General features: G+C 37.8%; 3 protein-coding genes and 1 long non-coding RNA gene across 7 annotated transcripts in view; 3 read left to right on the top strand and 1 right to left on the bottom strand.

The window, feature by feature from the left end:
• The first annotated feature begins 1,607 nt into the window (after positions 1–1,607).
• LOC136258667 (uncharacterized) lies at positions 1,608–64,464 on the top strand. 4 transcript variants are annotated; one of them, XM_066052008.1, is made up of 21 exons: positions 1,608–1,824; positions 2,089–2,380; positions 15,059–15,787; positions 15,838–15,946; positions 16,918–17,078; positions 17,123–17,258; positions 17,311–17,490; positions 17,544–17,666; positions 17,718–17,864; positions 20,005–20,172; positions 30,456–30,630; positions 33,787–33,888; positions 33,940–34,028; positions 34,088–34,144; positions 41,370–41,518; positions 41,580–41,715; positions 41,782–41,916; positions 42,826–42,981; positions 45,368–45,514; positions 45,563–45,741; positions 54,477–54,794. In XM_066052008.1, exons 1-21 carry the CDS (start codon positions 1,656–1,658, stop codon positions 54,631–54,633), a joined length of 3,696 nt encoding a protein of 1,231 aa, XP_065908080.1. In that variant the 5' UTR covers positions 1,608–1,655; the 3' UTR covers positions 54,634–54,794. The 4 variants fall into 4 exon arrangements, with proteins under 4 accessions (XP_065908080.1, XP_065908078.1, XP_065908081.1 ...); XM_066052006.1 differs by lacking the exons at positions 45,368–45,514; positions 45,563–45,741; positions 54,477–54,794 and adding an exon at positions 62,955–64,464; XM_066052009.1 differs by lacking the exons at positions 45,368–45,514; positions 45,563–45,741 and having other exon boundaries at positions 54,477–54,628.
• On the top strand, positions 47,207–52,227 carry LOC136258666 (uncharacterized). The gene is made up of 2 exons (XM_066052005.1): positions 47,207–47,394; positions 47,448–52,227. The coding sequence occupies exons 1-2, from the start codon at positions 47,353–47,355 to the stop codon at positions 52,083–52,085; spliced, it is 4,680 nt and encodes a 1,559-aa protein (XP_065908077.1). The 5' UTR covers positions 47,207–47,352; the 3' UTR covers positions 52,086–52,227.
• Positions 64,465–68,464: 4,000 nt separating the features above from the next.
• LOC136259460 (uncharacterized) lies at positions 68,465–109,972 on the bottom strand. The gene is made up of 21 exons (XM_066052945.1): positions 109,467–109,972; positions 108,036–108,524; positions 101,389–102,111; positions 101,226–101,334; positions 97,758–97,918; positions 97,578–97,713; positions 97,346–97,525; positions 97,170–97,292; positions 96,972–97,118; positions 87,964–88,131; positions 85,647–85,821; positions 82,448–82,549; positions 82,308–82,396; positions 82,178–82,234; positions 74,116–74,264; positions 73,924–74,059; positions 73,731–73,865; positions 73,513–73,668; positions 71,592–71,738; positions 71,368–71,543; positions 68,465–68,717 (listed from the first exon to the last, which is right to left on the bottom strand). Exons 1-21 carry the CDS (start codon positions 109,970–109,972, stop codon positions 68,525–68,527), a joined length of 4,257 nt encoding a protein of 1,418 aa, XP_065909017.1. The 3' UTR covers positions 68,465–68,524.
• Positions 109,973–120,824: 10,852 nt separating this feature from the next.
• Positions 120,825–121,896, top strand: part of LOC136257488 (uncharacterized) — a 1,726-nt gene continuing 654 nt past the window's right edge. Inside the window, exon 1 of the long non-coding RNA XR_010702030.1 lies at positions 120,825–120,902. This is a non-coding gene — a long non-coding RNA (uncharacterized lncRNA). The remainder of the gene's footprint in view (positions 120,903–121,896) is intronic.

Below are 121,896 nucleotides of genomic sequence, written 5' to 3'. Positions count from 1 at the left end.
AGGTGATATAGTCACATGTAGCAATTTAAAATGCACACACAAATATAACTTCTAATTTTTTAAATAATAATTTAACCACAAACTGTTCTGTTACTATTTTAATCTGACTCCATCACCATAATTTACAACAGGAGTCCAAAGTCACAACTAATTGTTACCCTCCTGAGCACAGTGACAGTGTAAATGCTGCAGTGTATCATTTGAGCTTTTAAAGTTGAACTTGAAGGGTTTTGGGAGCGCAACTGCGTAAACTCCAGGAGCTGTACAATATAATTGATTTTTAGATAGAGAGATTCAGATACCATATAAATGCAACAAAGGGTGACTGTTGCTTAATTATAACTGATAAAGCAGGAAACAAACAAACAGCTCTCAGATGCTGCAGCCTCAAGTTGTTAACTTTATATACATCACTACTGTTTACTTGCAAGAGGAAGCATTTCAACCCAAGCATCAAGTTTTTAGCTGCAACTGAAAATGCCCACTATTATATTAAACCATTTGAAAGAAAAGAATTAATGATGCTATTACAGTATAATTTATTATGATTCAGTAGTATAAATTTTAACTCTAATAATATATTAGCATATGGCAGGATGTTTGGAAGAATGGTGAGATAGCAGATCAAGAAGGCACACACTGGTATATAAAATATTATAATTTCATTTTCATAATGGATGCTCTATTGGATTGATATTGGAGTATTTCGATTGTCAGCAGCTTTTAGGTCAAGTCTTACACCAAAAATATAATTCTGAATCCCTCTTAGAAAGATTAGCCCGCATTCCCCTTGTGATTTTCATCTTTTCATTGCCCATGCATACGTACAAGATGCAATAGCATCTGTATACTGCAACTTCTAGAAGCCGCACATAGTAAAACTTGGGGGGGGGGGATGCTTCAATACCCCAACCTCCCAAATCCGTCTTAGCTTGCTGGTAGCTAGGTCAAGCTAAATGTATAGAAAAGTGATACCGATACATATACACTCCCTCAAGTTTGGAGGGCCGGTAGAATTTTGATTTTAAAATTGTTGGTCTTCATTCTTAAAAATTATTATTCACAAGGTGTATGACTGGTGAAATTTTTTTAAACAAATCACAACTGGAGTTATTTGGTAGTAATTGTTTGTGTGTGTGTGTGTGTGTGTGTGGGGGGGGGGGGGGGGGGGGGGGATGTCTCACACTTGTGTAAACTTGCAACAATAGATGCAGTGTAGCTAGCTACCAATCAGATTGGATAACTATTTTCAAAATTGGTAAGGCTCCTCAGCAATGACTGTGGCTTATTACCATTCTTGGTAACAGCTTCTAGTTGTAATCACATTCACAAGTGAGGTCGTGACCTGTCAGTAGCAGGATGCGGGGATAATAATGCAATTCATATATAGACTTATAGTCTGGCATAGCCAGACCTTTTAAAAAATAAAATTCCATTCCGTTCCATTCCGTTCCTTTCCATTCCTGATTCCGGTTCTGGTTATTATAACTTGCCCTCTGGCACAACCGAGTAGTCTCGCGCCGCCCGTCCCAATTCCAAGAATAGGAATTTTATTCTTGGAATTGGGGCGGGCGGCATGAGGCTGATAACCGAGCACTCGTAATACAAATAGTGTGGCTACATACGTATTATTACCGTTAAGGAAAAATTGTCCGATGATGAACTATTGGTTTCTGCTATTCGTCGGTCTGATATATAGGGGCTTCGCCTCCAATACTCCTGACTCACTATGTATAGAACGTACTATCATCAACCAATCTCAGTTAGATCTTTTCTTAGATAACATCACGTCGCAAAGACGAGAATCCGACGGACAAGATCCAAGTAATTATAATTGTAATGTTTCACCAGGGATTCCACTCAGTTTTGAGTGGACTCAGTGGGCCTGCATACACAGATACTTACACACAGACAAGAATGAAAGGGTATACGTACAAAATATGTTACACAATTAAATCACCATTATCATAGTACAATTTCCTAAGTGACAGCAGGTTGGTTGCCTCAGTCACAGCTGGTGGTAAACCATTCCATATAACAGCTCCTCTGTAAAAGAAATTTCGCTTCCAAAATTGTTATTTATTCTAGGAACAAGATGTATTCAGCTGTCACTAACTGCTAATACTTATCGACTAAATATAATGAAGTTTGTACATGGAGTTGACTTGAAGGAAAATGACAGCTTAACAGTCACAGGAGAGGTTAGTGCAGTCATCATAAACTGTGTGGATGATGCCCGAAGCATACTGGAGTATCTGCAGAGTAGACGACTATTACATGCCTCAGTGGTTATATTTGATGGACTAGTGTTTACTGGATGTCTCCTTCCAATATATGTGGAGGAAGTGAACACTGTGGTAATCCAGAATTGTGTGTTCAGGTAAGTGTCTCAATCTCATACAGCGTTGTTGTTGCATACGTTTTGTATCAGCACATGTGTCTGTAGAGGGGTAGTCTATGATCTGTGACATTCATCTGATAAAATTCATTAAATATTATTATTTAGAAATCCTCAAATCATCTACAAAGTCAGTTTTTGTTTGTTCATGAGCTTAATTAAGAACTAAGAGTTATAAAATTAATAATTGTTGTAGCGACTATAATCACAACATTGCTTTGATGCTGGCTTGGCATGATGACTAGCTATTTGAAGTATAAAAGCGAATTGACTCTGGTTGTTTCATAAATTAACTAGATGAATAAAAATTGGAAATTTAAAATGGGAATAGGGATCACTAAAAAAGCCACCAAACAAGAAGGGATCGCTGGGGTGGTAATGCAAACCACAAATCCCTATTTTGACTCTCTGTCATAAATATTTAGTTACATGCTCCCCCTGAGTCATATTAAAATGAGTCAAAATAGGGATTTGTGGTTTGCATTACCACCCCAGCGATCCCTTCTTGTTTGGTGGCTTTTTTAGCGATCCCTATTCCCATTTTAAAATTTCCAATTTTTATTCATCTAGTTTGTGTACTTTTTATTAACCCAGTAATGGATTTGTTTTACTGATAGTGATTAATTGTTGTAGATATACGTAGAGCAGTTTACAATTAGTGGCTGTCAAGTTCAGTGTAAGCTTTGTTGATATCAGACACACTTGACTGCATTATTAGAGTATTTACCTGACTGCTCTTGACTGTGGACGAGACTATACATTACACACAACAGTGAGCAGCTGTTGTCTAACTTGTCTTACTACATGTGTCAGGACTCTAGTCTCTTACTCACATTAGCATCCTAATGCAGTGTTCATGAATATACACACACCTAATAGTATGATACTGAGCTATAGCTACCTGTCATAAGACAATTGAAGACATGGAACTCTGACAAGCATATAATTATAAATTAAAATAGTCAGTGGCTGTACATTTATTATTTCAGCCAAGACCGTACACAATAAGAAGAATCATGTACAGATTTTCCATGGGTGCATGGACTACAACATTGGCTCACTGGTGCACAGTAGTATAAATGATAATATAATGCTACATACAATATAGTTTGTGTAGCTAGGGTTTGTTGTTCATGTGAGTATTGTATTCATTGAGTATACCACAGTGAAGAAATCTATGTTGAATTGTATATGAATGCATGACTTCCCATAAACGTTATGTGTTAACACTTTACAGTGACCAGCACTGAAGGTCTGAAGCTAATGTGCATGCACACACATCATTCATAACAACAGTCAGGTACTGTGTATAGCTGCAATGCCTATTGTAAACCATGGGTTATCAACAGCATGAAGCCATGTTGCTTACACAATGTCAGTGGTCAGACAATTATGGCAATATTTTAATTAACACTAATACTGACTCCACCCAACTTTAGGCTTTACGTGGAAAGGGAATATGGTTTATAGAAACTATATTCATAACAATGAATAATCTCTGGTGTCAGCACTATCACTTCTTCAGTTATGTCTCTGAGAGAGCGCTTGTATGGTCGCTCGTAGCGAATCGCGACCGTGCGTTTACAGGAAGTAGACTCTACTCACCACGCAGAGACGCTATGCAAGATCTTCTAAGTCTAAGAAGTGCTGTTGAGTACTTGATTAACTCTGCAACAAAACCCAAAGGAGCTCACACAATGGAATCCTGTAATTTTATTGTTATATGGCTTCTTTAGTATACGGAGCTGCTGCCAATAGTGCAATGGCGAAGAGAACTTAGAAAATTTTCGAGGTGTAGGGTGGTTGGCGATCTGTGGAATACGGGCTTATTAATAGGTCATGGCCACGCGGAAAGACTCAGTAAGCATGGCTATATAGTTTTTAGGGTGAAAAAGTGGTTAACTTTTGTTGTACATGAGTGAAACAAAATAATATTATGAATAATAATATTAAATAATAATATGAACAAAACGGCAAATTTCAGTTTTGTCCCAAATACACATACTGTTTCCTTTTCACTTGATACTTACTAGTGGACCAATACTAATTGTAAATAACCACCAGAGGGTTGTTTTGAGTTAGAGGATGCTTTCCAAGGTGGCTTTTAGGCGTGCGTTCTATTAGAGTTTTTGCAAAAAACATGGGCGATCCCTATTATGAACCCACTATCGTGGTTCATGATATGTGGCCCAGTATGGGAAAACCGGTCTTATCGCCTATTTAAAAGTATCGAGAAACGCCGGTTTTAAGTATTTAGTGTGTTGTAGCTCGCCAATGGTTGAAGCTATGTGTACCAAATTTTCACGTGTTTTACACCAATTCCTTAATTACCTTCCACCGCATCCACTGTGCAAGTAGCCAGCAACTAAGTTTCCCGCCATTTTAGATAGTTTTTAAACCAAGGTTGACTGTATCAGGTGAACTGCAAAATGGGTGGGAGGTGGGGGGCCTGGAAGGCGGGCAAGATGGTGTTCAAAAATTGAAAAGGAAGGCATAGGGATGAATTAGGCCAAGTTTTGGGCCATTGAGGTCTCAAAATTGGCTAAAATGAAAGGAAATTCACAGCAGAGGTACTTATTCAACACCACAGAGCTGTACAGCCACATAAAGTCATCCCCGGGCTGACCAGAGCTCCATTAAGGCCCCACACCACACGTACAGATCGCCACTGGGCTTGGGAAAAGTAGCCAGCAAAACCACACCACTCAAGTCTAGCTGATTTTGATTGTGGAATTAGATAGTTTATTCATGTAGCTTTGTGTGCTGGGTGAATAATCGAATCTGCTGACATGAACGATAAGACCGGTTTTCTCAGACTGGGTCACATATGTGCTAAGTACACTTGTGCTGGAGGATCCTTTGGTCCTCTGCCTCCTACTGTCCTATTTCCTGCACAGTATAAATGAATAAATAATAATGTTATATTTACAAATCTTACTACTGTCTGAACTATTTTAAATTTTAGTGTCTCTTATACAATTTTGGGGATCATAGGCCACCTTCAGTGAGTAAAAATTTTAATATTCTATACACATCCTACTATAATTCAATGCTGAAATGTTCCTAAAATACTTAAAATGATTCCGTGGTCTCTTATTAAACATTTGGGGGTTGCAAGTCACCCTTCAGTGAGTGTGATGATTTATCTGTCATAGCAAACCCTGAATAGCACTTAACTTTTAAAATTAATTTTCATCAAATTCTCATCACTCTATGCTCAATGCATGTACTAGCTATTTGCTTTGGGCTTTTGTTGGATTGCTGAACCAGGTTTTGGCTTATGATTGTCTTGTAATGCATGCAAAAAGGCAAGCGAATTTTATGTAAACTTTAAGTACAGTAGAGTTAACTTTCAAGGGGTTTTCAATTTCTTGTTTCCTTATAGAGATTTCCTGTGCTATTCAAAATAATACTATGATTATAATACAATTTTTGCTATTGATGGTTTGAAAACACAAAATTAACATTTCCTTACTCTACTTAAATGTTTCCTCATGTATGCCAGCAACCCAAGTATATGTGTTGCTTATTTCAGTGAGCATATTCTTAAAAATGCACATTTGAGTAGGGGATTACAGATAATAATACCGATGAAACAAGGGAGGTAATCCACACCTGCAGCTTAAATAGTTCATATTCTACTTCAGCCTGTTGATAGCTATTATAATAATAGCAATTAATGAAGTACAGTGTATCATACAGTACAATAGCACTGTAAATTGTCTGTTTGCATTCACCTGAGCCCTCTTTTTTTGTTAATAACTCTTTTGAGTCTTGTTACATGGGCCAGCTGCTCAAATGTTTAGTAGCACTGTGAAGCTCTTTAAATGCCAGAATTGTTTATCAAAAAAGTGCTTTGATACGGGAAAGAACAAGTAAGTTGTGAGGCTTTAAAAATATTGCAAGCAATTAGTATAGACAATTCAGGCACACAAACATGTTTAAAATATGAAAGGTTACAGTACAAAACCATTGGGAGTAAGCACATATTCATCTCTTTTATATTACTATATTTGGTGAGGGCTCGGGTGAATGCATACTGACTATAGTAGGGACCACAAATGTTTGGGTGTGGCCCATGAAAACACATCACCCAAAAAACCAGCCTCACTTTTTTCCTGATGACAATGAAGCAATATTGGTTACATAAAACTAAGCCCAAACAATTAAGCTTTCAGATTGACCTGAAATGCTTTCAACAGGTTGCTCTGATTTTTTTTTTAAACTTATTAAATGGAATTTTCTAGTGACTGACTGACTGATGCCTTCAGACAAGCATAACTCAATAATGGCTAAGGCTACAGGCCTATTTAATTTTTTCACTGTTCAATGTCATTTCAGCCAGCAGACAAGTGCCTTTTGGCATACCAAAGTATGTACAATGCATTCTTTATGGAATTACAAGTGTCCTCCTTTGTATCCCATTCATCTTTACTGACAGTGAAAGGTGTCAATTTGGTGGCAGCACATGATGGCCTCCCTTCATAACGGAAATCGTCCATATTTTTCATAATGGCTACTTTGATTGCAGCGGTGCTTTTCTCACAGTTCTTGATTCGTAATGCCAATGAGTAATGGCTGACAATGAAGCGTAATGGATACTTCACTATTCAGACAATAATTGATAGCTGAGGAGCGCGGCACCACTTTTTTCTTTTGACGAGGTATGTGGGGGTTCACCAGTCATAATGATTTTATTTCATAAAAAAAGTTAACAAACAAGTACAAATAAATATGGAATTTTCAACTAGAGTAGGGACCATAGTACATTGATAAAAAGTACTGAAACAAGCTGGAGTAGTGCACGATATTAAATCACAGCAAAGCAATAAGAAGTGTTACATCCCTACTGTGCTCAAGATGCCACAAGGAAGAGCCTTCATAGCTTGTTTCATTCATGAGTTGTGATCGATTAAATAAGTGCCTGTAATTATTTTATTTGCCATAAGTGTTACTGTACAAATCTACCCTGTTCCAACTGTCTAGTGCTATAACTCCAAGACTACTCATCACAAAATTCTGAAACTTTGGCTGTCCACCCCTTTGTTACTATAGATAACAGAGAAGGAATAAAACGGAATTTGAGGAATGTGCAAAAATGGCCAGTTTTGCTCAGCGGGTCACATATAGCAAAGCAATCTAGTGTTTTGCTTGCAAGGATATTGATCGCTTACTTTTTATTATGACAGTTTATAAACATTCTACAATGTATGTACACTGATATTCTCAACTGCAAATAGCTAGGATTTACTATAATTATATGTGAGAGACAATAATATTATATCGGCATGTGTACATCATGCCGGAATAATTTTTGGATAATTGGTGGTAAAAAGAATCAGGAATAATTTTGGAATAATAGGATGATCTTCAGGAATAATCAATTAGAATTCACACATTTTCATGTAGTATTGCAGAAAAATTACATCCACAATCATTGCTAGCACAAAATTGGTCAAAAAGATTGAGATACTCTAATAGAGCAGTCACTTACTCTGATAGAACAGTCAGACAAGTTAGTTGTGACTGTTCTATTAGAGTATATCGATCTTTAGGTATAGTTTTTATGCTTGCAAGTGATTATATTTTCAGCAGCAGAATTTTACAATTCCATGAATTACTCCAGGGAATAATTTTGGGAATAATAGGTGAATACAAAGAATTGCCTGAAAGAAAAATTTTAAAAGCATAGTGTACTCAATCCTAACAATATATTTTGAGCATATTAAATGTACATCAACACACAGGAGCATGACATACGGAATGTCACATATCAATCATTCTGACCCACTGAAGCCCTACATCTAAATAAAAAACTGGGAGTATATAGTAGTTAAACCCCAGGAATGGTAGTTAAACCCAGGGAATGATAGTTAAACCTCAGTGCATATATGGAAGACAACATATGTGACCGGATTTCACATAACAAGGCTTCCACACACACAAAATCAAACTTACGTTTTTACCAGAAATGGATCACTGGCCTAACACCCCGTTCACACTATCCCGGGCTAATAAGTTCGGGTAAAACCCGTGCTACTGAACCCGAGTTGGCTCTTGTTAACACTGGCAATAAAATCCGGGTCGAGTAGCTCGATTAGTATAATTTAAATGCGTACGATTTTAATTAACTAATTTGGCACTTATTACTGAGATGCTGCGGGTCAAACGATCGGTCAAACGATTGAAGCGAAGGCAGCAGAAAAGGACGTACCAGCGTTGGAGTACTGCTTTACTTTTTACAGTATTGAGTGCTGCTTGGCATGGCTTTGTGAATGCCCCAATTGAACGAATTGCTTGGACTCTACCAAAGTAATTAGTCACGTGACTACTTGCTAATTATTTGCTATGCTGATAGGCACATACAGTAGTTAAAATGATACTAGTGATATTAGCTACTTTGTATCCATTGTGCATGGTTACCTAGTGATTTAATTCTTCTACTCATGTAGCTTTACATAGCTGGTAACTTGTACTTTTGTTGTAGATCTGGTCATTGGTGGGATCATATTGTTTTGGAAACCTTCTCTCCTCGAGATTGGCTTCAAAAATGTTCGTTTAAGTAAAGATACTTTTGATCATTTGTGTGCTGAGCTGACTCCACACATACAGTACCAGGACACTAGACTACGGGATGCAATAACAGTGAAGAAACGTGTAGCAATTACATTATGGACCCTATCATCGCCAGCAGAATACAGAACTGTGTCTCATTTATTTGGTGTTGGTAGGTCTACTGTTTGTGAAGTTGTTCACAAGACTTGTAAGGCAATAGTTGCCCATCTTCTTCCAAAGTATATATGTTTCCCATCCATTGAGCAGCAACAACAGTACATTGACAATTTTGAAAGTAAATGGGGTGTACCTCAGTGCCTTGGAGCGATTGATGGTTCACATATACCTATTTCTCCACCAGCATTGTGTGTCATACAGATTATTATAATCGCAAAGGCTGGAATTCTGTGTTGGTGCAAGCAGTTGTTGACTACAAGTTTTGTTTTCTAGACATTTACACTGGGTGGCCGGGCAGTGTACATGATGCCCGTGTACTAGCCCATTCCACTTTTTACAAGAAAGCTACTGTTGGGCAGTTGCTGTCACGTGCAACAAAACCAATCAATGGAGTCAATGTACCAGTGTTTGTTATAGGAGACTCGGCTTATCCAATGCAGCCATGGTTGATGAAGCCTTATAACCAACCCAGTATTGACAGTGCTGACAAGAGAACTTATAATTACAGGATATGTTGTGGGAGAATTGTAGTTGAAATTGTTTTTGGCAGGTTAAAGGCCCGTTGGCGATGACTGCTGAAAAGAAATGATATGCTGGTAAAGAATGTTCCTAATATTGTAGCATCTGCATGTGTGCTTCACAACATGTGTGAGATTCATGGGGAAGCAATAGATGAATCTTGGCTTAATGACAACCAGCCTGACTTACCTCAGCCAGACAGACGTCCACACAGTGCAGTTGCTGGTGGATTGCTGGTGGATCAACAGCAAATAGAGACGCTTTAGTCCATCATTTTAATAGTTAGCTAATACATTAACTGAACTTTTTAATGATTTAACCTTTAATCATTGTATAAAGGGCACGTATACATAGCACTCAATCATTGTACTGTGCTAAGTAGTTACTAAAACTTAAATCAGTTAAATCCATCTACTTGAGTTGCATCATCGTCATAGGGTTGGTAATATGATCCTGAAGGGTACTGGGTAGATGTTGCAACGGGAGGTGGATAAGGTGGCATGTTATGACTCCGAATGAGTGACGACATCATCTGCATCATCTTCATCTGAAACTGCTGTGCCTCTCTTTGCATCTTTATCTCCTTATCAAGCATCTTTTCTTCCATCCGCAACCTTTTCTCTTCCAATTCTATATATCATTCCTCATTCTTTTCTTGCACTGTCAACATCTCTTTCACTACTCCATTCATGACGAATTCAAACTGATCGTTTCTTCTTTTTGCTCTTATTAGTATTCTCTCGAACTGGTTCAGTAGCACTTTCTGTTGATGCAGATGCAACTGTTGCCGTGTCACTAGCACTAACATCACCGAACAAAGTTTCATCTACCTCACTTATGTCTTCCCTAGCATCAGAGCTCTCATCATTATTCTCTTGACGCTGACCCAAAGTATCGACTACAGTTTCTGGAATGGTTGTAGGCCTGTGACCTAGTATTCTATCCATTTGATCAAAATATGGCCACTCTACCTCTTCGCTCCTTCCTTGTCCTGTCTCATGTAGTCTGTCTTTAATTCGTCTGTATTCTTCCTTTAGCTTCTTGACTTTTTCACAGCATTGTTCAAATGTTCTTTGAAAGCCAACTTCATTCATCCTTCGGGAAATTAGAGTGTAGACTTCCCTGTTTCGGTGACATCCTTCAAGTTGACCTTGAATATTATCCTCGCTCCAAATCTCAATCAATTTCAGCGTCTCTGAACGGCTCCAAGAAGCCATGGAACAAGTCTCGTCCTCAACGTGACAAAAACCGCCAGAATGGAATTATCTCTATAGTGCGCTTAATCAGCTGTGGAATGATAATCAAACTCGGTTCCCGCTTGGTTTGTGTTCACATTGCATCTCAGCTTGAATCGACCTGGGCCAGCCTACCTTGTATTGGGGTGCCAAGTTCAGCCCAGTTTGGTACAGTTCGATCCATTCACACTGCAGCTTATTCCGTGCCGTGCTGTGCCCTACCTGGGTCAAGTGAGTAGTGTGAATGGGGTGTAATACGCTATCATATTCCACACTGTACTTCCTTCAGGACTGGCAAGTCTGGTTTCTGTTGTAGCTTTCTTCCGACCCTGTCAAAGCCACGAGTGGGAGATTGGTGCCATTGAATGGCCATGGCTTTGTGATAATGGTGTGTAGTGAGCTGGAACTTCACAGAGAGCTTGCCAATAGTGTTCTCAGTCAATTTGGAGTGATTTGAGGGCCATGGAGGGCCATGGAGAGCCCAAACTTGGCCTCTGGATTCCAATCGTCTTCTTGCTTCATTTTATACCCCTATATTAAGCCCACCCACCGCCCCCCACCCTCCCACCCTATTACTATCACCTGTGATATTATTACCCGCTCGAGAAAAGCAGCCCACAACAGGGCTAATTTTGGGTATCAGAAATGTATACACCCACTCAGTGATAGCTAGTAAATAGATGCATATTTGGTGCAAATTGTGTTTGCACAGCTGTAGGCACTGGGAAGTTATTACACAATGATTACTTAAAATCGCCATATCTCCTAACGAAGCTTTGTGCGTCGAAGCCGGGTTTTGTCAAATTCAGTCACATATTATATTTAAACATTCAATTAAAAGAAGTACAATCAAAGCAAATTGAAGCCTTACACATGTAAAACTACAAGCTCGGCAAAAATTGAAGCCATACACATTGTAAAACTATATTCTTGTCCCGAGACACCCACGCACTTGATCACGCGAAGGGAGCGTGATCGGGTGCATGGGTGGCTGGGGATGAGACTAAACTACAAGTTCACAACTGACATGCTTGTCTAGCCTTATTGACACGTTACTAGTGAACTTGACTGCTTCAAAGTGTGGGATAGAAGCCAATTTAATCTCACTTGCACTTGTAGGATATCTAGTTATCAACACCTCAGCCTCAGCTTCACCTCGGCCTCGGGTTAATAACTACGATATCCTACTCGTGGTGGGGTTTAACTATAGCATATCTCACAAAATCAAGGTTGACAGGCCAGAGTTACATGTACAGTGTACTACTGTGTGCATAGGTATAAGCGCTAGACATTATAGTCTGTTTGCATTCACCTGAGCCCTCATTTCTTGATAATAACTCTTGTTACATGGGCCAGCTGCCTAAACATTTAGTGGCACCATGAAGCCCTTTAAATGCTGTGAAGCCCTTTAAATGCTGTGGAGCCCTTTAAACACTGGAATTATCAAACAAGCACTTTAATATGAGGAAGAGCAAGTGAGTTATGATGCTTTAAAAATATGCCATTCATTTGGTATAGATGAACATATGTTCACCTCTTTGATATTGTTAATTACATTTATATTTGGCAGGGCTCTGTACTGACTATAGCACTAGATATTAAATTTACACTAAGCACTTAAAGTACAGGGGTAGTGCTAAAAGCCAGAACGGAATGGAACGGAACAAATTGGGACGCGCGCCAAGTAGAAAATCGTTTGAGACGGATTTTGCATCATTTCCAACTGCCACACAGTGACTAGAATTGTGCTAGAGTTCATTTCCTTCTACTTATATGTAAGCTAGAAATCGCGCTCTTGAAGTTTCTATTTAATGCTCGCCACGTAGCATGTTGTGCTCTTACCAATCCATCAAATTCTGTTTAATCCTGATGTAGAATTGCTTCCTTATCATTCTAAAAGGTAAACTACTGTAGTATTTTCATGTTATAGTCGTGTCCAACTCTTTAGTAACAGCCAGGGTGGTTTTCTGAAGTCTGCCAGCATGGGCAATAATTTACGAGAGCTAACCACAGTGTATGTTAGTGGCTGTGAATCATATGCTTACAAAATAGTGTAGCAGGTTAAATGATAGTTTTTCAGTGTAGGTAATTGCAAAACGCTTTCGTGCAGTGGGCATTAAATAGAAACTTCGAGCGAGCGATTTTTAGCATGCCCACAAGTAGAAGAAAACTAACTTCAGCACAATTCTAGTCACTATGTAATGGTAAGAAACGGTGCACAATCTGCAAAAACGATTTATTAACTTGGCGCGCGCCCCATTCCGTTCCAGCTGTTAGCACTACCCAATGTATAATGGTTAGCACTTAGATGGCAGATGCATGTTAAAGATTGCACTTAGGTGGGTTATTAGTTGCAATGTTTGGTCTACAGTGAACAAGTACAGGTAAATAAGTATATTACTGGCCTACCATATGTTAGACGTTTATTGTTTGTTTGTTGCGTCATGAATGGAATGAAGGAACGCAACAACAAAAAGAAGATTATGAAGCTCCTGAAGAAAGATTAGCCAGACATCTGAAGGGAATATGACAGAGTCAGACACAGCTACAAGGAAGTCCACATACATTTACTCAGTTTTTCTAAGCTTGTGAATGGAAACATGATGATTTTGAACAGTCTGCTCATGATCATTTCCAACAGTTAGAAAGCAATGCTTTCTAACTGTTGGAAATGCTTTCATCAGTACTATTGTAATGCTTATAGTACTGTTGGAAATGTCTAACTGTTGGAAATGCTTTCATCAGTACTAATGCAATGCTTGCAAGCAATAGTACAGATGAAAACAATGCTTTCATCTGTACTATTGCTTTCACCATCTTCCACCACTCCTGACTGAAAATACTGCTAATAGCCCTACAGCATACATTAGTTTTTATTCACTAATATGATATTCATTGTATTCATATCTCAGTCTTGCCCCAGGATGCTCAAGCTGTTGAGCATCCATTATAAGGGAATTGAATGTACTGTACATTCAAGCAAGCAACGTGAATATCCATCACACATTTCCTCATCCTTCATCTAAGGCTCACCCCAATTAAAATGCCAAATAGCTTATGTCTAGCCTCCTACACATCAGTGGAAATTATCATGTGCTTTTATTTAACCAAAACCGATTAATCAGCTAGTGGCCAACACTACCATGATGCATGTATTATAACTGCTTTGGTTGGTTAAAAAAGCACAAAGCAACGTAAAAGTAAAGAAATGAAGCCCATAGCCTTGTCCATAATTAAGTTATGCTTGGCTGGACACATTAGTCAGGCAGAAAATTCAGAGAAATTTACAATTTCATAGAAATTTGTTGGGGATGCTTTAAAGACAATTGTGGGCCTAGCTATGCTGTTATGAAGGAAAGTTTTTGGGTGATATTCTTAGTTAAGAAAGTCCCCATAATCTCCATGATTCCTATTGTAATACAGCTACTCAGATTAGTTTGTGATTATTGTATCTATTGTTGGAGTAGTAGGTATATGCACTTAATTTATTCACACAGGTTTGGCATATACAAAAAAATCTTATTTTTTGAAAGGATTGTCTCTAAGGTCTAATAATATACTACTATATGGCTTTTGAAGGGTTTCATATCAGGAGATCACTGTATTAAGAAAGGAAAAAGGCATGGAGCAACACAAACAAAGTTTATACATTGCTTTAATTCATTAAAGTACTTTAGTCAAACTGTAAAGAGTTCGTACAATGATTGAGAGATAGATAGATAGATAGATAGATAGATAGATAGATAGATAAGATAGATAGATAGATAGATAAGATAGATAGATAAGATAGATAGATAGATAGATAGATAGATAAGATAGATAGATAGATAAGATAGATAGATAGATAGATAGATAGATAAGATAGATAGATAAGATAGATAGATAGATAAGATAGATAGATAGATAGATAGATAGATAGACAGGTAGATAGATAGACAGGTAGGTAGACAGACAGGCAGATAAATAGGAGAGAGAGACACAGAGAGAGTGAGTGAGTAGACAGAGAGAGAGAGGAGAGGAGACACAGAGAGAGGGGGAGGAGAGAGAGAGAGAGAGAAAATGAGCATGTTTGTTGAAGGAGTTGGTAAAGTTATGATGTTGGTAAATTTGCATTTCAAGCATCTGTTGAAGTATCAGTAAAGAGGGTTTGTTATTGTGGCATTATGCATTACAGGGACAATCAATTTGGAGCAGTGAACATTTACAATTCACCAAATGTGATAGTGAAAAATTGTACATTTTACAACAACACATCTGATGGTCGCCACAGTAGTAGACCATTCCAGGCAACTGGTGGGGGACTCTCTATATCATGTATCAATGGAATCTATGATAGTGTTAATATTAGTATTAGTGAATGTAACTTCACTGAAAATTCTGCTAAACTACCGGGCACATTACAAGGTCAAACTAATCGTGTTGCTTTCCAAAGTGGTCGAGGTGGAGGAGTAGCAATCTTTGTCAATACTCCCGCTGCAGTGAATTGTGTTGTTAACAACTCAGTGTTTGTCAAAAACATAGCACATGAAGGTGGTGGAGGTTTGTTTTGCTTTATAGAGGCACAAAATCATCGGACCTATGTGCTTGAAAATCTCTTGTTTGTTGATAATCTTGCTTCTTCAATCTCTGGAGCTTTATTGTTAAGCACATTGAACAGCAGAAGTAGTGAAGCATTCTCTAGTGTTGCAGTCATTAATTGTACTTTTATGGAAAACACTGCAGTTAGTATTGGAGGTGTATCAAATGTTTATTTTTATAATGGACTAGCCAATAATTCTGTGATATTTAGAAGTTGTGTATTCACTAACAATTCAGCTGGAAGATATGGTGGTGCTGTTGATGTAGCATCATATAACTTCTTTGTGGACAGAAGTCATTATACTCCCGTAACTTTTATTGACTGGTAAGTGAACTGTACCAGAATGAATGGTTGATGTATTGTTACAACTGCAGCATATTTGATAGCAACTTTGGTGCTGACGCTGCAGCTATCAACATTGCTTATTACAATACAAGATTTGATAATGTCACCTTTAGTAACAACATTGGAAATGCTGTTCGAGTGAGTGATTTTGTCAACACAAGGGCCTCATGGAATATGCTAAATTATTTTGAGACTTGTAGGTGGTAGAAAAGAATCAAAAATAGTTTAGGAATTGTAGAACAATTTTCAGAAATGCATGCTACATAATGCATATATATTATTTGCCTGTTGGTGTTTGTCAATGAGTTATGTGAGATGTATTACATTTGTAATATCATTAAGTTTGCTGAATATATGCACCTAATACAACATCAATATCATGTCCTGTAGAAGATCTCCAATAGCAGCTTGTGGTATATTTTTGATATACTACAGCAAACTAACCAATAGGATTAGTATATCACTTGTACATTTGATATACACGTCTGATTGGCTAAAATTTTTTGATAGTGTTTAGTTGTTTTACCAGTTAGGCATGACCGACTTGACAACTACTGTAACCATAGTAACCAATACATGTTACCTATCAACAACACTGTTGCCTAGCAACCGTTGCTAGGTAACCACTACTGATTTTAGAAATGATGTTGACACCCTGGCAACGGTTACTAAGCAACCACCAAAAAGCATGTAACTAGGTCAAGTTTACATTTTGTTGCCTAGCAACAGTTGCTATAGATTGCTGGACCGATTTTCAAGAAGATTGCAGGCTGCAACGCATGTGCATACTCCTTGAGCATGCTAATCACAAGGAATTACTTACCAGTACTAATAATGGAGTAAAAACATTAGAAATTGCTGTTACTGCTTCCAAGTGAGAGACGAGATGTTGTATTAACATATTATACTACAGATTTCGCCTCGCACTATAACATCTTTTCTAAGTTTGTATATCTTTTGGTATATATTTCGAATACCATGATATCTGTAGTATAACATATACGAATACCTGAAAGCCTGAGTATTAGTACGTATATGTGTATCAGGTCCCTAATATACTGTACATTATTATGAAAACTTGGGTGACAATTTGAAATGCTCTTGATCAGGTAATTGCTGCAAAGGTATACACCGATACAATGACATATGATGGTAATAGTGCAGCTGGTACAGACATTGTCAGTGAAGGTGGAGCATTTCATCTCTTCTCCTTCAGTCAAGTTCTACTTCACAATGGCACACATGTCAACTTTGTTAACAACACTGGCAGGTAATCACACAGTGGTTTTGTTAGTGTAACATGTATGTGTGTAGGGTTGGTGCAGCAGTTGTGGTGGAAGTTGATCCTCCAGTTATACCACCAGTATTCAGAAATATCAATGGACATTCTCTCTGCTTCCTTCAATACTCAGATCCATCTGTTCCCTTTGAATCTTTGAATCCTAATCATGTATGTTGTAAGCATACTAAACTGTTCCCTTGCAGATCATGTGTGTTTGTAGACCTCCATTAATTTTATGGATAATGAAGCTATTGTTGGACGTGATGTATATGCTGGAGTAGAACTATGTCCATGGCTGTCACCTCCACAAGGACTGTCATTTATCTCATATGACAGTAGAGAAGAGGGAGTTTTACCACTGTTAACCCCTGCTCAAACAATGGAACTATATAATGAATCTGTAAGATGATCTAACAGTGCTAGTATGTGTAAGTGTGTCGATTAATCTCATAGGTAAGAGCCTATCCTGGTGAAATAGTTAAAATACAGATGATACCTAAAGATCAACTAAATCAAACTACATTGGGAATAGTAACTTTAGAACTGTCAAGAAATAGTGTTGAGATCAATAATGATGTACTGTACAATGTGTGTAATTATGTAAAGTGATATTTTTATGTCTTGTAGGATGCTTACTTCTCCTTCAGCCCTACTGCTAGAGTACTGCATCCTCAAAGCTTGAGTTATAATGTCAGTTACACCATTGGAACAATAGATAATGTTGTCTATGTGAATCGGACGTTTCTCATTATGGTTGAACTGTTTCGATCACCTGTGAGTTTATATAGGTCAAGACTTGCTTGTATGCTTACACCAATGTAGACATGCCATAAATGTAAAATTACTACCATATAGGCAGAAATTTTCAAGGGACGAAACTTTTGCGAATTTTGCTAGCAATGACAGCTTCATGAAAATATAATTGTGAATGTTTGAAGTATAGCTATTACCTAAGCAAAATGTTTCTAATCTTTTGTGAATTAAAAAAAATTATTATACACAATTTCGCGAAAGTTTAGTCCCTCGAAAATTTTCAGCTATACAATACACATTGAGTGGTGTGCAGGACTGCAGAGTATTGCCTTGTGGGAGGTTAATAGACCAATAGAATATCATATTATAGTGAATGTGTGCATAACTCTGTCACAATTACAGATGTAAGGAAGGTTAGGAATTTGAACTTGTTAATTTAGTAACTTCTGTGATTAACCCTTAAACCCGCATAATCCAGAAAACTGGATTTAAACTTAGGAAATATGCATGCCTTGTGCAATGCACAAAGCATCCATCCTATGGCTATGCAATTTACGTCATTCTAGGTGTGATGTAACAAGGATTAAAATGATACCTAGGGTTTTACACTAACACTAAATGGTGAGGCCAAAACTAGCCATAAAAATAACATTTGGCAAAGAAACCTGCAAACCCTTTACACACCTTTATAAAATAGTTGATAACTTGATGGTAGTTGCTCCTATCACCTTGCAACAACTTCCATTTGATTCGTCATGAAATTTACCATCAGGCCATATCTGACTCACCTGATTAAACGCACAATCAAAACTAAACACGTGGCAAGAATTTTGAAACATGGAGATGCCACTTGTCACTCTTCATCGTTTCATAACAAGTAAGCCACTGTAGTTACAGTGTTCATTTAACCTTCTCCAAGTAGCCCAGTGAACACACTTTTAATCTCTGTGTGTTTGTAGGCTGTAAGAATTAAGTTACCCCACCTAGTGTCACCATACGTGCCCATATTGTGTAAATACGCATTTCCGGAAAATTCTCTGCGGGTCTAAGGGTTAAAGAACTTCTACCAGACTACGTACATCAACGAAAAGGACAGTAACAGATGTATGTGGCTATATACTTTAGTACAAGGTGTTGAATCACGAGTAGCACATCTATGGTTTTATGTGTTGCCTATTATATGATCCATGCATAATTTTCACACTATGTTTCCAACAGTCAAGGTGATTCCTGGAGATAACTTTATGCATTGTTTCATGTGGTGTGAAGGGATGTGTAACAGGAAAATTGGTTACTTTCCTTGTGAACAATAATTAGTACAAGGATTCGTATTTTGTTGTGACTAGCTACTGTACTCTATGATAGTGCACTAGATGGCTTCACTGAAGAACATTGTAGAACTTCTAGATTCCGGTTAGTAGGCACATGTGCTTATAGTTTTCAGAGAAATTATTAGTGAAATTTGATCACTATGCTTGTTATGGGCATGTGCCTATGAATTAATGTAATGGGTTTCTGCTAGGAGTGAATCACTTGTACCCACCATGCACATTCAAGGATACCAACAATCAGTTTAGAGATTTGCTTTAGTCATGGAAATGATAATTCTGAGAAGTTCAGTGCAGCTATCATTATTACAGGCAGCTAGACATTGCCTTGTGGGTGTGTCAAGTGTGCTGTGATACTTCTGGTTTGTTCTATCTGTCTTTTGCTGCCATTCTAGTAGCAGCAATAATTATATCAATTAGCGAACAAGTGTCCAGTAGTTAGCACAAGTATGACATATGCTCTTAACAGGCAATATGCACTTGAAACCATGTCCACCTACCACAATAACCAGAGTCTATAAAATCCATACAAAAACAGCCAAGCTGTGTAAATGGTGCAGCCTTAAAAGCATGAGTGAAAAAAGTTGTGAAATCAAAGGTTGTGGCCAAGAAACAACTGCAGCCATTTCTTGGCCACCATCTTTGATTTCACACAACTTTTTTCACCCAGGAATTTTAAGGCTTTATCATTTTTTCACAGGGTTTTGTGTGGATATCATTACCATGTTTGGAATGGTCTATATAATTATAAATTATGCATGGTGTGCTTTGAAAGCAATAACTTAATTTTGTGATGTGAAAGTGTTTTAACTATTACAATGTGTGCTTATTAGGACCAGAACTCATCTTTCAATCTGACAGTCACTCCTTGTCCTGCTGGCCTTGTACTGCATACAGTAGAATCATTGAGTGAAGTAAAAGAGTATGAGTGTAAATGTAACAGAGGCCAAGATGAGAACATTGCTGAGTGTGTACCAGATGAGAAGAGATTGATACTAAAGGTACGTACAATGTGGCACTATGTATAGTCTTGTGTGATTGTATATGTTCATAAGTGACTATTAGTACAGTGCAGATTGGTATAGTTTTCATAAGTTTAGCAGCACATTACTATTTTACAATGCTTAGCATATATTATGACTTTTCAAAAGGGAATTAATCAAAAACATAATTCAAAACTGTTTATTAGTACCTGTCTGTGTTAATACAATCAGCTCAGTGTAGGGTGTGTTGTGTTGTGTTACATGATACGTAATTATAATGACAAATTGAAACATGCCTACATTTCTTGTGCTAGTAATATGTACTATATATACCTGCCTATTGTATATCACACATTCCATATTACATCACATATTATGTATGTAACTACGTAAGTTACAGTAGCACATTTATAGTGTTGCTCATTGCACATAGCTAGTCATCTTAGACATACTGTACTGTAATTCAAACATTTTTAATGCATTTTATGACTATAATATTATAATATGTGACTGGGCCTGCGAAAATAGGACATGTGGGCACATGATTTTTGCCTACTTTTTCAAACTTTCATCACTCATAACTTTTTGTACCATTATACTATGGCAAGGCAAGTTTCAGTTCTTAGTAAGCATGTAATTGGCTATACGATGCAAGTTACAGAATGCAGATATTCGGTTCCAATACTGAGATATGACCTGTAGAGTGAAAGGTGTAGTTTGTGCCCACATGCCCTGTTTTCGCAGGCCCGGTCACATATAATAAATCTGTCTCTAGTGCATATAGGCATAGCACAAGGGGAACTAGGTGGGATAGAGCACCCACTATGTTTAGAAATCAATATACTCTAATAGAACAGTCATTTACTCTAATAAAACAGTCAAGCGTAGCGTAATTATAAAACACTGTTTGTCATTTTAAACAACTAAAACACCTGTTCTAAATTGAGTTAATAACTCTATCCATACCCTAGTGACTAAAGAAACATGAAGAATCATATATCCCCAGTATATATGTTTAAATATTTGTGATGCTTGTGCAAGGGGACCTTATGCTAATTCTGTTTTGGGGTAATATTTGAACATTCAATAAAATGTTTCAACTTAATTCTCAAACAGTCAATTTTTATAGATTTTATACAGCTACCACCAGCTTAGTATAGCAGTCATGCTTCCATAATTTAAATTTTAGTCAAACTTGCCACCAAATTCAATATCAGAATGTTAATTTTTCAAAATTTCTATAGGGAGCAACCTAGGCCTTTACCCTATTACTATTCTGGTTTTTAACTCAGTAGCTATACTATTATCATTCATTATACTTCCAGTGTTTGAACTACAGTATCAACAAATTTCAGTCACAACTGCCACCAAATTCAATCTCAGAATGCTAAATTTTCAAAGTTTCCTGGAGGGGGGGGGCAAGCCCCCAAACTCCTCTAGGAAGCTCATGCTTCGCATTTTGCAGAGTGTGCAAAGTGGAGTGACTCCTACATGTGTGCTCCCCCCTTAGCAAAATCCTGGATCTGCCCCTGACAACATACAAGCATGTATGAAACGAAAGATGTGATTTACATGTAGAATGCCACAAGATAAGTGACTGGGTCTGGGAAAACTGATTTTATCATCCATGATGGCAGATTTGGTTTTCACCCTTAAATACAAAGCTACATTGATTATTACTGTCAAGGATTTAGCTGTCTGCTTTTTTTGGCTTCTTTTCAGAAAGGTAAAGCAGTCTGCATGGGGCCTTGATTTAGTTCTGGCCAATCTGGAATTGGCTGTATGTGGTTGTGCATGCAGCTCTGTGGTGTTAGATCAAAACCTATGCTGTAATTTTCCCGTCTTCTTAGCCAGTTTTTAGCCTGAATAGTTCATAGCTTAGGCCTCATTTATCCATACAAGTTCCTCTTTCATTTTGCAAACAACTGGACCAGAGGAGATGGTCTGGTTGGTCACTCCAGAGCCAGACCAATAATCTAGCTGACTGACTCAAACTATATTAATCACATACTACGTATCTATGGATGACCATATGTAAAGGATCACAAGATGCAAGGAGGGACACGTGACTGAGGAGAAATTCAGAATGCGTTGGACATTTAGCGAGTGTGGCTTGTGACTGTGTTCTTGTCTTAATGACTGTAAAATGTTATTCTTTTAATGATTCAAATATTGAGCTGTGTCAATAACAGAGTGAAAACGCATTCTCAATGACTAAGGATGGGTCACTTGATGAAGAGGGTTGAGCCAGTTCATCCCCAGCTGGCGACGACCCCAATAATCCCCTTTCTACAACTTGGAGGTCCTACCGAGATATCCTGTGAGCTGTGGAAATACCAGGAGGATCACTGGATGGTAGTTTTCACTGGATTCCAGAGAGGAAGTGAATGGCGAACGAAGATGCATGTGTCACGTGTGGTGAAGAGGGGAAGGAAGAGGACGAAGCGCTTCAGTGTGACCTCTGCAAGGTGTGGGAGCATTTGAGATGTATTAAGGTATGCGACAGACCCTCCCATGAATGTTACAGTGTATTAATACAGTCGGTGAGCAAGGTACTGCTTTTTGTGTGCACGAAGTGTAGGTGCAAGGGTACCCTAGCGCGGTGGTTGTTACATGCTGAGTTAGCGCTCGAAAGTGCACAGTATAGAAAAGGTTGTATGAACAGTTGCTGGAGGAAAAGCACCAGCAGGTTTACCTCTTAAGTTTCGAGCAAGACACGCTTAAATTTGATAAGGGAAGGCTGGAGAGCCAGCTGGAAGAAGCGCACCAAGAATTAAAAGTATTGAAGCTTGAGCATACAGTCACAACTGCAACAACTACACCCATGCACACAACTGTAGCTGAGAATTTGACATGTGGCAGGCGTAGGTTGCCTCAGCTACCAGTAACAGCACCAGTGCACAACCTGGAACTTGAGTCTCATCAAGGTGAACTGACTTCTGGAGTAAGGACAGAGGATGATTTGTTACCGAGAGTGTCAGCAGTCACTAGTGGGAACAGTGAAGTTTCCAGAGGCCCATTGTTTGGGCCCACCAGTCAGCCTCTGTTCACAGATGCAAGTGCTCTCATGCATTTCTCTGCAGCAAGTCTGCACCCCACATCAGTGTCAGCAATGTTTCCAGTAGTGACCACGTGTGCTGGATCAGCCCCAACAACAGTAGCTCCCTTGCTACTTTCTGCTACAGCAGGGTCTTTTGTTTCAACAATACCAGCAGTGGTATCTGCAGATTCTAGTCCCAGCACTGAGGCTAAACAACCTCCAGGTTTTAAAGAGTTGCGGGACCGAGTGGCAAAGTTTTCTGGTGAGTCTAGTAAAGCTTTTGATGTTTGGTTAGCAGATTACTGCGAGGCAATGACAGATGTGGGTGGTCTGATGACCTAAGGGCCAGATGGTTTTCCTGGTTCATAGGTGGGGCAGCTAAGCACACTTGGCAATGCACACTAAGCAGAGGAGATATGACACTGTGGAACAGCATCGTGGCCAGTTACAGTAGTCACAATGGGATTCATATGGAGCCAAGAACAGCCTGTCATGAATTACAATATGGTGATTTTCACTCAGTACAAGGTTTGTTGGAAGCTATGAAAGACTACCAACAGACGGCTCCAGACCAGTTATCAAATGAAAACTTGATTTCCATTCTCTGGAATAAGGTTCCAATAAAGCTCCAAAAGGAAGTTGGTGAGATCAAGGACTGGTCATTGCAAGAGTTACTACATTGTCTGTTAAGAGCAGAGGCAAGGGTAACTGAGTGTGAGCAGCATAATACTCAAATTGTACCAAAGAGGAGAGTATACAATGGTAAAGGACAAACCAAGACCCAAGGCAACCGAAATGTTAAGACCCAGGAAAAGAGTCAGGCTGAATCTGACCAAAAGAAGGGTGAACGTAAGTCTAACAAGGCTATTGCTGAAATGGGGATGAAGGGTATTAAGTGCTACAAATGTCACAAAGAAGGTCACATAGCAAGGTCATGCCCAGAGGCTAATATGATAAGTATGGGAAGTGGTTTGGGTTCACTCTGTTAGGGGCGGTCATCAGACTCAATTCCATGGATTAGAGTCTTGACAGTTTTAGGTACAGCCACTGTAGATGAGAAGGTTGGAGCTAAGCTATCTGGACCAACATATAAGAGAGACATTGAAGTCGAAGTAGTAAAGACTTGGGCTTTGTTGGACAGTGGGTCTCAGGTAACATTGGTAAGGCTGAATTGTTACCTTTGATAGAGCAACACAATAGATGGGCACCAAGCAAGTGGAAGGAAAGAGACTGTAATGTGGAAGCCCAGCCTGTGGGTGACTCTGGTCAAGAACTTGGAGCAGAGTCCATTGTGGCAGTTTATAGTGTTGTTGAGCAAACGAGGCAAAGAAATGTTATACCCTGTTTTGTGTTGAAGTCATCCAAGCCAATTTGGCAAGGTATAGTTCATGATTGTGCGATGGTTTTAGGTATGAATGCCATGGTGAAAAATATGGACTATAGACAGTACATGTTGATGGGACTGTAGTTCTCCCTGTCAATCCAATTGAGCCAACAAAGAGCACTGGTGAGTATGTTGTTTGAAAAGTGCTACTCAGTGAAAGAGCTCGGTTGGCACCTGGCAAATCACAGTGGGTCAAGGTCAAAGTGGAACAATCCAGTGTACAGGCCTGATGAAGTGAGGGTTATCACCCCAGTAGAGAGTATCTTGGCAGGTCAGGCATGTGATTTTGTAGAGTGTTTGTGGCGTGGAGAAGCAAATGCTAGTGTGGTGCTGAACAAATGGGGCACAGAGGCACTAGGAATCAACAGGTGGTATTATTGTGCAAAGCTGTGTTGTTGATGACCCAGAGTGGGAGGAAGAGTTTGATACTCAAGTTCGACTATGTGAAGCTGAAAATCCTGAGATAGCAACTACCATACGTGAAGAACTTTGGAAGCAGTTGGTATTTGGAGACCACTTGTCCCCTCAAGAGAGACAACACTTGGAGGAGTTGCTGCTAACCCATAATGGAGTATTTGCTCTCACAGATTATGAGCTCAGAGAGACTGACCTAGTCACACACAGCATCGATACAGGTAATTCTGCACCTGTTAAGGCTCTTCCACATAGGTTGCCCCATGTTTCGAGGCAAGAGTTGGAAGTAGAAATGCAGAAGTTGATGGATTTGTGGTGTATAGAGCCAAGTAATAATCCCTATGCCTCACCGTTAGTCCTAGTGAGGAAGGAGGAGGGAGGACTTAGAGTTTGTGTAGACTATCGCAATGTGAATAAGGACATGGTTCCTGACCGCTTTCAGATTGATGAGCTTGTTGATATGGTTGGATGCACCCAACCTAAAGTTTTCACTTGTCTAGACTTGATGAGGGGATATCATCAGGTTAAAACGTCTGAGGACTCGAAGCATAAGACAGCCTTTACATACCACTTGGGGCTTTATCAATGCAGACAAATGCCATTCAGGCTAGCTAATGCCCCAGCAACTTTTCAAAGGTTGATGTCCCAATTGTTTTCAGGGCCAGAGTGGGCCTATGTGTTTGTGTATCTTGATGACATCTTAATTGCTTCCATGCTATGGAACAAGTTTTGGAAAGGCTAGAGGGTGCAGGGTTATGTCTTAAACCTGAGAAGTGTAAGTTCTTGGGCCACACATTCACTACTGATGGAGTCAAGCCAAATGAGGCTAAGATAGTTGCTGTCAAAGAGTTCCCAAGCCTCAGTCGGTCAAGGAGGTACGGACTTTCTTGGCTTAGTCAATTTTTACAGAAGGCACGTCCGAAACATGGCTACCATTAGTAGGCCATTGACAGCTTTGACTCAGAAAGAGAGGAAGCAATTTGTAAGGAGTTCTGAGTGTGATGAAGCCTTTAAAGAGATCAAACACCTTTTAGTTACTGCTCCCCTTTTACACCCTCCTATCAGTGGCATAGCCAAACCCGGGCAAGCCAGGGCATTGCCCGGGCATCAGACTTCTTTGCCCCACCATCAGCTCCTAGAGTAATTATAAAGACGTGGGCTGGATAGCTCAAGAGTTTGCTAAAGTTACTTAACTAGTCACTGTACAAGAATAAGTATAGCACAACTTATACAACACTCACCGTGCCATTTTTGCCGATGGTTTCCTTCTTTTTGGCTAAACAGAGATGGGGTTATCCAAGGGATTTTCCCTACGAGTAACTTAATTGTGCTCAAATAGAGGAGGCAATAAATAGAAGCAAGATCACGTGATTACAAAAAAACCGCGCAGCATTGTGGCAAGGAGTGAAGGACAAAGAATTGGTTTCACTATAGTGGGCTGGACGGTTTACATTTGGATTAAGTGATCACGGTAGCTATTGGTGTGGTAAAAACTCCGGAGGCAAAGCAGTCTAGAGGTATTTGTGAAATTAGCACCCATCTATCTGTGTGGATACTGCTCAGTTCAAACGGTATGGAGTACTTGTTCAGTCAGCAATTCTTTTCTTTTTGTTTCCACTTTTCTAGGCTAACAACTGTAGTGGCAGAGCATAGTCATCACGTGATAGAGCGCCTCGTGCTTTAATTCAAGAATCTTTGTAGTCTGGTATTAAGACACATGTAGCTAGATGTATGTAATATGTTAGAAGGCCAATAGCTAGCTAGGCGTTCGCTTCTATTAGGTTGATATTAGTCATCTTGCATGCAGTAGTGTAGGATGATACATAATGCATTTTAAAAATGTTATAGTGATGTCCATAATTATGAAGATGGGCATGTGTACGTGTGTTGCATGGGAAATGGCTTGCCCACCCATTGCCCAGGCATGGCGAAAAGTCTGGCTACACCACTGCCTCCTATTATGGAGAAAGAGTTTTTTCTGTGGACAGATGCCAGTGAGAAGGGATTTGGTGCAGTTTTAGAGCAGGAGGGGCCAGATAATGTGAGATATCCAGTGGTATATGCCAGTAGGCCGACAAATAGTGTAGAGATGAAATATGCTCCAACTGAATTGGAGGTTGCCGCCCTGGTGTATGCCAGGGAGTATTTTCAAGTTTACCTCTTGGGTAATAAGGTGACTGTCTATATGGATCATCAGGCTCTAGTGTCATCTTTCATGCCGTATCTGAAGAGCCAGACCAAGGGTACCCTGGCAAGATGGTACCTAAGATGTCTCCCTTTCTTCCAAATTTGACACTACAACACAACCCTGGCAGTGTGAACAAGGCGGCTGATGCCCTTTCACGTTCTCCTGTGGAAAGCAAGTAAGTTTTACACGTGGAAATGGAGATTGCTGGATTAACAATGAAGAAAGTACAAGTGGCTCAGAGGGAGGACCCTGAGCTGTTACAGTTAATTGTGTATTAAGAATAACACTTTGCCAGAGGATGGAGTGGTGGCTAAACGTATTGTTTCTCAAGCACTGAAGGGATATTTTGTGATAGATGTACTATGAGGATGGTATAGACCCAAATCGTCGAAGACTTGTGGTTCCAACTCAGTTAAGGAGACAGATACTACTTGACAACCATGAATCCTTGTTTGCTGGACACTTTGCCCCTAAGAAGCTTCTACAGAGTGTTAACCAGTATTAATACTGGCCAAGGATGAGCATTGATGTTCATCAGGTATGTGAATCATGTGTTGCCTGCTTATGTACACAGGGACAGCAGAGACGGCCATGACCACCTTTGCAGTGTATACCGGTGGGAGAACCATTTGAGCGTGTTGGGATGGACTTTAAAGAGTTGGACATCAGCCATAGTGGTAACAGGTATGCACTAGTCTTCCAAGACTACCTAACGAAATGGCCGAAAGTGTTTCCTGTTGTTGACAGAACTGCCAGAACTGTAGCAACCTGTTTAGTTAAGCTGGTGTGTCAACATGGTGTCCCTCAGCCATCCTAGGAGCACAACAGTTGCCAACTTCAGGGGGACACCCCCAAACAGATGGTCTAGTTGAGAGACTAAATAGGACTCTCAAAGTGATGTTATCTAAGCTAGTGGAGAGGAATGGAAAGAATTGGGACGAGTTCCTTGATCCGGTATTAGTGTCCTGCCAAACTACACCACACGCCTCTACTGGCCATGGGGAGTCGCCATTTTTTCTATTGTATGGCAGAGATGCAAGAATACCATCTGTGTTAGATTTTTACAGCCAGAGATTGAAATTATTGACTTTGGAGTCAGAGTATGGAAGAGAATTATTTTGTGAATTGAAGAAAATCAGAGAATTAGCCAAACTGAAAATTAGCAGAGCACAATACAGTCAGAAAAGCCAATATGACAAGGGGTCCAAGGAATCAAAAATAAGAGAAGGGGATCTAGTCACGTTAAAAGTTGATCCAATGTTTAAATTGGACAGGACTTTCCGAGGACCATATCGTGTACATGGAGTGACCTCCACTAGTGCCAGAATCCAGCCCATTAATAATCCTAATGCTGATGTAATTTGTGTCTCCTTACAAGTTTGTCTCATTGTACAGGTCAGTGTCTGGATTTAATCAAGCCATGGTTGGTAAAGAATCATGAGATGCAAGGAGAGACACATGACCAAGGAGAAATTCAGAATGCGTTGGAACATTTAGACAGTGTGGCTTGTGACTGTGTTCTTGTCTTAATGGTTGTAAAATGTTATTCTTTTAATGATTCAAATATTGAGCTGTGTCAATAACAGAGTGAAAACACGTTCTCAACGACTAAGGAAGGGTCGTTTGGCAAAGAGGGTTGAGCCAGTTCATCCCCAACTGGCGATGACTCCAATAATCCCCCTTCTACAATATCTACACGTACAGTTTAGATGTTGTTGAAAACGTATTGCATGAGTAGTTACCTATACTTAGTTTCTCAGACTAAGCACTAAACTACGTATACAGTATTTACAGCATGGTATAGCATTTGCATCGCATTGCACTGTCAGTATTGATTGTGGGATCTATGTATGTATCACGTCATGCTCACTGTTGCATTGTGGGGATTATCACGTAAAAGGCAGGTGCCATCTTTGATTCTATAAACCAGCACCCTTATTACAATTAAATCTCCATGAAATGATCACCAGCATTTTCTTGGCTTGTCAGTCTTGGCTTCTTTTACTGGGCAAAGGGCTGGCATTGACAACCTACCCACTCGTCTGGTCGAGATAGTGGGCAAACTCTCTTACCCCACATCATGCTATTTTTGAATAGTGATTGATCTCGTGATTGTCCACCAGTATATTTAAGTGATAATCTGCTCACCTCATCACTCTTCCAGATAAACCAGCATACGTAGTATACTGCATTCTTGTAGCTACATAAAGCTTTTTGTTGTACTGTAGCTGTGCGGTGCGATTACTGAATTGTATAATACTGGTAGCTGGCCTTGTGATTTAGTTGTAAATCATTGCATCAATTTTAAGGCATTTCAAGCCTTTAAAATGCACAACCCTGCAGTTTCTGAGGGTTGCACCCCCAGACACACCCCCAGCTTGAGCAAGCTTCTAATTTACCTATACTAGCAAATTTCATGCTGTGCCTCCTGTATGTCAGATCTACAAATACTTACCTAGTATAGAAAGTCTGAAGAACAACAAGGTAGCTAGGCTACATGATTTGAGCATATTTATATAGCTAGCACTGAAATATCACTAAAATTGCATATCTGAGTAACTAAATTTTCCTGGGGGAGCATGCCCCCAGACCTCCCTAGAATGCTCTGTGCTTCACACACTGTGCAGCAACTCCTCTCTTAGGCAACACCATGCATATTATATCAGTAGCAATTTCAAACATCTACAATGGCTTGACCAACTCAACTATCTTGCCTCCATTCCTGAACAATATTTAATCTGTCCTCTCTACTCCCCTCCCCCTCACTCACAATCCCCTATTGGAGCTTGCCTGATTCAATTAACCTTGCAGAAAAACTATCTAAAATGGCAGGAAACTAATACTGTATATACGTACAAATTTTCAAGGGACATAATTTTCACTGATTTTGTGGTTGCTTGGCTGTTCACGAAGTTTTCATCCTCAAAAATTAGCAATGATCAGGGTTAGCTGTATGCTTTCTAATAGGTAACCTCAGTGAAAAAAACGAGTGATCCTCAAAAATAAAGTGAAATCCTGAAATTTGAAAATTATGTCCCTTGAAAATTTGTACGTATATGGTGGCTGTTGACTACTTGTACAATGAATGCTCTGGAAGGTAAGAAATAGGTGTAAAGCATGTGAAAATTTGGTACATGTACGTAGCTACAAAGCTTCAAACTACAACACTTTGAATACTTAAAACTGACAAATCCTGCATGATACTTGTAAATGCGTGATAAGGCCAGTTTCCCCAGAGATAGTCACATGAGGTCATATCCAATTATACATTACAGGAAAGATTATGGGCTATCAATATCAACACTGGGGAGTCACTGAATGGGATGATGGAGTATTACCAGTGTCCTCCTGGTTACTGTCAGTGTAGTAGGGAGGATGATGGTGGTAATATATGTAACAGTGTATATCATTATGATAATGATGATCTCCAGTGTGTCTGTGATAGACAAGGTATTATTGTGTATGTCATTATTTAGAGTGTATACATACCTTGTTTACTTTCACTGCTCTGTACTTGTACACTGTAATACTACAGCAGTACTTAATTGTATTTATATGTGACCAGATTTAGATTTTACAAAACCATTCCAAATCGCACATCAGGCAAATCAAACTAACACCACCAGCGGATAGCTACACTATCGTACTACCACAGTAGTTTTGACCCTCTCTACTGCTCAAACTACTTGAGGCTGGTTTTTACAGATGTCTTTTTCTGGGTGGTGTAGAGAGCTCAAATGGCAGTTATTGGCCCTGTGAAAGGCCTGGCATGGCAAGAATCAGTGGTTTACTGGTGGATGGCCTGATAATGTTGGCTAAACATTTTCTGTTGAATTTGCTGAATATTACCTTTCAGACCACTTCCAGCACTTGTAGCTGCTTGTAGAGTTTCCCACCAAATATGAAGAAAATCTGAAAGGTTGGATGAGCGAAACAGTATCACATATGTTCACAAAGGGGAGGAGGTTGGGGGGTGGATGGGGTGGACAAGAGGTAGACTTAAAATGAAGGCAGACCATCCACACACGAGATTACAGGGCTATGCTGGCTTCTTAGTGGCTGATATCAAGACACACGATAGTGTGTCGTGCGGCCAAGTACAGCTAGTGCGGACGCGTGACAGACAAGTGTGTATTTTACAGGAACCAAGAAAACGCCATTTTCACGCAACCGTAGCTCGATAATGACAGACAGAAATTAACCATTTTTGCTGTGCAAACTCCCTCGGGGTAGGGCACCTCCCATTCCACATTTGAGATGAATCCGCCCATCCATCACTGAGATACGCGCCCTCGAAGTTCATCTTATTTTCTTTGTATTTTTCTTCTTTGTTTCGCACACTTTAGAACATTTGTAATAACTCACGCGTGCTTTGGTCGATTTACTTACAATTTGGAGGGCAGTAGGAACATAATACTGCACATTTACAGTCCAATTTTGGTACAGATCGGACAAAGAACAAGGGAGCTATGTGCGATGTTTCAAAACTCCTAGGGAAATTTGTTGTCACGCCTCCAGAGTAAACCGCTTTGCAGAATTATTTAAAAATCAGTCTGTATATGGAGCAACTATCATAATGCAAACCTTTTGTGGTTTGAAAGAAATCGCAATAACAGTCATGGAGTTATAACAAAAACACCAACTATGTGTAAAAAGCACACGATCAAGTTTTGCTAATAAAATAGTATTACTTGTCACGCCTACCAGGCAAACTAGACTATGGAATCAGCTGAAAAGGTACAGAGGTAGATTAATTGTTTTAGAACAAGCTTTCAATAGTTTATAAGGAATCAGATAAAAAACTACTGAGTTACACTACAAAAGTCAACTAGGTGTACCAAGTGCGCCATCGAGATATACTCTAATAGAGCAGTCACCCTAATAGAACATTCAGATTCATAATAAATTTTTCTATTAGAACATTCAGCTACAATTTAGTCACCATGTAGATAGTTTTGCTAACAGCAAGTTACCCAAAAGAGAGTTCAACTACAATCAAGTTACCCTATAGAGACTTCGACTACAAAAAAAATCACACTGTAGAGAGTTCAGTTACAAACAAGTCAACTGTAGAGAGTTTAACTACAAACAAGTTGCCCTGAAGAGAGTTCAGCAATAAACAAGTCATCCTGTAGACTTCAGCTACAAATAAATCACCCTGTAGAGAGTTCAGTTACAAATAAGTTACCCTGTAGACTTCAGCTATATACAAACAAGTTACCTTGTGGAGATTTCTGCTACAAAGTTGTCTACCTGTGGGAGAGAGTACATGTGATAATTTTCATACAGTATTAATTTTTGTAAAAAAATGCATCATTATAAAAAGTATCCATAGAATTCAGGTCTTGATGTCTTCTCCTTTCTGCAGAAAAAGACAAGTAAAAGAACTACAAAGCTGGCCACAGGCTGGCTTTGGAGTATACAAATACAAAAAGAAGTGATATCTATACAAAAACAGCCAAGCTGTGAAAAAAGGGTGCAGCCTCCAAAAAAGCCAGGGTGAAAAAAGATGTGAAATCAAAGGTGGTTGCACAAATTCACCTGAATTGTCATTATTAAACTTTTTGCCATTAACGTACCATCACAGCCATTTCTTGGCCGCCACCTTTGATTTCACATCTTTTTTCACCCTGGCTTTTTTGGAGGCTGCACCCTTTTTTCACAGCCTTGGCTGCTTTTGTATAGATGTAGAATTACTGCAGGACATTTTAATTTTTTTATTTAGCCTGTTTTCAGCCTAGCATAACTTTACTATGGCAACCACTACAATTTTGATTTCTTCACTGTTCGATGCCCCCAGTAAATGCCTTTATTTGTCTACCACTGCAGCTATAATTCATACATCATGGATTTACCTTTGTCCTCCTTAAAATTAAGTCCATTTCTTTCTCAAGTCACACAATAGAGAGTTCAGCTTAAAGCAAGTCACCTGTGGTAAAGAGTTCTGAAAAATGTCTCCCTATAGAGAGCTCAGTTGCAAATAAATTGCCTTGAGGAGAGTTCAGCTATAAAAAGGTCACCCTGTAGGCATAGGCAAATCATCTATACACAAGTCAACCTGTAGATAATTCAACTGCAAAAAAAATCACCCTGTAACAAACAAGTCACACCAAGTTCAGCTACAAACAAGTCACCTTGTAGACAGCTAAGCCACAAACAAGTCACCCCATGGAGAGTTCAGCTACAAAAAAAGTCACCAAATAGCACTGAGCTACAAACAAATCACCCTGTGGAGAGGTCAGCTACAAAAAACCAGAGATCAACCAGAAGCAAGTTACCTGGAGAGAATTCAGCCATGTCCATAATGTCTGTAGTGACTGGATTGATTACAGAGGCTCTTCTTATACTGTTCTTTGTTTGTAACACTGTATTACAAGAGTAGCATACTGTAGCTGAAAGTTTCGTAGATATGCCAATGAACATTCTATGTGCGTTCATTAGAATTCCTATTATCAGTAAATGAAACAGAAGAGATGTACAATTGTGTTAATGTTATAATTAGAAATGCATTTTGATGAACTGTAATGCAAAGAGTTTAATCCACCCCTACTATTATACAGTCCTTGTATAGCTGAAAGTGTAGGCAACATCCCTTGTTTTCTGAAGGTTACTTGTGTGGAAAGTGCCGTGGCAACAAGGGAGTTAGTGTTCTACTTAACAAGTGTGTATCCTGTGGTCATGGTAGTATTGCTCTCATCTTTGGTTTAGGTTAGTCCACTTGTTACCATTACTGTATCAATTGTGTTATTGTTCTTGTAGTTGTTGTGGATATTATTGTGATAACAGTAATCCTACTATCATCTGTAACCATTTTCAGTTGGCTATATCCAGTAGTGTTCTACTTACAGGTAAACAAAATAGTGATAAATGTACTGTATAGATGTTATATGATAATAATGTTCTCCAGATCACTCCATATATTGCACAATACTTTCCAGTCACATTCAGTGCTGTTCAACCATATGTAAGTCACTAACTTGCTGAGCAAAGTGTTGTATTTAATAGTTTACAAAAATTGTTCCTGGGTAGTTGTTACTCACCACTGTCATTTCATACAGTATACTATATATTTGGGATTACAGAGTTTTGGACTTTCTTGCCCTTTAAAATCACCCAAAACAGCCTCGATTTCCTTCAAAGCGGCTTGGCAGTATTGGTTAAGGATAACCAAGCCCAAAAATGCCTTAATTCAGAATAGCCTTTAACAAGTTTTTTCCTACGTATTTAACTGAATGTTTTACTAACTGCATGATCATGGCTATAACTACGTAACCGATGCCTTCAGCCTCAACAATGCATAAGGCTACGGCTTGATTTTTTCACTGTTCATTATCACTTCGTCCTGTGACGTGCCTTATCATCAACTGTAGTATGTACAATACATAAATCATGGACTTACTGTTGCCCTCTTGTGTCCTACTTTTTTTGGTGACAATGCAAGGTGTCGATTCACAGTATTGCAATATGGCTTCCCAGTAGCTGTGGTGGTAGCTATTACGGTTATTACCCATATTCTCTGTAGTGATTGTATAGACACTTCATTTGTGTCACTGTGTAAACATAGCTGAAATACAAAGAGTAAAGGCCACTGTTGTCAATGATTGATTGACTGTAACTAACTCATATTAGCATTTTGTATTAGGCCTAGGTATTATTATTACAATGTATGTATTCTTGTAACTGATTGTGGGTTTATTCTTTTGGGTCATGCAAGTATTATTATTGAAGATTGACACGTGTTATGTAGTGTGTCGCTCCTCCATCCTCCATCGTCTGTACGATGCTGAATGCCCTACCCTTTTCCTTACATTGGTGCTGTGACCAGGATTCGCTTGGCGAAGTGAACTCTTCCATTTTTTTTAACCAGAAACTTAAACGACATGGTACCGTGGCATTCCTAATCGAACGGTACCCTCAGAGGCAAGCGTTGCACTTCAGTGATAGATATTTGTTTGTGTAGTTTTCCTTGTAGAAGGACCAAGGTGATGGATGAGATACAATGTGTCAAGGAATCGCGTGGGCCTATCGACCCCATATCACACGAACATTCAAGAAAGTTGATGAGATTCTGGCTAATGAAAACCCCTTAACAGACACTCAAATTGCAAAACTCACCAGCACTCTAGAACAGTTAGCCCAAAAGAAGGACGTACTACTACACCTCAATAACCAGATCACAGCAACAATTCAATCACCAGATCACAGCAACAATTCAATCACCAGATGATTTACAAACTGAAATCCTGGAAGCAAAGGAAATCCAGGACACGATCATGGAGTATATGAGTCTAATTAAACATTTCCTTGAGCCTAAGAGTTCAACTGATGGAAATGCCCCCCCCTTAATGTCACTGCTCCAGAGTTTGTTGCCACATTACCGACAGTACCAAGAGAACCTGTAAGCCGGTTACCGAAGTTAAAGCTGCCCTTTTTTTCTGGGAATCCCTTGATGTGGCAAACTTTCAAAGATTCATTTGACACAGCACTACACAATTTCCCCTCTCTTAGTAAACCCCAGAAGTTCAACTACTTGAGAGTGCAGTTGCAAGGGGATGCGTTAAGGGCCATTACTGGACTAACCCTAACTGATGCGAACTATGATCATGCCATTGACCTTCTCACACAGAGATATGGACAATCTCACAAAATCATACAAGCACATATACAAGCTCTCTCTGATATTAGCAGTCCCTCATCCTCCTTGTCCAGCCTTCAACTATTTTACAATACCATTGAAGCTCGCATCAGAGGATTAGTAGCACTGGGAAAAAAGGAAGATTCGTACGAAGCAATGCTTGTCCCTATCATACTTGGGAGGCTGCCAAGTGATATGCGCAAGAATCTTGCACGTGAACATGGGAATTCAGAATGCACTATCGTAGCTGTAAAGGAGGCGATCCTAAAGGAAATAAGAGTGTTAGAATGTGGTTTGTTTACCCACAAGGGAAATATAGCTGAGGGCCACAAGTCTACAATGACTACTACTCTACATACTGGTGCTAGTGGACATCAACCACAACATAGTCATCAAGGTAATACTAAAAGTACATGTGTTTTGTAAGGTTTCACGCTTCTGTGCCCATTGAGATGCTTCAAAATTGTGGTGCAAAACATGCAGGCAAAAGCACCACACTAGTCTGTGTGGAGCAGAATTTAGCAAGCCATCTGAAATTACTGTGTAACACCAGTGGCAGCACAGACTGTTGCTATAGAATCAGTGAAGTCTGAGACAACAGACACAACTACGGTTAACCCCACAGCCGTGACTGCAGCCATTATTCCACAGGAACCTATAGCCAAGCTGCATACTAGCTCTGTTTGCTTACTGAAAATTTGTACAGAAGCTAATATACTCTTTGATGAAGGGGCCCAACAATCCTTTATGTCAAACCAGCTTCTAGAAAACTCAGAATCTCTCCCCAACGTACTGAAAGCATTAATATTTCTGCCTTTGGAGCAGAGCCTACATCGACCAGACAACTGGGATCGGCTGAAATTAATGTAGAGACACTAACTGGTGAGCAAATACCATTATCGGTTTGCTAGTTCCAGTGATTGTAGCACCCCTGCAAAACACCTACCATGCACACTTAGCAAACATGAAATATTTGCAAGGACTCCAGTTAGCTAACCCAGTGACATAATCCAGCAACTTTAATAATGTATCATTACTTATTGGTGATTATTACTGGCAATTTATGGGGGATCGCATTGTGCGTGGTAATGGTCCCACTGCTATGGAATCAAAGTTGGGTTACCTTCTCTCTGGACCACTTGTTTTACCATCCATTGCCAATTCAAATGTGTTGCACATTTCCTCCACGCCAGTTGCTGAGTGTGACGGTGATCCAACATTCTGGATGGTTAAATCCACAGGTGTCATGCAACCCTTGAAGGAAGAATCGGAGAATAACTCAATCTTACATCAAACGACAATATGATGGTGCGTACTGTGTAAAGTTCCCTTGGAAACCTGATCATCCTCCCCTTCCATCCAATTATGTAAGAACAAAACTCACTCCTTGGCATGCAAGCTCAACCACAATCCAGAACTTCTGCACTTGTATGGAGGAATCATTGTAGAACAAGAGCAAAGGGGCTTCATTGAAAAGGTAACTGAACCAGACCTTGCTAAGGATGTCCACTACATCCCACACCATCCTGTCAGTATAGCTTCACCAACAACACCAATCTTAATTGTGTACAATTGTAGCTATCATCAGTCTAAACACCCCAGTTTAAATGACTGCCTGTTGACTGGTCCTTCCTTCATAATAGACATGTGTGGTATTCTTTTACGCTTCCACTCACATACCTTTGTAATTTCCACAGACTTGGAGAACGCCTGTTTACATGTACAACTGGATGAGGGGGACAGAGACCACACCCAATTTCTTTGGTTATCAATACCAACTGATCCAGAAAGTGACCTCCAAGTTTACCAATTCAAAACAGTTTTTTTTTGGCTCTACGAGTTCTCCCTTCATGCTCACTGCCACACTGCACTACTATCTGAACTCCTATGACAACCCTATTGCTCGTGACATGAAACAGAATCTTTATGTAGACAATACCATCACTGGGTGCAGTACCAAAACAGAAGCCATGCAGTATTACAGGGAAGCTTGATCTATGATGACACAAGCAAAGTTTAACTTAAGGTCGTGGGCTTCAAACAGCCCAGCCTACAAGCTATAGCAAGCACCGAAAGGACAGCTGATTGTGATGCTACTGTAAACCTGTTAGGACTGTTATGGAACACATCTACTGACACCATTAACTTTCCACCGAAACAGTTTCCTTCTAAAACAGAAATGCAACTTGTTCCAAACCGATTAATGCTCCAAATGTCTTCTAAAATATATGACCCTCTTGGATATTTATCACCAGTTACCATCCAAGTAAAAATCGTCATGCAAGAGCTATGGCGATCAGGCATCACTTGGGATGATCCACTACCTCCAGAGCACACAAACAGATGGTTCAGGATTGCTGAGAACCTACAAGATACTACCAGTGTTAATATTCCTAGGTGCTACTTCTTGCAAGCACATTGCCAACCAGTAGAACTACATGTATTCGCAGATGCTAGCTTGAAAGCATATGGCGCCGTAGCATTCCTTAATAGAACTAATAGCTGCTGTTGTTGCCTCGAGATTGGCAGAACTCATTCTTTCATCCCTTCCACATGTACTACAGAAGACTTCCGTCAAACTGTGGAGCGACAGCCAAATAGTGCTTTATTGGCTGCACAGCCAGAAGCGTTTTAAGCAATTCATTTAAAACCGGGTGCTAAAAATCAATAAAACATTCCCCGATGTTCCTTGGCTTTACTGTCCAACCAACGACAATCTGGCAGCTTTACTGACACGAGAACTAAATGCTACTGAACAAATATCATCACGTTTGTGGCAATTTGGTCCATCATGGCTCACGAACGAAGCTCTGTGGCCCGCATGGAATCACAGTGAAGTTCTTCACCTACAAGTAAATGAAGGTCTTGCAGAAGCAGATTCCAGTACGGTGGAACTATGCAGCGCAGCCACACCAGGCATTCACAATCTTATCCAAGCCACCAACTATAGTACACTATCAAGACTATTATGTGTATCAGCTTATGTTGCTAGATTCATTTACAACACCATGAATCTGACCAATCGAAAGGTTGGCCCTCTGTCGGTGGATGAAACTAATAAAGCACTTAATCTTTGGGTCCACAGTTGTCAACACACCTTATTTCACAAGGAAGTACTCAGTATTCAATCCAAACATGTCAAATGATTACCCCTTGTGAGACAACTACGTCTATTTCTGGACAATTCAAACTATATACGCTGTGGTGGGAGGATCCATAATGCCCCCATAAACCCAGATATGAAATTTCCAATCTTGCTACCAAAGCATCATTCAGTAACAAGACTGATTGTGTGGGTCATTCATAAGGAACAACTTCATGCAGGAGTTAACGGTACTGTAGGCAACAATATTGGATTCCCTCAGCCCGACACTTAGTGAAGCAGCTACTCAGTAAGTGTATTTCCTGCTGTAAGGTATTGGGTAAACACTATGAGGTACCAGAATCACCACCATTGCCACTTGATCGAGTTAAAGAAGGTAGACCATTTGAAGTCACCGATGTAGACTTCATCGGAGCCCTGTATGTAAGGAACAGTGGAACAGATGATAAGGTATGCATCTGTTTATTTACATGTGGTCTCTCCAGGGCAGTGCATTTAGAAGTAGTTTGTGATCTGAGCATTGAAACATTCCTGAGAGCATTTCGTAGATTTGTTTCACGTAAGTCTTTACCACCTCATATGATGATTTCAGACAATGCTTCTATGTATGTATCAGCAAGTAAAGAGTTGGAACAGATGTTTACCTCAGATAAACTAGAAGAAGGCCTCAGTATGGGAGTGAGATGGAAGTGTATACCTAAATGAGCCCCTTGGTATGGGGGATTTTGGAAGAGGTTAATTGGTTTAACAAAGACTGTGTTAGCGAAGATTTTAGGAAGGTCATTCATTGTGTTAGAGGCACTACAAACCTTAGTGGTTGAGGTTGAGGTTGTATTAAATGATCGACCATTGACCTATCTTTCTGCTAACGTGACAGACCTAGAGCCACTGACACCTTCCCAACTATTAAATGGACGACGTATCACTATGCTACCTTACACGAGGACGAGATATCCTACCCCACCTTTACATCCGGTACAGAACTTCATGAGAAGATTAAGAGACAGACACAATTGTTAACTCATTTTCAGATGCGGTGGCAAAGGGAATACTTAACTTCCCTAAGAGAGGCTTACAAGGCTAAGGGGACTGCCAACCAGACTATTAAGGTTGGGGATGTTGTACTCATACATAACGATGTACCTCAATTACAATGGCGATTGGCTGTAATTAAAGAACTGATTGATGGTCTAGATGGTTTTGCTCGAGCTGCTAAAATAAGGACTAGTACAGGGAAAACCAATCAGGCAATTGCCAAGTTGTTCCCACTTGAATTTAGCACCGTGTGTGAGAATACAATACATAGAGGCAAAGGAGATGGAACCATTAAGCTGAAGATGGTACTAATTCAGATTGCAATGAAGATGATGATTCCAATCCTATCTGCCAGAGACCCACCAGGAATGTTGCAGTAAAGGCACATACGTGCCTTAAGAATTGAGCTGAATGTTATCCGTGACCCCGGAGGATGTCGACAATTGATCGACTGTAACTAACTCATATTAGCATTTGATATGTTGTTGTATTAGGCCTAGGTATTATGTATTCTTGTAACTGATTGTGGGTTTTATCTTTTGGGTCACGTGAGTATTATTGAAGATTAACACGTGTTATGTGGTGTGTTGCTCCTCCATCCTCCATCGTCTGTACGACGCTGAATGCCCTACCCTTTTCCTTACAACTGTACTTTTCAGTAATTGATTGTTGGTGCAAGCGTTCAGCACAAAATTTATTTTCTGGCATGCTTGACACCATTCTTTCTTTTGATGCATGCAGTATGCATGGGTTCATAACTATGATAAAAAAAGTAAACTAACAAGTAAAGGAAAATTAGAAATTTTCAAGTTGGATTAGTGTTCAAAGAATAAAAACAAGGTAATAGCAAAAAAAAAGCTGTGAAACAAGAGAGGTTGTCTATACCTGCAGATATAAAATACTAATGGACATTAAATAATATCTGCAGATATAGGCAACCTCTCCTGTTTCACTGCTTTTTGCAATTTCCTTGTTTCACTACTTTTTATTCTTTGATCTCTAATCCAACTTGAAATTTTCTTCTACTTGTGTGTGTATTACCCAAGAGACCCGTTAACAGCCATTCCCATGGGAAAACAAGACTGTGGAAATAAATACAGTGCATGGATGTACCGTAATCAGGAAAATTTTGGCGTCGAAACTTTTTGTCTTAAAATTTCAACGCAACGTATTTTCATCACTAGCATAATGGACGAAAAAATTTTTGATGGAATAACTATACATTAATATTTGTATGCACGAATTATTTGTATAGTTAAAAATAATTTGTCGTTTCAATTTTCATCGATACAGCCAGCGACAAAATATTTTGACAACAAATTTTTCCTGGTTTACGGTATCATTTTGCCATTTCTCAGTTTCATTGTGATGAAAGCATGTTGGGAGTCAGTCACAACACTGTTATATTTCCTATAGCTCCACTACATTAGCAGTGCTGCCAGTCTCTACTTCCCTTATGACTTTTGTATCTATCCTGGAATGACTGCATTAGTATCCTATAGCCTTCGATATATTCCAGTTCTGTTGTTTGTGATCATTTACTGCTGTATCTGGGCACTCAGCAGGTATGTACATATGTGTTTGTGTGTGTAATGTGTGAAATAACAACATGTTCCACTACTATAGAAAGTTCCCCAACATTTCAATATCCTGGAGTGGGGTGTGGCTACTGATATTATTATTGTTCACTGATGTAGTGAACACTTCAGTGTCTATACTGAACTGTCCCATATTAAGGGATAGTGATGGAAAGAAATCAATGGTAAGATCTTGTAGCATTTGTGTATTTTTCTTTTTGTACAGTTTTATTCATTTCCCATTATTATAGAGATGGTTTGTAGATGGTACTGTGGAGTGCTTCTCAGGAGGTCATGCTGGTCTGGCAACATTTGCCATATTAGTACTGATAGTGTGTACACTACTGATAATAGCTCTGGTGGTGGTTGTACTGGGGAAAGTGAAGGTATGTAATATGAATGAGCCACATTAAGACCTTGTTCTCATATACCTTTATTACAGCAGTGTGGTTTATGATGTGATTGTGGAAATTATGCTAGAATTTTATAACCTTTGTAAATTCTCTAACAGAGCAATCAGAAGTTAACCCTTAAACCTGCATAATCCAAAAAACTGGATTTGATAAAAAAACGAATTTAAAACGCACAATACTTTTGCCTATTTACATAGGTGATTACAAACAGGCATATCTCATGAAGCATTTGTCCAATCGCTTAGAAAAACAGATTGTATTTATTGGCAAAGTGTAAGCTATTAACTGTGTATAAATTTTCAACATACAACAAGGAACTCACCCGCTACGATGCACTGAATCATTTGGTGTCCTTTCATCTTCGTATCATCATTGTGCTCATCCAACAATGACTTGATCATGTGATATTTATATATCAACTGAATCACCATTACGTGAGGAGCAACGTGATACCAAGAATAAGTTGATACAAATGAAGTACGGCCGAGTTAAGGCCATTTGGACATTGTTATGTGAAGAAGGAAGATGGAGGGATTGTTCTTTTGCTCATTCAAGTGAAGCTGGAAACTCTGGGTTGGATGAGTGCGACAAAGTATGGGACCATTTAAACCAAATTTTAACGATGAGTAAGATGGTGTTTATTGTTTTCGTTTTATAAACTTTAGTTTTACAAGGGATGTATGCGATCCAGTTTACTGGATTATGCATTTTCAGTGCTTGCGTTTTATAAAACAGCTGCAGATTTAAGGGTTGAATAAACACTCTAATATAGCAACCTGTGAAAATAACAGTACATACATATATATTATAGGGAAAATAGCAAGCAACATAGGTAACTTGGTGGGAATTCCTCAAATGTACATACATTGCTTTATTTTATAGACCATCATAAGTTGTGGGCAAGTGCACCTGAGGACTATCAGGTTAGAGAAACTACTACAAGAGCCTTTTGTTGGTCAGTATAACTGGTGGGCACCAACTGAATTAATAAGAAGATTAATGTTCATCATTTTGATCATGGCATTTCCTGGAAACTTGGTAAGTGCTTGTGCGAAAGCTTTATTATTATCAAAACAATTATTATGTAGTTTTGCTATTATCTCTGATTTAAAACAATATCTACTGTAATACAATAACAGCTGAATCATAAAAGAAAGTTAAATGAAAAGGCTAGAGAGCAAAAAGATGTGATAATTATATCAAAGGTGGTAGCCAAGAAATGGTTTGCAGTGCTGTAATGCCAACAAAATAATTCGGTTTAGATACATCGCTACATTCATTTCATAGCTACTGTAAGAATTTTCACACTAACTTATTGATGGCCGCACTCTTTTCACAGCTGAGCTGTTGTTTTTTTTATTACATATTATCTTGAAATTAGCCACCACCATAACTTTTTAAAAGCTGCGTCATTTTTTGACAGTTTTGCTGTTATGGCATGGATAATATGTGACCAGATTTTACAAACCAATCCAAATCGCACATCAGGCAAAAACAAACTAACACTGCCAGTGGATAGACCGCCAGTGGATAGCTACACTATCGTACTACTGGTTCTGACACTCAGTACTACTCAAACTACTTGAGGCTGGTTTTAACAGACTGGGTGGTGTAGAGATCTCAAATGGCAGTTTCTGGCCTTGTGAAGGGTCTGGCGTGGCAGGAATTAGTGGTTTACTGGTGGATGGCCTGATAATGTTGGCCAGACATTTTCTCTCTGTTGATTTTGCTGCATATCAGCCACTAAGAAGCCAGCACAGCCCTGTAATCTTGTGTATGGACTCCAATCATGGTCTGCCTCCATTTTGAAGTCTATATCTTTCCCATCCCACCACCCCCACCAACCCTCCACCCCTTTGTGAGCACTCGTGATACTACTTCGCTTGCCCAACTGCTTAGATTTTCTATCCTATTTTGGCAGGAAAGTCTACAAGCAGCTATAGTACAAGTACTGGAAGTGGTCTGAAAGGTAATCGATTGATGCATCTTTTGTGTAAATTTCATATGCGTGCTTGCTATCCCTGACGAGTTAAGTTGACTTGAATTCTTTAAAACCATTTATCTCGAAACTTCTAATGTGTGATTTGGAATGTTTTCCCAAAATCCAGTCACATATATATTAAGATATGCAGTAGTCTGTCATGCAGCCCAAAATCCAGCATGTCACAGCAGTGTATAATTAACAAGAACCATAATGTGATTTTCACTCATACGTAACTCTGCAGTACATTATGAATGAGACCAGTTTTTACTGTGGGAATTTCATTCAACTTTGTTCAGTGGCATAGCCATAGCCAGACCCAGGGCACTGGGCGAGCAAGCCATTCAACCATGCGACACACATACACATGTCCATCTTCATATGGACATCAACACAGCATTTTAAAAATGTGTATACATTACTACGTATGCCTTACCTACACTACTGTATGCAAGATGACTAACTTACTCTAACTAAACGCTAACTAGCTATTGGTCTTCTTATTCCATCTTTGTGTGTGTCTTAATACCAGACTAGGACGAAACCCGAATTAAAGCACGAGGCACTTTTTTTAGTGTTGCATTGTGTGATGACTATGCCCTGCCACTAGAGTTGTCAGCCTAGAAACAAAAAAGAAAACAATTGTGACCAGGCCTGCGATAATATGGCATGTGGCTACACCCTGTCAAACAATAAATGATATCCCAGTACTGGAATATATAGAACATGTCAGTATTGTACAATAATTGAGTAGCTACAACTTTAATCTAGCCCACGTCTTTAATTGCTCTGGGTGGGACAAAGTAGTCTGATGCCCTGGCTTGCCCAGGTTTGGCGATACCGCTGCCTTTGCTATCATACCATATAATAATTGTCTCATGCATTCCCAAAATATGAGCCTTACTTAATCTCATGTTTTCAGACACTTATTGAAAGCTGCCACAAACACATACATGTTGTCTAATTGCTCTAAATTTGGCACACGTGGTGGGTGTAATGGTAAAATTATTTATGAGTTGGATTAATATATGTGGAGTTATTTACAATTATTCACATATAATAGGGAATTGTTGTCATGCTAATAATGGAAATACATTGAAATAATCAGTATGTGGATAGGTTAACCATTATTCCTCAAACCATACCTTTTGTGATTTATAACAAGACTTATAAGTAAATGAGGCACTGTTTGTCATGCCTACTGGGCAACATTTAATGAGAATAAGTGGTTGTGAATAGTCTTTTCATCAGTTCGTAAACATTTTGTGGTAGCAAATAAATTGAGGTATACTGTAACAGTTATGGAGCTGAAATTCAAAAACATTTAGGGGCCACCTCAAGTGAGATTCTGCTACAAAATTGATTCGTTTTTGTCCACACATTAAATATGTGACAATCAAATTTCTATAATGCACACACAAAACTTTCTTGATATCTGCCTAGACTCCAGTCATGTGGATGCTGATGATTAGTGTGGCAATATACATGTATATTCAACCATACCAAGGATTGTGCACTAATATATTAGAGTTTGTTTTATTGGGGGATATTTTGCTTATGGTAATGATCACATCAACTGATCATTTCAAGGTAATAGCTATACAAGTATTAACTAGTCTATGATCCAGTTTGTTACAGACAACTGCAGTGTTTGATAGTGATCATTCCTTTAGTATTGACCAGTGTGGTAATGTGGACCAGATCAGTGAACATGCTGCAGTCTTAATCCCATTTTATTTCTTGTCACTAATAATACTGTTTGGATTTGTTGCTAAAGAAGTTATAACTAAGATGAGAGGAAGGACAGTTCACACCAGGTTGGCTGTTTGTATCTGTACAATTGCTACTGAAGTTATCATAATGGTGTTTTTCCAAATAATGCACTTTAATAAAGTAGGCATGTAGTAATGATTAAACACAAATGTGACTGGGCCTGCAAAAATAGGGTATGTGGACACATGGTTTTTGCCTTCTTTTTCAAACTTCCATCACTCACAACTTTTTATACCATTACACTATTGCAATGCATGTTTCAGGTCTTGGTAAGCATTTAATTGGCTTATATGATGCAAGTTACAGAATGCAGATATTGTCGAGACTGAGGAGTGATTGTCTAAATTATATTGCAAGCAGGACTTGAACATTTGTAATGTGTGTTATTATTATGATGTCATCATTATGTGCACGTGATATAATGTATAAAAGTGTACACTCTGTTTAAATTATGACCAGTCTTATGTGAGCCAAAACGAAGCGAGTTATCCCTCCGAAACGATTGAGCCTTGGCGTCCTTCTGTCTTCGTTACAGTTGGTGCTGTGACCAGGATTCTGGGCGATGTCCGGACCAATAAGGAAGATAATAGGACCCGCTAAGGCCCGTCTACAGCAGTACATTGAGTCAGCGAACGGTTTGTTGGAGAATAAACCCAAGGAACAGGAACTGGACGAATACGAGAGTGAAGTAGAAGATTTTCTGAACAGGCTCACGACTAACGTTTCGTTGCTAGAAAAATGCAACAAAGACTGGTCGAACGTTCTTAAGGAAGCAAAAGGTGACACCAAGGCTACTGAAGAGAAAGAGTATTCTCGAGCGACAGATGGCGAAACTGGATTTATTGAACTTATGTTTGCCGCCAATGAAGTGATATCCAGATTGAAAGCAAGAGTAACATTAATCTCAAGGAAGAGAGAACAAGCCAACTACCAGAAAATGCTAACCTCAACACAAACTAACCTTCAACCTATAATTGACCATGCAACTGTACAAGCTACACGGGAAGTACAAGCTGCGACCTTGACCTCTTCTTCATCAGGTGATACCTTTACAGTAAACAATCCACAGTTGTCAGTACATCTTCCGAAGTTGCATTTACCGATATTTGATGGAAATTTGTTAAAGTGGCCAGAATTTTGGGATATTTTTCATTCGTCCGTTCATAAGCAGAAGATACCAAATGTGTCAAAGTTCAGTTATCTCAAGGGAACTCTCCGAGGTGTTGCCTCTGTTGCAATTTCAGGCATCTCTGTAACTGAGGAGAACTATGACGTAGCACTCAAACTTTTAAAGGAGAGATTTGGAAGAAAGGAATCAATAGTTGAAGTGCTTTATGCCAAATTACAGAATCTTCCAACCTCTTCGTGCAAGTTCAGTGACATTCAGTACACTCACAATAATATTGAGAGAATATTGAGACAGTTGGAGTCACAAGGTGAGACAGTTGACAATCAGAGGATGCTGGTTTACCAGATTTTGAGCAAGTTCCCTTTGGAAGTCATTTTAAAGTTGGAAAGCACAAAACAATGTGATGAAGAATGGACAATGGAATTATTGAGACAGTTATTGAGTCGATATGTGATTGTTCAAGAGAATGCTTATCGAAGAGTGGCTAATGCCAAAGGAAGGAATTATGACTATCGACCTGTAAGACATGAAGGAGGACAAAAGGAGAGTCAATCCTTGTCCGGAGGTGGTAAGCAGTTATTGAATCAGGCATCTGTTGACACTTTTACTACTAATGTACAGAGAAGAGGTAGAAGTCCTAGTTGTGTGTTCTGCAGAGGTGACCACTTTAATGATGAATGTGACAGAGTTAAAACACTTGCTGAACGTAAGCGGAAACTGATAACTCAGGGTCGTTGTTTTCTTTGTTTTAAGGTTGGACACACATTTACTGATTGTTCATCACCTCAGAGATATGGTTGTTATTATTGTGGGAAAAAACAACACCATAATCGAGCTATATGTCCACAAAGATTTGGTGATGGTGAAGTGAGAAAGAATGTTGTTCCTGACCATGATGTTGGTAATGTAGTAACAGAGGGGAGTCAAGATAAACCTACTGAAACTCTTAATGCAAGTGTAGGCACTGATCATGCTTTAATTGCTTCTGGAGAAAAGGTCTTGTTACAGACAGCAGTTGTTCCTATTCAGACAGCAGATGGATCAGCAACCATTATGGCAAAAGTTTTGTTGGATAGTGCAAGTCATCGTACCTTCATAACTGACCAGCTGGCTAAGAAGTTGAAGTTAACTTGTGATCGTGAGGAGTTACTGTCTATATCGACCTTTGCTGCAAGGACACCTCAGCAGGTAAACACCTTTGTTGTCCACTTTAATGTGATAACTAAAAACAATTCTTGTTTACCACTTCATGCTAATGTGATAAATAAAATTACAGGCCCAATACAAAGGGGCCCAATACAACCATCAGATCTAGAGTTTTTGCTATCAATTTCTCCAGAGAAAATGGCTGACACTGTTCCCAAGGATGTAGAGCCGGTGAATGTTGACCTCTTAATAGGATCTGATTATTTTTGGACCATCTTGGGTACTGAGAAGTTGACACTTCCATCAGGATTGTTTTTGATATCCTCAAAGATAGGATACATTCTTACAGGAAAGTACAGTATCAGAAGTTGTCAACAACATGTTTCAAGTTGTCTTGTGATGACAGAGGTTAATAAGATGTTACCTGAAATGAGTATGGTTTCATGTTCTGATGATTCAGTTACTTGTATTGAAGACTTTTGGAGATTGGAAACAATTGGAATCAGCGATCCATTGGACATAACTGATGATGATAAAGCTCTTGAAAGATTTAATTCCTCGATTTGTTTTGAGGATGGTAGGTATCAGATACAGTGGCCATGGAAATATGAGAACTTGGATATTCCTGAAAACTTGGATATTGCAGTTGGTAGACTTAGATCTTTGGCAAGACGTTTTCAGAAGGATAGAAATCTACTTGAGAAATATGATGAAGTTATTTCTAGTCAAGTTAAGCAAGGAATAGTGGAGAAGGTCACTACTGATACAAGGACAAGTCAACAATGCCATTATCTTCCTCATCATCCAGTGATCACACCAGCTAAGAGTACAACCAAACTGCGTATTGTGTATGATGCTTCAACCAAAGCAAAGAGGGGAGAGAAGAGTTTAAATGAGTGTCTTCACAGAGGCCCTGTGTTATTACCAGACTTGTGTGGTATCCTACTTCGTTTTAGGATCCAGCCAATTGTCATGCTTGCTGACATCGAGAAAGCCTTTTTGCAGGTTGGTATCCAGGAGATGGACAGAGATGTAACAAGGTTCCTCTGGTTTAAGAACTTACAAAGCTTAGAAGTGGTTGAAGAAAATCTGGATGTTTACCGATTTTGTCGAGTTCCATTTGGAATTATTTGTAGTCCCTTTTTGTTGGGAGGAACAATCAAGTATCATTTGAAGAAGATTGGCACACCTGTTGCTTCACAGATTAGTGAGAACATCTATGTTGATAATGTCCTACTTGGAGCTGGTACTGTGAAAGAAGCTCACAAGATTTATTTTGAGTCAAAGAACATTTTTGGAAAGGCATCTATGAATCTAAGGGAGTGGATCTCCAATTCATCTGAATTCCTTGGTTTGTTACCGGAGACTGAAGTTGTCAAAGGAAGTGTTGTTAAGACCTTTGGCATGCCATGGAATTACAAAGAAGATAACCTACAAGTTGGAGGAGTTAATTTTAGTAACTCGGATGTTATCCCTACAAAAAGGGAGGTATTGAAAGTAGTGGCTAAGGTTTTTGATCCACTGGGTCTTGTTACTCCGGTGACATTTTATGGGAAGGTGTTTCTTCAAGTACTGTGGATGGAGAGTGTGTCATGGGATGAGCCTTTGTCAGAAGAGTTATATAAGAGATGGAATGAAATATTGACTGAATTGAGACTGTTGTCTACTCTTAAGATAAATAGACGTGTTGCCAATGTGGACACTACTGAACAGTATAAGCTGCTTGTGTTTTGTGATGCATCAATGAAATCTTATGCAGCTGCAGTGTATCTTCGTGTAGAGAAACATAGTTCTGTCAAGGTAAACCTTATCTTTTCAAAGATGAGATTGGTTTCAAAGGGTACCCATAAGATGAAAGGAAATATTACACTTCCTAGACTGGAGTTACTTGCTGTTAACATTGGAATACGAGCAGCAAATTTTGTTGCTAGGGAGTTGAAATTACCATCATTGAGACGGATTTTGTGGACAGATTCAACATGTGTTTTACATTGGTTAAAAACCAACAAGCCGTTGCCCACCTTTGTTGAGAATAGAGTGAAAGAAGTGTTAAAGGAATCTGATGTTATTTTTCGATGTGTACCATCTGACCAGAACCCTGCTGATTTTCCTACTAGAGGATTGCTAGTGTCTGAAGTTAAGGAAGCCAAATTATGGTGGAATGGGCCTACGTGGCTTAAAGATGCAGAGAACATCTGGCCAGAATGGTGTATACCTCAATTGACACCCGAGATTTTACAAGGATTGGAATGTGGGGTTCCAAGGGCTTTGTATGAAACGACTTCAGTCATTAGTCATGATGTTGACAATGTTAACTCAATTTGTGGAATTGATGAAAAGAAGTTTTCCTCCTTGAGAAGACTTTTGAGAGTTACTGTTTATTGTTTAAAGTTTATTAGGAGAAGAATCTGGCTTACTTTGACACAGTCGATTAGGGAATCAATTGAAAGGAGGTGTAAGTTATTGTACTTTGTGTTGAGTTCATTGTCTGATGGACAGTCAGTTTGTGCAAGTGATTTACAGGTAGCAACATTGTTGTGGGTGTCTGTTGTTCAGAAACGAAGGTTTGCTGATGTACTGACTGCTATTGAGAAAGATAGAAAACACTGTTTGATACACCAGCTTGGTTTGAAGTTAGATGTCTATGGAGTGTTACGATGTTATGGACGATTTCTAAATGCTGAAACTACTGACAGTTCCAAATGTCCAAAGTTGCTACCACGGCATGAAATACTTACACGGTTACTGATTAAAGAAGTGCATGAACGCTTGATTCATGCTGGAGTTGCACATACGCTTTCACAAATCCGTGAGGAGTATTGGATACCTCAGGGTCGAGTAGCAGTAAGAAGTGTTTTATCATGTTGTATGATCTGTCGTAGACACGAAGGTGCCCCTTTCCCATTGCCACTGATGCCCCCTTGGCCCCGTGAGAGAGTGGCTAGATCTGATCCTTTTCAATTTACTGGACTTGATTACTTGGGGCCAGTGTATGTTAAGGAGGGAAGTCAGTTACATAAGGTTTGGGTGTGTTTATTCACATGCCTAACTGTTAGAGCTGTACATTTGGAGTGGGTATTGGGTTTGACGGCTGAGCAGTTTCTAAATTGTTTGAGAAGATTCATTTCACGACGAGGAAAGCCTGATTCCATAATTTCAGATAATGCTCCTCAATTCAAACTTACAAATACGGTGATAAATCAACAGTGGAGGAGAGTTTTTACAGACAAGGATTTGTTAAGTTATGTTTCTAGTGAGGGTATCAGATGGAGCTTTACTACAGCTTTGGCCCCTTGGCAGGGTGGCCTTTATGAACGGTTAGTTGGGATGGTTAAGCGATGTTTACGGAAAGCTTTGGGAAGAAAACATTTTACTTTGGATCAACTAGCTACCTTGCTGACAGAGATCGAGGCAGTACTTAATTCGAGGCCACTAACATATGTGTATGAAGACTTTCAGTCGGGCTTTACGTTGACACCGTCACATTTTTTGGTTACTAACAGGAAACTGGGTCTTCCATCCACAGAAGATAGTTATCATACAGATGAGGATTATCAACCTAAGAGAGATACTGCAACACAATTGTTTACGACTTGGAAGAAAAGCCAGAAGTATCTGGATTTGTTTTGGAAGGTTTGGAGGGAGGAGTATTTATTGAGTCTCCGAGAAAGTTTACCTATCTATCACAAAAATTCAAGACACTCAACATTAAGAGTTCCTAAAATAGATGACATAGTATTGGTGAAAGATGATAACATCCCTAGATGTAGTTGGAAACTAGGTAAAATTCAGAAGTTGATAACTGGACGTGATGGTCAAATTAGATCAGCAGAGGTTCTTTTACCAAGTGGTGGTGTGATTGCTAGAGCTATATGTCACCTTTATCCACTGGAATTGCCTAGTAAAACAGATGAACAGATAACTATGATGGACAATAGAAGATCTGAGGATGATGTTACTGAATATGATGATATCAATAACCAGGAACAATACTCTACTAAACATGATAAGAAAAGGAAGGCTCATTTGATCGCCCGACAACGAATACATAAATGTTTGAGGGATAACCCAACTTCTATTTTATTTGCTCTCCCGGGAGGATGTCGAGACTGAGGAGTGATTGTCTAAATTATATTGCAAGCAGGACTTGAACATTTGTAATGTGTGTTATTATTATGATGTCATCATTATGTGCACGTGATATAATGTATAAAAGTGTACACTCTGTTTAAATTATGACCAGTCTTATGTGAGCCAAAACGAAGCGAGTTATCCCTCCGAAACGATTGAGCCTTGGCGTCCTTCTGTCTTCGTTACAGATATTCTGCTCCAGTACTGAGATATGACCTGTAGTGTGACAGGGTATAGAGAGTGCCCACGTGCCCTGTTTTTGCAGGCCAGGCCACAATTAATATGAAATGCAGTATTCTTATATAGCAGCAACTAGCTAAACAAAAAAAACTGAAACATTTATGTAAACTTACACAGCAATAAATTAAATTAATTTTATGCGCATAATGGTCTCATGCCTAAGCCTTTGTACACCGTATACTATTACTACCTGCAGTCAATGTGTTGCCACGTCTGGCCTTTCTTTATTTTGAAGAAGCCATTCAATGAAAATTATTATCATTCAAATTTTGTAAAGAAATGAGAAGACAATGATGTACTAGAATATACACTTTTGGTGTACAGTACACTGTAAATTCAAGTAGTTACAAATGACCCAATTTTGGGTTGTTTTACCTGAAATTCAAATGGCCGATTTTTTGGTAGTAATGACCCAAGGATGTACTTGTTTATTTTATTTGTAAGATATAGTCATATTACCCAAATGTCCCATGGTCTCTTCAACCTCTAGCCAAGTGTTTGAAATAACCTTGCCATAATGGTCATTTAACCATCTGTGGTAAAATTGACTCTCGTCACACTATATTTGTTTATTTGTTTGCTTGCTTACATTAATTAATGAGACAGTCATCACTAGTAATAACATACCTTATTTTTTTGAAAAAAAATTTATAATAAAAAGTTTTGTGTAAAATATTTTCGTATGATTTACATGAATGACTGCTCTATTAGAGTAGTTCAATCTTATGTAAAAGTTTTCGTGTAAGAAATTTTCATACAAGTTTTGCATACGAAAATTATTTTACAATGATAAAAAAGCTAATTACAGTACATTAATCTATCTATGACACATATTCACAATAATTGTTACATATTGCATCTTAATACTTTGATCTTAAATTATGTGACTGGATTTTGGAAAATCACCCGTATGGGCACATTGTTGATTCAGAGAAAAACATATTTTAATAATTTAAAGCTTTGTTACTCACCAGCCATAGCAGCTACACGTTTGGATTTTTCAGCAAAGATGGAGCAATTCACAACCTTTAAGAGCAGCTAGTGGCCTAGGTAATCCCTGTAGAGTTTCCTGCCATTTTAGATAGGTTTTTTTTCATCAGTGTTGCTGGTCCATGAGTCCTCAAAAAGGGGTGGAGTGGTGGGGAAGGCAAGAGATAGACTACAAAATGGACGAGAATAGTAACTGAAGGCACCAGACCACAAAAGAGCCCATCAGAGGCAGGAAATAGACTGAAATCTCACAAAACTGGCATACATCACACATTCAGCTCCCTGCTCGTCTGTCCAGAGTGTATGAACCCCCCAAAACACTTCCCTGTTGCTGTACAGACGTCTGGTGTGGTAATACAGGCTTCCAGAGAACAGTCCACCAAAAGCAGACCTGACAAGTTGAAGGCGAGTTTGATATGGAAATTGTTAGCCTGATAGTGCAGCTACTTCATGCTGGTGTTATCTCACTTTTGGCTTTTGCGCCCGTGTGGTTGATTTTGCTAAATCTGGTCACATATAGAGTTTTCAAAATTAATTGTATGTAAAACCTATGTTCTCCATGTTCACTTTTGATTGTGGGATGTAACAGTATTAACTACAAATGTTATAATGAACAGTGTACCAATGTAAATTTAACCATGTAGCTGGTCATCTCTAAACTTTACTATAGTAGACTTGACAGTACACACTGAAATTACCAAAATACATTAATTCAACATCCTAAGTGAACAGTTATATTGACTTACATACCTAGTTATTTTGACTGATATAGTTTAGATGCCTACCCCAGTTACAACCACCTTTAGGTGGTCATTTCAACTAAAATTTCTGTAGTTTAAATTAACCCATGGAGGTCAAATTGATCCATTTCAATTTACTGTGTAGAGACTTGTAAAATTAGGATTGTATTTTGTTTGTTTTTATTATATTAATTTTGTTTGCTACTGGTAGGCTTTTAATTCTGCAAAACAGCATACCATTAAGATATAACTATTTAGACTAAATGTTATAATCATTCTTTGCACATTTATAATTACTGCTATGGACACTTGAAAGTCAATGGTTCCCTCCTATAGTAGTAGTAAACCTTAACTTGGGTGATCTGTGTAGTTACCATATTAAATAGTTTTTTATGTTGTGCAGAGAAGATCAAACATCATCTGAAGGCATAAAAAGGACGCCCACCCTTATTTTCAACAGATCAGAAGTACCATCATTCATAATATCATTTGATTCAATGAGACGATGTTCAGTTGAATCAGTACCACCTCAAAGTCCAAAAACTACAACAAGTATTTAGTTCACTTTTGTGTATGAATAATTTCATGGAGCACTGGTAAATAATTGTTACCATAGACATTATACAGTAATAATATACATGTACTGTCCACAACTTTATTGATGCTTTTCTCTGTATTTGGCTGCTTTGTTAGAGTGTTTTGTTAAAAGTCCAATTTAAATTTAAATACTGTACTTCAGACTCCTCAATAAAATACCTTCTGTTCAAGGTAAATCACTTCACATAACAAAGTTTCTCACATTAAATAATTGTCTCTGATTCCACTTCTATCCATTGCCAATTCTGTATCATTATTAGGTATGCTATCAAAAATTGCCACACATCTATCACATCATAATTATTATATTAGCATACAGTGATTGATTCTCAACTTTGTTTCTCCATTGTTAATTGATTATCATTAAACCACTAGTTCTTCCAATCTCTACATGCTGGCACTACCCCTGTTCCTTCAAGTTGCTGATTACCCCATGCTAGTTGATGAACATCATCACGTAAGGGTCAAAACAATAGACCACTAGCTACCCATACTAACTAATGAATTGCATGAGGGTCAAACAATGGATCACTATTCAATCTCTTACATTAGATGATCGTAGTATACACCGTAGCTATAGCTACATACGTATTGCACTCTGAGGCAGTTGGGAATGACTAAAAGATGGTATTACCTTTGACAAACCAATGATAATCATTTAAACATTTTCAAGCTATCCCCGGTAAAGCAATTCACACAATAACAATTAATACAGTAGTTCCAAATGAATTGATTATCAGAATACATGGTGGCGGGAGTTGCCCCTACAAACCAAGCTACAATACAATAATAATCCCACCATGTGTCTGTTTCTGAAGCTATATGTATGTAATTAACTCCAGTTGCTCTTCGCTGATGTACAGTTATGTTCTGGGATAATGTAGGTTGTCACTATAAAAATTATGTGGCAAGGTTCTTTGGGGGTGGGTTACCGGTTTCCAGAAACTAGTCAGTTTTTAAGATCAAAAATATCCAGACACCACCTAATTCTGGACAGTTCGGTGCATTGAAAGATAAAATTGATCGCTTTGAAACTTTTGATACGAATAGCATAGTCTGGCACCGCCCGCCCTTCCGTAAATATAAGGGCCTGGTTCAGATTCAGTGGTAGCCAATTAATGTGTGCCAATGACTCGACGTTCACACAGAAATTGCCTTGGAAACACAACGCTTTTGTATGAATTGAGGGAATAATCTGATGTAACAAGCAGTTACGTGCACTGTCTAATTGAATTCCTTTCGGTATTTGTACTTCATCACACCTTTACGTTTTGCGAATGGGCTGGTAGCTAGGCCTGAGTCAAATTAAATATGCTCAAAATTTTTCCCTAAATGCTTTCAGGAATTTCCTTAAATTTTCACCTATTATGCTCTTCAGTGTTCCCATTATGCTTGCATTATGCTCCTAGGTTAGCAATAGTTCTTACCATAATTTTGGACCATTTTGATTAGTGAATACTCTTTTAGAGTGTTTCACTACAAAGTGACTGTTCTATTAGAGAGTATCGATCCTAGGTGCTATGTACAATGCATTTGAGTGCTGTATTGCAGTTTCCACTGACTGCTCTATTAGGGAATATTAATCCATTTTCATGGAATTAAGCTCCATGGTTCGAAATATCCACCTAATATGCTAGCATTATGCTGGCATAACACTCCAGCCTATTATGCTTTGACGCAGGCCTACAGTGGCGGCGCCAGACTATGAATAACCAAGCCTATAAGGATCATAAAAATTGCAAAGTATTTACTAGTTGGTACATATGTACTTGGCCTGATTAATATGTAGCTACACTTGAGGACGGCCTACTCAATGTTTTGATAGACATGCATTACATCTTTAGCAAAACAAGAAAATTTCATTGCACAGCTTCACAAGTGTTCAATGCAGTCTGTATTCTTATAGTTTCTATAACTTTTTGACTCAGACACAAATGTAAACCATGCACTGCCTGTGGTCAGCTGTAGATGGTGCTAGAAGGACAAAGATTTTGGTCCAACAGGTCTGGCTTCTTGCATCCCTACCTCTACAACCTAGTAACCATAGTTACCAACTTGTGTACACATGTTTTGTTCAATTAGTTATGCTGGGGTGGATCCATGGGGGTTCAAAGTGTTCCATGGAACCCCTTTTTGGAAGAGCTTTATTAAGTTGCTGTTTATCAGTCAAATAAGTACTTGCTCATTACGAACACTAATAAAGACAAAACATTCATTCTACCTTTCTTTACTGCAAAATCACTTTAATATGCTAATCAGTATCTTTTATACGCAATAGGCACCTCTAAAAATAATCATCATTTTATGTTCAGTTGCATTTTTAAAGGCCTGAATAGCATGGGATGCGAAACATAGCTGGATCATAGAGAGTGTTATTTGTTATGAAATACTACTTCTAGGTACACTGTAGCTCATGATCATAATATGTTCCAAAGTAGAACCCCCCTTTAAAAAGTCTGGATCTGTCCCTGTTATGTTAGTGACTGCTATACAAGAAGATTCAGGTCTTCTCCAACTACTACCTAACTGTTAACACTCTCACGTTTGTGCAGTGATTTTGTTGATTATCATGAGTTTATACTATTGTGTAAGTGTACAAATTATTTTGATGATCAACTAATTGAGATGAAAGACTAACATTTTCACACTTTACCAGTCAGGTATTTTTTCCAGACTAGGTCCAGTCTTGGATTTTTCTCCTTTTCAAACACACTTTATGTAACAACTCTAAACAGGCTGTAGGACCAGGTGTCCTACAGACCTTGTAAAGCCTTAACAAACAAATAAACTAACCAGTAGACACATGTTTTTATGCTATCCAACTAGAAACTAGTACAATGACAAACTGTTGCTGATCTTTCAAAGTTATCTCTTGCATCGATCAGTTCTTTTTGCTGAGCACAGTAGCTATAGTATCACAATATAATTATTTTGTGACTGAGTAGTCTATGAAAGTAGGGCATGTGAGAACAAGAAATTTGTCTACTGTTTCACTTTTCCCTTCAAGGTATGACTCAATTTTCAGCCTTTATTTTACCTTATTTGGCTTCATAATATATAATATTATAGGTTACAGAATGCAAATATTCTATTTTGGTATTGAGATATGATGTGTAGTGTACAGGATGTTATGTTTTTGCAGGCCTGGTTACATTTGCGGATTGTTGAACACATGATCAATACATTAGCTGATAGCTATGAGCTGTACATAATCATGTTTGTTTAATTTACCAGTAAACACAACATTGTGAAGTCTTGATATAGCTACTGTATGTGCTATAGCTAAGTAGATATGGCCATGGACTATGACAGGTTGTATTGGTTTGTCTACTGATGATTATCATTCTTGAGATTCCTAGTCCAACTAATACGTTACAGTTTGCAACTACCTATATACTACCACTTACAACCTAATTACTACCATCCATATACAAATTACTAGCTACTAACCGAAGTCAAAGTCAGGAAAATCATCCTCAACAGTTACAGAATACTGACGGAATATTACTGTGGTGTAGTCTAGCAGGTATGTAGTGTAGTGCAGGCGAAGTATGGAATTAGTACTTTGCTGCTTTGTCGCATTGTTGCATTGTTGCAGTGTTGTGTTGTTGCTGTGTTGCATTGTTGCAGTGTTGCATTGTTGCAGTGTTGCGTTGTTGCAGCGTTGTGGTGTTGCAGTTGTGCGTTGTTGCAGTGTTGCGTTGTTATTGATGTGGTAATTTCTAGTATTATAATGCTGGTGCTAGTTCTCTTTGATGCTGTTCCAGTTCCATTCAGGTCTGGCTTTTATAACTTTCTCCTTGTAGCCATGTTACAAACATCTGTAAACTTGTTACAACTGATTTGTAACACTGATAGCAGCCCTTTGATTTCAAGCACATGTACTAAACGTAATAATAATATGTGACCAGGCCCGCCTGCGAAAATAAGACATGTGGGCACAAACTATACCATGTCACTTAACTGTGGAACTCAGTATTGTGACTTACATCACAAGGCAAATTAAATGTGCAATAAAAGATAAATTTATTAGTTCATAATTATTGTGACATTAAAAGTTATGAGTCAAAAAATTTCATTAAAGTAGACAAATTTCATGTGACCGTATGCCCTATATATTTTCAGAGGCCCGGTCACATATCTAGGTGTTTATGTACAGGAATTAACTAAAGCTGTGAGTTGAGGCAATTGGAGAGCAAGTTCACTGGACAGACAGTAAGTCAAAGCAATGATATGTACAATTGTTGAATATTTTTGGGTGCTCTGCCCTTGAATGATTGTTACAAATTCAGAGTTGGGGTAGTTACGTACTTCAAAAAAGGAACTAGTTACTAGTTACTCGTTACTCTTTTCCTATGTAACTTAGTTACAGTTACTTTTCAAAAGGTAACTAATACTTCCATTACTAGTTACTTTTATATGCTTGTTTAGCACCTTTTTAAACACCGTTTTGTGATTAGTGTGCTCAGATATGCCTTAGTGCAATGGAAGAAAATTATGCATACATGCATGTGCACATTCTTTAAAGTTATAATTCTGTAGTCATTTTTACTACTTCAACTATTGTTCTCTTTGTTACTCAGGCAAAATCATGAAGAACAATACACAGAATGTGTCTACTTAACTTGGCTGTAGCATTTATGGCACAAACATTAAGGCGTATTCTTATTTCATTGTCAGTAACTATGTAACTATTGTAACGTTTTGTAACTAAGTGACGTTGAGGACAGGTAATCCTAGTTACAAGTTACAAAGGATGTAACTAGTTAGATTACTAGTTACTTTAAAAGTAATCTGTTATGTAACTTAGTTACTAAAGTAACTAGTTACCCCCAACTCTGTACAAATTTAATAGCACAGCATGATAATTATACTTTGATGCATTAACTTATCAATATACACTGTACTAAGATTATTGTGAGTACCCATAATAGTACAACACAATGGGTTACATGTAGTGTAGTGCTGGTATTCCACACCTTCATAGTAACAAGACAGATGCTAAAGCATGTTGGGGCAAGCCCGAGTTGTGGAATTGAAAATGTGACTACATGCACTATATATGCTAAATGACATGTGTTAGTTAAAGCAGTTAGCTGTAGCTATGATATTATACAGATTAGCTACATGCAGGACAGTGATGTTTCTTGGCTAATATCTCATCTTGAATGCAGTTAGCTATGTGTATTAATTCATAAATGTCATCTGCACCAGCTGGGTGATGAAGGTTGGGTACACCTATACAGTACCACCATGTAGCTCCAATGACTTCTGACTGTAGTGGTTATATTTTGTAACCATTTGTATTATAATCTGAATGAAGCTGTTAGTACAGCAGACAATGGGTACAAACTAGTAGTAGTAATGGACACTGTATGGTATAAACAAAATCTGTCTTTCTTGATCTACATATCAGTCACACTTTCTAGTGCTTCTTGGGAGGCTCTCTCTCTACATATCTTTCAAGTTCTCTGCGACTAGCAAATCTGTAAACAGCTGGCCATTTGCGGATTAGCTCCACGATTGTTTCGCATTTCAAAGCAAACCTTGCACTCAAGTTTCTCTTTATATTCTGGCTCTATCTCAGTCTATTCTTTATCTAAACCTTTCAAGTCAGCCTTGCTTCTTTGGTGTGTACATGTCAAGCGGTAAAAAGGGGGCTATTTGTGGCCAAAAGCTATGTAATTGTAATTGACTTTTGGCTAGTAGTAAATTGTGATTTAAATTATTGCTTTCAAAACTTTCACCACCCAAGTTGGCCCCCTCACTCATTGGCCTGCTCCACCGCCCTTGAATTACAGCATAGATATTATATGTAAACATGAATTGAAAATTTGCATATAACATACAAAGCTATCAATAAGGCATCTTTGAAATAGGCCAAGTTATGGGTCATTCATGGCTAAAACTGGCTAACATAAAAGCAAAATAAGCTACCAGCACAGCAGGCCTTTACCCAACACCACGGGGCTTGAGAGCCACACACAGCCATCTACTTGCTGATCACAATTCCATTGAGGCCCCAGACTGCTCGTACTTATATATCACCACTGGGCCAGGAAAAAACAACCAGCAGAAGTAGACCAGTTACCCCAGGCTACGTCTGACTGTGAAATGTGATAGTGTGTTCATGTACAGTGTGGTTTTGTGTTTGTCCCTTTTGTCAGTTCGGATCACATAAATGATGTCCAAGTTTTCTTTTCATCTTCAAGTAAAGATGTGAATTCAAGTTTCATGCTGCAGTTATCAAATTCTTACTACTGTAGTGGCTGTCCAGTCACCCATATGGATCTTGACCTTGCTTTGATGGAAGGTCAGGTGTCTTTCCCTTAACTCAATTTCTTCTCAATTAATTCAGTGTCTTTTTTGGCTAGCATTTTAACATCTAATGCTCTAATGCTAGGGGTGGTGGAAAGGGGTACTGGTTACCCCGGAAAAAAATCATTACAATTATCACAATAATCAAATTCAAGTTACATACTAATTAGTGAATTGTTTTATCAGTTAGAATTTGTCAGTAAGCTTTTACTTTTTAGCTTTCTTCTTTTTTCTTTGTGTAAAGCATGAAGTTGGTCTTTTCCTTGTCTTTCGACCCACTGTGATAGCAAAAGTAGTATAGCTAACATACGTACTCTAATGAATTATATGTATGAAACACTTAGTGACAGAATGGCTAATAAACTCAGCATCGCTGGTCACCATACACGTGTAATCTCCTCCATCTGCTGTCGTTATGTTGGGGATGACAAGGGTGCTGGCGTTAGTAGTCACTTTGTGTGAGAATTGATTGGCCCCATTCCTGCTCCAACAGTTCTGGTCCACCATCGGATGAGCACTGTAACTCTAACTGATCTCAAATATTGTATCTGCTTTTCCCCATGATTGATACATTGAATGGAGCAACTATTGAATAGGATACACAGCACTAATAAGTTCTCTAGTGTACATAAAACTTGATGTAGATACTATAAGCCTACAGTATTATTCTCTTTTTGGCTTCATAGATCTGTTTTTAACACAGTGAAACCTGTCACCTGTCTAAACTGGCCATTGTAAAAATCCCCCACACATGCCAACTGTGTAAATAACATAGCCACCTCCTTAATAAGGTCAGAATTTTTTGTCCCTACGATGACTGGTTTTCACAGCACTATTAACCTAGTGAGGATTATTGAGATATTGGGATACTACAGTGTCATCTCCATACAGCCTCTAAATAATATAGATGTAAAATTTTCACCATGGTCCAAGGTCCTGGTCCAATAATTTTATACTATCATGATAGAGACTCCACTGTACAAAACACATGCTGTCATGGTATGCGCTAATTAAATGAACTTTGCTTACCTTATACAATTAATTTTTACAATGCAAATACATGTACAATCAACTCACCAGTTGTGTCTCGGTGGCACCAAATCTCTGCAACATGCAACAACAACCTTAGGGTGATGAGACAACTGCCAAAGATCTTCACAAAGATCATAGAATATTCTGGTACACTTATTTATTTGTAATAAGGCGTTTATTTAAGATAGGACATACCGTATAGCCTAAGGGCGAATTTTTCAAAGTTGCATGAGTAATGTTACCTAATTTAAATTTCTTGCAAATTTTCAAAATGTATTAGACTATATGGAGGTCTAAATATTTCAAAGATAAAATTTTCATTGAACCACAAAATCAGCTAAAATTTTCCCTCAAAATATTTTGGCTATATGGTACAAGAGACAACTACATGTACATGCCCCACCATTTTCTATACCCTTCAATTATTTTCACTTCGTACTGTATATGGGAAATGGCTCCTCCCAGCACTTCAATTAGTCAGCACTCTAATAGAGTAGTCAATCACTCTAATAGAACAGTAATGTTTCTACAAGTGCTGTATTTTAATATTGTAAAGTCTGTAAGTAGCTAGCAATTTAATTTCTTGTAACAACACAAGTGATTTTCATGAGGTTTAGGGTAATGCATCTACATTGTTTCACATGCAGTATATTGTTAAAGATTTTAAATATAGACCTGACTTAAAATCAATGTCTTTAGTGTTTATATTGTAAGCTCAGATTATACATTTTCAAGAAAGTATATTGGTTTATAAAAGTATACGTAGTGAGACACTACATATTTGTAAAAAAAGTAGTAGATTATAAAAATAATTATGAGCAGGGCATTATCTAATCAAAATACAGTAGGTGATGGAATAAAATAGAAGAATACAAAATACAGAAGTACCATATTAGCCAGAAACTAACACACTTAACATGTATAATTTACATAGGATACCTCAATTAATCAGCAATATTTGCATCAACGTGCACGTGTACAAGAATTAGAGAGACAATTACAAAGTTTACAACAAGATAATAAGCTGATTGGCACACAAAAGCAACAACTAGTAGAAGACAACCAAGGCCTTCAACAGAAAATACATCTACAGGAAACAGAATTGCAGAACCTTAGAAAAGTAAAGCAGGATAATGAAAGCCTACAACAACAACTACGCCTACAAGAAACAGAACTACTAAGTCTTAGACATGTAAAATGGGATAACCAAATCCTTCAACAACAAATACATCTTCAAGAAACAGAATTACAAAATCTTAGACAAGAAAAACATGATAACCAAAGCCTTCAGCAACAAATACATGTTCAAGAAATGCAATTTCAGAATCGTAGATATGAAAAACAAGAGGATGAAACACTACTCCAACAGCAAGCGCAAGAAATTCACCATCTACTCCAACAGCAACAGTATAACACACTGCAACAACAACAACAGACATGGATTATATATAGAAATGAGATAAGTCTAAAGGAGAAGGAGTTAGGGAGAGGAGCATATGGTTGGGTAAAGGAAGCAACTTTCCGTGGCTGTAAAGTGGCTGTGAAGTGTCTTCACAATGAGTTGATCTCTGATTACAATTTACTTGTGTTTGAAAGGGAGATGACAATGGCAGCAAGGTGTCGTCATCCTAACTTGTTGCAGTTCATAGGAGCCACAAATGAGGGAATTCCCCTTATTGTTACAGAAATGATGCAAACCAGTCTACGGAAACTTTTGGAAAATGGTCAACTCTCCAGCGACCAAATTATTCCTATTGCTGCTGGAATAGCATGTGGATTAAATTACCTCCACAAGACAACCCCATCCCCAATACTCCATCGAGATGTTAGCAGCGCTAATGTTCTTCTCAACTCACTACCAGATAATCAGTGGCTTCCCAAATTGTCTGACTTTGGCTCTTTTAACTTTATGAGGTTAAGTCAAACAGTGAATGCAGGAAATCCGGTGTATGCCGCCCCGGAAGCCCTTGATCCAAGCAAAGGTCCCCATACACCTGCTATGGATGCTTTCAGTCTTGGAGTGTTGTTGTATGAGATGTGTTCTCGAAGACTACCAACAGGTGTGTTCAACACATCAATGTTACAACAAGTCAACTGGAGAGTACCAGAGAGTAGTATTATACCCCTCATTGCTGCTTGTGTTGATCAAATGATTCAGAAACGTCCTAGTATGGATAGAGTGATCACACAATTAAACAGTGTTATGTAAGTCTTGGTAGAGCTTTAGCTACTTACAGTCAGTACCTTGTTTTTGTTCTAATTTTTCATTACAGTATACATTTACGTTTGTAATTTTAGTAACAAAGAGTGTATTTTCAGTTAGGCCTCTATTAGCATTTGGAAGTTTTGATTTTAGGAAGTATAACTGCTTTGTTAATTAATTAAGATACATACCGTACCTTGATACACAATATGGTTGTATGTAATTTTTGATTGATGATGATAAACGTCTTATTGATTATCTTAAGACAATATATAGTATACAAACAGGGGCCTAGACTCAGGGTTACCATACACTGAAAGCCAAAGAGTGATCAGTTTGCATGCAGGAGGCAGGAGCCCTGGCAAGACTTACATTACTTGACTTACATTACTTAACTTACAGTACAAAATTAACTACATAGTAACAAAGTTCAGGTCAAGAGGTCCAATAGATCCCACTCCAGGGAAGCTCTAGAATTGAAAATTCTGTAAGATCAGGAGATGGCAATACGAGCAGCCTGCTCAAACAGTGACCGTACAGTTTTCTTCGACACACAACAAGCAGTAGCCACTTGAGCAAGTGTTTCTGGCATAAAGTGACCCAGACATCCTATCTCAATAGAAATATATATGAGATCAACAGCTAACCCAAGAATTGATGTATATAAATATTCCTTCCTCCCAAGAACTGTACCAGAATGGAATAGATTAGATGATGGGATTATTGAGACTGACTGTGTTGAAGAATTTAAGCAAAAATTAGCCCCTTCTATGTATATAGTTAAGTAACTTATCGTAATTGTATATATTTTTATAGCTAATTATTGTAATTGTACATATGTATATAATTAAGTAACTTGTCGTAATTGTACATACTTATATAGTTAAGTAACTAATGGAAATTGTACACATGTAATTGCACATCAGCATTATACCCCTGGAGGGTCCTGCTGATTAACAATAAATAATAATAACCCAGTGCGTTGAAGATCATACAATAAAGAGCCATATCTATCTTCCTTCCGAGCTCTTGCAGCCAACAAATGTACATGTCAGGGGCGGATCCAGACTTTTTAAAAGGAGGGTTCCACTCTGTAATTGCAACTTCAGCCTAGCTGTAAGTCGAAGACCAAAAAAAAAAAAAAGATCATCACCTGCTGACAATTAGGGACCCGCCGATTATGCTGGCATAATTATGAGCATAATAGGTGTCTGAAAGCATTGAACATAATGCTAGCATAATAGGTAGAATATTTGTGTAATAGTATGAATTCTTGCTTATCAAAATAGCTATCACAGAAAGATCGATATATTCTAATAGAACAGTCAGTAACTCTAATAGAACAATCATATAGCTGACTGTTCTATTAGAGTATATCAATCTTTTCTGTGATATTCATTTTGACAAGTAAGTTTGTGCTTCAGCCACTTATTTTTATCCATAAATTGGAAATTATTAGCAGAGCATGAGAACTGAGGCATAAATAATTGGGCATAATTGGTAAGTATTGAGCATAAAATTAAGCATAATAGGTAAATTTTTTAGCAGTGCAGCATAGCATAATAGGTAAAATTATGAGCATAATCGGCGGGTCCCTACTGACAATAGCTGCCCCTCACCATAGATACCCTCACCAACTATAATTTCCTTATTCATAACTCCACACGTAGCCTGTACACTGCTCTTAAGAATACTGTGACTGCTCTATTAGAGTATCTCGAGTAAGAGAGGCTCTTTGAAAAGGGGGGGTTCCATGGAACCCTTTGAACCTCCCCTGGATCCGCCCCTGCTTGTTGTTGAGTATTAGTGGGAATGGTCAACTTAAACAGGTAGATGGAATCCTTAGAAACCAAGACCAAGTCAGGCCTGCTAATGGAGGTAGAAAGTTCGGTGGGGATAGTGCTAGGAAAGATGTGCTATTGGAAATTGGTTTGTTGCCGAGCGCCTTATTAGCGAGTTAGCACGAGGCAAAAAATTATGAAGTTTTGAAGTTTCTGTATCAGACCATGAAAATAGATCGATACTCCCTAATAGAGCAGTCAGTGGAAACGGCAAACTGCAATAGAACACTCAAATGCATCGTACATAACTTAGATCGACACTCTCTAAGGCCAATGAAACTTGATTACCAGTTTCTCGCTCAGATTTTTAAAAATTTGATGCGGGCGAGCGGTTATTATTCATTATTCATTATATTTCCAAAAGCACAACACACATCCAAACATGAAAATTTCTGCCAAAAAACAGTGAGATCTACACTGATTATTCTTGCATTAAATAGCTAAAGTACGTTACTAATCTATAACAAGTGATTTTTCCATTAGAGTATAGCTGATTGCTCTATTAGAGTAAAAGTGACTGTTCTATTAGAGTATTTCGATCTGAAATACCAATAATGAAATTCCATGCGGGTGTATCAAAAGCATGCGGGCGATGACGCGAAACTGCTAATCAAGTTTCATTGGCCTAATAGAACAGTCACTTTATAGTGAAATACTCTAATAGAACAGTCACTTTATAGTGAAATACTCTAATAGAACAGTCACTTTATAGTGAAATACTCTAATAGAACAGTCACTTTATAGTGAAATACTCTAATAGAACAGTCACTTTATAGTGAAATACTCTAATAGAGCATTCACTAGCATAACACTGTAAGAGCATAATGGGTGAAAATTTAGAAAAATTCCTGGGCAAAATTTATATTTGACCCAGGCCTAGTTACAGTAGGCTTAGCCCCTCCACTTTTAATGCACCAATGAATTATCTTATTAGCTACTATCATAAAATTGTTGCAGGATATGCTTTTCCAATTCTTTTCTACTTGTAGCTGGATATTGTGGCTATCAAATGAAACACCAAAGATTGCCAATAAATCTACCCTATTTTTGGTAAAAATCATTTAAAATATTTTTTTTACATTAAAATCTGTCCCATGTGAATTATTCCATGATCACACCAATGTTCTTGACTGGTCACTGGACAGTATAGAGAACTAGTCCTGAAAATTGCTTAATGCAGGTAGGAGATATAAAACAATATGTTGAGTCAGGGGGTAGGACAAGACTACATCAATGTATAATAATATTGCACAAGTGTTGAAAGTATTTCACATGAGCTGTATGGACCCTATACAAAATGTAGAGAAAGAGGCTTGATATATATTTTAGTCCTATTTATGACTGCATTTGTGGAAAGGTACCTTATTCACACACAAATTTTGGCCCATTTTTGAATTTTGATACTTCAAAACTTCTTTTATCCCGGTGTGAGCTTTTCTACAAGTAAAGCTACAGTATCTGACTATATATATTTTGATTGAAACAACAGCTTAATCAGGACTCAACATTTTGTTTGCTCACATGTAAAATGTGCGGGAAAGGCAAATTTGGTCACATTTAGTTTGTTGTTTGCAATGGTGTAATTCACATTGGAAAAATGTTGCCATTATGGAGTAATTAGACTTACAATGATGTGTGGTGGTCACAACTTTCATGCCAACAGTATAATATCCGGTCATCAATGATTACAATAATATTTTATGATCTACTACTTTCAACAGGTAGCTAGTATAACTAGAGTTAATAAAACCAATATTTTTGTTAGTGCTTTTTAGTGCACATGGTCTTGTCCTACCCCAAGTAGTGTAAAACCATTGCAGAGAACGAGGGTTAAAGTGATAATTATTTTAGCGGTGCTTATTGCATATGAAGAGGTGACCTTTCTACCCTTATAGGGGTGGTGCCAGAATGGCTCCAAAATATTAATCAAATCATTAGCTTTACAAAACATAACTAGTCTACAGGCTAGGTCTGCTCTTAAAATATTGTATGTATCTGTTTTACATAATAAGTAGTTAATATCATTATAAAAACTCATGTATGATACAGTCCACCACATTTCAATTAATAAAACACACATACAGTCAATTTCAAATACAGTCAATCTCAGATTGTTTGCAAAATGCAACTGAACAATTTACACACGTGAGTTATAATATCAACTACATTGTTCATAATCTTAATGATTAGACAATGCTAGGGGTATACTGAGCTATGGTTATTGAATTCAGCACAATAAACACTGTGAATAAACAATTGTACCATTCTGTTCACAAATCGTCTGTGCAAATTGTTCAGTTACATTTCTCAAGTTCAATATGAATTGATTGTAAGTACATGGAACTCTTTTAACTACCAAATAATTACTCATGTCCATGGAATTAGATTAATTTAACTGCTCATGTGCAAGGTATACGTATATAATGACTTAAACAATTTATTTGATATATATTACTCACATCATATATTATTGTTATTATGCATTACTGTTTGCTCAGACAGTTGATGCTGAGGCAATACTGGCTGCAACATCAATTCTTTCATAGTGCTAAACCTTAGTTCAAAAGAATGGCCTGTGGGACCATTGATTATACGAGTAGATCGATTTCTCCTTGGGTAGTGGCTGTTAGTTGGCAAACTTTTCCTGCAATTTCTGTAACAAACAAAATGTGTAGAAATATAATTATTATAGTAAACAATTAAATTACAAACTACGTAAGTGTATCCTTCAACTGTATCCAAAATTTTAATTGATATTTATGGCAGCTTTATGAATTGTACAAAGAAACAATGAAATGTAGCACTGCAGTCAGAGCAATGTTTGTCATACTAACATACACTATAACATCCTGTGACAAGTTGAACCAAAACCAGTCATGTTTGCATTACAATTCAAACTGTGATAAAACTGGTTTTGGAAGAGCAGGTCACAAATAGGTACACTGTTCCATTAGTCATTGTGGACTCTCCTTCCTTCATTCTCTTGTATATACTGTTAGGCTTGCGCCAATTATGCTGGCATAATTTCGAGCATAATAGGCTAGTAACAGCATCAAGCATTATGCTAGCATAATAGGACAATTTTCAAGAATTTTAATTAAAACGCACAATGCGCATGCCAAAATACAGCAAAACATGAACATGCCTTTACTGCATTTACTATCAAGAAAATGTGTAATGTTTTTATTTTTTATTGTTTCTTGGCTGATTATTTACACTTCATGGAAAAAAGGTCGAGATACTCTAATAGAGCAGTCACTTACTCTAACACAACAGTCAGGAAAGGCTGATATACTCTAATAAAACAGCCAACTCTAGAGCATAGTCTTGATTTTGAAAGCATGATTTTAAGCATAATAGGCTGAATTTTTGAGCACTGCTCAAAAGCATAATAGGCTATTTTCAAAACATAATTGGCTCAAGCCTATATATCAAATGCCTACCCACTGCCTCTTATCCTATACCTCTATGAGAATACAGTAACACACAATGATATATAACACTATTAAAAATGCCACTGGAAATCAAAGTTGTAGGATTTTACTACATGGGGTAACATGTAAACATCATACAGGCTGATTCACTAAGATTTTGTATACTCTGAAATCAATAGCTGGAGCAAATGTAAGCTTCACAAATAACTAGTGTCTTGGCATTGTTTATTTGTTTATTTATTAAACAGGTGCAGAAAGGCAATTGCCTATAGCACTACCTGACCATTACACTTTTAGTTATACATTAGTGTGTATATTGTGTGTACATTGTGTGTGCATGGTGTGTGTACATTGTGTGTGCATGGTGTGTGTCCATGCACTGTTAAAAATAGGGAGTATTCCAAACACTTTTATGGGTGTTCTAACTGCTGTTTAAATTAAACTCCTTTGAAGGGATTTGTATAGTATTCCCCAGAGGTGCTCTAGGAGCAGCTGATAAGTATAACAAAGGTGTTACTATACTCCCAAAGGGTGTTCTAGGAATAGCTAAAATGTGTCACAGTAAGTGTTCTAGTGCTCTCCATGGTGGAAAGAAATGTAGGCTTTCCGGCTGTAAAGCCGTATGGCTGTAATATTAACCGTCATGGCTGTAATATTAACCAGCTGTAATATTAATAACCGTCATGTTGATTTCACTTTACACTTTGTGATTACCAACAACAAAGCACAGTAGTGGTACACAGTAATTTTTGCAACACTTTATACTTACCACATGGTTGTTTCCAAGTCACTATTATAGAAGTTTACAAAATGTACTTATAACTTAATTTTCAATAGAAGCACCTGATTGTGGGTTTTAATATATCCCAAGGTGTAGACAAACACCCTTACAGTGGCTCAGCTATTAATGGGGAGTAAAATGACATTTCTGGTGTTCACCAACACTCTGACTGCTATATACAATACTCACTTAGGGTGTTGTGAGTACCATGGGTGTACATGAACACCTTTACAATGGGCGTACCTGTAACACCTAATTTTAACAGTGCAATAATTGTTTTAAATGATTTACAGAGGCAGCACTAACAACCTCCACAGGAAGACTATTCCACAGGAAGACTATTCCAAGAGTTAATCACTTGCCAACTAAAATAACCTGAAACGATTAACAGTATTTTTTTTCTGTCAAATTAAAACTCTAGCATAAGAGTACGAACAGATTCAATATTTGTGACTGGGCCTGGGAAAGTATGACATGTGGGCACATGATTTTTGCCTACTTTTTCAAACCTTCATCACTTACAATACAATTTTCAGCTCTTTAGTAAGCATTTAATTGGCTTTATGATGCAAGTTACAGGATGCAATATTCTGTTCCAGTACTGAGATATGACCTGTAGAGTGACGTGGTAGTTTGTGCCCACATGCCCTGTTCGGTCACATTTATTCTTGAAATACAGTAATGACTGTGAAACTCTTAATGTTGAATGTGACATTTTCTGGACACTAACTGGTCAATTGTGCTCCACATGCATGCATAAGGTCTTGTGATTTAATTAGGATGGTATTCAAAATGTCATGGTACTACAAGCAATGCCATGAAAAGTTTCTAAAGGATTGGACTGCCCACCAACATCCGTTTTTGCAGTAGCCATAGAGCTCTACTGTAGCATTTTTGATATGCAAAACAAGCCAGTGGTCTACTATAGTGCAAACTATACTGTAGAATATCTACAAGGATGATATTGCTAAGGGAGTCACATACAGCAATCTTCCTGTGAGAATTTTTTTTTGCAACATACATTTACTATAATATGTTTCGCAATGATGGCAAATGACTGAATATAGTCAACAATAGCTACAACCAACCTTTTATTCAACGCTGTCTTCACCCTACTAACAATTTCCTTTGCAATAAGTCCAAACAATATTATTATTAGTAAAAAATAAAATGGTATCAAGACTGCAGCATGTTCACTGATCTGATCTACATTACCACACTGGTCAATACTAAAGGAATGATCACTATCAAACACTGCAGTTGTCTGTAACAAACTGGATCATAGACTAGTTAATACTTGTATAGTTATTACCTTGAAATGATCAGTTGATGTGATCATTATCATCAACAAAATGTCTCCCAATAAAACGACCTCTAATATATTAGTGCACAATCCTTGGTATGGTTGAATATACATGTATATTGCCACACTAATCATCAGCATCCACATGACTGGAGTCTAGGCAGATATCAAGACACAAGGTAGTGTGTTGTGTCACTGAGTGGGGCCAAGTTATGAAACAGGCTAGTGTGTATGCATTACACAAGATTAATGTCTGGACAAAAACAGATCAATTTTGCAGTGGAATCTCACTTGAGGTCGGCTCCTAAATGCTTTTACATTTCAACTCCTATTTGCAACCACAAAATGTTAAAACTGATGGATAGACTGCTCAAATCACAAAAGGTAGAGTTTTAGGAATGATAGTTAAGTCATCCACATACTGATTTTCAATTAGTGGTTTACCCTGTAGACATGACAAAAAAAAATCAGCAATACTACTCCATAAATGTTTAAGCTAAACTTGTTAATACCAAGATTATTTTACCTTTAAACTTCCCAATTTCAGAGAAATGTTTTTGTTTTGTGGCAAGTGTTAATTTGAATTTCTGAAACTAAGTGTAATTTTGAAGACTCCTATTTTAGGATGTCTGAAATGATTATACTCAAATCCGGCATAGTAACAAAGGTGAATGGCATTCCCACAGTAAAACTGGTCTCATTTAGAAAATTTACTCCAGAGTTATGTATGAGTGAAAATCACATTAACTGCTGTGACATGCTGGTCTTTTTGGGCTGCATGACAGACTACTATGAATCTTGATGCATATCCATGCCAAAACAGCAAAGCTGTCAAAAAAGTGCAGCCTTTTAGAAAGTTATGGTAGTAGCCAAGAAATGACTGGAATATTATTAAATCCAAAATAATTAAAAACAGCTGAGCTGTGAGAAAAATGCGGCCATCAATAAGTCAGTGTGAAAGGTGTTGGCCAAGAAATAGATATAGCGATGTATTAAAATCAATAATGTTACTGCATTGTTACAAACTTGTAAAAATTGATATCTCTGCAAGCCATTTCTTGGCTGTCACATATTACAGGGCCGGAGCCCAAAGATTTTGAGTGGTCAGGCCATCCATGGACTGCAATGGAGGTCATAGTAATGTGCACTACTTTATACTGAGTTGATATTTAAATCAGAGATTATCTGCCTTCATGTGACTCTGCATGTGTAAGTATATGCAACATGTGTTAGCATGCCAAGCTATAGGGGGGTCATCTGAGGCATGCTCTCCTGGGAAAATGTTTGATAATAGATGCTGGCATCTGGAGACTATTTTACATACAAAGCCTCTTTCTCCTTTACGTAAACAACAAGGGGTATTTTTGTGCTACAGTGTTGCTTTCATGGTACAAAAATTGTGAAAGTGATTGCGAAAAAAAAATTTTCTTGTTAAATGCTATGCAGGATCAATTGGCCCAATACAATGCCATACAGATGATTCACTGAAAGTTTTGAAAAGTAACTTGAAGACAATTAATATAAATGTATAATGACTTAGACCAAGCAGTGTAATTAGTACAGAACAGCTAGTGGCTATATTATTAATATTCTGTACTGAATGCCTTATTAGAGTATCGCAATGATTGTTCTATTAGAGTATAATTATTGCAATGACTGCTTTATTAGAGTATATCAATCTAAGTGCTACCCCACTAGGGACCTGTGAGAAGGCTAGACCTGTAAGTACAGGGAGTCTGAAACATGTATCTAAAACTGTGAAGAATGCAGAAACCTGAAAAGTGGTTCCGGCCCTGTGTTACACTCTATCCCTTTGATTTTTTTTTTTTATAGTTCAGATGTTTTTGGATTAGATACTGTTTTAAGTCAGAGTTAATAGTTAAGCTACATAAGAATTGTTTTTATAACAAAACTTTTAGAAAGCATGTACCAAGTTTCCAGGAAAGGCTGTGATCAAAATAATGAACAGTAATCTTCTTATCAACTCAGTTGGTGCCCACCAGTTATACTGATCAACAAAAGGCTCTTGTAGTAGTTTCTCTAATGCGATAGTCCACAGGTGAACTCGACCACAACCTTTGATGGTCTATAAGATAAAACAGTGTACATACTTTTGAGCAATTTTTGTGGCCCATTCACATTGCTCACCTTCACTTTTCCCAAAACAACCACCACCAGAGCTATTATTAGTAGTGTACACACTATCAGTACTAATATGGCAAATGTTGCTAGACCAGCATGACCTCCTGAGAAGCACTCCACTGTACCATCTACAAACCATCTCTATATGAGAAATGAATAAAATGTAAAAAAGAAAAACACAAATTCCACAAGGTTTTACCTTAGATCTGTGTCCATCACTATCCCTTAATATGGGACAGTTCAGTATAGACACTGAAGTGTTCACTACATCAGTGAACAACAATAATATCAGTAGCCACACTCCACTCCATGATATAGAAACATTGTGATACTTTCTATAGTAATGGAACATGTTGTTATTTTACACATCACCACATGAACACATATGTACCTGCTGAGGGCCCAGATAATGCAATAGATGGTAGAGAACAACAGAACTGGAATATATCGGAGACTATAGGATACTAGTGCAGTCATTCCAGGATAGATATAAAAGTCATAAGGGAAGTAGAGACTGGCAGCACTGCTAATGTAGTGGAGCTACAGGAAATATAACAGTGTTGTGACTGACTCACTACATGCTTGTATCACAATCAAACTGGGAAATGGCATGTTAATACAATAATACATCCACTGTTCTAATTATTTTGCTGTATGAGGTTATGTGGCTTCCCATATTTATCACCTTCCTGCTCCATTTTATTACACAAGAACAACACACACCCTCCACCCATATGAAAAAAAGCTTTTGATAATATGTATATCAAAACCACGAAAGCAAGCATAAAATGGTAATGAGTTAGGTAAAGTATGAGGGCTATATGCCCAAATATACAACTGGTGGTGTGTTTGAAGTTTCATGCAATCACGGTATCTATATATCAAGACACACGGTAGTGTGTCGTGCGGCCCAAGAAGCCGGCGCGCAACCCGGTGAGTATATTGACAGGAAGAAAGAAAACGCAATTTTCGCACCTCCGTAGCTCTGTGCTGCCTTGATGAAACAACACGAATTTTGCTGTGGACGCTCCCTCCACCTTCAGCACGTCACATTCCAAATTAGAGCGAAATCGCTTCAAGCGTTCCCGAGATATGCGACTTCAAAAATTGGCTTAGTTTCTTCGTTTTTTTTTTCTTCTTCTTATTTTTCTTCCTCTTTTCGCACACTTACAAAAACTGCTATAAAATGCGAACGCCTTATCCGATCGCCTTGAAATTTGGCACACAGAAGGGGGGTACAAAGGCGCATCTCTGTACCAACTTTGGCTGGAATATGATAAACAGGCAAAGAGTTATGAGCGATTATTCACGAAAAATAACACCAATATGTTGTCACGCCTACAGGGTAAAACGCGTATGGGAAGAAGCTGAAAATCGGTGGGTGAATAGGTTAACTATTGAACCTCAAACCTTTTGTGGTTTGAAAGAAATCGAGATAAACACCAGGAAGATACAACGAAAAAACCAACAGTATGTAACAATTACGCAATCGAGATTAGCTCATAAAAAACGACTGCTTGCCACGCCTACCAGGTAAACCGCTTGGGGTAATGCTTTCAAAATCGCTGTACAGATGGAGTTATCATCTTAGAAAGGCACTTCAATGGTGTAGAAGAATCAGACTTAAAGCCACGAAGTTATAACACGAAATCCAACTTGGTGTAGCAAGTGCGAGATCGAGATACTCTAATAGAGCAGTCATCCTAATAGAGCAGTCACCCTGAACAGAATTCAAGAGATCAGTTAGAAATAAGTAACCTGTATAGAGATCAGCTACAAACAAATCACCCTGTAGAGAGTTCAGCTACAAACAATTCACCCTGTTCAGACATCAGTTAGAAGAAGTTTTCTTGTAGAGAGTTTAGTTACAAACAAATCACCCTGTTGAAAGATCAGCTAGAAGATGTCACCTTGTAGATAGTTCAGTTACAAAGAAACCACCATGTAGAGAATTCAGCTACAAACTAGTGACCCTGTAGATACATCAGCTAGAAGAAGTTACCTTGTAGAGAGTTCAGCTACAAAGAAACCATTCTGTAAAGAGCTCAGCTGCAAACAAATCACCTGTACAGAATTCAGCTACAAACAAATCATCCTGTAGAGAGATCAGTTAGAAGAATTTACCTTGTAGATCGTTCAGCTACAAACAATTCACCCTGTAAAGAGATCAGCTAGAAGAAGTTACCTTGTAGAGAGTTCAGCTACAAAGAAACCATCATGTAGAGAATTCAGCCACAAACAAATCACGTGTAGAGAGTTCAGCTACAAACAAATCTCCCTGTAGAGAGATCAGCTAGAAGAAGTTTCCTTGTAGAGAGTTCTGCTACAAACAAATCACCCTGTAGAAAGATCACCTAGAAGAAATCACCTTGTAGAGAGTTCAGCTTCAAAGAAACAATCATGTGAGAGTTCAGCTACAAACAAATTGTCCTGTAAAGAGATCAGCTAGAAGAAGTTATCTTGTAGAGAGTTCAGCTACAAAGAAACCATCATGTAGAGAGTTCAGCTACAAACAAATCACCCTGTAGAAAGATCAGCTATAGAAGAAATCACCTTGTAGAGAGTTCAGCTACAAAGAAACCATCATGTATAGAGTTCAGCTACAAACAAATCACCCTGTAGAAAGATCAGCTATAGATGAAATCACCTTGTAGAGAGTTCAGCTACAAAGAAACCATCATGTAGAGAGTTCAGCTACAAACAAATCATCCTGTAGAGAGATCAGCTAGAAGAAATTACCTTGTAGAGAGTTCAGCTACAAAGAAACCATCATGTAGAGAGTTCAGCTGCAAACAAATCACCTGTAGAGAGTTAAGCTACAAACAAATCTCCCTGTAGAGAGATCAGCTAGAAGAAGTCACCTTGCAGAGAGTTCAGTTACAAAGAAACCACCATGTAGAGAGTTCAGCTGCAAACAAATCATCTGTAGAGAGTTCAGCTAGAAACAAGTCACCTTGTAGAGAGTTCAGCTAGAAGAAGTCACATTGTAGAGAGTTCAGCTGCAAAGAAACTACCATGTAGAGAGTTCAGCTGCAAACAAATCACCCTGTAGAGAACTCAACTACAAACAAATCGCCCTGTAGAAAGATTAGCTAGAAGAAGTTACCTTGTAGGGAGTTCAGCTACGAACAGATCACCCTGTAGAGAGTTCAGCTACAAACAAATCACCCTGTAGAGAGTTCAGTTACAAAGAAACCACCATGTAGAGAGTTCAGCTGCAAAAAATCAATCACTCTGTAGAGAGTTCAGCTAGAAGAATTCCCCTTGTAGAGAGTTCAGCTGCAAATAAATCACCCTGTAGAAAGTTCAGCTATGAACAGATCACCCTGTAGAGAGATCAGCTAGAAACAAGTCACCCTATAGAGAGTTCAGTTAGAAGAAATTACCTTGTAGAGAGTTCAGCTACAAACAAATCACCCAGTAGAAAGTTCAGCTATGAACAGATCACCCTGTTGAGAGTTCAGTTAGAAACAAGGAATCCTGTAGAGAGATCACCTAGAAGTATCACCTTGTAGAGAGTTCAGCTACAAACAAATCACCTGTAGAGAGTTCAGTTACAAACAAATCACCCTGTACAGAGATCGGCTAGAAGAAGTCACCTTGTAGAGAGTTCAGCTATAAAGAAACCACCATGTAGAGAATTCAGCTGCAAACAAACACCCTGTAGAGAACTCAGCTACAAACAAATCGCCCTGTAGAAAGATCAGCTAGAAGAAGTTACCTTGTAGGGATTTCAGCTACAAACAAATCATCCTGTAGAGAGTTCAGCTACAAAGAAACCATTCTTTAAAGAGCTCAGCTGCAAATAAATCACCTGTACAGAATTCAGCTACAAACAAATCACCCTGTAGAGAGATCAGCTAGAAGAAATTACCTTGTAGATAGTTCAGCTACAAACAAATCACCCTGTAGAAAGATCAGTTAGAAGAAGTTACCTTGGAGAGAGTTCAGCTACAAAGAAACCATTTTGTAAAGAGCTCAGCTGCAAACAAATCACCTGTACAGAATTCAGCTACGAACAAATCACCCTGTAGAGAGATCAGCTATAAGAAGTTACCTTGTAGATAGTTCAGCTACAAACAAATCTCCCTGTAGAGAGATCAGCTAGAAGAAATTACCTTGTAGAGAGTTCAGCTACAAAGAAACCACCATGTAGAGAGTTCAGCTGCAAAGAATCACCCTGTAGAAAATTCTGCCAGAAACAAATTGCCCTGTAGAAAGATCAGTTAGAAGAAGTTACCTTTTAGAGAGTTCAGCTACAAATAAACCATTGTGTAAAGATCTCAGCTGCAAACAAATCACCTATACAGAATTCAGCTACAAACACATCACCCTTTAGAGAGATCAGCTAGAAGAAGTTACCTTGTAGATCGTTCAGCTACAAACAATTCACCCTGTAGAGAGAGCAATTAGAAGAAGTCACCTTGTAGAGTGTTCAGTTACAAAGAAACCACCATGGAGATTTCTGTAATCAATATATGTGACCGGATTTGCGAAAAGGGGTCTTCCACACACATCCAATTCTGTAAACGTTGGAGACCATAACTCAGTGTTCAAGTAACATATTAACCTGAAAATTTGCTCTATGAAAGGCCCTCAGAAAGGCTATGGTGAAAAAAGATGTGAAATCCAAGGTGGCGGCCAAGAAATGGCTGTGATGGTAGGTTAATGGTAAAAATTTTAATAACGACAATTCAGGTGAATTTTTGTGCCACTTCACAAAACTTACCTGAATTGTCATTATTAAAATTTTTACCATTAACCTACCATCACAGCCATTTCTTGGCGGCCACCTTGGATTTCACATCTTTTTTCACCATAGCCTTTCTGAGGGCCGCACACTTTTTTTACAGCTTAGCTGTTTTGGATTAGATAATATATAAATACATACATGCTCAACCACAGTTGAGTATATATATACCTACCTGGAAACAGGTGAGTATCAAGACACACGGTAGTGTGTTGTGTGGCCAAGAAAGCCGGCGACTACACTGTGAGTATATTTTAACATTAACAGGAAGAAAGGAAACAGTTTTTCATGCGTGCATAGGGTACGCCACACAGCAAATTTTATTAAATTCGCAACAGCCATTTGCGAGATACGGGCATTCAAAAGTTTATTTTAATTTCTTGGCTTCGATTTCTTTTCGCACACTTTGCAAACATTGCTATAAAATGCAAACGTGTAACTCGATTGCCTCGATCTTTGGCACAACTGAAGAGCATATAACGGTGGATTCACGTACCAAGTTTGTTGTGAATCTGAGGAATATTCAAGGAGTTATGAGCATTTATTCATGTAAAAAAGATCAAATTTCTGTCACGGCTACAGGGTAAACTGAATATAGAAATAACTTGAAAATTGGTGTGTAGATAGGCTGATCCTCGTAGCAGTGCCTTATGATAGTTTGAATAGCAATAGAGTTACAGCGACAAAGTTATAAAGCAAAAACCAAGCAAGTGTAAAATTGCGGGATCGAGATACTGTAATAGAGCAGTCACCGCGGGGTAAAAAAAGGTGTGCAAGAAATGTCGAAAAAAAACTTATCAGAGTTCGAACCAGGGACCTCCATACCTAACACCTGCATCCTTAACCACTGAACCACTGCTACCTTGGCTGATCACCTCACTTAATTTCTGCTTTATAAAAGAAATTTCTAGTTGAAATCTGCTTATAATCAAACGTTTGTAATTTCATAGATCTACCAATAGAAGTTCTAGATTGTTCTAGAACATTCTATGTATGTTCTATTAGAAGTCCTCAAAAAAATGTGCACTGTATTAGAGTATTACAATAATCTTATCAAATATTGAATTAAATCATGCAATGAAATACATTTATAAGTCTGTCTTCAATAATTATCATTGTATCCATATAGAAAAGAAGAAATGTGAGTAAAAACAAACTTCAAAGTCAGCCATAGGCTGGTTTTGGGGCCTTATAAAGTACAAAAAGAAGTGAAATCCACACAAAAACAGCCAAGCTGTGGAAAAAATGGTGCGGCCTTAAAAGGCTTGGGTGAAAAAAGTTGTGAAATCAAAGGTGGCGGCCAAGAAATGGCTGCAATGATGTTAATGCTAAAAAATTTTAATAATGGCTGTGTGCATTGTTAAACTTTATTAGCATTAATATCATTGCAGCCATTTCTTGGTCGCCACCTTTGATTTCATAACCTTTTCACCTAGGCTTTTTAAGGCCGCACCATTTTTTCACAGCTTGGCTGTTTTTGTGTGGATATATATACTACACCAGCAGTTAGGTAAATATATGTGAAAAAAAGGTACGGCCTTAAAAAGCCTAGGTGAAAAAGGTTATGAAATCAAAGGTAGCAGCCAAGAAATGGCTGCAATGATGTTAATGCTAAAAAAATTTTTTAAATGACTGTGTGCATTGTTAAAATTTATTAGCATTAACATTATTGCAGTCATTTTTTGGCTGCCACCTTTGATTTCACAACTTTTTGTCACCATTTTTTCACAGCTTGGCTGTTTTTGTGTGGATAGATTCCTACCTGTGAGTAAATATATATTAGGCCTGCGCCTAATGTGCTGGCATAATTTTGAGAATAATAGGTCACCAATTTTGTGAGTTTAATTCTGGAATAATAGGATTGTTACAGGAATAATTTTAGAACTATCAGATGTCCACGGGAATAATCGGTGGAATTAAGGGGCGTGTCTATTCTTGAGTAGCTAAGGAAAGTTAAGCTACTAAGAATGATGTATAGCTGACATGTTATTATAGGAGCGCTGCAAAGTGCTGGCTGAAAAGCTTCTGAAAGATCAATATACTCTAATAGAACAGTCAAATGCTCTAATAGAGCAGTTAGGTCATTTCAAGTTAACAATTTGCAGTCACTATCAGGGATTTAACTGCATGATTATCTACAATTCTGAAGCTTGTACATCTTATACTAGTGTATCTTCTTCAAGTCTTTGAGTATAATATTATTGATTGATATCATTATCTTAGTATGTTGCTATAGCTACTAGTTTAAATATACTAGCAGCCAATAATTGATAGCACTTAAATTATTACTACCAGATATATTATTATGAACTCTTGTTACTGCACGTAGCTTTTCTAAGTTTGTTGTAACTACTTATATGGTTGTGTATAATGGTTATTAATTAATTCTTGGCAAAACTCCTTATGAGCATCTTGAAAACTAAGCGACTAGACACAGAAACTGAGAATTATTATAGAATAATAGGCTAGATACAAGAGTAAAAAAAGAATAGGAGAAAATTTTGAAAAATTCTGGAAAGAATAGGTAAAATTTTGAGCACATTAGGCTCAGGCCTAATATATATACTCACCTGTGGTTTGAGGCACGTGGCACTAATGCATGTCATGCCTATAAGCAGGCTAATAGCCTGTGGCAGGCGCCAGTACGATTAGTCACCATAGCCAGTTCAGACTAATAGCCTTTGCTGTGTTGGGAAATCAGCCAGTAAGGTTCAACCACTGGACTCATTTTATAGACGTACCTCACAACATCAATAATGGGTGGCAGCAGGTAATACATTTGTTGATATGAACGGACACGTTCCCGGGGTATACAGAGATTACTAAGTCCCACAATAGATTGTCATTACCATTTTGAGCAAGCTGACTCATTAGAGGATGGCTACCAGCATGTCTACTATTCCAAAGGATGTGACTAAAATGCAGAACAGACTCAAAAATGGACCGGTTCATACAAGCATAAAACATGGATTTCTAGTGTAGCCTACAGTACAGTATCCCAAAAACAATATTGACCACAACAAACATCTTGCAGAAGCCCTTAAGATGATTTATGAAGTGTGATCTAGCTAACCATCAAGCCCTGCACTTTAATTAATGTGAGCGATGAGCAAATTTGCCACTGTGACCATTAGATAGTGCCGTAAACAAGGTTAAAATCATCCTATATAATAAACAGCATAACATAAATTCTATTGTAGCAGTCAGCCTTTGCCAGCTGATGAACTACAACATGGTACGTAACTACGACCTTGAAGTGCGCTCATTACTACCCATCGCCTGTTAAATTGAAAAGCAGCCAAGAAACTAATTGCAACAATTAACCTGAATACAAATCCTGTCTCTTCAGCAAGAGAGAACTAACTGACTGAAGAGAGTTTGTATATGTAGACTCCCCTACCTGGCCGGCACTACTGTAGCAAATTTGGTTCCAATCAGATAAGGGATCACACTTCACAGAGCTACATAGGTTTGAAATCGTGTTTTCTTTCTTCCTGTTAATATACTCACGGTGTGGCGCGCCGGCTTTTTGGGCCACACGACACACTACTGTGTGTTTTGATATTGTGCATACATGTATTTTGCATTTAATGTGTGTGCAAGATAGTGGTGAGTCACAGCTACTCAGAAAATACAAACTATATACAATTTCTGTAAACTGTTAAATGCTACATGTCAATTTTTCAGCAAGTTAGTGACTTACATATGGTTGAACAGCACTGAATGTGACTGGAAAGTATTGTGCAATATATGGGGTGACCTATATAGAATGATATTAATACGATTATTAGCATACGCTACATATTGTACAAGCATACAGCTACTTAATTTACCTGTAAGTAAAACACTATTGGATATAGCCAACTGAAAATGGTTACAGATGATAGAAGGATTACAGTAATCACAATAATATCCACAACAACTACAAGAACAATAACACAATTGATGCAGCAATGGTAACAAGTGGACTAACCTAAACCAAAGATGAGAGCAATACTACCATGTCCACAGGATACACACTTGTTAAGTAGAACACTAACTCCTTTGTCACCACGACACTTGCCACACAAGTAACCTTCAGAAAACAAGGGATGTTGCCTATACCTTCAGTTATATTAGGACATGTTTACCATGCATATAACACAAAAGTTTAACAGGGGAAACTTTTGATGGCTACGACTATTTGCATTGTAATTCATTTAAAAAAATTTGCATTCAGTGTATTCTCTTAGTAGGGTAGTACACTAAGATTACTACCCACTCACATCAGTCAATGTCATAATAATCAAATAAGCACTATGCTAGTAAAACTTGTAACAACCGGCTGGAAATCATACTCTATAGGTGCAGGATTTGCTTTGTTAGAAGTTGAGCAGACGTGACTTGTCATGTTTTGCGTGAGATACTCTAATAAAACAGTCACTGCGCATTAAATATACTAATAACCATTCTAATTTAGAAGGAATTTATTCTATTATGAAACACTATTGTAAATAAATACAGGCACTATAATGCAACTATATATACTAGTTAAAACACTGCTGCGTGTACAATATGGAAATAAAAGCACGAGGGTGTGGGCAAGAGACTATAGCACGAGACGAAGCCAAGTGCTATATTAGGCTTGAGACCATGCCTGAGTGTTCATATTGTACAAGTGTAGCAGTGCTTTAACTGGTTTAGAGTGCTTCCTTGTGTCTCGCTTGGAGCATTCATTTTGTGAATTCGAACCACGTCAGTTTTCAGCCATCAGGCAATTGATAAGTGTCTATGTAATACAGTTGTGATAGTAATACAAGCAAAATTTATCTTTGTGGCTACTTTTGGTGATAAGAAATGTTACGCACGTGATCTTGCTTTTTGTATTTATTTTCCAATTAATGCATAATGGTTCTTTATCTTCCATAACTGTGACGCAAATGGAAAATATAACACACTTGAATGCATTACTGAAAATAAACCACTTTTTTTACTTTGATCTCGTCAATGCAAAGTACTTTAAATAGCCATAGCCATGAACAAGCAAGCACAAAAATTAATTATAGAATAGAGCAAATTATTAAGGTTACGGGTTACCCATTAAATAATTTTGTAGGCGCTTTGCTTATAGTTCTGTTTTAACCGTTTTGCACGGAAGAACACACTAAAATAACATGGTATATTAACGTACAAGAAATACCAAAAGCGGCGATACACTCAACAAGGGATGCGCTTGTACAGAAATGCAGGCACTAAACAGCGAAACTGTTGAGTTGCTATTCATCAAAAACCAGGTTCCATGGGAAGCCAGACCATGATAATCAGCATTAATAAGCTATTACTTAGTGATTTCTAGGTCCTCACGAACGAATTGAGTTGTTATCCGATTGTAACAGCACTGTAGTGCACTCGCGGTATTTCCGTAGCAGAACTAATCGCCATTATCCTTGAAAGATACGATAATAAACCAGCTTCTAGTCAGCTTTCCCACAAAGTCTCCACGACAGGACCTAGATAATATAACCACCCATTGACACTGCCATAAAAAATTAGTGCTAATTGGCTGACAGCTGCTATTTTTGATGAATAAAAACCACATTAAGCAGTAGCGCTAAACGCTGGTTCAACCACATTGCGGGGACTTAATTTTACGCTTGACTACCTTCCGCAGTAAATTATTAACACTCACTTTGTATGATTCCTCCGCTATTATCACGTGGCTATACAATGCTTTAAAGTTAACAACCTTCTCACTAACACCTGCTCGAGTTTCGTGCCAGTATTGCACCAACCATTATCGCGCATCGAAAAATAATAACCTATTATTAAGCGCCTAACCCGTAACCTTAATGGTTATTGCATAGCTAGATCCTTTGGCTTTGGTATTGGATTGGTAGGTACTTTTTTGTATCGGTACAGCACTGGCTAGTTTGTTTCATTGTATCTATAGATAAGAAGAACAATGGTCTGTGAAAAAAAAAACAAGCCTCAAAGCCAGTTAATGGTTGGTAGGCCTGCGCCTAATATGCCAGCATAATTTTGAGAATAATAGGTCACCAATTTCGTGAGAATAATTTTGGAATAATAGGCTTGTTACAGGAATAATTTTAGAATTATCAGACGTCCACTGGAATAATCAGTGGAATTAAGGGGCGTGCCTCTTCTTGATTAGCTAGAACAATGAACTAAGCTACTAAGAATGATAGATAGTTAACGTTATCATACAAGTGCCACCTAAAAGGAGCTGAAGAGCCTCTAGGCTAAAAGATCGATATACTCTAATAAAACGCTCAAATACTCTAATAGAGCAGTCAGATCGTTTCATGTTAACAATCTGCAGACAGCATCAGGAATTTAACTGCTGATTATCTGCAATCCTCATACTTGTACATCTTATACCGGTGCATTTCTTTAAGTCTTTCAACAAACATATTGATATCATTATCCACTAAACTTAGCATGTAGTTATAGCTCTAGCTTTAATACACTGATAATTGAAAACTCTTTGATTATTACTCCCAATAGCCATTTTAAGCCTGTTGTTTCAATGGCTATAACAATAATTATTATGTGTAAAGTTGAATGCTTCATTTATGGCTAGCTATTAATTAATTCTGGTAAAACTACTTCTTAAATCAGCATCTTGAGAACTAAGCAATTACAGAAACTAAATGAGCATTATTATGGAATAATAGGCTAGATACAAGAATAAAAAAAGAATAATAGGAGAAATTTTTGGGAAATTCTGGAAAGAATATTTTGAGCATATTAGGCTCAGGCCTAGTTGGCTTTGGGGTATTTAAAATACAAAAGAAGTGAAATTCATGTAAAAACAGCAAAGCTGTATAAAAAGGTATGGCCTACAAAAAAGCCTTGGCGAAAAAGCTGTGAAATCAAAGGTGGTGGCCATGAAATGACTGCAATGATATTAGCCATTATTAAAATGTATTATCATTAACATCATTGCAGCCATTTCATGGATGCCACCTTTGATTTCACAACTCTTTTCACTGAGGCTTCTGAAGGCCACACCCTTTTACAAAGCTTGGCTGTTTTTGCATTGATAAAAAATTATTGCATATATATATGCTCCACACTATAGTATTACAGTGTACATACATACAAGTAGAGAGCAATGAAAGTAAACTAGGTATACTCTGTTAATAATGACATAAGGCACACTCACTAGTCACCTTGTCTATCACAGACACACTGGAGATCATCATTATCATAATAATATACACTGTTGCATATATTACCACCATCATCCTCCCTACTACACTGACAGTAACCAGGTGGACACTGGTAATACTCCATCATCCCATTCAGTGACTCCCCAGTGTTGATATTGGTAGCCCATAATCCTTCCTGTAATTTATAATCTAATCAAAAACAGCCAAGTTGTAAAAAAAAGTGCGGCCCCTAAAAAGGCCATGGTGAAAAGATGTGAAATCCAAGGTGGCGGCCAAGAAATGGCTGTGATGGTAGGTTAATGGTTAAAATTTTAATAACAACAATTCAGGTGGATTTGTGTTTCGGCACCAAATTCACTTGAATTGTCGGTATTAAAATTTTTACCATTAAGCTACCATCACAGCCATTTCTTGGCCGCCACCTTGGATTTTACATCTTTTTTCACCATGGCCATTTTAGGGGCCGCACCTTTTTTACAGTTTGGCTGTTTTTGATTAGATATTAGTGTATTTATATACCCCAAAGCTGTCCATAGGCCGGCTTTGGGGCTTTTTTTAACCTATCCTTTTTCTTTACCACAAGAAGAATAAAAAGACAAAGCAGATTTCAGGGGCGGATCCAGGAGTTGGCAAGGGGAGGGGCACAAACAGGCCAAGTTGTAGATGGTTGGGGAGAGTCAGATTCTCTTATTAGTATGTTCTGGTGATATTTTCCATCCCGACTTCCAGCCAGCTTATTTCGATGTCTCCATACACAGCACTGCTCGGCCTGCTTTTATTTCCTCCTCTGCTTACTGTGCTGGGGTGACTGCTGCAGCTGGAGAGGGAGCAAAATTTGGTAGCTGTGGAGAATGTGGGGTCTGATTCTGTTCCATTAGTAGTGGAAACTTTTGGTGTATGGACTCCTTTTGCTTTGAAGACCACACAAACGACTGCCAACCATACCACCCCCTGTAGTGACATTGCTCCTAAACTTGCAAAGAAGAACCTGCTCCAACAACTTTAAGTTGCATTATAGATAAACAATGCCAGGATGATCCTAAGGTATTGGGCACTTCAGGGAATTGATATTGATGACAATCCTCTTTTCCCTTACTTAAAACATTCCCCTGTAGTTGTAGTAGCAATTTATAGGATTATATTGTAAGTAGATATTGCACTTTAATTCATGGACGACACAAGGTGTTGATTCACGGTAGCGCGATACAATTCCCTATGGCTGTGGCGGTAGCTATTAAGCTTATCGCCCATACTGTCCACAGTGATTTGCAGAGAAACTTCTCATACTGTTCTTCATTTATATCGCTATGTAGCAGGCGGAACATACATAGCTGAAAATGAAGCATAATGGCCACTACACGTTTCAGTAATTGTTGGGAGTGCATTCAGATTATGGCACAAATGTACCAAAACAAGAGAGGTTGCCTATACCTGCAGATATATGGAAATCTAATCCCTATAATACAGTTGTAGTTTATAGACTGAAGTATAGGAATTAAAATTAATGTCCATTACACCACAATTATCTATTTGAAAAGTTGTTGCTTGGATTTATTTTACAGCAAAGTGGGTCAGTCGGTGGACAAAAAAGAAACAGCTTATGTCAGAAATGTTTATGATTTCTGGTAACAAACCATATCTTCCAAAAATATAGATAAAACATTTATAGCTACTGCACTGTCTGCAGATACATTGTTGTTTTGCCATCAAAATAATTCCTATCTACTGACTATATACGTAATTATATGACTACACTGTGAAATACCAGACAAATGATCAAGTAAATTGGTCAACAGTGCTCACATATTAAACACAATAGGCAGAAGATGAGTTACTAGTCTATTCCATGTAAAGGTACATAAAATTAATGTAAAGTTTTAGTTACATAATAATATGTGATACACAGGAATGTATTAGCTCTTGTAGTGCATAATAATTTTGACCTACGTAGTGCTGAGAGTCAATTAGACTTGACTATGGGTTTCATAATTAAATTTTTGTTAGGTAACTATCTACATGTATACAGTACATATTACTAGCTCAAGAAATGTAGCATGTTTCAATGTATCACACCCTACACTGATTTTATTAACATAAACATGTTGTTGATTGATAGTTTAGAACTACAATTTTGATCAATTCCCTTTGAAAAGTCATGCTAAGGTTAAATCTATATGCTAAACATGGTACAATAGTAATGTGCTGCTTAACTTATGAAAAACTACAAAACCATCACAAACCTGTACTGTACCAATACTCTCTTACAAACAGGTATAATCATTGAATACCCACAAGACTACGTAGAGTCCCAATGTACCTTTAGTATCAATCTCTTCTCATCTGGTACACACTCAGCTATGTTCTCATCTTGGCCATTGTTACATTTACACTTGTACTCCTTCACTTCACTCAATGATTCTACTGCACGCAGTACAAGGCCAGCAGGACAAGGAGTGACTGTCAGGTTGAAGGATGAGTTCTGATCCTAGGAAACAAAATAAGCATGCATTATAATAGTTAATAACACTTTCACATCTCAAATAAAGTTACTGTTTTCAAAAGTACACTGTGCATACTTATAAAGACTCTTGCAACATTATTATCTTATAGACATGACATTTAGGGTTTTGTTATTCTTGTTATGATTTGAGGTTACTTAAATGCATGGTTGCTATGTTAAGTGCATAAGTTATACTTGCACTAATGGCCACTAGACACCTGTTTATTAAGTGCATATAATTGAAATCATTGCTGCAAACTTGTGCTTTGTAGAATGGCAAGCAAAAGACAGTTAAAACAAACCAGTAGTATCACAGTACACTCGCCACCTTGCCAAGTAATGTCTAGCTGCCTGTAATAACAATAGCTGCATCTGACTTCTCAGGATTGCCATTTCTTTGAATAAAGCAAACCTTTAAACTGATTGTTGGTGTCAAAATTGCTTCAAAAACGTGGTGGGTACAAATGATGTTCTCGTAACAGAAACATATTACAATAATTTGTAAGTGTATGCCCTTAACAAGCATAGTAAATTTCACTAATATAATTCCTCAATTATAAGCTCATGCACCTAATAACCAGAGTCTAGAAGTTTTATAATGTTATTCAGTGAAGCCATCTAGTGTAATATCATAGAGTACAGTAGCTTGTACTGTATAGTAAGGATCATGATGGTTTGGAGTTTCCCCAATATAGAATATTATCGACCTAAAACCAATTTCTCAGTATCTCGACGGCATTGCATCATTAACTATAGTCAAACACAAATGTGTCTTCACTGCAACCCGAAATGCTTCCAATAAGTTGTGGAATTTTAAAATGCAGAATTTTCTATACAGTATAGACTAACTGATGCCTTCAACAAAATTATGACTAAGGCTATGGATTTGATTTTTTGTCAACAGCAAAGTAAAAGTGCTATAATATTATTATATGGAAATTAAGGGAATGACCATAAGATTGAAGACCTACTTGATAGTGCCATGTCAGAAGAAATTAACACAACTCAACTCTATCAAAAAAAATCATAACTAAACTCCACAATTCTACTGTTCACCCACACTCTCCTATGAACTCTGGTAAACACTAGATTCACCAAAAATATCATACATGTAATTCCTTTTCAACTGTTGTTGAAGAAGCAATATTACTCAATCTCTTATTGAGGCTTGCCTTCTACATAGCAGTAGCTTAAGAGTCAACCTCGCGCTTAGTAAACAATGTGTTACCCACATTGTACAGCCACTTGGTGAAATGTGCACAAGCAGTTAAGTTGCATATTGGTTAACTATAGGTATGCTTATTGTAAATTAATAACTATTCTAGACCAGAACAGCACAGTGTAAGCATAAAGCAGTTTGGAGCTAGTGTAAATGGGCCTATTATGTCCTATATTGTGTCCCATTTCTTTTTGATGCGGTGCAAGGTGACGAATCACAGGTAGCATATCAATGGTTTTGTGTGTTGCCTATTATATTATCCATAATTTTCACACCATGCTTAAGGTGATTCCAGGAGGTACTGTAGCTTCATACATTATTCCATGTGGTGTAAACGGTTGTGTAACAGGCAGAGTATAGCCAAATCAGTTACTTTGCTTGTGAATAACTCCGGGGATGTAGTACAAGAACTCATACTTTGTCATGAAATTATACAGCCTCATACATCTAGCACTGTTCTTTCCTTTGATGTGATCTGGTAGAATTTTTTAATGATGTATTACAAAATTTTATGAATTAACAAGTGTAAATTCCTAACATCCATAATTATGACAGAGTTATGCATACAATTATGATATTCATATTGTTAGGCCCATCAACTTCAGTAATCAACCCACAATCAAGACACACGATAGTGTGTCGTGTGGCCCAAGAAGCTGGCGTGCCACACCATGAGTATATTAACAGGAAGAAAGAAAACGCAATTTTCACACCTATGTAGCTCTGTGATCCCTAATTCGATTGGAACCAAATTTGCTAGAGAAGTGCCAGCCAGTTAGGGGAGTCTACATACCAAATTTGAAGAAAATCGCTCCAGCCATTTCCGAGATACGAGCGAACAAAATTTCGTTTTAATTTCTTCGTTTTTTTTCTTCTTCATTTCGCACACTTCGCAAAATCCGCCATAAAACACGAATGCGTACTCCAATCGGGCTAAAATTTGGCACACCTGAAGGGCTCATTAAGGCGGACCTCAGTACCACCTTTGGTAGGAATCCGATGAACATTCACGGAGTTATGACCAATTATGTGCGTAAAATAAGGTCAAAGGTCTGTCACGCCTACAGGGTAAACCCCTTGGAGGAATGAGTTGAAAATTGATATGTAGATAGAGTAACCATCGTAGGAGTGCCTTTTTATGGTTTGAAAGGAATCGAGATAAAGACCATGGAGATATGACACAAAATCCAACCTGTGTCAAAATTATGCAATCGATTTTATGAATTAAAAAACTATTAGTTTTCACGTCTACCAGGCAAACTGCTTAGAGCAATGAGCTGAAAATCAGTATCTAATCAAAAACAGCTAAACTGTAAAAAAAGGTGTGGCCCCCAAAAAGGCCATGGTGAAAAAAGATGTGAAATCCAAGGTGGCGGCCAAGAAATGGCTGTGATGGTAGGTTAATGGTAAAAATTTTAATAACAACAATTCAGGTGAATTTGGTGCCGCTTGATCTTGGCACAAAATTCACCTGAATTGTCGTTATTAAATTTTTTACTGCCACCACAGCCATTTCTTGGCCACCACCTTGGATTTCACATCTTTTTCGCCATGGCCTTTTTGGGGGCCACACCTTTCTTTACAGCTTAACTGTTTTTGATTAGATTTCACTTCTTTTTGTATTTGTATACCCCAAAGCCGGCTATAGGCCGGCTTTGGGGATTTTTTAACCTATCTTTTTTTCTTTACCACAGGAAGAAGAAACGATGAAGCAGATGTTAAATACTTTAAATATTTCTGATTTTATCAGTAAATGTACAAATTATATATATATAATACATATATTTATTACAGAACACTCTACACGGTGGTTTCTTTATAACTGAACACTCTACAAGGTGACTTCTTCTAGCTGATCTCTCTACAGGGTGAATTGTTTGCAGCTGAACTATCTACAAGGTAATTTCTTCTAGCTGATCTCTCTAAGGGGTGATTTGTTTGTAGCTGAACTATCTGCAAGGTAACTTCTTTTAGCTGATCTTTCCACAGGGCAATTTGTTTGTAGCTGAATTTTCTACAGGGTGATTTGTTTGCAGCTGAACTCTCTACATGGTGGTTTCTTTGTAGCTGAACTCTCTACAAGGTAACTTCTTCTAGCTGATGTCTCTACAGGGTCACTAGTTTGTAGCCGATCGCGAACTCTCTACATGGTGGTTTCTTTGTAACTGAACTCTCTACAAGGTGATTTCTTCTAGCTGATCTTTCTACAAGATGATTTGTTTATAGCTGAAATCTCTACATGACGGTTTCTTTGCAGCTGAACTCTCTACAAGGTAACTTCTTTAGCCGATGTCTCTGCAGGGTCACTTGTTTGTAGTTGAACTATCCACAAGGTAATTTCTCTTGCTGATCTCTGTACAGGGTGAATTGTTTGTAGCTGAACTCTCTACAAGGTAACTTCTTCTAGCTGATCTCTCTACAGGGTGATTTGTTTGTAGCTGAACTCTCTACAGGTGATTTGTCTGTAGTTGAACTCTCTACATGATGGTTCCTTTGTAGCAGAACTATCTACAAGATAACTTCTTCTAGCTGATGTCTCTACAGGGTCACTTGTTTGTAGCTGAACTCTCTACATGGTGGTTTCTTTGTAACTGAACTCTCTACAAGGTGACTTCTTCTAGCTGATCTTTCTACAGGGTGACTTGTTTGTAGCTGAACTCTCTACAAAGAACTTCTTCAAACTGATCTCAGTACAGGGTGATTTGTTTGTAGCTGAACTCTGTACAAGGTAACTTCTTCTAGCTGATCTCTATACTGAGTGACTTGTTTGTAGCTGAACTCTCTACATGATGGTTTCTTTGTAGCTGAACTCTCTACAAGGTAACTTCTTCTAGCTGATCTTTCTACAGGGCGATTTGCTTGTAGCTGAATTCTCTACAAGATGATTTGTTTGCAGCTGAACTCTCTACATGGTGGTTTCTTTGTAGCTGAACTCTCTACAAGGTGACTTCATCTAGCTGAACTCTCTACAGGGTGATCTTTTTGTAGATGATCTCTCTACAGAGTGATTTGTTTGCAGCTGAACTCTCTACATGATGGTTTTTTTGTAACTGAACTCTCTACAAGGTAACTTCTTCTAGCTGATCTCTCTACAGGGTGAATTGTTTGCAGCTGAACTCTCTACAGGGTGATTTATTCATAGCTGAACTCTCTACAGGGTGATTTCTTTGCAGCTGAACTCTCTACATGATGGTTTCTTTGTAACTGAACTCTCTACAAGGTAACTTCTTCTAGCTGATCTTTCTACAGGGCGGTTTGTTTGTAGCTGAATTCTCTACAGGGTGATGTATTTGCAGCTGAACTCTCTATAGGGTGAATTCTTCTAGCTGAACTCTCTACAGGGTGATCTTTTCATAGCTGAACTCTCTCCACAGTGATTTTTTGCAGCTGAACTCTCTACATGATGGTTTCTTTGTAGCTGAACTCTCTACAAGGTGACTTCTTCTAGCTGATCTCTCTACAGTGTGATTTTGTTTGCAGCTGAACTCTCTACATGGTGCATAGTTTCTTTGTAACTGAACTCTCTACAAGGTGTCTTCTTCTAGCTGATCTCTCTATGGGGTGATTTGTTTGCAGCTGAGCTTTCTACATGGTGGTTTCTTTGTAACTGAACTCTCTACAAGGTGACTTCTTCTGCTGATCTCTCTACAGGGTGATTTGTTTCTAGGTGAACTCTCTACAGGGTGACTTGCCAGTAGCTGAATTGTCTATCAGATTAACTGGTTGTTGCTGAATTCCCTACAGAATAACTTGCAATGTAATATAATTCTATAATGGTGTAAGTTATAAACGTAGCTGAATGTTCTATTAGGGTGACTGTTCTATTAGAGTAGCGATTTCCAACCAAACAATTTTTCACAAATATTTTTGCTACGTAAATTACACACCTTCAATAAACGTTGCACAAGCTGCCGTTCCAGTTAATGGTAGTCAGTGCTTCGTACTTTGTAATGCACTTTACTGGATTAAAATCCATGCGGTATTTATTGAAATATGTCAAATCAAAGTTTGAGAAATAAAAATCCCCATAGGAATCCCATACAAATAATTGCGTACGTAATTCTAATTGGAAGAATACGGCACCGGTGATAGCCAAAGTTTCCGAGTGTTTCCGCGTGAATCTGTGGCAGATGAGGACGAAAAAAGTGTTCCTGGGCAAACCGTATATGCTGATTTCGATTATGCCGTGTGTTTTTTGATTGGAGGACGACTGACGTTGGATTACGACGAAAATATGGCCCTTTTAAAGGTAAATCGCCATCTAGTACTGTTCAGAATTCAGCATTACAGTCACCCTGGGCTTCAAGGCATCCCTCTGCATCGATGCAAGTATAGTTTGAAGGTGAGCAGTTTGTTGTCTTGCACGGAATTGCAATATAAGGTTCAAGGTTGAGCATAATCTTTTCAAAAGTGGAGACTGGCATGTGATACCAACCTTACATGGTTTCACACTTACCTGTTGTTTTGATCCATTTTATAGCAGCTTCAATGATTGTAATTTTGGTCAGAAACTATTTATAATTTCTGCTTTTAGTATACAGTGATGTCATTGTGTTATATAATAATTATTATCCTTAGTGCTTACAATGTGACAAATAAAGCTGAACAGTGTCCAAACAAATCTATTTTAATAATAATATGTCTCACATTTTGTTTTCTGATTGTCATGTTTTCGAAATATTTGTTAATTGTGACTTGTGATGCCATTACTTACCATTTTGTATAATATTACTGATTTTTCTAGGTAGTTATCCTTGAAAATACATTGGGTGCCTGTGCATACTTAGTATTACACAATACACACAATTTATTTTTTGTGAATCACTTGCTTTATTCATGTAATATTCTGAGTGGTCAGTCTACAAAGAAGTGGTCACTCTTGAGAGGCTTTACCTAGCTCATATGCTGTTCTCCATAAAATAGTTATGTAGTGAAAAATTCGTGTCATTATTAGTTTCCTATCTAGATTTATGACACTTTGAATATTGTGTTCGGTGCCATGCGATATATGTAAAAAGCATTGAAAATACTGTACACAAAAATCATCACACTGTCAACTTCTTTTGCTTATAGCTTTTGATAGGAACCATCAATTGGGGTGGGGTTTGCACTAAAATGACCCTGAAAAATAGCACAATATATGTCATACCAATGAATGCATGGAATGTTAATTATTTAATTTAGTTGGAAATCTCTAATTAGAGTATCTCGATCTCGCATTTGCTACACGTAGTTTCCTTTCGAATTATAACTCAGTGGTTTGTAATCCGATTTATCTGTACTACTGCAAGGACTTTCTATGATGATTATTCCAGCTACATACTGATTTTCAGCTCATTGCTCTAAGCGGTTTACCTGGTAGATGTGAAAACTAATAGTTTTTTTATTCATAAAAATCGATCGCGTAATTGTGACACAGGTTGGGTTTTGTGTCATATCTCCATGGTCGTTATCTCGATTCCTTTCAAACCACAAAAAGGCACTCCTACGATGGTTACTCCATCCACATAGCAACTTTCAACTCATTCCTCCAAGGGGTTTACCCTGTGGGCGTGACAGACCTTCGACCTTATTTTACACAAATAATTGGTCATAACTCCGTGAATGTTCATCGGATGCCTACCAACGTTGGTACTAAGATCCGCCTTACTGAGCCCTTTATGTGTGCCAAATTTTAGCCCGATTGAAGCATATATTCGTGTTTTATGGCAGATTTTGCAAAGTGTGCGAAATGAAGAAGAAAAAAACAAAGAAATTAAAACGACATTTTGTTCGTTCGTATCTCGGAAATGGCTGAAGCGATTTTCTTCAAATTTTGTATGTAGACTCCCCTAACTGGCCAGCACTTCTCTAGCAAATTTGGCTCCAATCAAATTAGGGATCACAGAGCTACATAGGTGTGAAAATTGCGTTTTCTTTCTTCCTGTTAATATACTCATGGTGTGGCGCGGCGGCTTCTTGGGCCGCACGACACACTATCGTCTGTCTTGATGTAGCTGGAATAATCATCATAGAAAGTCCTTGCAGTAGTACAGAAGAATCGGATTACAAACCACTGAGTTATGATTCGAAAGGCAACTACGTGTAGCAAATGCGAGATCGAGATACTCTAATAGAACAGTCACCCTAATAGAACATTCAGCTATGTTTATAACTTACTCCATTATAGAATTATATTACATTGCAAGTTATTCTGTAGGGAATTCAGCTACATGCAAGTCACCCTGTAGAGAGTTCATCTAGAAACAAGTCACCCTGTACAGAGATCAGCTAGAAGAAGTCACCTTGTAGAGAGTTCAGCTACAAAGAAACCATAGTTCAGCTGTAAAAAAACCACCATGTAGAAACCTCAGCTGCAAACAAGAGAGATCAGCTAGAAGAAGTCACCTTGTAGAGAGTTCAGTTACAAAGAAACTATGCACCATGTAGAGAGTTCAGTTGCAAACAAAATCACCCTGTAGAGAGATCAGCTAGAAGAAGTCACCTTGTACAGAGTTCAGCTAGAAAGAAACTATCATGTAGAGAGTTCAGCTACAAACAAATCACCCTGTAGATATATCAGCTAGAAGAAGTCACCTTGTAGAGAGTTCAGTTACAAAGAAATCACCATGTAGAGAGTTCGCGATCGGCTACAAACTAGTGACCCTGTAGAGACATCAGCTAGAAAGAGTTACCTTGTAGAGAGTTCAGCTACAAAGAAACCACCATGTAGAGAGTTCAGCTGCAAACAAATCACCCTGTAGAAAATTCAGCTACAAACAAATTGCCCTGTGGAAAGATCAGCTAAAAGAAGTTACCTTGTAGATAGTTCAGCTACAAACAAATCAGCCTGTAGTGAGATCAGCTAGAAGAAATTACCTTGTAGATAGTTCAGCTACAAACAATTCACCCTGTAGAGAGATCAGCTAGAAGAAGTCACCTTGTAGAGTGTTCAGTTATAAAGAAACCACCGTGTAGAGTGTTCTGTAATAAATATATGTATTATATATATATAATTTGTACATTTACTGATAAAATCAGAAATATTTAAAGTATTTAACATCTGCTTCATCTTTTCTTCTTCCTGTGGTAAAGAAAAAAAGATAGGTTAAAAAATCCACAAAGCCAGCCATAGGCCAGCTTTGGGGTATACAAATACAAAAAGAAGTGAAATCTAATCAAAAACAGTTAAGCTGTAAAAAAAGGTGCGGCCCCAAAAAAGGCCATGGTGAAAAAAGATGTGAAATCCAAGGTGGCGGCCAAGAAATGGCTGTGATGGTAGGTTAATGGTAAAAATTTTAATAACGACAATTCAGGTGAATTTTGTACCAAGCCCAAGCAGCACCAAATTCACCTGAATTGTTGTTATTAAAATTTTTACCGTTAACCTACCACCACAGCCATTTCTTGGCCGCCACCTTGGATTTCACATCTTTTTTCACCATAGCCTTTTTGGGGGCCGCACCTTTTTTTACAGCTTGGCTGTTTAGGATTAGATAATATTATACATGGCACTACTCTGCAGTTATGCACACCACTCAATGTATAGATGTAGCTATGTATTACATTTATGGCATGTCTACATTTGTGTAAGCATACAAGCAAGTATTGACATATGTAAACTCACAGGTGATCGAAACAGTTCAACCATAATGAGAAACGTCCGATTCACATAGACAAGATTATCTATTGTTCCAATGGTGTAACTGACATTATAACTCAAGCTTTGAGGATGCAGTACTCTAGCAGTAGGGCTGAAGGAGAAGTAAGCATCCTACAAGAGATAAAAATATCACTTTACATAATTAAACACATTGTACAGTACATCATTATTGATCTCAGCACTATTTCTTGACAGTTCTAAAGTTACTATTCCCAATGTAGTTTGATTTAGTTGATCTTTAGGTATCATCTGTATTCTAATTACTTCACCAGGATAGGCTTTTACCTAAGAGATTAATAGACACACTTATGCATACTAGCACTGTTATATCATCTTACAGATTCATTATATAGCTCCATTGTTTGAGCAGGGGTTAACAGTGGTAAAACTCCCTCTTCTCTACTGTCATATGAGATAAATGGTAGTCCCTGTGGAGGTGACAACCATGGACATAGTTCTACTCCAGCATATACATCACGTCCAACAATAGCTTCATTATCCATAAAATTAATGGAGGTCTACAAGCACACATGATCTGCAAGGGAACAATTTAGTATGCTTACAACATACATGATTAGGATTCAAAGATTCAAAGGGAACAGATGGATCTGAGTATTGAAGGAAGCAGAGAGAATGTCCATTGATATTTCTGAATACTGGTGGTATAACTGGAGGGTCAACTTCCATCACAACTGCTGCACCAACCCTACACACATACATGTTACACTACCAAAACCACTGTGTGATTACCTGCCAGTGTTGTTAACAAAGTTGACATGTGTGCCATTGTGAAGTTGAATTTGACTGGAGGAGAGGAGATGTAATGCTCCTCCTATACTGACAAGGTCTTTACCAGCAGCACTGTTACCATCATATGTAATTCTATCATGATATATCTTTCCAGCAATTACCTAATCAAGACAATTACAAATCATCACCCAAGTTTTTTCATAACACAATGTACAGTATGTTAGGGACCTTCCTGATGTACATATACTCAATACTCAGGCTTTCAGGTATTCAGTGTACATATAAGCAAATTAATATGATCAAGACACACGCTAGTGTATCATGCAGCCAAGGAAGCTGGAGCACCACCCCATGGGTATATTGACAGGAATAAAGAAAACAGAATTTTCATACATGCATAGCTCCACAATCTCTTCTCCACAGCACACTATTTTTGTATTATAGCTATCCACCAAGTAGGGTAGGTCACATATCAAATTTGCACCAGCTGCTTGTGAGATTTGGATGCTCAAATTTTCAATTTTTCTCTTCATTTTTCTTCTGAAGCTGTAGGATCTATGGGGTTTTGAATTCTTTGCACACTTTGCAAAATTTGTTATAAAACGCAAAATTAATGTGCAACTTGATTGCTGCGAACTTTAGCACAATTAAATAGGGAATAAAGGTAAATTAACGCATTAAGTTTACTATGGAACATCCACGGAGTTATGAACATTTTTCACATATAAAAAAATCAAACGTTTGTCCCGGATACAGAGTAAACTGAGAATGTGAATAGCTTGAAAGTTGGTGTGCACATACAGTAGGCTGGTCATTGTAACAGTGAGTTTTGATGGCTAATGGAGCTACAGCTACAGAATTATAAAGCAAAAACTAAACAAGTGCAAAATTGTGAGATCGAGGTACTCTAATAGAGCAGTCACCATGAGTTTTAAAAATGTCAAAAAACTTACTATGATTCAAACCAGAAATTTCCATACCTAATAACATCCTTATCCTTAACCACTGAACCATTGCTATCTTGGCTGTTTACCACACTTAATTTCCACTTTATATTAATTAGGTATATAGAGGATATAAAGCCAGCATAAGGAATATTAACTGAAAAAAGCTACTGAACTGTAGCTGAACTCTCCACAAGGTGACTTGTTTCTAGCTGAACTCTGATCTCCACAGGGTGACTTGTTTCTAACTGATTTTATCCAGGTCAAATTGTACTCTCTGCAGGTTAACTTGTTGTGTAGCTGTTCTCTCTACAAAGTGCCTTGTTTCATAGCTGAACTCTGGGCAGCTTGTTGAACTCTCTCCAGGGTGACTTGTTTGTAACTGAACTGTCTACACGGTGACTTGTAATGTACTGTACATGACTCTCTACACTCACTACAAAATGACTTGATACTTACTGCAGGGGCAGATCCAGAGTTTGACAAGGGGGGTACACCATGACCAGGGTAGTAGGTGGTAGCTATATAAAGCAGGGTGTCTGGGGGACACAGCCTCCCAAACACTATTTATATTTACATGTTTAAGGACTGAAATTTATGTATTAATACAACATCAATATTGCAAAACTCCAATAGCAGCTTGTCATATATTTTTGATATACTACAGCAAACTAGCCAATAGAATTAGTATTATCATTAATTTTGTACATTTGATATACGCATTTGATCGGCTAAAATTTTTTTGATAATATTTAGTTGCTTTATCAGTTAGGCAAGTCCAACTTGACAACTACTGCTAACATAGTAACTAATACCTGTTACTTAGCAACAACACTGTTGCCTAACAACCGCTACTAATCTTAAAAATATATAATTTTGACACCATAGCAATGGTTGCTAAGCAAACTCCAAAAGCATGTAATTAGGGTTTAAATTTTGTTGCCTAGCAACAGTTGTTATGGATTGTTGGAACAATTTTCAAGATTGCAGCCTGCAAACACATGTGCATACTCCTTAAACATGCTAAGCACTAATAATGGTGCAATAACATTAGAAATGCTTCCAGGTGGGAGACGAGATGTTGTATTAACATAATATCATGGTATTCAAAATATCAAAAGATATACATATTTAGGAAAGGGTGCTATAGTGTGAGGCTTTGCCTCACATTATAACATCTTTTCCAAGTTTGTATATCTTTTGGTATATATTTCAAATACCATGATATCTGTAGTATAATGTATACATATAGAGTAGTTTTGTGCACAAAGTCATAGTGATAAATCATACTTTCTAAGTGGTCTACAAGCTGCAAATAGGGATCAGTGACAGTCATGAGTTCAGCTATGAGATTGTCATATTATAAGAACAACATATTATATACAAAGGACCAAATTCATTTTGCAAAAAAATCCTTGCAGGCTACATACATAGCTAAGTGTGCCCACAGGTCGGTGCTACAGATGCAAGTTTTCATACTTACACAGTGACTGTTGTATTAGAATATCTGACTGACTGCTCTATTAGAGTATCTCAATGTGCGTGTGGGGGGAGGGAGTGCCACTGTACTGGATGCTTTAATACGTTGACTGCACTATTACAGTATCTAGCTTGATCGAACGATTGTTACATGTAGTTGGATTTTACACGTAGTTGAGTTTCGCAGTATAACTCTGTATTTTATTGTGAATTCTTCTGATTAATCCATCTATACACCAATTTTCAACTCGTTTCTATAAGCGGTTTGCCTAGTAGGCATGACAACTACATATTTTTATTAACAAAACACTATCACATGATCGTTACACACTGATGGTTTTTGCATTGTATCATTGTGGTCGTAATCTCGATTCCTTTCAAAAGGCACTCCTACAATGGTTAATCTATCCTCAAAGCGGTTTACCCTGTAGGCGTGAAACAAGTTAAGTTTGATGTTATTTTATGCAAATAATTTGTCTTAACTCTGTGAATCATGATTCTCCAAACTTGGAACTGAGATTCACTTTAATAACCCCCTCTATGTGCAATATTTCAGCTTGATTGGAGTAAGCATTTGTGTTTTACGGTAGAATTTGCTAAGAAAAAAAATGAAGAAAAGAACCCAAAACCTTGGCCACTTGAATCTCAGATATGGCTGAGGTTTAAATTTGATATGTGGGATCCCCTACCTGGTGGGAATCTCTACAGCAAAAATGGTTCCAAATGGTCTAGAAATTACATACGGCACATGAAAATGCATTAATTTTTCTTTCTTCCTGTCAATATACCCGTGGCGTGACATGCCAGCTTCTTGGACACTACCATGTATCTTGATTCACCATATGTATACACTATGTAGCATGCAAAATTCACTTGTGGGAAAGTATATTTCTTCAGGCCATCTGCTACAGTAGCCAATGAGTTTACATGTAGGAACACATATCTTTACAGATCTACATAATTGTTTACTCTGTCTTCATGGGATTATTATTCAAAGAAAATCTGGCATATTCTGTGGGGCCCTTGTGTTGACATAATCACTCACTCGAACAGCAGTTCCAATGTTGTTTCTAAAAGTGACATTATCAAATCTTGCATTGTAAAAAGCAACGTTGATAGCTGCAGCATTAGCACCAAAGTTGCTATCAAATATACTACACAATACAGTTATACTACATCAACTGTTCATTCTGCTACAGTTCACTTACCAGTCAATGAAAGTTACGGGAGTATAATGACTTCTGCCGACAAAGAAGTTATATGATGCTACATCAACAGCACCAGCACATCTTCTAGCTGAATTGTTAGTGAATATACAACTTCTAAACGTCACAGAATTATTAACTAGTCCATTATAAAAATAAACATTTGATACACCTCCAATACTAGCAGTGTTTTCCATAAAAGTACAGTTAGCTACTGTAACACTAGAGAATGCTTCACCACTTCTGCTGTACAATGTACCAACCAATAAGGCTCCAGCGACTGTAGCACGATTACTGATAAGCAAGAGATTTTCAAACACATAGGTCTGATAATTTTGTGCCTCAATAATACAAAACAGCCCTCCACCACCTTCATCAGCACTATTGCTGACAAACACTGAGTTGTTTACAACACAATTTACTAGTGCAGAAGTATCAACAAAGATTGCTATTCCTCCACCTCGACCACTTTGGAAAACAATACGATTAATTTCACCTTGTAATCTATCCGGTAGTTTAGCAGAATTTTCAGTGAAGTTACATTCACTAATACTAATATTAACACTATCATAGATTCCATTGATACATGATATAGAGAGTCCCCCACCAGTTGCCTGGAATGGTCTACTACTGTGGCTACCATCAGATGTGTTGTTGTAAAATGTACAATTCCTCACCATCACATTTGGTGAGTTGTAAATGTTCACTGCTCCAAATTGATTGTCCCTGTAATGCATAATGTCACTATAAATGAACCTTCTCTACTGATAGGTTAGGTCCTTCAACAGATACAGTACTTGACATGCAAATTTTACCAACTTCATTGCTTTTATCAACTCCTTCAACAAATACGTTTCTAGACAGTATAGTAATCTTCTGAATCAGCAGTTCCCTGTCAGAATGAGATCCAGACATTTTAAAAGGGGGGTACCACTCTGGAACATGATTCAGTCTAGCTATACCTAGCAGTAATATTTCATAGCAAATAATAACTCTCCAGCAATGCTCCATTATCTAATCTTACCATTTAGGCCTTTAGAAAAGCAACTGAAATCTTTAGAAATAACTTTTAAACCTTAAAACACTGAGAGACATACTAGGGTAGCAGTTTCAAGTGCGATTTCCATTATGAAAGGAAGCCATCACGTGCTACTGCCAAATCGACACTTTTTACTGTCAGCAAAGATGAATAGGACACAAAGGAGGACACTGGTAAGTCCATGAAGAATGCATTGTACGTACTGTGGTATGCCAAAAGGCACCTGTCAGGCTGAAGCAACGTCAAACAGTGAAAAAATCAAGCCCGTAGCCTTAGCTGTTGTCGAGTTGCGCTTGTCTGAAGGCTTCAGCTACTCAGTCAGTCCGTCGGTCAGTCGGTCGGTCGGTCGGTCGGTCGGTCGGTCGGTCGGTCGGTCGGTCGGTCGGTCGGTCGGTCGGTCGGTCGGTCGGTCGGTCGGTCGGTCGGTCGGTCGGTCGGTCGGTCGGTCGGTCGGTCGGTCGGTCGGTCGGTCGGTCGGTCGGTCGGTCGGTCGGTCGGTCGGTCGGTCGGTCGGTCGGTCGGTCGGTCGGTCGGTCAGTCAGTCAGTCAGTCAGTCACTAGAAAATTCCGTTAAATTATTTAAAAAAAATTCCTTAGCAACTTGATAAAAGCATTTTGGGTTGATCTGAAGCTTAGTTTTGCCTAACCAATACTGCCTCATCGTTGTCTGGGAAAAGTGAAGCTGGTTTTTGGGTGATGTTTGTTCATGGGCCACACTTACTCCTTGTGGTCTCCACTATATACAGTACTATTGTACTGTATGATGTATGATGATTTGAGATAAAAGTTATATATAATGTTTGTTCATGTTGATCTGAGCCTTGTCATTTCTTAATATGGGGATTATCTGATATGAAACCCTGCAAAAGTCACATACTAGGGCTGAGCGATACTGCCATTTTAGTATCACGATCGATACTAAAGCCACTATTCACGATACTGAATAGTTCATGATACTTACAAATAAGTCAATCATAGCTGGTGCTACATAGTGTATTGCTCAGTATTTCCGTAGGAAGTCTTGAAAGGTAGCATCTAATAACTAGCCACTATCATCCTTGTTTACAGTAACAGTTACTGTGACACATACGTTGAGGTTATGGTGTTCACACCTCTCTGCAGGGGTAACCAGGTTATGACTTACAAGGATTCTTAGCCAATGACTGCATAACAAATGGATTTTTCAATGACAATAATGTACAGGCATGGTATCACGATAGCAGGAGCTCATCGAGTCCGTAGGACGAGGGAGCATGTAACTCCGCATACTCACAACGTAAACAGCAAAATTCAAACATGGCGGACATATCTTAACATAGTATATTCCTTATATAGTAAAAGTTGTATCGTAGGGTAAAGAATTACGTAATAATCATGCCACAAATATGCAGCGCCTGGATTAATTCGTGAAAGAGATGGCAAGGAAGGAAACGTCGAGGAAAGGGCTTAACTAACGGAGTGAAATAGTGACAAGATGTTTTGGAGACTGTTAGGAAACATTCTTGCTTACCGTGTAATGTAAGTGGGCCGGCTATCAGTCCATGGCGGCAGTACAGAGTATCTGCAGTAAATACTGAAGGAATCGAGTTTCATTGCTCACTGCTGGAGCAAGAAGACTACAGTATTGTGCCAGTAGTAATGGATTTAGCGAGCATGCGCGGTATGTGTTTATCCTTATACGGTTACTGTTTAAATTACTATTAATAAATTGCGACGCCATGTTTGAATTTCGCCGTTTACGGAGTTACATGCTCCCTCGTCCTACGGACTCGATGAGCTCCTGACGATAGTTAATAACAAAATATCACGATATTGATTCTTTCAAAATATCGCGATTTATCATTAAAACGATAATATCGCTCAGCCCTATCACATACCAGACATATTTATCTATACAGATCATACAGATAAGCTTTTTAAAAATAGGTTTGCCAAACCTTTATGAATACACTAAATTAAAATTTTTGCACATACAGTACTTCTCTTACTACTCCAGCAATATACAGTATGTAGTATATCACAAATTAATCCGAGTAGCTGCATCATACAGTACAATAGTACTGTATATATCGTACTGTATAGTAGGGACCACAAAGGAGTAAAAACATCACCCAAAAACCAGCCTCTCTTTTCCCAGACTACAATGAGGCAGCATTGGTTAGACAAAACTAAGCCCAAACAAGCCTTCAGATCAATCCCAAATGCTTTCAACAAGTCGCTAAGGATTTTTTTAATTGTTTAACAGAATTTTCTAGTGACTGACTGACTGACTGACTGACTGACTGACTGACTGACTGACTGACTGACTGACTGACTGACTGACTGACTGACTGACTGACTGACTGACTGACTGACTGACTGACTGACTGACTGACTGACTGACTGAGTAACTGATGCCTTCAGACAAGCGTAACTCAACAACAGTTAAGGCTACGGGCTTGATTTTTTCACTGTGTTCAACGTCGCTTTGGCCCATGGGGTGCCTTTTGGCATACTGCAGTACGTACAATGCATTGTTCATGAACTTACCAGTGTCCTCCTTTGTGTCCCATTCATCTTAGCTGACAGTGAAAAGTGTCGATTTGGTGGTTGCACATCATGGCTATCTTTCATAACGGAGATCATCCGTATTTTTCATAGTGGCTACTTTGATTGCTGAGGTGCTTTTCGAACAGTTCTTGATTCATACCTCTGTGTAACAGGTTGAACATAGCTGACAACGAAGCGTAATGGATACTTCACTTTTCAGACAATAATTGATAAGTGGGGAACATGGCGCCATTTCTTTCTTTTGATGTGGTATGCGTGGGTTCACCAGTCATAATGATTATTTACAAAAAAGTTAACAAACAAGTACACAAAAAAAATTGGAATTTTCAACTAGAGTAGGGACCATAGTACATCAATAAAAAGTACTGGAGTAGTGCATGATATCAAATCACAGTAAAACAATAAGAAGTGTTATATCCCTACTGCGCATTTTTGTTATGGTATCTTGAGCAGAGTAGGGATATAACAAATTCTTGAAGTTTTACTGTGATTTAATATCATGCACTACTCTAGCTTGTTTCAGTACTTTTAATATGGTCCCTACTCTAGTTGAAAATTCCAAACTTTTGTGTACTTGTTGTAGAAGTGATCATGGAGGTTTGAGCTTTCTTTTCCTTCATCACAGCTTGGTAGTATTAGCTAGGCATAACCAAGCCCACAAGTGTCTTTAGAGCTACCTCAAACCATTCCAATAAGTTCTATGAAATTTTTAAATTTCTTTCTTCTAACTGAATAATTATTCTCTGCCTGACTAATTAATGCATCCAGCAAAACATAATTTGATTATAGATAATGCTACGGGCTTGATTTCTTGACTTTTCAACATTGCTTTGGCCCAGGATGTGCCTTTTTACCAACTGCAGCAGCTACAATACATGCATCACGGTAGTGTTGTACAAAATTCAATAATCTGTATTGGGATGATATTTGCAACTTGCCACAAGCCAATTAGCTAATTGGTTTTGGTTGAATGTTAAATCAAAGTACATGTCAATCTCCACTGTCCTGAGTAGTGCAGGAGGCTAGACATAAGTTATTGGCATTCTAATTAAGTTATGTGTAAATGTTTTAGTGGAAACCTTGCCCAAAGAATACTGTGAGGTTTTAGGCCATGCTCAAGTAAGGTTTAGGTTTCTATGTAGCGTCAGCCACCTGTCTCAACTGTATGACAGTAGTGAAATGTACTTCAAACCTAGTTACCTTGAGTACATTTTACTTATGGTATAACTTTACTTTTTAGCATAGTATAAGCTGTATACAGCATCAATGCTTATAGCACAAATATGAGCCATTTAATAATGATGAGGAAGAGTGTTAGTGTTATCAGTGTATATCAGATCGGTTATCGGTATCAACTAATTCCATTGCTTAATATCAGTTATCGGAACAGTCGGCTAATTTGGTGGACCTACAATACCTTTGTCCTCCTTTGTGTCCTATTTCTATCTCTGTTAAAGCATACGTAGGTGTTGGTTGGCAACAACTCACATGCTTTAATTAGTTTCTGTAATGTGACTGGATTTGTTGCAGAGGTATACTTCTCGTACTGTTTTTCATTTGTACAACAGGTGGAACATAGCTGAAAAAGAAGCAGAAAGGTTTTAGTCTTTCATAATTGGTATGTGCATTTAGTCCAGTGATTAATGTGTCTGGCACTGTTTTTTTCCCTTTGATGTGGTATGTGACAATAATGAATTGTGTTACTGCAAATAAAGCAAACAAACAAATGTAAGGAAAAGTTAGTTGAGTAGGGATCACAAGTAATGAAACACAGGAGGTGATCTACATGTATATACACCTGCAGCTATACTATAGTTGATACTTCAATCATGACTACGTATACTAGCTACTGACAGGCTGAATAACAATATTATTAATTATTAATTAAGCTGCAGATGTTGTTGGCCTCCCTTGTTTCATTACTTTTTATCTACTCAAATGTGAAAATTCTAAACTTGTTACAGTAAAACATGCTTACATGAATAAAAACATGTATTCGGGTTGGTCATTAGTCTGGCTAGGTACATGAGGAAACATTCAATGTAGAGTTAGGAAACGTTTGGGTAACGCAATACAAGCAAATACTATATATGACCATGGTATGGATAATATTGAATAACACAGGAAGTCTCTAGAAGAAAAGAGAAGAAAACGAAAAACCCTAAATGGCATCTACTGTACTTAAAGTTTACATACATAAAATTGTTGCTCTTGTCTTTTTGCATGCACTACAAGACAATCATGAGACAACACCTGGTTCAGCAATCCAATACGTAAAAGCCACACAAGCAAAATAGCACATGTACCTGAAATTTCAAAAACATTTAAAAGTTAAGTGCCACTCACAGTTTGCTATGATAGGTCAGTCATTTACTGCATCTAATCCCCAAATTCTTAATAAGAGACTTCCAAAATTAGCTATATCAAGTATTTTAGAAACATTTCAGTATTGAATTACAGTAGTATGATTTGTACATAAAATATTAAATTTCAAGGGTGGCCTATGACCCCCAAAATTGTATTTAACTACTTCAATATTTCAGCAATACAGTAGTAAGATTTGTAAATACAGTTTTATACTGAGATGTTTCAGTAAACTTTCTACTTATTTCATGAATGCTATCCCACTAGGGACTTGTGCACTTGTACAAGATAGAGGCAAAACACCAAAGGATCCTCCATCACAAGTGTACTTAGCACAGATTAATTCATGAAACAACCAGAGTCAATTCGCTTTTATACTTCAAATAGCTGGTCATCATGCCTATATATCCAACATCAAAGCGATCTTTTGTTGTGATTTTAGTTGTCATGACAAGTCATTATTTACTAATAATATTCATACTTCTAGCTATAACTAATAGGTCATAATGAATAGACGAAAACAAAAAGAACTGATCAGTTTTGTACTACGTAGGTGATGTCAGGATTTCTAAATAATTAGATAGCTAGTGTGTACAAGAGTCCAAGATCATAGACTACCCCTCAAGACTTACAGACACACATGCTGATACAAAAGGTAGATCAGCTGTATGAGATTGACACACTTACTGGAACACACAATTCTGGATTACCAGTGTTCACTTCCTCCACATATATTGGAAGGAGACATCCAGTAAACACTAGTCCATCAAATACAACCATTGAGGCATGTAGTAGTCGTCTACTCTGCAGATACTCCAGTACGTTTGGGGCATCATCCACACAGTTTATGATGATTGCACTATCCTCTCCCGTGACTGTTAAGCTGTCATTTTGTTTCAAGTCAACTCCATGTACAAACTTCGTTATATTTAGTTGATAACTATTAGCAGTTAGTGACAGTTGAATACATCTTGGATCTCGTCCTTCTCGTCTCTGTGACGTGATGTTATTCAAGAACTGATCTAGCTGAGATTGGTTGATGACAGTACGTTCTACACATGGAGAGTCGAGAGTATTGGAGGCGACGCCCCTATACAACCTGAGACCAACGAATAGCAGAAAGCAATAGTTCATCACTGGACACTCCGCTTTCCGACGGAAGCCCTGAAGCATGTCAAGCCCACGCCTAAAGGGTTTCACAAATATTTAACGATTTAATTAACAGTTAATAATGTTTGCACTCATAGGCCTACCACACCTCTGCCATATGTATGTTTACACTCCCTTCCTCGGTCGAGTACTACTAATTGAAGCCCACGATAACCATGATGGAAATTACGCCCACGTGAACCGTGATGGAAATTACGCCCACGTGAACTGTGATGGAAATTACGCCAACTTGATAATGTCATAGATAATATATATTATCTATGATAATGTCTACGCTATCAATAATAATAATAATTTAAGATGTGACCGGATCACACACATCCAATTTACGAACTTCGACAATTCATAACTTGAGATTGGAAAAGGTTTTTTTGGGAGAAGAACCATCAGTATTATGCACTTGTCAATTTCATGCCCCACCCCCCCCACCCCCGGAGAGGGTGGGGGAATACAGGGGATTTGACAAATCATGGTGTCAAATTCCCCACTACTGGGGAAAAATCGGCTGTCAAATCCCCACTATGTCCCCACCCCCATAGTAGGGGATTTGACAACACCCCAAGGATGACTAAGCGAATATTTCATGTATGCGACTAGTAATAAGCCTGCCTTGTAGCTAGTAATATTATAGCAAGTGCGATTTTACTGCTTAGAAATGCCAACTACCGAAAATCGGTCAGTGAATTTGACAACTGTCAATTGCCCCAGGGGTGGGGACAAGAAGCAATGTCAAATCCCCACCTGGGGTGGGGGGGTGGGGCATGAAATTGACAAGTGCATTATTGATAACACAAACAATTACAATCAAATGTCCTCGGACACATGCTACCACAAAAATAGGGCATAAAAAGCCCCACAGGTGGGCATGACAAGGAGTACAATTAACAAAAAAACAAAACACACACACAATTAATAATGAAAAATGTCTTGCCAACATAATGTTCAAAAGTCCACACACCATTCTTGGCAGCTCTTCGCCATAAATATTCTCCTAGAAGAGGATATTGAAATTGCCGCTGCTAAATCAAAGATTCTCTTACATTGAGATTTTAACATAGTGAAATTATTTTGAATGAAGTTCACACAGTTCCGAAAAGAAGATAATGAACTTGGCAGATAGTGACCCAGTACACTCATCTCAATTGTGTCATAAAAGTTAACAATGCCAAGGCGATCTAGCTCAGACAAAATTAGTTGATATTCTTCCTTTTTAAGTTTACGGTCTCTTGCAAGTTCAAGGTGACGGACAGAGTCCAGGGGACAAGTAAGCTCCAATAAGGCTACTGAATTACTTTCTTTATTGTGAATCACAATATCAGGGCGATACGGCGTAATGAGAAGAGCTGGAGGTATTGTTGCCTGAGGGGAATCACTTGCTCGCCTTCCAGGTAGGTCATTTTTTTCTTGAGATTGGAAAAAGTTATTGACGTGAAATCTGGTCAGTGAGCTGGTGAGCACCAACATAGGCTAATAGATCAAGAAAATTTCAGTTTTGTATCTTTTTGAGCACTATTAAAGTTATGGTCTTCCACGTTTATAGAGTTGGATGTGTGTGGAAGGCCTCTTCTTGCAAATCCGGTCATAGTTTTATTTTTACTTTTTTTTCTACACAAGAATAACATAATACATTTGTATAATGCACACTTAAATTTGTATCAAAGTTCAATCAGACAAAGAGAGCTTCCCTCACACACCACCAGAGAGAAGTCTGTCAAATCTCTCTGGGGCCAACCAGCAGTAGAGAGACCGCCACGAAGACACATAATGGCTGAACGCAAAAGGGAGAATGACAATCTGCAGCGAATAAAAGAGATGACAACATTATTTTTCTGGCTGTTTTGTGGCAAGAAGTGAGGCTAGTCGTTTGTATGTAATTTCTGTTGGTTTGCTCATTCCACCTAAAGCAGAAAACACAAGAGGTGTGAATGATGCCCTCTCTATTTCACGAACACGTTCATAAATCCTTCGTTTCTCTCCGCAGTCATCTGATCAGAAACATGCAGCTGGCAGAAGAAGTGCAATGATTTGTGGCTGTCAATGGATTGAAAACACGAACATCAAAGAAAGCTTGTTGATGGTGAACACCCCAGAAACCTTGAGCTCTTACATCCAAGTAAGCACCATATTAATTGTCTGCAAAGCGATGAAAGAATCGTTCATCAGTAACAGGCTGCAAACTAGGTTCAGTGACTACATTTAATAGTACACACTAATGACATTAATTGGGCTGTAAGGTCTCTGATCTCATTATGACATATAGTCAGATAACCACCATGTGAGCAAGTAAAGGCATGCTCAATTATGAAAGAAGTACCACAAATCCACAAATGTACTCGGTAGGTAGATGAGCCAGCCATATTGAAGACAAACTGCATCTCGAAAATCACTCTTGTGTAATGAAAAACCATGCTCATCAATTGGTAGTACAGTAACCAACTGGATGCTCCCTTCAAACTAGCAAACTTTCTTGCTTGCTGCAAATCTAATGAAAGCAAGGGGTGAAGAGCAGCAGCCAGCTCCTCAGAACTGTGATGATGATTTTTAAGATGAACTTCCTGCTTCAATACATATTGTTCATTGAGTGAACTCAGCTACCTGCTCCACAAGTAGAGATACCAAGGGACTAGTCACTTTTAGTGAAGAATCAAATTGAACAGCACAAAACACAAAAGGGTCAGTTGTGAACGTAGTGAAAGCAATAGTCTTTCAAGATTACTGAACACACACTTACCAGTTAAGGTGGGCAGTATCTGCATACGAATACAATGTTCTAAGGGGGAGAGTAACTCGTTAACATTGGGTAAGGTTCTGAATAAGTAAATCCATCTTCGAAACAATCCATGAGTTAGGGCAGAAAATGCAGCATGTGGCTGTGCATCAGCGAATTTACACAACTTAAATATTTCATTAATTCATTCTGTCTACGCTAATCACATAGTAGGTTACGAGGTTTCTTCTGCTTCTACTACTGCAGCTAGTACGTAGTATCAAGAGTTATAATAAAGAGGAGAGTGTCTAACTCAGTATTAATCCATCAAGAGTAGAGTAAGAGTAGGTATGATCCTAGTGCTTACTAGTGGACCAAAAGTAGTGACATTTGCTTAGAAGAGCTCAGATGGCCAACACTTGACTTATCTCCTAGCTATTTCATTTTCAACTAATTCACTTCCTACACGATCACAACCTACGCTAACGTTGACAACCAGGACCTCAACAATTATTGCATATAGGTATTCATTCTTTGTAAGCACTCCTTTCCTCTGGAACCGAATATCATATGAGATTTTGTCCAGATCCTCACCCTTGGCTTTTAAATTAAAACTTCACACATTTTTGCTTAATAGTTAGATGTTGTTGTATGTGTTTTGTTAAATTGACCCACAAGTTTTAGTTAAAATTTCAACCAAATTCAATCTTAATAAATAAACTAGTGTCCATTTGGTTCTACTTGGGGTACTTTGAGATAATGAGTTACTCTCTAGAATTCCTATGGATATAGTTACATGAAAATAACAAGGAGAAAACATCCTGACCACCTGGTAGACTCCTGTAAGCGTTTGAGTGTAAATCGGATGGCTGCAGGTTCGAGGCTACCTAGGTCCAGTCATGGATTTTTTCTCCTTTCTCCAACTTTTCAAACACACCTTAAGTAGCTAAAGTCTTTGAGCAGGCTGTAGGACCAGGTGCCCTACAGACCCTCAGCACTTGTGCTGTAAAGCATTAATAAATAATAAATAAAAAATCTCAGAAAGTTTATTTTAAAAATCTCTCAGTATACAACTACTATTAGCATTCATACTTCCAGCATTGCCCCATCAAGTTTAATGATGAAACACGTACTATGTATTTAGATGTAAAGATTCTTCTAGAACCTTTACGTTGTATCTATATTCTGGGACTATCACAACTCATCACACCAGGAAATACACACAAAGCCTCCTCAATAGTTCTCCTCAACTGCATATCCTCCATACAAGCCATAATAATTATTATTATTAATATAACTAGTGATCACATGATCATGATAAACTGGAAACAGTTTGGTATCCAGGTACTGTAGTTGTCAAATAGTTTATTCATTCACTAATGCTTAACTGGTATGAAATTCCATACCATAACACTAACAAAGGCAAAGAATCAGATGAAATATTGTCAGTATAGTACTACAATACAAATTTGTAAGGAAATCCAAAATGGTATGTGTATGAAACCTTGTGACATACCATTCTCACATGTCACTACTGATACTCCAAATAAGGTAAATAACTTGATATCTTACACATGATAGGGTTATTAATTGGTGTCACGGTGTTTGTTTCAAAATTATCTGAAGCCTTACTGTAATCAGTGACCATTTCTTATATGTTCTCCTTCTTCACAAATGTGATCATAGCCTCCGCGACTGTCTGTTATCAAGTGGTCGTGTATGGAATGTATTGAATCAGATGTATGCATGTGATGTGTATTAATTGTGGTGTCATTGTATATAGTTTGACAAAATGACGAACATTCATCCACTTGCATGGACTGTGTGACACACACCAACACATACACAGTATGGTTGATCATTGGAAAGCATATGCTAACTACATAATTTATTTAAGCCATAATTATTATTTTAGTATGTAGTGAGCTGAACTAAACTCTTAAAGCATTGTAGCATTGTATGTATGGACATCAACATTTGCAAAATTGTTGGGAACAGGTTAAGATGAAGAGACAATTTTTATATACTGCATGACTCCTCTGCCATGTATGGCTACTTGAAAATTAGTTTTTACAAGTGAAAGCTCACAACCACACCTATACACTCTGGCTTCAGTAGGATAATCCACTCAATTTGTGTAACTTGACACTTGACATCATCTAACTCACTGATCCATTGTATAACACAATGAGTTATGGTACACCTGATCTGGTCATGAATCACAATGGTAGTATGTACGTTCAATAGCTATTGTTAAACTGTACAATGATCACATGAGTACACTCTCAATCACATGATTTGTGTAGTTTACAATATAAGGACATGTCTGATCTTGTGATCAGCTTTAGAGTACCCACTAGTCTGTTCAGTAGGTCATTGATAATCTGTGTGGGTATATGTACGTGTGATAGACTACTCACTATGAATTTCCCTTTGATTGGATTCCTGCAATCTTAACTAGCTACCTATTGTGATATTTTGAGTACTATATAGATGAAAGTAGAAAAATAAATCGGTGTCTGTTATTACTATGATTTCCTATTCAGTAAAGTACATTCCACTGTTCGTGGCTTGATGTATTATGATAGTTGTACCATATAATTATGTGAAGTTTTGTAGAAGAGCAAGTATGAGGAAGTTTTGGAGGAAAAGTCTTGTAGCTAGGCATCTTTTCATAGATATTAATTTGTCTAATAGCTATAGCTCGAAAAAATTTAAGGAGTAATCTACATGATCTGTGAAATATTTTCAGCTTAAATTTTTTTTACATGCATATAATATGTATATTATGGTAGTTTGATCAAATGCTAAGTACATCCAATGTACATTTCTCAAAAAGAGGAAGCTTTCAATTTTAAAGCCTGAATTTTTTAGAATGTCTTGGGCCATGGCGTCTCACACTATAATTACATGACATGTACTACATCACCAGTGTATTGTGACTGGTAGTAATATACACTAACAAAGTTCCATTGTTGATATAAATTATAAGGTTTCTACACCTGATCATCATCTGTTTGACAACATTGGTATACATGGCAACTAAACTGTGAGACTTATTGCACTATCATATGGTCCATTTTATATATTTTAAAGTTTGATGAGTTATGGTATATGTAAATGCTTGACCAGATCAGTCAGTGAGCACTGAAATTAGCTGAACATCAATGGTGATGTCTCTCTTCGTACCTGTATGCATTAGCTAACCATAATGCGGTCAGGTGTATATATTATTAAAGTAGTTATCCAAATAGCAATATTATGTGACTGAATTTTGGAAATCACCCTGATGGTCATACCTGAAACAATTTTTGAAACTAGCATGCTGCTGTTAATAGCAGAATCACTTTTCAAATATTTTTAATTTTTTTCTTGTAATTCAAGATATCTATATTATGGTTGATTGTACCCTTAAATGAGTAGGAATTTAATGTGTTGAATGCACCCATAAGGGTGATTTTCCAAAATTCAGTCACATATCCAAATTCTGCAGTTAAAAACTTAAACTTTAATGTTTCAAGCTAGTATACACTAGTCTTGCATTAACATTAAAACTATACCTGCAATCCGTTATGAGTGTTCTATTAAAGTATTATTGACTGCTCTATTAGAATATATCTCACTGCTCTATTAGAATATATCTGACTGCTCTATTGGAATATATCTGACTGCTCTATTAGAATATATCTCAATCTGTATTAGCATTTTTCCTGGTATAGTTAAATTCATACTCTTAATTGTTCTCCCTAAAACCTTTTTAGCAAGTTCCCTATTACATGCACTGTAGCTCTGTTCTATTCCCATCTTCTGTATATTTTTGCAGCCAAACTATGATGGCTTGGTGCTCTTGCTGCAAGCCCACAAGTTCAGATATCAACGAAGGTTTCTGGAACCCCAGGAAACCTCCCTAAATACAATAGGCCCCTGACACATGAAGTTATACAAGGTCAGTTCCACTATTAACAATATACACAGCTCTCACCGACTCATTACAGCAGTGCTGAAATGGATTTAATGATTACATGTATACCACACACATCTCTACAAAGTAATATTCCACTGTACTATTGTACATATTGTGCATATGTACGCTAACTAACAGGGGCACACATACAAGTGAAACAGCAGGGATCTGGAGAATGCAGTCTCTGCAGAGGTTAATAGATTTATGCAGTAATGTTGTGTATTAAATAACATACATTGTTACCAGATGAGTTTTATACATTTATACAGCCATGTAGATCAGATAAAAAAGGCTTCACACATCACTAAACAAGTCACCCAGCTTTATAGCTGTTGTTTAAAGTATTGACTGATCTATTAGAGTATTGGCATGTCTGGTCTTTATAAGCCATTGGCTTGATTAGTTTCTGGAAGCCTCAAACTCCTATTATATAGCCTGCACATGATATAAGCACTGCACTTGTCTATAATGAGATGCTCAGATTATTTCAAGCATCTTGATGGACATCACAAGAATACAAAGATGATTAATGGTGATAGCAAAGATGTCAACAACAGTTGGTTCCATTACAAGTTCAGGAAAGGGCTGTAATGGACAGCGTACTTTTATCGCTTCCCCACATGAAATGTATGGTAAAAATTTTAATTGACCATAAATATTATGTCAGACATTTGAACGAAAAGATTTTGAAATATTTTTAGTGGGTCAAGCAGTACTACAACTGAGCCAAATTTCAAGATCATGTGTAATTGCATTGAGTTATTAAATGTTTTAGAGGATCCAACTCAATGCGTACATACTATAAGTACCTATAATGATTTGAATCTGCCATTGTGTTACTCTAGCTATGTCTAAAACTCCCAGACAATTATTATATAAACTCTCTAATAGAGCACACAGCAAAAGCTGCTGTCATAACGCCCAAATAACTTCATTCACTTTAACATGTCAGCATGAGTTGTTCACCATAAATTGAGGAAACAGCATAAAACTGTTATAACCACCTCTCTTAGTCTGCGTACCTATATATGTGGTAAATAGTCTTCCTTGTGACCTATTTAGATGAGTATACAGTATCTATGTTTGTGGTATGCATCAAAGACTGAACTCATCCCTATGTAACTGGATGTTTTCGAAAGAAATTTCAATTTGTAGCTTAAAATGAACAATAACACAGTTTGTACATGGTGTCATATTAGCTACTGATTCTGTATTCCACAAAGTTGACATTCAGACATACAGCAGTCATAACAGAAGTAACATGTGTCGTTTGTAAAATTTAATGATAAACTGATATGCTAATTCTGTAAACCAGAACTTTATATACCAGCTGGTTGTGTAGTGAGAGTGTCATGGTAGATTATATACTGTGATTCTTGTTGCTAGATGGGGAAACATGGGTATGTGTATTTTATTGCCTTGCGTAATTCCTGTAAGAAGAGATGTCCATTCCATCAATCACATATGCTTGTGTATTATCTGTATACAAACTATCCTACTTCATGGTCAGTGGATGGTCACTAAGGAAAATGCAAGTTTGTAAAAGAAGCCATGCAGTTTATTATCTATTTCATGTATAGCTAACTTGATTATAGAAAATGTGAAATAAAAAATTTGAGTTGTGATTTGATAGCTATGCAAGGTTGAGTTGGATTCCTTCCCAACAAGTAATCACCACTTATAGATACAACATTCAAAGTAGATTAGAGTCAATTATTTCAACATGATTTGTGGTATAATAGAATGCAAAGACATTATACATAATGCTAGCATATAGCTATAGGAAGAATCTCCACTACTTATAAATTAAAATTGTAATAAATCATTTATATACCTTGTTTATAAGCCATTGAACATGCTGTCATAGAAGTATAACTGTTATGTTGATTGTTGATATGAGCTATCACATGATGGTAAATTTGTTTAAATAGAATTGAGGAGCACAAAGACATCTGAAGTTAAACATTTTACGTAATAATATTATAGCTGGGGTACTGTGTTTATCTTTATAACTGTGAAACTGTGTTTATCTTTTTAACTGTAATATTAAATGAAAAGGCATACAAACTAGCATACAGTGTAGTAAGTGGATTGTTGAAAAGCATAACTTAATGGATGAATTTCAAAGCATAACAAATCATTTTGCATTAAAATAAGGAAAATGCAAATTTGTAAAACAATCCATACAATCCATCAAGCTCTACAGAGCATATAGAATTGGAAAGTAGTTTGTGTTATGATTTGATATGCAGTGTTGGGTTGTTTTCCTTCCCAACAAGACACACTTAGGTGTACTGGAACTGATGCAGCCATTAAAATCATTCATCTCAGGAACAGATCCAGTAATTGATATTCTTCAGTAGCTTATGACCTAATGCAGTAGACTATTAGTAATGATATGCAAAGAACAGTCTTGGTTCAGTTTAAACAATTGTGTTTGCAGCAAAAAATGTCATAGATGTTATGGAATAATGCACTTATTGGTGAATAATAATTACAGTGTTGCATGTGTGTTCTATTAAAGTGTTTGACTCACTGCCATATTATAGCGTCTTGATAATATGTTATTGTTGTATGTAATTGTTAACCCTCTAATTGCAGAAAGCGCGCATTAGCTAATTCTTATTCATTTTCTAGTATATGATCCAATGATCCAGCCTACAGCTACAGTTTACAGCTATAGATCAACTATTACAGCCCAATGATCTATCAACAAAGCCAACCTACAGGTGTATATGATCAAGACTAGGTAATGTATTCTTTTATTAATGAAAGTTTGAAATGCCAGATGGTTTATCATCCACTACCATGCTACACAATATGTATTGGTACTTTCAGCTATTGCTTGCAGAAGTTATGAGTAGTGACCCAATGAAAGATGGCAAACCTTGCCATATACTGGTTCCATATTATAGCTACTAGCACAAGCTAGTCAGCTGTACACAGGATAAAACAAAACACAAAATGAGTTGCTACACTGCAGTGCCTGTAGATCAGCAGTGGTTCAGTACCTGTGATATGATCAATTTATAAATTGTAAAAGTTGATTCTTCAATCATCAACCTTGAGAAACCAAACATAAAAATTGTTGATCACAAACTGACTACCCAACCTTCTGTTGTGACATTTATTAATAATGAATGATGGTGGTTGCATCAGGTTGTTTATTCTGTGAATGCTAGAGACCTGTGAGAAGGCTTAAAGCCTGTGAATACAGGGAGTTATGGAAATAGATCAGAGGTACATGTTATTAGCAGTGATTTGATTATGGTGACTATATCATTCTACAGCAGACTAGAGTGGGATAGTAAACTAGTGATGTCAACATTACATTGTTTATTTCCTGATGGCTTTCTAAAGACAGAAAAGATATTATGATGCATGACAACAGCAACTGTTACTAAAACACAGTTGTGTGGTACTGAAACTACGACATTTTATCATTTTGGGCTGTCTTCATTTCAAGGATACAAAATAACATTTTTAAAGTTAAGTTTGAAAATGGTTAACATTTCATGCGTTGTCAGATCATAAAAACATTAGAGCAGATTGCAGAGAAATGTACATAATGAAATATGTGTATGAAGTGACTGCATGCTTACACTACAAAACAAAAAATTAATAGTATATGTCAGCTTGCTAGTGACATATGTAACTAACTTCGACAGTTCAACATAAATAAAAGCAAGACTTAGTATATAAAGTTACATATGGGACTTATGATTTTCAAAGAGTTTGGTAAGGACAGAGCATTTTTACCACTGTGTAAATTAATCACTCTACCAAGCTTTTTGATCTCAGTACCTATATATAAACTCTTTTAATTCAATTATTGGAATATTATGCAGGGAGTCTAAGAGCATGCTCCCCAGGAAATTTTTGAAAGAGTAGATGTTAAAATACTGCAATTTGGAGACATTTCCACATACAGTGCTTACAATTTGCCTATAAATATTTTATATACTACCCTCTAGATTAGGTAGAGCTCTGCAGTATTGTTAATGAAAAGGTTTGGGTAGGTTCAGACAACCAATACCCTCTCACAATTGTACAACAACAGGTGCATGTTAGGATTATAATGTAATTGAAACTTATGATACAAGATTGAATCTGAGAGCATTTCAGTGGCATGTGTATACTTGAATTAAGTAGCTATTGCCATACGTAATGACTGTAGATAAAACAGTTATTAATGAAGGCCTTTTAAACTGACCAGTGCACTTCATTGTATGTATAGATACATGTTTAGGTGCAGTCAGGTATAGAAAAATTCCACAGCAGAATCAATTATTATGTATCTGCTGAATGTTCTATTAGAGTAGTTATGTGACTGCTTTATTAGAGTATCTCAATCTTGTGCTCCTCCAATGCGGATCCAGGCCCTTGTTGGATAACCTTTAGCACAAATCCTGTGATAATTCCTTGAATAGATGGTTATAAGGTGGGTTTAATGAGTATTTGTACTATTAGTCATCCTATAACTATGTTACAGTAAGACAAAAGTTCATTACAATCTTCAGCACACTGAGTCAAGTAAAGTCTAAAGTAAAGGGAGGGGGTAGAAGCCCCCCACCCCCCACCAGATCCGCCTCTGTTATGGATACTGTTAAATGTTTCAGGCTTACATGTATAAATAAATAAATAAATAAATAAATAAATATTGAAGGTCACTTGTATTCTACATGGACAGTGTGTAGATAATAATTATGCTTTGGTTCTTGCTCAGCAATATGTGAAGAAGCTGTATTGTCTGTTTGGCCTCCTAAAGGTCTCATGTGTACTCCATTAAATTATAAAGTTGATGAGACACAAAAAATCAGCATACAGATCCATATGTGTGGTGGCAAAAGTCATACAGTCCTTTATGCTCACCTGTCCAATAACTTGTTACAAAGGCTACCTAAAAACAGTAATATCACTGTGATCAAAGCCCTTTGAATATTTTAATCAAAATACAGTGTAGCACTCTGACAATAATGATCATACAGGTGAGAAAAGGCAAATGCCTGTGTTGGTGTACTTAAGGGTGCTCTGTACAGTTCATACAAGGCTATATAGTCTGTTTTGCACTAAAAGAAAACTTAATTAGTCTCTGACATGTTGACGCATTTTAGTACCTGTAAATTAGGTATCCCATAGCAACAGGCACACGCATCTTGCTATTCTACACCCTATCACTTAAATTAGAACTACTCCGTCATTTTTAATCCAATAGACATGAAATTTTCACACAAGCTACTTTAGTAATTTTGCCAAAGTCGAGCATTTGCCATTTTGAGATAGCAAGTTCAGATGATGAATAATGTGGAAGTAAAGAAAAGGATTTCTGGGAGTGTCAACCCGAAAGATAAATATGTGATGATTGAGAAGCTAAAAGACAAAAAAACGCACAATGGTTTGTGCTGTTTAGCATGGTGTATCATAAAAGTATCAAGGCTATTGTGTGTAAACTGTAGGACTAGTTCTAGTATAAAGGAAAAAACTGTAATTCGTGTTCTAAAGCAAATTTAGCAGTTGGGTTTGGACTAAACTGTGTACTAGTGTTAGCTTATATCCAGTAAAAAAGTACAGAACATTTGCTAAAACCATTTGTAAGTTATAGAACAAATTAAATTTCATGGGAAGCCATATAAGCATACTGTACAGAGCACCCTTAAAATAGCTACTGTTACAGTACAAACCACTGGATCAAGAGAGAAAACATGTTGAAGTCTTTCATCTAAGTGAGTTTCACAGGTGAAAACAAAACAGACTAATTACAGTGATGGTATTATTTAGTATAACAGAAGTATTGGTGTTCACTTGTCTGGTGGACATGTTATAGACCAGCTACACAGTATAAAGGGGAAAACCTGTCCAACTATAGCTGGACTATAATATGTTAGTGATGTACATAATTTATCTAGTGGTAGTGCTATGTTTGATATGAAGAGTTCCATTAAGTGCACATTTATCTACATACATACATACAAATGTTGTGCTACAGTACATAATGTTAAATTTTACCATCAGAACACATGCACAGTGGAACCTCTCTATTACAAACATTTTGGGACCTACTTTTTGCTGAGTTTTCCTCTTCCAGAGGTAAAAAGTGTATTAACAAGACTTGTTGGTACCAAAATTTTTGTCCTTAGTATGGAGGTTTATTCTATTTTGTACTTAATTCAAGGTGCTTGTTAAGAGAGGTTCCACTGTACACTACATCCATACACATGTTCTCATGTATTTGTGTAAGTGTTGCATTACATCAAAGACAAAGTTCATTAATGATGTCAAGGCTAAACATTTAGACACTTCTGGACATGTTATACGTAACTAATCATAATAAGATATGACATCAAATGTGGCAAAGCTGGTAACTGTACTATTATTAATAATTGATTACAATGTGAAGATTCCTTGTGACATAAAATGATGTAACTTATAAGTTTTGAAGAATGGCTAAGCATAAAATTATTATAGCCATGATTCTTCTTTATATGGCAGTTATTAGTGATGTTTGTTGATGTATAAAAGTCCCCATCACTAGTTCACCATGTAAAATAGTGATGAATGACGTTATTCATCAGAGTGTATTGCACTTCTGAGATTCTTAATGAAATTCACAACAATATTGATGGCATTGGTGAGGATTCCAGGGTTCTGCACGATGCACATATAGTTGAATTCCAGCTGCAGAAGTCTTGCATGTCAGGGTTTCCAGACTAGGTCAGG

The sequence above is a fragment of the Dysidea avara genome, chromosome 6, assembly GCF_963678975.1.
Source record: "Dysidea avara chromosome 6, odDysAvar1.4, whole genome shotgun sequence".
In the NCBI taxonomy this organism is placed as follows: domain Eukaryota; kingdom Metazoa; phylum Porifera; class Demospongiae; order Dictyoceratida; family Dysideidae; genus Dysidea; species Dysidea avara.
The sequence above is the reverse complement of the archived record's forward strand: the minus strand, read 5'-3'. Positions and strand labels throughout refer to the sequence as shown.

Bases quoted from the DNA above. Each gene is read 5' to 3' on its own strand.
- LOC136258667 (XM_066052006.1), top strand. From the start codon at position 1,656: ATGATGAACTATTGGTTTCTGCTATTCGTCGGTCTGATATATAGGGGC. The intron at 20,173-30,455 runs GTACGTACAATG...TATACATTACAG, and splicing joins AGAAGAGATTGATACTAAAG to GAAAGATTATGGGCTATCAA. The intron at 34,145-41,369 runs GTAAGTCACTAA...TATTTCCTATAG, and splicing joins TCAGTGCTGTTCAACCATAT to CTCCACTACATTAGCAGTGC.
- LOC136258666 (XM_066052005.1), top strand. From the start codon at position 47,353: ATGAAGGAGGACAAAAGGAGAGTCAATCCTTGTCCGGAGGTG. The intron at 47,395-47,447 runs GTAAGCAGTTAT...ACTAATGTACAG, and splicing joins TCAATCCTTGTCCGGAGGTG to AGAAGAGGTAGAAGTCCTAG.
- LOC136259460 (XM_066052945.1), bottom strand. From the start codon at position 109,972: ATGTTGGTGCTCACCAGCTCACTGACCAGATTTCACGTCAATAACTTT. The intron at 74,265-82,177 runs GTAAGTCACTAA...TATTTCCTGTAG, and splicing joins TCAGTGCTGTTCAACCATAT to CTCCACTACATTAGCAGTGC. The intron at 71,544-71,591 runs GTAATAACTATA...AGTTTGTTACAG, and splicing joins CATCAACTGATCATTTCAAG to ACAACTGCAGTGTTTGATAG.